Source organism: Solanum lycopersicum, chromosome 7 (genome assembly GCF_036512215.1).
Source record: "Solanum lycopersicum chromosome 7, SLM_r2.1".
Classification (NCBI taxonomy): domain Eukaryota; kingdom Viridiplantae; phylum Streptophyta; class Magnoliopsida; order Solanales; family Solanaceae; genus Solanum; species Solanum lycopersicum.
The window spans coordinates 66237478-66377667 of NC_090806.1; the positions used below are offsets into that span (position 1 = coordinate 66237478).

General features: G+C 31.8%; 14 protein-coding genes and 1 long non-coding RNA gene across 31 annotated transcripts; 7 read left to right on the forward strand and 8 right to left on the reverse strand.

Moving 5' to 3' along the window:
• The first annotated feature begins 2510 nt into the window (after positions 1 to 2510).
• Positions 2511 to 8302, forward strand: LOC101258385 (uncharacterized). Of its 7 annotated transcripts, XM_069287124.1 has the most exons (11): positions 2730 to 3102; positions 4229 to 4366; positions 4782 to 4898; positions 5021 to 5159; positions 5753 to 5971; positions 6051 to 6188; positions 6327 to 6405; positions 6931 to 6999; positions 7106 to 7181; positions 7514 to 7570; positions 7648 to 8302. In XM_069287124.1, exons 5-11 carry the CDS (start codon positions 5810 to 5812, stop codon positions 8000 to 8002), a joined length of 936 nt encoding a protein of 311 aa, XP_069143225.1. In that variant the 5' UTR covers positions 2730 to 3102; positions 4229 to 4366; positions 4782 to 4898; positions 5021 to 5159; positions 5753 to 5809; the 3' UTR covers positions 8003 to 8302. The 7 variants fall into 7 exon arrangements, with proteins under 7 accessions (XP_004243240.1, XP_010323647.1, XP_010323650.1 ...); XM_010325346.4 differs by lacking the exon at positions 4782 to 4898; XM_010325345.4 differs by lacking the exons at positions 4782 to 4898; positions 5021 to 5159 and having other exon boundaries at positions 2696 to 3102.
• Positions 8303 to 8684: 382 nt separating this feature from the next.
• Positions 8685 to 17115, reverse strand: LOC101258079 (citrate synthase 3, peroxisomal-like). The gene is made up of 13 exons (XM_004243191.5): positions 16786 to 17115; positions 16505 to 16685; positions 16192 to 16277; positions 15574 to 15678; positions 10722 to 10784; positions 10456 to 10565; positions 10134 to 10253; positions 9987 to 10062; positions 9780 to 9853; positions 9565 to 9685; positions 9372 to 9469; positions 9165 to 9288; positions 8685 to 9087 (listed from the first exon to the last, which is right to left on the reverse strand). Exons 1-13 carry the CDS (start codon positions 17029 to 17031, stop codon positions 8956 to 8958), a joined length of 1536 nt encoding a protein of 511 aa, XP_004243239.1. The 5' UTR covers positions 17032 to 17115; the 3' UTR covers positions 8685 to 8955.
• A 164-nt stretch (positions 17116 to 17279) lies between these two features.
• Positions 17280 to 23425, reverse strand: LOC101257784 (ubiquinone biosynthesis O-methyltransferase, mitochondrial). The gene is made up of 9 exons (XM_004243190.5): positions 23110 to 23425; positions 22625 to 22714; positions 22045 to 22123; positions 21745 to 21822; positions 20307 to 20355; positions 19103 to 19152; positions 18229 to 18378; positions 17683 to 17763; positions 17280 to 17577 (listed from the first exon to the last, which is right to left on the reverse strand). The coding sequence occupies exons 1-9, from the start codon at positions 23376 to 23378 to the stop codon at positions 17452 to 17454; spliced, it is 972 nt and encodes a 323-aa protein (XP_004243238.1). The 5' UTR covers positions 23379 to 23425; the 3' UTR covers positions 17280 to 17451.
• Positions 23426 to 24994: 1569 nt separating this feature from the next.
• Positions 24995 to 34906, reverse strand: PP5 (serine/threonine-protein phosphatase 5). 2 transcript variants are annotated; one of them, NM_001314008.1, is made up of 13 exons: positions 34713 to 34906; positions 34459 to 34628; positions 34302 to 34373; positions 33559 to 33709; positions 32373 to 32585; positions 30661 to 30769; positions 30462 to 30579; positions 28698 to 28845; positions 27593 to 27841; positions 26954 to 27079; positions 26721 to 26821; positions 25645 to 25719; positions 24995 to 25483 (listed from the first exon to the last, which is right to left on the reverse strand). In NM_001314008.1, the coding sequence occupies exons 1-13, from the start codon at positions 34789 to 34791 to the stop codon at positions 25424 to 25426; spliced, it is 1671 nt and encodes a 556-aa protein (NP_001300937.1). In that variant the 5' UTR covers positions 34792 to 34906; the 3' UTR covers positions 24995 to 25423. The 2 variants fall into 2 exon arrangements, with proteins under 2 accessions (NP_001300937.1, NP_001234232.2); NM_001247303.2 differs by lacking the exon at positions 32373 to 32585.
• Positions 34907 to 39553: 4647 nt separating this feature from the next.
• Positions 39554 to 47511, forward strand: LOC101257484 (serine/threonine-protein kinase 12). 2 transcript variants are annotated; one of them, XM_010325343.4, is made up of 13 exons: positions 39554 to 40045; positions 40862 to 40936; positions 41027 to 41122; positions 41785 to 41870; positions 41980 to 42100; positions 42464 to 42543; positions 42980 to 43042; positions 43163 to 43281; positions 43909 to 43994; positions 44468 to 44589; positions 44650 to 44761; positions 46161 to 46957; positions 47114 to 47511. In XM_010325343.4, exons 1-12 carry the CDS (start codon positions 39719 to 39721, stop codon positions 46251 to 46253), a joined length of 1380 nt encoding a protein of 459 aa, XP_010323645.1. In that variant the 5' UTR covers positions 39554 to 39718; the 3' UTR covers positions 46254 to 46957; positions 47114 to 47511. The 2 variants fall into 2 exon arrangements, with proteins under 2 accessions (XP_010323645.1, XP_010323644.1); XM_010325342.3 differs by lacking the exons at positions 46161 to 46957; positions 47114 to 47511 and having other exon boundaries at positions 39584 to 40045; positions 44650 to 45446.
• On the reverse strand, positions 46471 to 47363 carry LOC101257188 (uncharacterized). Its single transcript, XM_004243188.5, has one exon. It carries the CDS (start codon positions 47361 to 47363, stop codon positions 46635 to 46637), a length of 729 nt encoding a protein of 242 aa, XP_004243236.1. The 3' UTR covers positions 46471 to 46634.
• Positions 47512 to 48574: 1063 nt separating the features above from the next.
• On the reverse strand, positions 48575 to 50998 carry LOC101256894 (uncharacterized). Its single transcript, XM_010325341.4, has 2 exons — positions 50919 to 50998; positions 48575 to 50745 (listed from the first exon to the last, which is right to left on the reverse strand). The coding sequence occupies exon 2, from the start codon at positions 50623 to 50625 to the stop codon at positions 49129 to 49131; it is 1497 nt and encodes a 498-aa protein (XP_010323643.1). The 5' UTR covers positions 50626 to 50745; positions 50919 to 50998; the 3' UTR covers positions 48575 to 49128.
• A 14151-nt stretch (positions 50999 to 65149) lies between these two features.
• LOC101250820 (uncharacterized) lies at positions 65150 to 70961 on the forward strand. Of its 5 annotated transcripts, XM_069287126.1 has the most exons (7): positions 65150 to 65379; positions 65485 to 65531; positions 65635 to 66190; positions 67756 to 68083; positions 68198 to 68312; positions 68394 to 70682; positions 70780 to 70961. In XM_069287126.1, the coding sequence occupies exons 2-6, from the start codon at positions 65497 to 65499 to the stop codon at positions 70678 to 70680; spliced, it is 3321 nt and encodes a 1106-aa protein (XP_069143227.1). In that variant the 5' UTR covers positions 65150 to 65379; positions 65485 to 65496; the 3' UTR covers positions 70681 to 70682; positions 70780 to 70961. The 5 variants fall into 5 exon arrangements, with proteins under 5 accessions (XP_069143227.1, XP_010323640.1, XP_010323641.1 ...); XM_010325338.4 differs by having other exon boundaries at positions 68198 to 70682; XM_010325339.4 differs by having other exon boundaries at positions 68394 to 70961.
• A 21467-nt stretch (positions 70962 to 92428) lies between these two features.
• On the forward strand, positions 92429 to 101956 carry TAGL1 (TAGL1 transcription factor). Of its 2 annotated transcripts, NM_001313930.1 has the most exons (9): positions 92580 to 92640; positions 92854 to 93148; positions 98015 to 98096; positions 98693 to 98754; positions 98924 to 99023; positions 99121 to 99162; positions 99517 to 99558; positions 99924 to 100138; positions 101703 to 101956. In NM_001313930.1, the coding sequence occupies exons 2-9, from the start codon at positions 92886 to 92888 to the stop codon at positions 101704 to 101706; spliced, it is 810 nt and encodes a 269-aa protein (NP_001300859.1). In that variant the 5' UTR covers positions 92580 to 92640; positions 92854 to 92885; the 3' UTR covers positions 101707 to 101956. The 2 variants fall into 2 exon arrangements, with proteins under 2 accessions (XP_069155915.1, NP_001300859.1); XM_069299814.1 differs by lacking the exon at positions 101703 to 101956 and having other exon boundaries at positions 92429 to 92640; positions 99924 to 100175.
• A 570-nt stretch (positions 101957 to 102526) lies between these two features.
• Positions 102527 to 109556, reverse strand: LOC101256305 (probable galacturonosyltransferase 15). Its single transcript, XM_004243185.5, has 7 exons — positions 109012 to 109556; positions 108354 to 108736; positions 108191 to 108234; positions 106505 to 106669; positions 104042 to 104623; positions 103636 to 103938; positions 102527 to 103117 (listed from the first exon to the last, which is right to left on the reverse strand). Exons 2-7 carry the CDS (start codon positions 108610 to 108612, stop codon positions 102830 to 102832), a joined length of 1641 nt encoding a protein of 546 aa, XP_004243233.1. The 5' UTR covers positions 108613 to 108736; positions 109012 to 109556; the 3' UTR covers positions 102527 to 102829.
• A 5527-nt stretch (positions 109557 to 115083) lies between these two features.
• On the forward strand, positions 115084 to 117160 carry LOC101256013 (uncharacterized). The gene is made up of 2 exons (XM_004243184.5): positions 115084 to 115298; positions 115649 to 117160. Exon 2 carries the CDS (start codon positions 115651 to 115653, stop codon positions 116695 to 116697), a length of 1047 nt encoding a protein of 348 aa, XP_004243232.1. The 5' UTR covers positions 115084 to 115298; positions 115649 to 115650; the 3' UTR covers positions 116698 to 117160.
• A 3085-nt stretch (positions 117161 to 120245) lies between these two features.
• LOC109120789 (uncharacterized) lies at positions 120246 to 123492 on the forward strand. Of its 2 annotated transcripts, none has more exons than XR_011210891.1 (5): positions 120246 to 120385; positions 120463 to 120562; positions 123020 to 123108; positions 123192 to 123233; positions 123354 to 123492. It is a non-coding gene; the product is annotated as an uncharacterized lncRNA (long non-coding RNA). The 2 variants fall into 2 exon arrangements; XR_011210890.1 differs by having other exon boundaries at positions 123023 to 123108.
• On the reverse strand, positions 120728 to 122765 carry LOC101255712 (protodermal factor 1). Its single transcript, XM_004243183.5, has 3 exons — positions 122393 to 122765; positions 121713 to 121998; positions 120728 to 121265 (listed from the first exon to the last, which is right to left on the reverse strand). The coding sequence occupies exons 1-3, from the start codon at positions 122550 to 122552 to the stop codon at positions 120935 to 120937; spliced, it is 777 nt and encodes a 258-aa protein (XP_004243231.1). The 5' UTR covers positions 122553 to 122765; the 3' UTR covers positions 120728 to 120934.
• Positions 123493 to 128077: 4585 nt separating the features above from the next.
• LOC101250525 (taxadiene 5-alpha hydroxylase) lies at positions 128078 to 129839 on the forward strand. The gene is made up of 3 exons (XM_010325336.4): positions 128078 to 129130; positions 129215 to 129402; positions 129509 to 129839. The coding sequence occupies exons 1-3, from the start codon at positions 128131 to 128133 to the stop codon at positions 129800 to 129802; spliced, it is 1482 nt and encodes a 493-aa protein (XP_010323638.1). The 5' UTR covers positions 128078 to 128130; the 3' UTR covers positions 129803 to 129839.
• An 816-nt stretch (positions 129840 to 130655) lies between these two features.
• Positions 130656 to 134944, reverse strand: LOC101255115 (phosphatidylglycerophosphate phosphatase 1, chloroplastic/mitochondrial). Of its 3 annotated transcripts, XR_003247518.2 has the most exons (6): positions 134095 to 134915; positions 133929 to 134006; positions 133515 to 133588; positions 133330 to 133437; positions 132610 to 132725; positions 130814 to 131001 (listed from the first exon to the last, which is right to left on the reverse strand). XR_003247518.2 is itself a non-coding variant. In XM_004243181.5 (5 exons), exons 1-5 carry the CDS (start codon positions 134735 to 134737, stop codon positions 130888 to 130890), a joined length of 1017 nt encoding a protein of 338 aa, XP_004243229.1. In that variant the 5' UTR covers positions 134738 to 134944; the 3' UTR covers positions 130656 to 130887. The 3 variants fall into 3 exon arrangements, 2 of the variants coding, with proteins under 2 accessions (XP_004243229.1, XP_019070474.1); XM_004243181.5 differs by lacking the exon at positions 132610 to 132725 and having other exon boundaries at positions 130656 to 131001; positions 134095 to 134944; XM_019214929.3 differs by lacking the exons at positions 132610 to 132725; positions 133330 to 133437 and having other exon boundaries at positions 130656 to 131001; positions 134095 to 134907.
• Between the last annotated feature and the right edge of the window lie 5246 nt (positions 134945 to 140190).

The following is a 140190-nucleotide window of genomic DNA, read 5'->3' on the forward strand; positions in this document are numbered from 1 at the left end:
ATGATGAATACACAAGATTAATTAACTATTCTATCAAGGGTATAATTGATAAAATATGGTAATCTATGCATAAAATTTATAATATGACAAATATTGTGTTCCAGCTATTTATAGAAAGAGATGACATATAATAGGGAAAATTTCAAATATAGCCACAAGAATAAACTTAATTAGGCTCCTTAGCGATATTTTACATGTTTACAGTCCGTAGCTACAATTTTAATGATTATAGACAAGTGCATTTGTATAATTCACTATTATTTTATACAAAAGAAATTATACTTTTTAAAAGATGATGATAGTAATTTCGATTGAAAAAAGTAGGTAAACAATCGCTTAATTCATGAAACAGTATCTCTTTAGACTTTCATATCAAATATGACTTTCCTTCCTTTCGTTAATGTATAAATTGATTTCTATTTGTTATTGTATAAATTATTATTGATTGATTCAAATCATTGATGGTTATTGTCATGTGAAATTAGTGTTGGTATAAATTAGTTATTTACGTACATTGAAAAAATAGATTCTTCGAAGATGGTTTGTATTAATATTTTTGTACATGTATAGATCTGTATTTTTTTTTTTGGTGGAATTAGTGTTGTATATATATAATTGGTCGATGACTATAGTTTATGTGGAATTAGTGTTGGTATAAACTGATTATTTCCGTACGTAATTGTATAATCAGGTTCTTCAAAGGTGGTTTTTATTAGTATATTTTGTATATGTATAGTTTTTTATTATTTTTGGTGGAATTGTTGTTTGTATATGTATAATTCATTGATGATTGTAGTTTATGTGGAATTGGAGTTTGTATAAATTAGTTATTTAAATTTTTAATCGTATAAATGAATAGTGACACTAATAATCAATTTATTTGTATATTATGTATATGTATAATTCAAATATTCTATTCTTTTGTGGAATTAGTATCTCTATATGTATAATTGATTGATAAGTGTTTATTATGTGAAGTTACCGTTTGTATCAATGAGCTATTTTTGTATGTAATTGTATAAAAGGAATAGTGACTATTGATTTGTAATTAAATATAATATGTATAATTCACAACTTATTTATACTTATATATTTGTCATGATATCTTTCAAAGCTATTTTGGATGTCTCTTCATTCATAATTTTAATTGTATCTAATTATAAATCTAAAAATTCATATAAAATTTCAGTCATAAACAAATACAAATAAAAAAGATAAGATAAAATCACCAAAAAAAAAAGAAATTTAACTGCATAACAATTTGCCCTGAAAATCAGGAAGCAATTTGAGAGGAAAAAATTGAAATTTACAAATTTTTTGTGTTCGAAAGATTTAAGGAGAAAATAAGGTAAAGGATCACATAAAAGCATAAAAGTGAACCTTAGGCCCACTTTGTGGTGCCGTCACAAACAAGAATTTTCTTTTAATTTATTCATTTGCAAAACTAGCATTCTCCTTTCATGAAAAGTTGTGACCTTTAGGAAAAGTTGCGACTTTAATGAAGAGTTGTGACTTATATGAAAAGTTGTGACTTTAATGAAGATTTGCGATTTTTATTAAAAGTTGTAAATTTTATGAAAAGTTGTGACCATTTCAATGGATTGCTACTTTTCCAAATAAATGTTACATTTCCGATAAGACACAATAAACATTTGTTAACACTATCCTTTGTTACCTATAAATAGAGGAATTTCCTCTCATTTTAAAGCGACAAAAAATTTGAAGTTTTTCTCCTTCACAAGTAAACATTTGTGTACGTTGCTCCTGTTGAGTGACTCACTGTCACCATTGTTTATGTTACATACCATGATATGTATTTTTACATTTATTAATTTATGCTAATGTTATTAAGTATAAATGATAAAGTCTAATAATTTGTATTTTCCTTTATATTATAAATATTTATTACTACGTAATCTTATATGTAAGATGATATAGGGCTATAATTTTAATGTCTGATAGATTTTAAATATTATTTATAAATTCTGTGATATAAAATTCCTGTGCGAAGTGGAGTACGTAGTGAGAGTCAAGGTCAATGTTGATTGATGAGTTCATCGGACAGAACGATCCATGTGAGGCCTAGGTCAAGGCAGGAAGTTAAAGTGTGACTTCGAGCCTGTTTAGCTCAGCTTAAAAGCTGGTCAAACTGACTTAAAAGCTGGTTTTTGACTTATTTAACTGTTTGGCAATACTCAAAATAGCTTATTTTAAGTTTAAAAAAACTTATTTTAAGCCAAAAGTTAAAAGTTGGGGTAGGGGTGTTTTTTTTTTTAGCTTATAAGCTGTTTTAAGTTGACCACATTTTTATGTTTTTTCCTTTAATATTTTTATACAATCTTCAAATTACCCATATAACCCTAACATCTCTTTCTTAACAACTTTAGCACTTTTATCCAAACGCATAACTGCTTATTTTAAAAATAAGTTTTATTAAGCCCATCCAAACGGGCCCTTCCCCCGTAGGTGGCGGGAGTTAAGCGTCCAATTCGACAACGAACACCAAGTGTAAGAGGCAAAAAGTGTGAGTAATTTTTCTAGTTATAAAGAAAGAGAAGGAATCATTTATATATATGGAAAGGGACATATACACGCTTATACAAACAGCAAAAGTAAACAACGTAATTAATCATAATCAATAATTCATGGCGAGTGATAATTAAAATAAACTCTAATTATAATGATTAATTAGTCCGTATACATTTGCTTAATCGTATAATTTTCCAAGTATAAAATGGAACGGAGGGAATAGTTCTTTTCTTTCCAAAACCGAAAAGGAGACTACTTTCTGAACTGGGCCCTTACATTCTAATCCAAATTTGAAGGCCCAATATTAGCCTGCCGACAACTGCGCGTACAAGCACGCGCTGAAACGCTTCCGATAGTCTTTTTGGGATATAACAAACCTCTGTTCGCCGTCTTCCATCAATCGATCGATTTTTAATTTTTTGTGTTTCCGATGAATCTTCCGATGCGTTGCAGTTTTTAAACTCGATCGGAATTCAAGTTCCTTTATCCCTTCCCCTACAAATTCAATTATTATTTTTCAGATATTTGATCATCGGCGTCGGTCAGGCGAATTCCAGCTCCGATCACATTCCGGTGAGGTTCAATTCTCTTTTTGCTTCTATTTACGGTTTAAATTCTCATGTGGTACATAATTTTCATGTATGTGAATTTTCTTATGTTTAATTCCCGTTAATTTTCATTGCCAAGGCCGACAGTTTTGTGAATTCAACGATCCAATGGATTTTTATTGTTAATTGTAATTGAATTCATAATTTTCTTTCGTGTTGTTTTCTACCTAATCAATGTGATGCATAATCCATGAACTATAAATTTCTGAAATTTTATTCACTACTTTTCTTAAAGCAATACCACTGTACAGTTGATTTTTTTTTGAAGTGTTATTACATTGTTGATAGTTGTAGAAGTTTGAACTTGTGTGGAATTATGTGTTAAGCAACTAGTTATTGGACACGTGTGCTGCACGTATATTTCAAGAGATTTAGTAATTGTTGCGTGGAATTGTGTATTAAGCAACTAGTTATCGGACACGTGTGTTGCACGTAGATTTTGAGAGATTTAGTAATTATTGTGTGGAATTTTGTATTAAGCAACTAGGTATCGGACATGTGTGTTGCACGTAGATTTCGAGAGATTTAGTAATTGTTGCGTGGAATTGTTTATTAAGCAACTAGGTATCGGACTCGTGTGTTACACGTCTATTTCGAGAGATTTAGTAATTGTTGTGTGGAGTTGTGTATTAAGCAACTAGTTATCGGACATGTATGTTGCACGTGGATTTCGAGAGATTTAGTCATTTTTCCGTGGAATTATGTATAAAGCATGGAATTATGTATAAAGCAACTAGTCATCGGACATGTGTGTTGCACGTGTATTTCGAGAGATTAAGTAATTTACATAATTACATAAGATGATTGAAACATGTTATGTCACAGCATAAGTAAAGCAAAGATTTCATGAATGTGGTAGTTTGTTTAACAATTTGAGAATCCAGCTCGAAATAAGCCAATGTGAATTCTAGAGTAATAAAACAAAAATAATTCAATGTTGTCCTTGTTGCAACTCTAATGGTTATAGACATCCTAGTGAAAATTGTGTTGAAAGTGATAGACATTCTAGACTATTGATCATAATTAGATAGATGCTCAAGCATCAAAATTAAATGTTGTCTGACACTAAATTGAAGCATTGCTCATGATAGGAGAGTGATGAAAAGAAGAGGAAATTGATAGTTACATTTGGTTCAAACCTAATTAAGCTATTTCTAGCTCAGCCGCCTCCAACTCTCTATCTCAATTTCCATTGGTCGGTCTGCTTTCCAGAACAAATCCTTGTTCAGGTAAATCTTGAATTAGATTCCTGAAATTTACACAAATCATTTGTGAGTCCATTTTCTAACAGCCTCTTAATTCAATAGGAAAGTAGCTTCTTTTTTTTTATTAGAAATTTGTAAATCAATCTTCATTTGAACTTTAAGAAAATAAAAGATCAAACCTTTCTCTAAAGCAATCCAAAACAAGAATAAAAATTATTTCTTACAACTCGCACTTGTTCAGAACCTGATAGTTATACTTCTTCTACAGAAATGACATTTCTTTCTCTTCCCTTTACTTTTATTCTTCCCGTCCTTTGCAAATGGCAAGACTGATTGCCAAAATACACCTAAACTGATATATGATTATGAATTAGATTGGTCTTATTTAAAACAAAAATCACAAGAAAATAACCCCTGCGTTTTTGGAATTTTTCTATAGGTGTAAGGGAACAAATTATTTTAGAGGATATGACATTTTTTGATAGTTATGGAGCAAGACTTTTGAACATCCTTATATTCAATCGGAAGAGCATACATCACTTCAATTAAAAAATTAGTATTATTTATTGTCTTGACCCTTAACCTTTATATTCATCTGTTGCTTGAAAAATTCAATTATATGCTTTAAATAAGTTATTAATGTGTGGATTAAATTGTTGCCATTTGGGATTTGCTCAGGAAAAACAAATGGGCAGTTCCCTTTTTAATTTAACATGAAGATTGTGGGCTTTAAATATAGTGAATGGATGGAATGAATGAAAGGAGAAAATCAAGAAAATAAAACTTAATCAGATGACTACTGGACTTCATCTAAAAGGTAAGGAAATTTAAAATGTCATAACTTGTAAAGAATTAAAGTGTTGTGTGACATCCCAGCTTAGTATAAGAAGTCCCACATCGGCAAAACAAAGGAGAGATTTTGAGTATATAAGTAAGGTAAGCAGGTCTTACACCCTAGTGACACGTCCTAAAGTCATGCGGCCCTAGGCCGAAAATGGTATCACTAGCAGGTTGGGCTGTTACATGTTGGACTTCAAATTCTAACAATGTGTAATTAAAATATTTATTATTTTATTAGATATTTAGTCTGATTTTGTTGTTGTGGAGGGAAGAAATCCAACTTGAGCTTCCTACTTTGAGTATGATATATGGTATATGATATATGATATGCTATACACAAGCATCAATTGTAAATGTTCAAAAATGATAAATGTGAAAACAAGAAATTCAACTGTATCTGTTCAAGGAGTAATTTCTTGAAATTCAACAGGAAACATACAGAAGGTTAGCTGATAGACAGCAGGAAGCTATTGTTTACCTGGTTTAGTATTGAATGTACTAAATACTTCTAAATCTGGACTTTTACGTCTGGATTTTCTTTCTTCTGCTGATTAACTTTTTCATATGAAGGTGTGAGCTGGCCAGAATAGATTGAAGCACGTACTGAGACATAAAAGGCGTTTTACAATGAGGTGTAAGGTTCCTTCGCTGGTAGATTTATGTGTTCGGACAGCAGTAGATAATTTGAGGTACCTTGGGGATGTGGGTGAAACAGACACTTATCTACTAGAGCGCATTTTGCCTCACTGTTCTCTTGAACAATTGACACATGTGGAGAATTCGACAGAAGTAAGAAACTCTATGATTAGGTTATCCTCTTGCAGTGTTACATATCAAGTCCATTTGTAATGCTCAAATTCTTCTTCAGGGAAGAGATCTCAGTCAAGTGACTGATAGACTTTGGAAGAGGTTTTACCAGATTGAGTTTGGTGACAAGAGCATCAATCAGGTGGTTGAGCGAATGAAGCAAGTGAAAGTAACATTTAAATGGAAACAGTTATATGAGGTGATTTATCATATCATATTTTGTTTTTACTCCCTTATTATGATTTATGATATATGTTTAGTATTGAATCACATCTTCCTCTTATTGTTGTTACCAAATCATTCGACATTACAAAAGGGTATATCAATTTACTTGCAGGCGAAGACACAGGAAATGGAGGAAACTCAACAAAGATCATTTGAAAGAATCAAGGAATTGTACCAAAACGAAAATGCCAGTATGTGCTTTACTTCTGTTTCTTTGTTCTTTAATTTGTATTCCCAGTGTGGTACCATCCTCTAGTTTTAGTTGAGGCCATAATAAGCTGTCATATATATTCAGATGTTGATCTTGACTAATTAGCCTGTTTCCTTTAACAACAATGGGAAATTTTCCAATTACCTCTTAAAGAACTATGTTGGGACTTGTAAGAGTGTGTTACAGAATTCAGATCAGCTAGGGAGTTCCAAAAATCCTGCTCAGAAAATTTTATTTGGTCTTTTATGGTGATAGGTTGTAGATATGTTTTTTCTTGAGCCGAGGGTCTATTGTAACCTCTCTACCTTCCGAGGTAAGGGTAAGACCTGGTTACACACTACCCACTCCACACCCCACTTATGGATTACCTTGAGTATGTTGTTGTGTCGTCATGATCATACTTGACTTTATCTAGTTCTTGAAACTTGTTTAATTTCTCTTTTTATGGAAATATGTTGTGAGTTACCATTACTATTGATATTTAATCTTTTTTATTTGTGTGTAGAACGGCAAAGCCGACAAGTTCAAGTCTGCACAAAGGTTCCCCCTTCTAGCAATAAAAGAAGCTTTTATGGTAAGCTTCATGTTTTCTTTATATACCTTTTCCTGTCAAACTAAACATATTATGTTAATTTAGAATGCGAGGTATTTTTGTTCCTGAATAAGAAGTTAACTTGTAGGTAGTGGACTTGGTAGCAATTTTGGGAACACAAAGAGTCCGTTGATGAAGAAGGCAAAAATAGAGTTTGTCAACAGGTAAGTTTGGCCTCCATTAGAACAATTACATGGCTTAAACATTATTTTATTCATGCAAAAGCTCTCTGTTCCCCACTCCGTACTGGATGGTCTTTCCCAGTGTTTGTGCTTGTGTTGTTAAACCTGTCCTCAACTGTCACTACCTTCATGGGCATAGATCGAATGTGGATTCTTGGTATATTCTGTTTGATTGGAAAATTGTGCTAAGATATTTTAACAATGCTAGTTCTACTAACTAAAGAAAACAGCTGTCTCTGTATTATATTTCTTGTGTTATCTGCGCTATTTTCTATTTTCATATTGATCACTCTCTCTTGTGTTGTTTCTCACAGTCGAGAAGTAAAGAATTTAGCTGCTATGAAGAATAAGTCTGTGCAAAGAAATCATAGGTAAAGACATACTTGCAGCTGTTTATACTTGACCATAATCCATTTTATTCTTATCTTATCTTCTCTTTTGTTCCCAGCCAAGTTTCTTCTATTAAGAAACCAGGTAGTTTTGTTTCTTCTCAAGAAAGAGGCAGAGGATATGAGCCTGACACCACAGCTAGGCGTGGTTCCTCCACATATCCTGACACCGCAGCTAAGCGTGGTTCCTCCACATATCCTGACAGCGCAGCTAGGCGTGGTTCCTCCACATATCATGACACCGCAGCTAGGCATGGTTCCTCCACATATCCTGACGCTGCAGCTAGGCGTGGTTCCTCCACCTATCCTGACACCGCAGCGAGGCGTGTTCCCTCCACATATCCTGATACCACAACTAGGCTTGGTTCCTCCCCCATGGCTTCGTCAGCAAGATCGAAATTTACTAGCCGGTAGGAGAGAAGTTAGGCTGGCATTTTATGTATCAAAGCTGGCTGTTGAAAGGAAATGCTGAGCGGTGTGTCTTCCGCTACATGAAAGCGCAGTTGTGTAAATTCTATAAAACGCCTGAAAGTGCAACTCTGCAATTTTCGTAAAACGTTTGGCGTGCTCCGTATATCATACTTAACATTATGTTCAATCCATGATTCTGCAAATAGTGCTCTTGGATTTGTTGTTAAGGTGGATATTCGGTTTTGTAAACAACGCTTTGGATGTTATAATATATTGGTCTATTAGATAATGATACAAATATAATCCATTTTTGGACATTATTACATTATACTTACGATGACAATATATTGCGTGTTGTTATATAATTATGCATTATACAAATATTATTTATACAATAACGATTATATTACGTGTGTTACATAATTATGCATTATACAAATATTATTTATACAATAACAATCGTCTATAGTTGAATTTATACTTTTTTCGCTGGTATGTTGCATTGGAAGCCCCAATATTTTAACAGTTCCATTTCACCTAATAACTTGTTCCGTTAATAGAAATATCATCACATACTCCATGTTGTATGGTCCATATCAAACTTAATACTACAACGACTAAAACTATAGAATACTTAAAAATTAAATTTTGTGTTTCATACACTTGGTACTAGTAGAATTGAATATACATTATAAAAATTTTCAAATTTTCATATATTCGTAAATTCATTGTACTGAATTTCATTTCCAATTCGTACATTTCAAAAATAAAGTACAACCCATAATTCAAAATTCTAACCGAACATCAGAAAATTTGAATTCTGAGTACATTATTATTATTACATGCAAGCTTAAGAAGAAAACAGAGCATCTCCATTGGTGGTAAACCTAAACAAGAGCTTGATGTTCTATTCATCTACATTTTCCTGATGTAACGTCTGAAACTACGAACCAAGTCTAATCACCCGAACCAGCTAACCTCCGCCTGGTGGCGTTGGAGACTGATACCTGACCGAACTTATCCGTCTCGGTTGAAGGTGATCGACCTCGGAGAGGCACATAGTGACGCAACCATACACCAGTGTACACCTGAAAGGAGAGAATGAATATCATCTAAACAGAATTACCTATGATATATAGGCAAAAGGGACCAAGTTATACATTACCTGTGCTGGTCTCATTATCTTGGTATCAGGATCGTCAAGGGACTCACGCCAATGCGCTAAGTAGCCAGCCATGCGAGGGATTGCAAATAAAACTGGAAAGAACTCCGTGGGAAATCCTATTGCCCTGTTACACAGCTATGTATTACTGTAAAGTCTAAGATCATTCTAGACTTGGTCATTTTAAAATTCATGTGAAGTCATTCTTACCTGTAGATTAAACCAGAGTAGAAATCGACATTCGGGTACAACTTCCTTTCTACAAAGTACTCATCTGAGAGTGCAGCTTTTTCCAGAGCAACAGCAACCTGAAGATAATATGAGAGACACTATATAAGATATGTGAAATAGCAGATTGAACTTTTGAAAGCATGATATCCACACGGAGACGAGTAAGGCTCACCTCAATTAAAGGATCGCGACCAACAATGGAAAATACTTCTTCTGCTAGCTTCTTAATCACTTTAGCTCTAGGATCATAATTTTTGTAGACACGGTGCCCAAAACCAGACATCTTACGCTTCCTAGACGATAGGAAAAGCAAAAAGGAGTAGAAATGGTTAAATATGAATAGACCATTTTCTTTATGTTAAAGATGACTACTAGAAAATGATGCACCTGTTTTTCACGCCCTCAATGAACTCTGGAATATTGTCAATACTTGCAATCTCGCTTAGCATCCTGAGCACGGCCTACAAACCATTTAAAAACAGCATGATATGGTGCTACAACCAGTAAGTGATTTTGTGACGGGGAGAGAGTGTTCATTATATTTGAAAGCTCGTTTAAAGAAAATTTCATTGTCTTAGTACATCAACGTTGTACCTCATTTGCACCTCCATGAAGGGGGCCATACAAAGCACCAACCGCTCCAGCTATAGCTGTGTACACATCAACACCGCTGCACAAACATAAGGGTGTCAATGGAGACTAAAACTTCTCAGCTTTTTGATAGTGCGAGAAAATGCCTACCTTGATGCAAGATGACGAGCAGCTGCGGTTGAGCAATTCATTTCATGCTCCGCGTGTAAAATAAAGAGAATGTCCACTACACGAGCAAGTCGAGGGTTCGGTTTGTAAGACCTATTACCTCTGCATGTTCATGGAACAAGTTGTTAACTTGCCAGCTAGATCTTATATCAATAAACAAGTATGTTACGGACCACTAGTGTCATACATCTCCCTGGGTAAAGGGGGAACAATAATTGCTTTTATCCAATTTAGGCATCGCTTAAATTTTCTTTCTAGCTGGAGCTTGATATCAGAGAGAATTAAGTTAAGAAATAGAACTTACAATGAATCTAGCATGTACAAGAAGTTCTCTGCATAAGAAAGGTTGTTGGACGGAAGGACAGGTGGTCTTCCAGCCATCCTCAAGTAGGCAGCTGCAGCAATTACAGGTGCCTGCCAAAATTCAGTTAATAAGAGGATGGATTAGTGCAATGATTGTAGATAACAGTCAAGGCTGTACACATCAAAAAGGAACATGAGTTCATAATTTGACTATTTCAGCAGTTTAAGCAATCAAAGACAGTTGAGTGAAAAGCTAATAGAAATAACCTTTCCAAGGATGCGAACTATTTGTTTATCCCTCACTTGTTTTGAATTGTATATATCTTGGCCCTGCATCAACATAAACACACATGATCAGAGTCGCAGCGGGAGAGGGACATGGAACAACACCATTGAAATCACAACAAGCACACTCACTAGTGTTTCCTTATCCGACTACGGGAGTGGACTTTCCATCCCTTCAAGAGAGAAGTATTTAGCCAGCAATCATTTTATTCATCACACTAAACAATATACGAGCTATAAGATAAAAACATCCTAATTTTTAATATCTCTACTAATTATAGGGATGGCAAACGGAGCGGACTGGGGCAGGGCAGTTGCGAGGCAAACCCACGTAAACGGCAAACATTCCAACCCGCCCCACCCCGCCCCACCCCACATAATAAAATATTCTAGTTTTAACCCGCCCAACATAAACCCCCCACGGACCCACCCCACATAATTCTTTTTCATTATCACGAAGAAGTATCATATTGCAATTTTTTCTCTCTTTTTTATTTTGTCATTTTTATCTTTCTTTTTTTTTTTTGTCAATTCCTCTGATCATTATACTACTTCAACATTTATTGTAATTATATTTATATGACTTGTACAAAGTTAAAGGGTGCTTATGAACCCAGAACTTGACAGGAAGAAACGAGGAACAAAAAAGAAAATTCACTATCTTGAATTTTACCTGTTGTTTTTATATAAAAGAAATATTTGTTGTTTTCCACTAATATTAGTATATCATTTCAACCATGTGAGGTACATAAATATTGAAATGAAAAGAAAATTTAATTTCAACCCGATGAAAAAAAAAATAATAATCAAGTTGTAAAACTGTGAAGATCGTTAATTGTAAAATTGTTGAAGGGCAAAATAATGCAACTCTGTTTTGCTCCAAAATGTGGAGGGAGGAACCCGCCCCACACCCGCATTAAATTCCTTTGAAAAATTTTCAACCCACCCGCATAAAGTAAAATCCGCCCTAACCCGCATTAGGAAAATCTCGCCCCGCCCTCACCGCTCCCCATTGTCATCCCTAACTAACTATTGCTTGGCCTCCTTTATGTAGGGAAGATAATATAGACAGACCTAAGTCTTCCATGGTCCACCAATAGTAAACCCCTATCCAGTCTAAAAATAGTAAATTCCTAACCTGGCTACAACTCTTCTATCCCAATAAAACTAAATACATGACAAACTTTATTGTTCAAACAGACCCCCACTAACATGTGAAGAAGCCTAACAAAACAAAATACACGTAAAACTAAATATGTTGTTGGCATGGGACATCATGTGCAAGTAGGTGGGTGAGCACCTTATAGGCAACTTATAAGCAGACCAGTTTGTTGTTGTTCTACAAGCAGGTGGTAAGCTACTTGTAGGCACAAATAACTTGTAGGAAGACGGTAGGCACATTTAACTAGGAAGATTTTATGGAGGTAGAGGTAAATGGGTACTTTCTTACACATGTCATCAGGCATTATTAGATTACACATTGTTGAGGGTCTTGACGGACGGCTTGCGTATCGTTCTTCCATCCAAGACCATGTCTAGTATGGATTTCCCTATCGGGCTAGATGAAAGAGGAATCCTCCAAAAGATTTTTAACAGAGCAAGAAAAGAAACCTTCTATCAACCTTCTTAGATCCCACACCAGACATGGAGTGGACTGGTGAATGGAGGAAGGGTACGCAAGCCTGCTATCAAGATCTTCAACATCGTACAGTCGAATAATCTTGATGACATGTGCAAGTCCGCCATAAATCTTCCTAGTTTAGTTTGTCTATCCATCTTCCCACAGGTGCTTATCCACTTACTTACAGATCTTCCCACAGGTTGCTTATCCACCTACTTGCAGAAATGCCTACAAGTGATTTACCACTTGCTTGCAGAACAACAACATACTCGCTTGCTTGCAAGATGCTTAAAAGAAGCTTGCTTGCAGAACAACAACATACTCGCTTGCTTGCAAGATGCTTAAAAGAAGCTTACCCGCATATTTGCTAGTGCCTACAAGCTGCTCACACACCTGCTTGCTCGTGCTGTGACATGCCAACAACATATAGTTTTACATGTTTATTGTTTTGTTAGTGAGTTGTTGTTAGACTGCTTCACATGTTAGTGGACCTTTTTTGAATGGAGTGTCATATATTAATTGCATGCCCAGATAAAGATTTACTATTTTTGGACAAAATAGGGCTTTACTACTTCTAAAATGATGGTCATGTAAGATAATATTTTGGCTGAAATTATCGACAGCCCCTTACAATTGTCTGCATAATTCATTTAGACACCTCAACTAGGACATACACCTATTGAACACCTAAATTTTTCAAAATATCTTTCAATTAAACACAAAACGCTAATGTGACGAAACAAGTGCGTGTCACTGCTACTTAACGCATGAATAGAGCAAAATTTTATTTTTTATTAAATGGTACCTATTTTTTTCACTGCTGACATACATTTAACTAAATAATTAAAAAATAATATTAGTTTCACATTTATCTCTTCATACCAACCGCACCACACACCCACACCCACACCCATAGCCATGGATTAACGGTCATCTTCTTTCTCCACTATTTTAATGATATTAAATTCTTAGCATTTTTTTTCATTCTTTTTTTTTCTTTATTTTTTGTGAAAAAAATTTGCTAATTTAATATGTGAGAAAGAAGAAAAATTTTGAACACTGGAGTTAAAAATTGATCGATATTCGTCCATCTCTATTCCGATCACTCCGATTGAACAAACATCTCCACGCATTGAACTTATTAAAGATGATATTAAAAAATTCAACATACTTCCAATCTTTCTTCCTCACGAGAATAACCGATCTAGAAGAATGAATTTGAGGGGGGGATTTTTACTTTTGTTATCTTAGTTAACAAGAGAGGAATTCATGGTGGCTGCAGGGTTCACATGATAAAAGGAAGAAGAAAGGTAAAGGGTTAGGTGGGGGTGGGGGAGATTTTCTTTTTAAATATTTTTGTGATTAATAAGTAAAGGCTGAAAAATATTTTTCATTTTTTAAAATAAAAAATTATATTTTATTGCTAGACTGGAACCATGTGCAATGTGTCATAATTTTATTTGTCATTATTTTAAGATGATGCGCGTGAATTACACGCAAAATAATTTTAAAGAGAGTTTTTGTTATATGTTCAATGAATACATATTCTTTAATATTAAAGTGTCTAATAGGTAATAGACTTAGTTGAGATGTCTAAGTGAATTATGCGAATAACTTTAAAGGGCTGTCGATAACTTAAGCCTAATATTTTTTATTCTTAGGTTGGTCTTAAACTTTAGGAGTAGGACCAATAGTTAGTAGATATTTCAAAAATTAAGAATCTTTATCTTAAGAGCTTTTACATCTTTTAGCATTAATAAAATGATTGTTTGCTACACACTTCTGCTCTTCTTCTTCTCTCTTGAATGAATGAAAAGCCTGATCTCTTAGACGGAGTAAAGAAGCACTAGGCAAGTGCTGCTTGATGTGACAAATTTTATCAAGTTAGCTAGTTGCAACTAAAATAATTTCCGATGTTTCTTACATAACAAAGCATGTAAATCTGTTAGTAGAGTAGACCGAAATCTGAGGGTGTATTGGACAGAGTGTGCCACCAGAGCCCATGTCTGTCAGGAAAAGTCTGCTACTATGATCCAATTTACTGCTTAGACTGACTTTGGCAAGCCATCCTTCAGGTTGCGAAGCCGGGTTTATAGCAGACCGTGATACGTAATCGCAGTAGTAGGAAAGCTTGTAATTCCAATGCTTGGTGCCTGCCTATTATTGGTCACCAAGCAAAGACAAAGTGCTAAACCGAATTTATCTATAGACTCTACTTCGAGATAAGTCCAACTCATGCAACAAAATAAGAGCAAATGCTGAACCAGAGTCAACTTGTTCTCCATCGCACCCTTAGTTGTGATGAACCAGTATCTGTAGCACTAATCAATTTGTCCCCCTCCACCATAGTTGAGAATCATAGCGTCTTAACGACAAGTTCAGGGCTAAAAAAGAATCTCAACACCCGGTCCCCACCACCCTTTGTTCCATGAAAATGGACCCCTAAGAAGGTCAGCAGAAGTAATTGAAGCCATAGATAAGAATTGAACAGGAAAAAAAGACTGTTTCAGTCTCCTATTTGTAAAGAACCTTACGTGTCTGGCCAAACAAGAGGCAGGACAAGAAGAGATCACTAGTGTCAAACTGTGTCATAAGAAACAGAAATTTACCAAAGAGTAAGACCGTCATTAAGAAAGGACGGTCAAGGGGCTAAGAAGGAGCAAATTAAACTATCATATGGAAAATGATCATTTGTCTACAGGATATGGCTTCACCTTCCTTATTTTAAACATTCAATAGAACCAATAAAAGTTATCCTAACAAATCAAAACGAGGAGAAGGAACATTCAATGCAATGAATATATGTAAAGCAAAAACATATTTTGCTCAAGCAAATGCATCGCCTGCAGATTCACATATATGCGGAATAAGCCACTGAAATACAACATCACAATAAAGAGGAAAAGGCGGTACAAAAGCATGGGGCTTCAAAATTTTACTTACCCTAAGAACTGGATTGGCATCATAATGAAATACAGAAAAAGCACTATAGCACTAAGAACTGGATTGGCATCATAATGAAATACAGAAAAAGCACTATAGCACTAAAAAGAACATCCAATGCAATGAACACATGAAGCAAAAAAAAAAAGATTTTGCTCAAACAAATATATTGTCCCCTGAGATATGCGGAATGTGCCGGTGTAATACAGCATCATCACATAAGAGGGGCAAAGAAGGGATCAAAAGTTGGGAACTTCAAAATTTGCTTACCCTAAGAGCTGGATTGGCATCAGGATGAAAGACAGATAGGGTGCTCATAGCACTAACAAGAACACCCATCGGGTGAGCATCATGAGGCATTGACTGTATGATATCCTGCAACACAAGATCACACAATTATCTCAGCTACACTCAAAACCACTCGCATCGAAATGATCCGCACGGAAACACATGAAATGTGGTCTGAACATCTGGAAAAATATATAAGCATAATATCTCATAATGCTAACATTCCAGTTCATATATAGAAAAATATATAAGCATAACATCACATTCCAGTTCATATATAGCAAAATAATCATGCTCTCTAGAGCTAGGTTCAGATGGACAAAGGTGTGAAATAATCTATTTTAGCCACTTGACTCGCCTGGAACAACAATGCTTGAAATCAGCAAGCTACCAGATGGGGCGAATAGACAAGCATGTCTTATATGTACATGCCCTTGTTTTTCAGAAGCTTCATGCGTCAAGGGGCAACACTTTTTAAGATAAGTATAGTGAGAAATGCACAACAAAGAGGTTGTAGCCTGTCTCCTAAGATAATGAATAGCGCTTGAGAGTGGAACACACAAAATAAAGCTTTCTTCGAAAATTAAGATATGATCGTACCAAAACTCCCTGAGGAACTGCTGAATGATGTGAAACTGCAAACTCCCAGTCTGATAATTGGTTCTCAGATGGTAAATTACCATACACTGCATAATTCACGTAACGCCATTGATAAAATATGAACCATCTTATGAATCAAAACTGTGAAGTAACATAAACCAGCTTCTGAAGCAGAACCTTCAGAGCAACGAACTCATTTCAAGATAACAAGAACATTGACTGGTATTTACAAAAAGCAGTTGAAGAAATCCAATGATGCATTAGAAGTGAGGCTTAAGAATCTGATGAAGTAAATTTCATTATTAACACTTACTTAAAAGATAAGCCACTTCTAAGAAGGAACTTCTCTCAGCCAACTCTTCAATCGGGTAACCTCGATACCTGAGAATCCCTGCATCACCATCTATGTAACATATTGATGAACGAACGGGTGCAGTGTTGAGATAGCCCGGATCATAAAGCTTGAGACCCTTATCATTGTATCCAGTAGATATCTATATAACAAATAACAATTACAGTATATATAAAAAAAATAAAATAATAATCAAAACAAATAGTACTAACTACACGACGCAAACAAGCATAGAAGCTTACTTTCTTAAAGTCGGTAGCTTTAACAGTTCCTTCCTCGGTAACCGGAACCTGATACTTCTTACCGGTCCTCTCATCAATGATTGTCAAGGCGCCTTTCAGATTAGGCGGCGGCGACACGGCAGCGGTTGGTGCAGATACAGAGGAAGTTTCCAGACCATGGGAGGAGGCGGAGTAATCGGCGGCGAGATGAGCTGTGATTACCGATAACCGACTTCGAGCAACAGCTGAAGATTTCCCGCGCTCCATTAGTGTTACTAATAAATTCTATGGTTCAGTTATTTGTGATCTTTGAAATGCATATTGTGTGTCTCGTGTTTATATAGAAAACAAAATTTATGATGAGGACTAAGCACGTGTAGTGCTTTATTTAGCTCCAACTAGTTATATATATCCATTACGTGGCGTTTAGCGATTCGGCGTAATTTGGCGCTAGTGCATTTTGAAAGTCGTGTATGAAGTTACAAATTTTATCAATCAAAGATAATACACATGTATTTGAAATTTCGAAATGGTACATTTTCATTCAAGTTAAGAACTTGTGATGTGGATGTTCATATTCTAACATATAGAAATTGCATTCATCATCCAACAAAACTGAAAAAGAGATTACATACAGAATGGGTTAAGAGATTAACAGCAGAATAAAATTGACAGCTATATCGTAACTTAATCTAGAGTTTCATCCTTCTTGGCTGATTTTGTTCCGAAAGCGATGAAATTAACACTGATGTCATCGGACAAGGACCAGCGACCCGTCAAAGGGTTGTACACAAATCCAGCCATCTCTTGCACCTGTAAAATGCAGAAAGATTACTGTTTCAAATGGGCGCAAACAGATAGATATTGACTTGATTAAGATACAGGTGAAAAACAGAGAAGCATGTTTAATCCACTTGCCGATATAGAAGCGCGCTGAAGAATGAGGACTAGTTCTTCTGGGGTTAGAAAGCTTGACCATTGATGTGTACCTTTTGGAAGCTGTAAAGTCCAGTTATAACATTAGCAATTTGCAATTGTACAACCCTCCAAAAAGAAATGCAAGAAACACACACACAGAGACATAGGAAGCATGGCTGACAAGAACACAACAATTAGTAGAAAATTGCCTTTTGACATGGCTGCTATTATGTACAGATAATGCTAGTATATATCATCGAGATGAATCCTAACAAATAGAGCAAAATGAGTCCTCAAAACGTAATTGGAATACTTTGAAGCATAATCAAATTTGAATCAAATTAAATGCTCCAACATAAATTGGAAGTTCGATTTGTGCGAGAGAATAACAATACATAGAACTATCTAGACACACCTTTCATACACCTTCCTCTATTTGTTCAAAGTGAACTAGCAAATCTCACATGCACAAATATCATTTAAGTTTTGCAAGGCATCAACCAAAAATTACCAATACAATTTAGAAGATCCACTAAATATATTTACCCAATGTAGGAGATACTCTGCTGCAACAATTGCCGTTGCATATGCTCTCATTGAACGATTAATCGTTGATATCACTGTAGCACCACCAGGAATGGTCAACGCTGATAATGATTTGCAGAATCCAGCAGGATCTGCTACATGCTCAATCACCTACAAAAGAGGCAGAATAAGATACACATACTAGAAGAGATCAGATCGGAAGTTGGGTCCTCTTAAGAGGGGAGATTAGAATACTTCGATATTGCCCCAGTTGTTACATTTTTACATCACCAGTCAGAATTCCTTAGATACACATACTAGAAGAGATCATATCACATACATCCCTCCATCTGTGTCAGTATCTGTCCCTGTGTAACAGACCTGTGAGAGCTCTAAAAGCCTCCAATTACTAGACTTTCTAAAAGATGGTCAGGTAAGCTTGCGCGGACCTTGACTTTTCTAACAGATACCTGCTACCTTTTACAAGAGGACCTAGATTATTCCAACGGGTACCTGCAACCTTTCACCAGCACATGAATCAGGTAACTCTGCCCACAAAGGCTTCAGCAAATAGAAAGAAATCACCTAGCATTGTGGTATTTGTTAGGATTTGACTCCTACTCTCCAAGGTTTTCACCCACTCCATTGACCTCTAGACCACACCCCTGGGTGCCAGTTATTAGACTTGAGCAAGTGCAACAAAGCTATAAAAGCATAGAACTGCTTAAAGGACCAAGCCTTTTATACAATGTACTATGTTAACTTCAAATAAATAGTGGAAGTTTTGCAAAGCAAAAGGTACAAATGATATAAGTACAATCTACTAAAACAGATGGATTGTACTGAAGATAATAAATCTTTGAACAAAGTTAGCTTATCACTTATTAAGTCATACCTCTAGCGCAATCACAGCATCGAATTGTCTCTGTTCTTCAACCAGGCTTTCTGTCGACATAACATTCAATAGGGTCATTCTTCGAAGAACAATCTTTGATATTCAACTAAATTGAGATTTTAAATAAAACAAGAGAATTCGTTTTTCTTCAAATCAACAGATGTGTCAATAGCTAAAATTGTTATACACCATAGCTGAAAAGTACGTAACAACATAAACAAGAACAAAATCATTAAAAATTCCATGTCCTTGTGACATAGACTAATCTCCATATAACTAAAACACTTGAGCTTGATTCATGATTTCCTTTAACATTTTAAGTAGCTGGTATGTAACTTAATTAGGCACAAGTTGTCTTGAAAAAGGTCTTTTTTCTACTATAAAATGAGATGGATATGTTTTTTTTCCAGGAAAGAGGACATAACTACAAAGAAAAGAGTCTAAAGAATCTAAATCACAGACACAGAAGCAACTAAGTTCACCACAAAATCATCAAAGCACATATCTTTTTTTTCACCAGGAATCTCACACACTGATATTTTTGCAAGTCCAAAAACAGTTCCAATCATTGAACACATGATAATTCAGCTAAGTTTTCACAGCGAGAAAATAACCAACCACACAGTTGAGTGAAAACGGAAATTAGGGGTTATAACAACTACAAAGCTGAATTATCATGAAGCTGCAACTAATTAGTATGCAATCATGACCAATTACCCACCTTCCATACTCTCCATAAAGGAGGAGGAGGTTAACCAGTGATAATAATTGACCATGAATTACCCTAGGAGTCTCTGTTATGGTTCATGCAACTAAACGGCAGTAATTTCACACTATTGCAGCTTAAATTGGAACTACAACAAATAAAAATTGCAAATGGAGATTGCAATAACATACAACAAGTTGGTCATCTGTCACTTCAACTATTTTGGAAAGAAAGTGAGGCTTTGCTAAGATGCCAAAAATTCATTTCTATTTGATAAGTTGAGCATGATTAAACCAGTGCTTGATCATTAACATGATTCATAACAAAAACCGATGTTATGCAGACTCGTTTTCCTATTCTTTACTAAAGAAGGCACCAACATGATAAAAAAGAAAAGATAATGTCTGTTCATTGTACATCGAGATGAAAGATTAACATGCACATATAGAAGTCACCAATATTTGGACTAAATTCTCATCAAACAAGTATGGCATGTACCAGCTGTTGTGCACCGATATTCAATTGAAGAAGTTTGTGGATCCAAATCCTGAAAGAAATATCAGCATTCATAAGCATCCACCATATAGAATGTATACGGGTTTGACTGTCACAATTCAAAAACTATCTGTTTAAAATAGCACTCTAGCTTAACAAACAGCAAATCTATTGCTGAGATATGTGCTAATCCTACCATTGTATATAATGAAAGTATATTAGTTCTACGAAATTGCTTCAACTACTTCATCAACAACATTATTTTAGAGAATATGCTCTAGTAGGTTCTAGAACTTCTGTTGTTGCATAAAGACACAATAGTCCTTGAAAATTTTGACACAGGCTCAAGAGTTTTGCTTAGGCTGTTGGAAGGACAAGCACATATATTATATATATAAGGATATACTGAAAATATTTTTTTGGATAAAAAAAATTAAGGAAGTCAATAATATTGGTTGAATACATATACCAGGAGTTAATATCCTACACATATTATATTGAATACCAAGACAACACAGCCACATGGACTAAAATTAGGTATTTTTGCAACTTAAATGCGATCTTTTGAACATGATTTAACTTTACACCCTTTTGGTTTTAGTATATCAACCATGGGAACGCCTTGGTGCAAATTTTGTCGGTGAAGCTCCAGAACATCACAGCATATATGAGTGCAGGGAAACAATAGCATAAAGGAACTATCTGGCTTGTTCCCAGTTTGTGCAAAAAGGAAAACTCATACAGTGGAAGAGGCAAAAAGAGCTGTGCCATTTTCTTTAAAATATAACAGAATCTATACAAAACGTCTAGTTCTATCTTTACTAAATAGGTAACTTGCCAACCCATGGACCTTCTAATGTGTAGTAATGTACAACATCGGCTGTGAGACTAACAACAGGATTTCTATCCTGGAAGCACAAGACACTGGTCCTAATGAACCCCAATCTATTGATTCATCTCCACCCGATGATGCCTAGGCTTTGACCATTTCTTTAATTTTCAAATTGCCTAAAAGGAATCAAAAGAAAGATCTTGTTTCTTCAACATATTTTTATCTCTAGTGGACCTCTAAGTAGGATTTGAACCAAGATGAATAAACATCGTATGAATTTTTTCTTGCACTTGTTGTCAGTATGACTAACTATAATTAGGCAATGAACATTCAAGTTATCAGTTCAAAACCCTTCTAAATTTTTAACTTTTCTTCCATCATAAGCACTGTGACCTTCAAATGAACTATAATTTGACGAAGCAAAATTGTATGTGTCCCTCAAGGTGAGGAACCAATAAACTCCGAATCAATATAAGACTAGTAAATTTTGATGCCAATACTCATGATATCTCAGGTATGGGAAGATCCTTAAACTGTACATTAACCAGACAAGCAAAAAAAAAAACAGCAGTTTAATGGTGCATCCTGGAAACATTCAAGTAAACATACCGCATGAAGGCGAGCAATCTTAATATTTTTGTCCACAGCATCAACTCCCGTGACCGTAGCTCCCATTCGAGCCAAAGGCTGAATTAAGAGTAAAAATGAGATGTGTGTGACTATATGCCGCATGCTTAATATAAATATTCACTTCATTGAGTGACAAAGACATTGTCTAAGTCTAACTAAGCTAACAATAGCACTTAGAAAAATACTAGGCTAATAATGGTAATCACAGGAGAAAAATATTCTGCCATATGCAAAGGTAAAGGTGACTCCAATAGAATATTAAGCTTGACAAATGTATACCTCAGATAAAATTCCGCCTCCACAACCAACATCAACAAACTTCAGTCCTTCAAAAGGTCTAGTGCAATTTGGATCCTTTCTGATACAATACAAAAGTTTTAGCCTCCAGAGATGCAAGAAGAGTGAAAATAAGGTGGAGCTCCTAGGGAAATTTGGATCCTTTCTCAGCTATACTCTCCTTTTGCTTATCCATTACCTTCTCTATCCAATAGTGCTATTTATAAGCTCCTATTCATATTACATTTCCTTTCCCCTTTTCTCCCATACTGTACTATTAATTCCTTTCCTAACAACCACCTCTAGTCTCAGACCAGCAAAGGCCAAAAGAATGTCCATTCAAATCATGAAATTCCCTCATAAGAGCAAATATAAGTATAGTTCGCGAAAAGAAGAATATGAACAACAAATCTAGCTAAATCCTTCTCTAACACAAGCGACATAATCTCTTCAACTCCAACATTATTATACAAGCATCAAACATTGGTCCTAAAAATAGAGAACGCCAACAAGTACTAAATGAAATATGAGATAACTCTTTATATGCAATCTAATCTTTCAGACATTACATCCTCAATACTACCTGAAGTGCCGACAAAGAGTGGACCTAATAAAAGCAAGTCTTGTAGGGTTCATCAGATGTAATGGCTTAAAGGGTCCTTCTGCATCCCACCTGATTTAGCACAGGCGCACAATTGAATTCAGTATATCAAAGTGGAAAAGCAAATCAAATGAAAAAGATTCAAAATTGCAATTCCAAAACTCCCCCTCAGTCATTATTTATGGGACATTTTTCCTTACAGAGTTAATATGACTAATTTCAAAGCTAAATTGGAAATATGTTTAAAATTTAAAACTTTTAGACATTCAAAAATTATACTAGTTCATCTCATGTCAATACAATGAAAAAACTACATTTTTAAATATATATATATATCGGTATCTACGCCTCAATTTCAAAGTAGTTCAGGTCGATTATATGAATCCTCAATAACCATTTCAACTCCATTTGAGCCCATTCATTCCAATACCAAAAAAAAAATTGCGGAAACTTTGAAAATTAAATACCAGGTTTCGGCAATGGCAGAGAATTTGGCAAGTTCAAATTCATTGAGAGAACTTGAAGTTGTTGTAGAAGTATTAGGGGATGGAGGAGGTGGTGGTGGAGGATTTATCGGAGTTGGCTGAGAAGCTTCGGAATAAGATCGCCATGTTACCTGATTTTGTGAGGTGGAGAAAATGGAAACCGGGTCTCTGAGTTTATCAAAACGGACGTCGCTGAGTTGAGAGACTCTACAGAGAGATCTCAGTCGGTTCAAAACGAGCTTCGAAGCCATGAAGAAAAATGGTGAAACGTGGAAGCTATAAGAGACCAACAGTTTTGTGCTTAACTGCTTATTATGCGTTGCACTGTTAGATGGCACGTCATAAAATTGGGCCTGGGTTGGGTTATTGGCCCAAGCCCAAGTAAATATACAATTATGACTTCAATAACTATACAAATTTACTGATAAGGCAGTTATTGAAGCAATAAATATACAAATAAGCTACGACTAGATCATGAAATAAAAACATGTAATAATAGTTAAAAAGCCAAGTTTTAACCCAACTGTGAGTAACGTTTTAGGAGTAAAATGTTACTGTGAGTAACATATATCAATCTGACGCCATCAACTTTTAAAAAATAAAATATACCCTAAAACGTTACCGTGAAATACATTTATACTAGTTTTGTAAAATTTTAGAAAAATGTATTACTTAGGTAAATTGTTTTATATAATAACTTAGTTTGGTTAAAAATTTGTTAAAAAGCAATACTGGATTGTCAACATCTTTAAAGACATGAAATAATCAAAATGAGGATTCAATACTATTCACGTAAAAAAGAATTTGTATAAATTATAAAAAAAAAATGGTCTATATAAAATTAAAGCTATCTAACAAACTAAACTATACCCAATGGAATGTAATTATATAAACAATACACATTTAATGTTATTTCATCAAATAAGTTTGTCATGTATAAAATTTTCTCTATTTTAATGAGGAAAAATTATCTAAATACACAATTTATGTACTTTACTATATTCTCAAAAATTTTCTATCATTTGCAAAAATTCATACTCTTCTATTTTTGGATATATTGGTCGAATTACTTTACTTGATATATCGAGACGTTGAATGATGTATACGAAATTGAGACGCGATGTATGAGGACATTGAAGGATGTATTTGAAATTGAAACGTGATGTATCGGGGCGTTTAAGGATGGATCCAGATTCCATCAAATTTAAGAATTTTTTGTAATTTGAAAAAGAGTAAGAATAAACTATAATTAACTCTAACATTATGAAATTTGTGTAAATTTCCAAAAGCACTAGACTTAGTTGAGTACAAAAATTATGTATCGTGTTGAATTTGCGAGTAATTTCACCATTTACCTCGTAATTATTTCACATGCATTATATAATTTTTAAAAGTAACTTTTTGCTTACAACATCAATCTTTGCTACCATGATTTTTCTATGTATAGCATACTACCTAATAGAATGGTACCAAACAAGATACGTTTTCAACCTATGTACATACACCTTATTTACTGTTAAAGTATGTATAATACCTAATGCCTGAGAATTCATGTTATTAGTAAAGCAAAAATTTTAATGTACGCATTAGCATGATTAAAGACAAAGTAGCTGCTCAAAACTTTTCCCCACACACATATATATATATATTATATAAATCACTTCGTAAGAAATATAAACATAACTAATTATAACTTTTAACACTATTTTTGTAAATCCTACGGAATGACCCATAAGTTTTACGTTTAAATGGTACAAACTTTACAAATTGATAGGATTTGCATCGACTCATTAGAAGCTGTTAAGCATTATTAATAACGAAACAAAATCAGTAGGAAACACCAGTAATCTGGCCACAGGCACAGACAAACGACAATCCAATGGTAAAATAGACATCGTAACAGTAACACTTGGCTGATTGGGTGGGGAAAAAATTATAGACTATTTTAACTAAGAAAATAGAAAAAACCAAAATTCGACTTATCAAAGCTTTTCCCAATTTGAACATTCTAAAAGAAATGAGAAGTGTAACAATCTTACAAAGAGGAATATAAATAATACAGAGGACAATCCACCACACGACATTGTTATCGTAGAGAAAGTGTTTACGCCTTAATCAAAACAAAGGAGGTGAGGATCCTCACATGCTGCGGGCAAGTCAGGAAGTTGTCCGAATAATGACACTGCAGCTAATTGGCTGTAAGTACTAGCTCTTTTGCCTCCTGATGTGTATGCTCTTGGTCAGTCAGACAAAAGGTCGCATCGATTGTAATACTGAACGTTAGGTTCCAGAGTTTTTAAGAAAACATGCGAAGGAAGTTGTTGGCATATGCCATTGGTTTGACATCAGGATGTGGCTGCATACGAGGCAACGCAATGAAGATGACAAGAGTTAATCTACAGTGTTATGATGATAACATGGTAAAAACAACTCATGAGGCAACCCATTAAAGGAGATGAGAATAAAAGTGTTAATTATCAAGGAGTAAAAGGTCATTTCAAGATAAAAGTCACTAACCACTGCTGAAAATGTCACAATATTTGGCTTCATATCGGGAGCCTCAAATCGTATAAAAGCACCCTTGTTACCCATCTGCAACCAGCGAAGTGCATTTGAGGATATTGAATAAAACATTTCCATTCACATCAAAGAAACTTCATATAGGATATAACAGTGTATTAGTCATACAAAGAAATTATTACAAGATCCTTCTCTACTACAGGAATACAAATGTATAGATAACACAGTTCCAGTTACTATAAAACTGACTTGTCCACGTAAATTGTCACAAAAAAGTAGCAAATATTATGACTATATCTGTACATATTGCAATCAGTTTATGTACTTGAAAATATATTAGATGCTAAGAAACAAGACTTGCAATGAAACTGGACACCACGCCATCTGTGCAAATATGTCCACAACACCATCTATCGAAGTTACTGACAAAGTCAACATCTAACAAATTCCAAATCTACCTTGAAGCAGAAAGTCATTATTTCCCATCATTTTAAAATACTAAATGAAGCAACGGACTACAAGTTGTGTCAATACTAAACTTGACCGATAAACAGTGTCATTAAAAGCAAAAAACCTCTAAGATCCGTTGGGACTTCAAGCTCAAATAAAGCATAAACTTTAATGAAGAAAAAGCACAAAGGGAGAAACAATATATATATATATATATATAGTCCAAGACTAATAGTTATAGCATGAATGACAAATATATGAACAAAAAGATTACGATAAAGTGAAATGCCAACTGTCTCGCCTCTTCGGAAGAGGCTCATTCGCAAGGAAAAGCATGTCGTAGAACCTTGATGACGACATTGAGGCGAGGCGAGGCGAATCGCTCAACAAGTATTGAGCCTCGCTTCAGCACGCCTTTAACAACAGTGCCGACAAATCACAGATATACAAGATCTATACACACCGAAAACTCTGCAGTGATTTTGATGAAGAGCTACATTTCAACCTAGAGGGACTTTTGAGGCAAAGGTGTTCTTTTGACTTGCAAATTGAGATTTTAATTGAACTAAAGTAGGATGAGCTCAAATAAACTCTTGAGAGGGGAATACATAGAGACAAATTACCTGGTCACAATAATTGGGAGCGGAAAACACCGTTATGAGTTTGCCGTCATGCTCAATCTCATAACCTTCATCCTTCACTTCATGAGATCGCACCACTAAATCTGCAAGCACCCACACATGTCAACATCAAATATTTGTGCTAAAATCCATTAAGTGAATAAAAATAGACAGTGAAATGTCAATTCTCTACATGGTCAAACAACAGAATAAGGGAGAAAGAAAAAGATTAGTACCTAGATTATTTTCCTGCAAGAATCTTTTAGTTACGTCTCCCCCGAAAGAAAGACCAACACCTCGTTTACTAGGTCCTCTACCAGGCTGAGGTTGTGGATCACTCCACAACAATTCACACATTAACCCTGAAAGAGATCAAATGAAACCTAAGGTCCTAAACAACTTGGTGATGTTTATTATGTACGACCAAGGTAAAAAAGAAATAAGCAACATATATTTAATAAGTCAGAAAACTGATGATGACTTATCAAAGAAGTAAGTCAATACATTAATACTAACTGAGATCAAGCAGAAATGCAGAAAGTTTCAATTTGTTTGGCCAACAAAAGCATCGATAAAGACCAGAATAGTTGCCTTTATTTCAAAATAATAGTCGTGTCTGGACTCAAAAGTATTTATTAGCATGTATCAAGAAAGTGGCTTGCAGAAATAATGTGTAATGATGATAACTACCGAGCAAATGAGAATGGTAGTTCTGATACACAAACTTGCATGAATAGTTTTTCCGAGCTTTGTTTGAAGAGTTTATCAGACGATTAATGGAGCATTAAGAAGCTTAAAGCAGAATAATTAGTATAGATATAGCATATTGAAAGGACATCATACATGTACAATTCTCTACTTGCATCAGAACTTACCCTCTTCTGGGGGCTCACAAAACCGATCAATTGCTCTAATATCAGAGAGCTTCACGCCATCAACACTAAAAAGACCTCCATGTACTACAAAGACTTTCTCATTTATGACATGGGCCAAAGGTAAGCAACAGAACACTTCTGCAAAGAGTTCCACAAATATTTCACTTAACTTGGATCTGACCTCGCCCTCAAACCCATATATTTTGTTCATGCTCTTGCTTTCGTGATTTCCTCTCGCCAGGTGTATAGCTGAAAAACTAAAGTTGTTAGCAAGATACAATTGACCCATCTGAACAACATCTACACACCGACTGAATAATTGGAAGAAAAATAAAACACGCTACTTTTTAGGTCGTGCTAGTATAGAAGGAATCAAAATCTTAGCTTTGATTAGAGATTGATATATTGCAATATCAGAATCTCAAATAAAAGCATTAACACACCACTTAGATCTAAATGGGACCCAAAAGGAACATTCACTGTTAGGTCTAATTGATGTACAAATAAAAAAGAATAGAAATAGGAAATGGAAAAAGAAAAATGACTCAAACAGCTTACATCGAAAAGTGACCAAAAAGGGACATTCATTTTCTTGTTAGGTCTAATTGATGTACAAACAAAGAAGAGAGAGAAAAAGAAAATGAGTAAAGGAAAATGAGCAATGATCAAACAGCTTACATCTAAAAGGGATCCAAAACGGACATTCACTAACTTGTTAGGTATAATTGAATTACAAATTTAAAAATAAAGAGATAGTAACAGAAAATGAGTAAAGGCAAATGAATACTAACTCAAACAGATCACTAAGGTAAAAAATAGGGGACTGGACTTGCATCCAGAAAACCTTCAAGTTCCACCCAACCAATACTAGGACATTCACTTACTTGTTAGGTATAATTGATGCATGAATTAATAAAAGAGATAGAACTAGAATGAGTAAAGGCAAATAAATACTAACACAAACAGATAACTAAGGTAAAAAATAGGGTACTGGAAAACTTGCATCCAGAAAACCTTCAAGTTCCACCCAAAGAATACTAGGTAGGAGTAATAATATAAAAGAACACACTTGCAACATTGAAGATGAAAAGAGCAGGCGATCTACCTGATGGACACATGCACTTGAAGGCAAATAATGTCAATATGACCTCTAGAGAGAAAGACCCTCTATCAACAAAATCACCATTGAACAGATACGGATTGTCTTCTGATGGAAGCCCATTGAGCTCGAAAATATTTAGGAGGTCATAAAACTGTAGCAACATTAGAAGATGAACAACAGTTCAGCCAGTAGAGACTTATAGCTGGCAAAAAGAAGCAAGTCATTCCGCCAAGCACAGAAATAGAACCAGCAAATTGTATTATCACTATATATAAACAGCAGGAAAGAGAGAATAAAGGACTAAATGATATATCTTGCAGCACATATCTAAAGTCAAACAAGTGTTCTTTAGGATTTGCTCCTTAATTAAACCAGAAAAAACAATTACTTTACTAAATCTTACCCTTTCGTATTTTTCTGGTCAAGAGTTCTCCAGTTAGCTTGACAATGACAGAAGCAAGTCAAAATTCCATTCATAAAACTTGGGTACATGTAAAAGGGGTTATCCAAAACTCTGCTCAAATTGGTCATATTAACAACCGCTGGCAACTCCGATAAAGAAAGCAAGGGATAGCAAGAGATGGAGGTTGAGGGCGTATCGTGAGAAAAAGCTAACACTTTATATAGAGGTTTTTGGTACATTGATTGGGGAAGAGCCTAAAACAACCGAAGATCAAATTGGTCTAGAAGTGGGTTAATCCACATGGTTGTCAACCGTTCAAAGGTAGAGGGGTTTCTTAAATTCCTCTCAGAAGGAGGCGCGGGCCATCAGACCAAGCAAAGATGGTGTTTCAAAAGTATGGAGTAACTCACTGGTCGGGCAGACACTCAGGGTTGGTGTTGGATACAGTCTGGATTAGACTGGTTGCCTTGCCAGTTCAGTTCTGAGCCAGAGCTTCTGAGGATTTCTGGAAACAGGCCAGTGTTAATCGAAGTTGAAGAAGACACAAGATTGAAGCTGGATAGGAGGTTCATGATACTTAGAGTCTAAATACAGACTCCTTCAGACCTTCACAGCTCCTAACGCAATAAAGTTCAAGAGCTTTTATTTTATACCATTCCTCTTGAATGGAAAAAAAGTGCATTCCAAATATGAAGGTCCTAGTCTGGTTAAAGGGAAGGTGAAAATGCTTCCTAAAGTAGGGAGAAAAGGCTTATGGTGGGCGAGTGCATCATCAGACAAATCCAAACTCAGATTCCAGTGAAGAAGGGGACTGAGATGTTTCACAAGTGGGAAGAGAAGTACAAGAGGAAGGGCCTGCGGTTCAGATATGTATGATAGGCCTTACGAACTAAATGGCATAGCAGTAATATTTCAGCTCAAAAGGAACCATATTCTTTAATTAGGGAGGGGCGAAAAGGAGAAATACGACAAAGGGAACATGCCCACGATCTTTAAAAAGGTTCCAGCGCCTTCAAATTGCTTACAGGTTAAAGACGTCTAAAAGCCACTAACATCCCTCTTTTTTTCTGACAAAAGGAATCAACCTTTATGTTTCTCCAAATAGATCAGTGAACCAAGCAGCAATTTTTTAAAGAAACAAGAATTTTTTGTTTTAGTTATTCTTGCATGTAGGAGCATCACTAGCAAGCACCAGATAGTTCTACGCCTTCTATAAATGCATGCCTTAGTCAATACCATATGCTGACGTAAAATCTTGTTCTAGAGGGGTGAAATGAAACTGGAGGAGAAAAAAAAGGACAAGCAAATGATAAAAATAACAGCTACAAGCTATAAAAAGGCATCCGTCATCAGGATATCATTACCTGACCATGTACATCACCACATACAGTGAAGTGCTTCCCTTCGGGAACAACAATGTCAACAAGGGAGGGCAGTGCTCGCAACATTTCTCTTGTTTGCAGTACTATTTGGTAGGCATACCTGTCAAAATAGAGCAAATGTTGAAAGATTAAGAGTGTTTCAAAAATAAAGAGAAGATTACACCATTCAAACGAAACATACCTCTTATGCAAGTTCTTCTGGTTTTTGAAGTCATCCAGCATCTTCTTCACAAAATCTAATGTTACAACATCTCCCTCTATTCTTGCACCAGCATATTGAGGCTCCACCTCTACAATTTAAAGAACCAAACTGGCATGTAAATTCAGGTGAAACAAAGCGAGCAGATTTCTCATTAACTGGATTAGATGAAGTAGAGAGTATTAATAAAGATTAAACCACTGAATGCAAGTTCCCCAGCACAGTCTTGACACCAAGAGGTGGTCTTACTATGTTAGAGACACAAATCATGGGGTACAAAAAAAATGTCACGCAAACTCTCAGATTTCTCAATATGATATGTAAAACAGTACTGACACATAAAAGCAAGGAAGAGTCAGAATGACAAGGATCAAGACATGCAGACAGCCACATGCCCAATCATCCTAAAAGAGTCTCCAAATTTAAAGGTAAGAAAGGCAAAATAGAACCAGCAAACTAGCAATTACTGCATAGTGCATACATAAAGCTAACACAGCAAGGGATAGTTTGAAATGGGAATTTATAGCAATTACAACGTAAATGATTTTGGTAAGTGTATAATTACAGAATAAGATCCTGATTGAATCCCTAATTTTTTTGAAACTGATTGAATCCCTAATTACTGTCAAGAAATTTAACCTTTGCATAAAATCCAGCATTAATTTAGACAATGCTTGGTTGCTACTTATGTTTTTGGCATAAACTTTTTTGCTACTTATGTTTTTCTCATAAATAATATTTGCATAAGACACAAGTTATGCGGGAATCTATGAATTATTTTATACCAGATATGATGTGGAATAAGAATGTGGGGATTAGTAATCCATGGACTAAAAACATTAAAACGACATCATAATAACAAATAAGCTATTTTTTTTTTTTGGTTTTAAGAAGTAAAAACATATTTCATGATATACATTTTACACTATTTGGAAAAATATCAAACTAAACATACAAGAAGAAAAAATTCTTGGATTATTAATCTCTTTGTTACTTAATCCTTACATTACTAACCCCTGAAAATTTTGTCTCTAAACCAAACAACCCCGAAAAGCATAAGGCAAGGGATGAATGTCTTCAGCAAGGGGCAGCTAAGAACTCTAAGCCTGAAGTTTAAAAGGAGACCCACAGAGCAAAACGCTACTGTCTTACTTACCAAAGAGAATCTTCCCCATAAAATACAATAGCAGATGTGCCAAGAATTGAGATGTATCACGTAAATAATGGGGCAAGAATCTATAAGTCGCTCTGAGTAATATAAGTACTAACTTATTAGAAACTTTAATGGTTAGAAAGCAAAGGATGACGTGGTACTCTAGGCAAAACACTTAAACCTGTGACTGATTTTAGAGATCTATTTTCTGAAGAGTTCACACCATACTCATATGGTCCTCAGAGAAGGCCAAAAGAAGCAAATAACTACTAAGAATGCTGAATATACTATATAGAGGGTCGAAAATGGCTTTAGTTGGAACACCATGCTCCTAGTAATTTCATACATAGGACATATCAATTGAACAGGAACAATTTTCAATCAAATGCAACGCAATGGAATGTAAATAAAATACGAGCATTTGCTCTAGGTTACAACTAATCCTTATTCAACTATTCCGATTATGATGGATGTCCATTTCGCGAACTACCACTAACTTGAGTGTCTACTAGTTCAACATTTTTCTTATAAAGGCTCAAACCTAATTCAAGTGTTCGACTCTTGGTAAAGAAACCATCACTGCAACGTCCCCAAAGAAATGTTATCAAGACCACCAATAAGGCTGCCGAAGCTGCTGCTGCCACCATTGTGGCTGCCTTAGTCCCCATATATACCACCAGAACTCCCATTAGTGCTGCTGCCGCTGATACAGCAGTTGTTTTGGTGGGAACATATGATGAGCCAGGGCCTGATCCTATAAGGATGAAATAGGTAAATTTTACTATTAAAATTTACTTTTATAAGAATGAAAATTATATGGACTAACATGAAAGGTTGAAAGTTGACTAAGCTTAGAGATTCTTATTTTGTCTTGTTATTTCAAATGAAGGTTTATTGTTGAATAATCTAAAGGACAAACCCATGTTCAATTCAGGGGGTCATTTAACTAAAAATCTACTATAGTAATTGCCAAAATTTGAGTTAGAGGTTTACAGCGTTTCCTGAAAGGGACACGAAGTGTAAGTAATGGCTAAATTTGAACTAAGTGATTGGAAGTAGTTCGTGAACAACATCTTGTAATGTTTTATTTACTTGCACATAGTAAACAAACAACATATCATCTTCGCAACCAAACGATAATGTCGAAAAGATCAAAGGGATTTATTCTTTATCTTGTTATGGTTACTTCAGAGCATTTGAAGAGGTTGGGAAGAGAAAAGAAAAGTTCCACATGGACAAGTCAACATTTTCTACCATCTATCCCAGGCGAAACTGATGCCCCCGCACATTCTCAAACTTTTCAACAAAAACCATCTAACCAGTACCTATCAGACTGAGAAGTGAGACCTAAACTACTGATGCATCAAACTTCACAAAAGAGGTGCAAACCTCTACAAATAAGTAAATCTCATGGCAGTAAATTCAACATTTCAAGGATATTGAGAAATTCTCATCCCTCAATTAACGAATCAAACGTGTATGGCAACAAGCAGCAGTAAATTAAGAAAGGAAAGGGAAAGAAGCATTTTTCCATTGTAGTAACCATGTCCTGCACCTTATGAAATGCCATGACATGTAATGCAAGAAATTTATCCAGCAACTATACGCATAGATGAGACAAGAAAACATAGTGCAAAGCCATGCTTTGCAAAGAAATTTACTCTATGACCAAGGTACCTTCCGTGAGCATAATATAAGGAAGAAATATCAGCTTGGAGCTATCTTACCTACAGAACGATAATCAATAGAGTCAGCTACTGAACGCCTCTGAGATTCTGGGACAGAAATAGCTTCTTCAAATTTTAGCTTCATGACAGCTTTCTCACATTCCTTCAATTTTTTGGTAGCATCTGGGTCGTTTGGACATAATTTCTTGACCTGAGTGAGACAATAAAGGAACACATCCCAGAATTAGCAGATTGGTAAACTATTCCAGACACTGACTAGAGAAGATAGGGGACATCTTCTGCAGAAAACTATAAAGCAGACTCAAAAGATACATGCAAACAGCATATTTAGAGCCTATAATGCAGAGGAGACACCAAAGAAAACCACTTGGGAAACAAGACCATATAGTTTGTCAAAAAAATCCAAGAAAAAACTTTCAAGAATCAGTATTGAGACAAAATAATAAATTGATGCCCTCTCTTAAAAGAAAACAACAGTCCAAAAGGATTACTTGATATCTCTTCCATTGTTGAACCACTAAATTGTTTATGGGCGAGTTACTGCTAAGATCTCAAGTATCATTTGGACATGTTTTCAAGTGAATCATAGAGAAGAATCTTCTATGAGGTGGCTAATTAACCCAACGAAATGTCACCGGTATGTCATCATTTTCTCTAATAAATGTGTTAGCTAATTACATAAGCAATGATTTTTCATCAACATTTTCTGTTGTACCTAAGATAAAGCTTATAAAAAAATTGCAGCTGAAATGAGTGAAGAAGCTACAAAAAACAATACCAACCTGTTGAAAATCCTTGAGTGCATCTTTGAACTTCCCCATTGCCAAATATGCAGCTCCTCTCCTATAATAACCCTGCAACCTCAGCAATTAATCACACATCAATAGAAACAAAGAAACCACAATTCCATTCCAATTCTTTCACAATTCAAATACTTACCTTTGAATATCTAGGGTCAATTTCAATAGCTCTAGTTCCATCCTGTATTGCGCTTCCATATTCCTCCAATTTGGAGTGAGCAAACGCACGGTTAGCATAGTACACCGCATTCTCACCGTTCAACTCAATCGCTTGTGTGTACAGATCAATAGCTTGCGAATACTTATGCCCTGAAAACACATTGAAATCATAAACAGACTTATTATTCATAAATCCACATGATACAACCTCAAGTTTGTGTATATTGAATTTACCTTTGAATGCTTCATTTGCGAGTTGCTTGAGTTCTTCAGCTCGGGAGGCGTTTGAGTTCTCAGCTTCCATACCGGGCATAACAATGGCGACTGGAGGCTGGCTGAGTAGATGTTGCGTGCGAAGTCACAATACTGGAATTTTCATGAATACTCTTTTTATGGCGCTTTGGGGGTTTGTCAAAGAAGACTGAGACTTTGCTAAAGTGCTTTCAAGCCCTAGATAGTTCCGGCTCTCCTTACACTCCTCCTCATGGTAATTTTTTCTACTAGTTAATTCGCTATTAATTATTTCGAAATAAGTTAGATTATGATAAATGATAAATTATTTCATTATATTTAGAGATAAATAATTTAACATGGCTAATACCTCTAATTAAATACATAATAAAATAATTTTGTATTTTATTATTGAGATAATTATATTTTATATCGAAAAGTTTTTGAATGCTTTATTATTTATTGATTAATTGAAATATTTTACTTTTATTCGAAGTTAAATTTTAGAGTTCAAAAAATATAAAGAGATTATTTTTATTTTTATATCTTAAAATATGATAAAAAGAAAATTAAAATAACTTCAATTTTTATTTACGATTAGAACGTTATTTTAATTTTTAAATATTAATTCTTACTTTATACGATAAAATTTTAAATTTTGTGATATTCATATCCAAGCTCTTAGAATAACAGTAGTAATTAAACAAATAACTTAAAAGTTTTACCTTATTATAAATTTTAAAATTTTCATAATAAAAAACTTTATAATAAAATAAATAACACGTCGAGATATTAAATAAGTAACTAGAGTAATAAAGATATTTTGAGATACAACAATCTAATGGCGAAGAATTGTTAGGGATGAAAATAAAGATTTTAAGTAGATGGGCAAATAATTGTTAGTATCAAAGAAAATACTTTAAAGTGTCCATATATTAATGAGTAAAAAATAATGTGATGATAGTATATATATAATCTTTAGAAGAAACTAATTAGTATCCATTGTTGTACTACACTTGATAATTTCACAATTTAACGTGTTAAATGATAATAAAAATATATATAAGATTTGAAATAGTCCAAATAATAATTTTTGCACTATTATTTTCTAATATTCTAATGGGAAGTATCATTTTTCCACTCAATCTCTCCACAGTTTAATTATTTGATACTTTTCTCTAATAGATAATTCATACATATTCTTATAATATTGTAATTCATATCATAAATAGATTACAATTACTTTCTATATTTTGGCGATATAAAGTTAGATACAAAATATCACAAATTATAATTAATATTAACATATTATGTCTCATAATTTAATCATCAAATTGAAAAATTATGAACTAATTTGAAAAAGGTTTTCAATATAAACTCCAGATAAAAGTACATGATTCAAATTTTATCATAAATGATCCCTCATATTTGAAGGCAAGTATAAATATATGATTAAATAATTTTATTTTCTAAAATTTGTCAAATATTAAATGAAAAAGGGCCTAAAATATTCTTAAAGTATCATAAATGGTACAAAATTATCTTTCATCCACCTATTAGCTCCAAAATATTCTCGTTCATCTATTGTCTCCAAAATACCCTTCTCATCAACTTTTTGTTTAAAAGTAACCACTTATTTATCCATTTTGAATTTAAACTATTTAAATATTTTTTAATACACAACGCTCAACTATTTGTTATAATTTAACTTATTAATATAATTTATTAACCAATCTACTATTCGCCCATTATTAATTAAACCTCACGCAATTAATAAAACCACTACTACAATGAGTGTTTCTAAAAATTTGAGCCGAAAATGTCTATAGAAGTACATCATCATTCATTCAAGTCCTTAGTAAAAATTATAATTCAAGTGTCTAAATAAAAATTATCGATAAACTTAAAAGTTTGACTATGTTCATTTTAATTATTTATTCATCTCAATTATGTGATGTTACTTAATAGATATTTTTAATATAGAAGTACATCATCATTTATTCAAGTCCTTAATAAAATTATAATTCAAGTGTCTAAATAAAAATTATTGATAAACTTAAAAGTTTGACTATGTTCATTTTAATTATTTATTCATCTCAATTATGTGATGTTACTTAATAAATATTTTTAAAATATATGTATATATATATATATATATATATACATATATTAAAGTTTTAATATTTAAAATAAATAATAAATATTTATAAAGTTATATGTAGAAGTGCATGAATTGATTCGAGAGGTGCTACTTCTTTGCCTTTAATCATAAATTTCAGATTCAAGCTTGAAATAAAATCATCCTAAATAAGCGGCTCAATCTAAATTTAATTAGGGCTTCAATTCGGACTCAATAATTTTGAATGTCATTTTTCAGCAATCGATAATATTATCGTGCTTTAGTAGTGTTTAGGGTGATTTTGATATTAGAAATGGTTTGTTAATTAGGTGGGGTTTAATTAGTAATTGGTGGGTAGTGGGTTGATTTATAAATAATATTAATAAATTAAATTATATCTAGTAATTGAGCGCCGAACATTTTAAAAAATATTTAAATAGTTTAAATTTGAAATCGTTAAATAAGTGGTCAATTTTGAACTCAAATGGGGATGATAAGGGTATTTTGGAGCCAATAGATCGGTGAAAAAGGTATTTTGGAGCCAATAGATGGATGAAGGATAGTTCTGTACCATTTTCAATACTTCAAGAGTATTCTAAACTCTTTTCCGAATATTAAAGGACAGAAACTACATCTCTATGAGTTCATATTTAAGTCTTTTATATTACTTAGTCTATATATATTATATATGTATAAGTTCAGTTTAATCTAACAACTCAATAATCATTAAAGATAAAAATAAATAATAACAAAAAAAAATCCTGATTTTTAAATGTATAAAGGTTTATAAAATCATATGAGTATATTATAAGCTTTTGATCGATTATAAATTTTGAGATTAGATTTTGAAACTTTGAAAAATTAAATTTTTTGAAATTGTGATTTATAATTTTAAATTGTGTCTGAATATACATTTTATTTTTTAAAAAACAAAACAAAGTTTTATAAGGAAAAATCCCCAAAATTGGCTCAAAAAAGTTAAAAATATTTTAAAAGATAGATTTTAAAATATAAACTTTTTGTCAAACAAATATATTAAAAATTACAAATTTTAAATTTTAAGATCAAACTATCACCTTGTGTGGATAGTTGATCCCTATTTTACTAACCTAAATATCAGATTTATTTTTATTATTGTGTCGTTTAGTTCCAGCATTAGACAAGACAAAAAGTATCATTTTGTATAATGATTAATTTGATGACGATCGTGTTGTTATCTTAAATTTGGATTTTTTTTATTTTGATTTTATTTATTAATGATAAAATTTTTCTTTTTATAATAGTACTATCTGTTAGTGAAAAAACTTACAAGATAATAAAATTGCAAGATTACAATTGAAAATAAAATGAAGAAAGTAATTTCTTCAGGCCGAGGCGCGGATATCTTGCTCTCTTTAAGGAGATTCAAGCCCACTGCAGCAAATGTTTTCACCGGTCCAGCAGTAGTCCTCTTTGACTTGTCCCCTCCAGGATACAACAGCCTTCACAAAGTATAACTCAACAACTCTGGACAAGAGTTGAGTCCAAAGCTCCACAAAAAAGAACACCTCCCTTCAACTAATAAGAACTCTCTTTTAGACTAACTCTTTCACTCTTTGTTTTCTCTTGTGTTTTGTGTGTTACTAAAACCAAATGAAGACTACCACTATTTATACTACAAGAAGTCTTCCTAGTAATGAATAAGAAGATAACGGAGGTAGTAAATAGTGAAGATAAGGTCTTAGGAGTTACATAGGTTACAATGGGAGCTACATAGGTTACATAAGTTACAATGGGAGTTATATATGTTACATATGTTACAAAGGGAGTTACATAGGTTACAAAGGGAGTAATGGAGGAATTAAGAATGAAATACATTGATGGATAACCAATGCTAATGAATGATGTAGAAGTCATCCAAACCAATGTTCATTCTTATAACTCCAAAATAAAGCAATTTAATATTGTTAAATATTAATATTAAAATGCTAATAACCTAACACTATCTCATATCCTACTTTTCTTATAAAACTATCATTTAAATTATAGATGTGTGATATTTTATTACTTAAAAAATAATAATATCTATTTAAACATCATCTTCACTAAACTAACATAATATAACATAGGGAAAATAAAATAAATATGTCATCAAACTTTGAGAAAATCTTTATGTATGCCAACCGTTAGAAGTTTGTCCCATTTATGTCATTTTTGTTTGAGAAAAAAGATTCATCTATGTCATTAGTTGTTAAAAAAAACAATTTCAATTTTGTAAATAATTTTTTACACGTAATCAGCTATGACTCGGTCACAATATTAATTAAATTTATATATATTTTAAAAAGAAAATACTTAAATATACTATTGAACTTTGGAAAAATTTCGTTTATACCATCCATTAAAAGTTTATCTTATTATATTATTTCAGTCAATAAATAATGACATAAATTAATATTTTTTCAAAAGAAAATAATATAAATGAGTTAAGTTTTTAAGATATGTCATACATAAAAGAAAATTTCAATGATCAAAAACATTTTTAAATTTAATCTCTTCAATAATATAAAATACAATAAAGTCTAGATTAATGTATAGCAAATCATAAAAGTTTGATTTTGTCATTGTTTTCAAAAGACAATAGCCCTTATTTAAATTGAATAATGTAGGGCCTTGTTGAACTTTAGCACTTTAAAATAAAGCATTTGTATTACAAAAAAATAAAAATAAAAAAGCATTTGTCTTATACGTTTTCCTTTATGCTTCTCAACGAAAATTCCAACTCATAGTATCCACCTTTGCTTCTCATTCGTTCTCATTGTTGATTCGTTTCAGATAGATTGTTCTAGAATCTTCTCGAATTCTTCGATTACTCATACCATAATTGCGTAAACAGTTGAAGTTTTTCACTATGGAGTCAAAGTCGCAGTCAAGGTTTCCGCTGGGTAGACAATCATCTCTGGCGCCGGAGAAAGACGGCGTTTCCGACGACTCAGTTACCGCCGGCCATGGAGTCGATGAAGGTATGGATTCCGGTTTGAGGTTAATGTACATGACTAATGACGGTGATTTGGAAGGTATGGAGGAACTTTTGGACTCCGGTACCAGTGTGAACTACAGGGATATAGATGGACGGACTGCGTTGCATATTGCCGCTTGCCAGGGTTACGCTGATGTTGTTGATTTTCTGCTTAAAAATGGCGCTCAGGTGGATTCCATGGATCGTTGGGGCAGTACGGTATACTTCATTTTTACTCTGTAATTAGATATCACTAACTTGTATATACGTCTAAAAGCTGGTCAAACTAGCAGCTCAAACGCAGTTTTTGGCTAATGATATTTTGGGAATACTTCCATGCCCTTTCAGCAATCCTGATTCGATAAGTGATTTACCAGCATTTTCGTTCCAGTCTAGTATTCAACTTTCCAAACCGTCTTAGACTGTTAGTCATTTGGAAGTGGAATTACAGTTTTTTTGCTTATATTTAACTCAGGTAATGCCCTATTTTTTGTATAGTTAGGGTGTGTTGGTGCGCAGGAAAATGTGGAATTGGGTGCAATGGCCTTGTCTACCTTGTTAAATATTCTTTTGGATAGATTGTGCTCGTTGGTTGAGCTATTAAGAAATGCTTCTAAGCAAAAATAAGCCAATGTGAAGGTTAATATGACTTGCATGTTATCTTAATAACACCAAAAAAATATTAATTGATGAAAAATTAGTTTGATATATCACATCAGAGTTTATTTATTTATTTTTAGTTTATTAATATTTGAACTCTTGAAAGCTGTATGGGAAAGAGATGTTCCAATTATCTTGGTTTCTAAATGAGAAGAGTGTTTTAACAAATTTAGACAAAGGAGTACGTCTGTTTCTGGAGAAAATTTATGAATTCTTAATAGTGTTTAATCATTAGTATAGTGATGCTTTGTGAACGGAGTTAGACTCCAAGTTGTACAGTGATGTCTACAGAGTGGAACATATGTGTGGTTATCTTTGGGTCTATTTTTGGCTTCTCACAGTAATGCAGTGAAGTGACAAAGTATGATTAAATAGCCTCTTGCAGATGCAATATATTACAAGAATAATGATGTGGTCAAGCTTTTGGAAGTACATGGAGCGAAACCTGCGGTATGTCTCGACAACTAGATTGTAGGATCGAAGTGCCCTATGGTAATATGGCATAACCATTTACCTTATCTGTTTTACTTTTTACTTTAGGTGGCTCCCATGCATGTAGAAAATGTTCGTGAAATTCCAGAGTATGAAATTGATCCAAGAGAACTTGATTTTAGTAATAGTGTAAACATAACAAAGGTAACAACTTATTTCTCTTTGACTTGATAATTATGCTTATTTGATCATTGCTCACTTTATTCTTTTGTTATTTGTGTTCTGTTATTGCATTAGATGTCTGCTGATTTTTCAGAATGGGATGCTTGCCTTTGGTAACAAGTATACTGGCATGTTTTTCAAGTTTATTGCCAAGCTCTGTTTCCTCTTTAGTTATCTTAGTTGATCAACCTGCCACGAATATACAACATATATTTTTGTTTAGGTTTCATTATTTACCCATTCCAAATGTTATTCATCCATCGCAACATATATGACCTAATTTTGACTAGCTGGGGCATTCAGATGAGAAGGTTTAAAATGATAGTTTGGAAATTTGAAGACGTGGGATAGCTAGAAGCAAGACGCTAGTTCAACTTTAAGATAACATAAAGTTAAAATTAAAATATATTTACCTTAACATTTTGAAGAGGGAAAGTATTTGTGAGGTAGGCTACAGGTAAGTAGATCAAGAATTTGGGGTTGAATGAAGTATCTGCTGTTATTATTGTATTTGTTTCTGGCAACTGTTTGCTTTAATCCTACCTGTTATTTCTAACTTCTTGTCTGTTGCTATGTATCTGGGATAAAAGTAGATGAACTTTCAATACTGCAATATATTTTCATATCATATTAAATGATTGTAGGGTACGTATTGTGTTGCTCTGTGGCGTGGAACTAAGGTTGCTGTTAAGAAACTTGGTGAAGAATTATTCACCGACGAAGATAAAGTGTGGGTTGGTCATAGACTATCTGTGATGTTAGAATTTGAACATTCCTCATTTGACAATTCATAAAAAATTACTAAAGACGCTTCTCTTTGTTTTCTAACTGTTTTTCAGCAAGGCATTTGGGGATGAGCTTGCCTTAGTACAGAAGATACGCCACCCAAATGTAGTCCAGTTTCTTGGTGCTGTGACACAGAGTAGCCCAATGATGATCGTCACAGAGTATCTGTCTAAGGTACTTCTGATTTAAAAGAACAACTCACCACTTCCTGGAGTTATCTCCAGAACTTTGCTATGATGTCACAAAATCAAGGACTTATTGTAATTTGAAATTATCACAACGTCGAAATCAAGAACGACCATGCATCAAAATAGTATAATTGATGGTTAAGTATCAACAAAGTACTCAATACAAGGGCGTTAACGACTTCACAAATCACGCATATTATTTCATCATTGAAGACATGGTTCTGTTTTGTTTGTTGATCAAACGAAATATTCCCCATTATTTATGTCAATTAAATTCATTAAAGTCGTTGAGAAAGCCTTTGAAGTCCCTGCAGATTTAAAGTATACCATTGATTCTGTTCTTATTCAGGGAGATCTTCGTGCATTCTTGAAACGGAAAGGTGCATTAAAGCCAATAATGGCTGTGAAGTTTGCACTGGATATTGCAAGGTCAGTTACTGGCTGATTTCCTCAAATTTTCACTTGAGAATCTTATTAGTTTTGCATGCATGCTGTTCACCTGGTGCTTGAATTTGCCTAAGGTGTCTGTTGATAAGTGGCCCATTACTACAGGAACACCAACTACAGTCTCTTCAATTCTATGTACAATTTAGAATTGTAACATTTATTTTGTACCTCTTCATGCATTTGTGTTTTTTCACCATTGGGTTATAAATTTTTCAACTTTGTTGATCTCAACAAAGTACTGTGCTGGACTTTGGGGTTCCATAATGATTATATCTTCATAGAAAGCATAGTAGTTGCGCAGCTTCATGATCAGTTGCAGAAGAAGCTGTGTACATAAATATGTTGAGAAACCTGAATTTATCTTTCTTATAGTTGCGCCTTTATGTCTCATATGGTCATATTTGTATACATTTTGCAGAGGAATAAACTACTTGCATGAGAATAAACCTGAAGCAATAATTCATCGAGACCTGGAGCCTGAGTATGTTATTATAGTCTTCCTGACTGTTTACCCGTGGCCAGTCTCGTGCTTTGTTTGTTCTTTAGTGGCTGAAGCCTGACAAATGTATGGAAAACTTTTAATTTCTGAGTGAAATGACAGAAACATATTACGGGATGATTCTGGACTTCTGAAAGTTGCAGATTTTGGACTTAGTAAGCTGATGAAATTTACCAAAACTGTCAGGGAAGTTAGACCATTGGCGCGTCAAGAGGATTCATGTGAGTGTATCCCAGCATTTTCCGCGGTTGAAGAAATATATTCACTCTAATGATTTGTTGCTGTTACTTTGTTGTCACTTTTTTGTTACTCTTATATTTATGCAAAGCGTATACGAACAATGGCTTTAAGCTCAAGTCTCATGGTTCTACTTTTCCTTTTAATTTTGATGAAGCAAATTTTCACCTCTGTTTCGGTGTTTCCTTTCTAAGCTTCAGCATATGGTCGTTGAATTTTTTATTTGAAACTGAAAGTGACAAAGTGTTTGTATGGTCCTTGAATTTTTTTGCCAGCAAATACTAAACCGTTCACGTTTTGACACTTAAATGGTTGTGCTAGTGAATGAAACTCTAGGATTTGGGATAGGAGTATCTTGATTTTTTTTTGTTCATCAAAAGAACTATTCTCTTGAACATTTGGCAATAGAGTTTGAAGAGGAGAACTAGAAAGTTATTTTAGAAAAAGAATATGCATAAGTACTGGTTGCCTCAAATTTTAGTTGATAGCACTCCTATTTAATCATTGTAGAATTATGGGTCTTTATACGCATGTTTTTAACAAGGAAATTGGTGTGATATTACGTTTTAGTATATGAGAATAACAAGTTGAATTGACCTCTTGGTTTACAGGGAGATATGTTGCTCCAGAAGTTCTTAAGCATGAGGAGTATGATACCAAGGTGGATGTTTTCTCATTTGCTTTGATATTGCAAGAGGTAAGCTCTTCTAATTCTTAAAACTTTTCTCTCATGCATAAGCTACTTAAAAAGGATCTCCAGTTGTGCCTGTCTGGAAGAAAAAATGTTAGTTATCACTTCTTGCTTCGTAGATATTTTAAGTTTTTTACTTTATTTAACTGAACTTTGAGTGTAATGCGTGCTAATGGGCATGATATCAGATTGATAGCCACCAATAGGTTGGTATGTATGCATTCTAGAGGTCATCTCATGGAGTAAAAAGGCAACGGGGTCCTCCATATTTTGCAGTCGATGTTAGTTGTTTCTAAAAAGATTGCATTGCCATCTACTGTCTCCTATTCTTATTTCTTGCAAATTTATGCTTATTCTACCTTATTAATTCACTCGGAACACCTTGACTGTTCCAGCATGTTTGTAAATCCCTTATTATTTAAGAGGGCCGTCGGGTAATTTAAATATGTATACACCTTAATATGCTTTCCGTTCCACAGATGATTGAAGGCTGTCCACCATTTTCCACGAAGCAGGAAATTGAGGTGGCCAAAGCATATGTTGCAAATGAACGCCCTCCCTTTAAAGCTTCACAAAAGTTATATGCTCATGGATTGAGAAAGTAAGTCCCTGTGCTTTTTTCGGTTCCCTTTAATAGTATTTAAAGTGATTATTTCAACAGGTTAATTGAGGATTGCTGGAAGGAGCAACCATCAAAAAGACCGACTTTTCAGCGAATAATTATCAGGTTGGAAGAAATTAACCGTATTCTTTTGCATAGAAGACGTTGGAAGGTACAAATCTCTCTCTCCCGACTCCCTTCAGTTCGGTATTTCCAAAGTCTGGTCATATATAATAAATCAAGCTTCGGTATGGTAAATTCTGCTTCAGTAATTCGGTAATTATGTATTGAAGGTGGAGTCGGTTTGGCTGTATAAATCTTGAAAAGTAGCTAAGTCCATATTCAGGCCAAAATTAAGATTGAGATTCTTTTGCAATCCAAAAGCATAAAAAGTTTTAGAGACTAGATCTGAAACTCAGATTAAGGATGTAGGTAACCAGCTTTGACAATTGTTCCTGAATTGTTTGCCTGAAGCATGAAAATTTGTTCTTGAGTTGTTTCCCTGAAGCATAGAATTCTTTCATTAATATAAGGAGTTTACTCACTCTTCCTGTATACTTAAAGACGAAGTGTAGCATTAAAAAGGAGAAAGGAGGCACTGAGCATTCCTTCAATACTCTGAGCTATAGAATGTCCTTGTTGGCAGTATTGGTGAATTGATGTTCGTGCTTAAAGGCTGATAAAATTAGGTACTTGTCTATTATGTAGTACCGCTTACCCAAATTACCAAAACCGAATACCAAAATTCTGAAATTTACTCCTGAATTGCCGATTCCAGTTCAGGGCTTCGTTGATTTATTCCACTTTAGCGTCGGTTATTCTTTTTTTAATCAATGACCTCTTATAGCTGCACGAAAGCAAAAAAATGAAAAATAAAATAAAAGGAAGCTTGGAGGAAAGAATACCCGCAAATGTCTTTGTTTTATTAATTTATAGCTACATGAAGAGAAAAAAGTATTTATAAGCTAGTAGAAGAAGTACAAACAAATACATATTCAGGTTTGGCCTTTAAACCCTCTGTTATGGGAGGAACTTTGGAACAAAAAGTGAAGAAAATTCCTGTAACATTCCTTCCATAGTCTCTCTGGGAAATTGATTATCAACACTTGCCTATCTGTTCATTATAGTCTCTCTGGGATATTGATTATCAACACTTGCCTATCTGTTCATTCTTACTGCCATGTTTATTATTGTAACAAATGAGGAATGTTGTGTTTGTACTGTTTTAAACTATATATGAAAACAAAAGGATAGTCTCGTGCGCTAACCTCTCGTTACTTAGGGGTCCAGGGAAGGGCTGGAACCATATTGGGTATATGTACACAATCTTACTACTTGGCATTTCAGTAAGAAGTTGTTTCCACAGCTTGAAACAATGACTTTGTGGTTGCAGTACACCACTTATCATTGTGCCAAGCCCACCTTCTATTAAATCATCTTTGAATGAACGCAAAAATATATTTTGACTTCAATCAGTGCCCAATGTAGTCAACTTGGCATTCTTCACAAGTTTTTGTACAGTGTGTGAGCTTCATGACCACTTTCTCAGCTTCTAATTGTGTTACTTGCAGGCATGGGCACTTAATTTTTTTCAGAAACTGAAGGCCGTCTTGAAGTTTGATCATTCAAATTCAAAGAGTCACTGGTCTCGCCCAACCTTCTGATGAGATGTGCTTGCATTGCAGCTACATTTTTGATCGATTAATTCTTTCCAATGTTTATTTCATCTTCTTTTTTCTTTCTTTTGGGCGACTATGGTTTGGAGAGAGGGTGACTATGGCTTCCATTGATGTTCTCTTATTTTATTTTTATTTGGTTATATATATCTGCAGCAATTGCATGTCAACTTATCTTTAATTGCATTTCTTGGATCAAAACACATTTAGAAATATCAATAGACTTCCAGTCTTTTTTTCTTTTTGGATGACAAGGAAACCAACAGCCTTTTACAAAAAACCCATCTTTACATAGTTGTTCTTAGGATTCAAGTTACAAACTAAAGCAGCATTTTATGAAGTTTACTAGTAAAGCAGTATAAAAGACATTCATTTGAAAGTGTCCTCATCACTTAGTTCATCTTCAATGCTAGAAACATCCATCCTAGCAGATGCTTGTTTTGCCCACTTAACAATCTTCTCAGCTTCTCTATTGATCTTCTCTTGCTCCACCATAGCTTTCTTCATCAACTTCTCTTGATTTTTCGATGAGAATATACTCAAGTCCGATAATAACTCATCATCCTTCCCCCATTTCAGCTCCATACTCACACCCTTATTCTCTTTCCCCTTTTTACTAAACCCCTTCTTAGGTGAACACCAAAAACACCCAGTTTTCGCTGGTGGAGACGAACAATCCGATATTGGCCCAGGTGAAGATCTTTTCCCATTTGTGATTTTTGAGAAAACATCATTTTCAATCGACGTTGATTTCCTCTGTTTTTCAACAAACTCATCTTCCAAATTCACCTCCTCAACTGGACTTCCTCCAATTTTCTCATTTTCATCATCAATCTTCTTCGTTTTAGGGAACTCCGAGGAACCGAAACTCCTGGAATTTCTTGCGACAGCGGAGGGTTTGGAAGTTGCCGGAGCAGCAGGAAGGGATTTGAGTTTTCGAAAACGAGTTTCGAGCTGAGTGGGGAGTACAGAGTCAGTAAAACCAGAGCAATTAATGGCAGCAACTTGTTCAAGGACAGATTGATCCATTGCTTGTGATAGAAGCTCTTCTACCGCTTTTTCATTGTCGCTGTCGGAAAGAAAAGAGAAATCCGCCATGGATGAAGTCTCTCAAACACCAAAATCAGAGAATTTAAGTTGATTTCTCGGAGCCTAATTCTGCAAAATTAGGGTGCGGTTGAGGTAATTGGGAGAATTTTCTTTTTGAGAGTTGCATCAATGGAGCTTTTTCTCTCACTGCTAAAACGGCTAACTCATGTTTTTGGAACGTTGTATTTTCAAGTCAAAAAGTGTGGGAGGTGGGACCCATCATCATATTATTTTATTTGTATTGAGAGCATTTAATTTATGTGCCATATATATAATTTTTAAACAAATAGCAATACCTATATATACTGCATGAAATTTTGAGAGTTAACTTTTTAACTTTTTAATATTTTAAGTGGTTAGTTATTTCTTCCCATAAACAATGCTAACAAATAATTGATTCTACAATATGACTTTCACTTTGGAAAATATGTCGATAATCTTAATTTTCATACTTAAATAGCTATTGAATGTCCTTGATAGTCTTGATTAACTATGGTCTTTAATACAAACGGCTAATTTTCTTTATTTAGATTCCATTAATCCATATCAAATAATGAAGGTTGAAGAGGACAATATCCTGATAGCCATTACCTATTATTTATAATATTCTAATTCTTCTATCTATATTGCTGTGGATCTTAGTTTCTAAATCCTAATATATATTAGAATAACTTGTTGAATTCTAAAAATATAGTGAAATATCCTTTGATTGTGTCTTTCGACATACCTCAAACTTTGATGATTTTTCAGTAAAATTTTCAAATATGTGGCACATGTGAAAGTTTTGAGACTTGAATCATTTTTTAAAAGCAAAGAGTTCATCACGACGTGTTGGTCATCTTGAAGTTTGATAATTTTGATGAACTTCGTTTTTATTTGGTTAATGAGGCCATTGCATGTCCACTTATCTTTAATTGCAATTCTTAAAAATCAAAAAAACACAATTAGAAATGTCAACATGGAAAATGGACCAGTCCAGGTACGCAATAGTGCTCGCAAACAATCTCATATACTCCAATCCTGTTCCTACGCAATAGCTAGTAAACAATCTCATTTACTCCAAGTTCTTTCATTATCATATAAATGTTTTATGTTCACATGCTATACACTTGACGTACCAAGAGCCATATCAAACATACTGCATTTCAGCTATTAGTACCTGAGCTCATCAAGCTCCGATGAACGAGCTTGGCGATAAAACATGTTAGACCACTAAAAAATTTCATCTGAAATATCCAGTTGGTTATAAAAAAAAGTCTCAATCCAGAGTACAGTAAGTTGTCATGAATCAAGATACCTTCCTATAGCTGAATGACCATTGATACTAACAAGATATACAGAACTATGTTGATACACGTAGGAGAACGCACCTCTGTAGGTCTCGTAAAGAAGGGGTTCTACAAGAACCTGTCTTTACATAACTAAGATACTTTGCGTGTTCCTGGGATACAAGTGACAATCTAGAAATAAGGACATTGCATCTTATAAAGTTTATGTAATAGGCAGAAGATCCTCAAATTTTCGGTAATTTTTAAGGTGCTGGTGCTTGGCAAACAAATCTGTTACCTGGAGGAAATGATGAACTCAATGCCCTGGTTTGAATGACCAAAGTTGTATCTTTGTTACGTCTTCCGGGATTGCTCTGAATGGATTTGTTTCTACTTTAAAAGTCCCGTATATGTCGTTCCACACACATATCTAGCTTAAGATCACCAAAGGGACTTCCCCGAGTTGTACTACTGTTACTCGAGGATTACATCCGAGACTACCAAATTTAGATATCATCAGTTACACTGTCTTCCTTTTGTTCATCTTTCTCAGCTGACAATCTTTCATAGAATTGCAAAACCTTTGGGTTTGCCTTGATCTTTGACGGATTGAAATTGACTAGATTAAGGCCATCCAAGCTTTTAACACGCGAAAGAGCAACATATACCATCCCAAAGCCAAAAACACGGTAGAGGTCTGTATGGAGGTTGTTCAGAGTCATCCCTTGACACTTGTGAATGCTTAGAGCCCAAGCTAATATGAGTGGAATTTGCTTTCTCATTGCAACAGCTTCATCTCCCTCCATTACATACCATCTTTCTACACCAATCATCAGTTCTTGGCCAGAATCAAATCTAACAACAGGTAGCAGGTTACCATTTCCGCAAATATCAGAAATCTCATGGTCATATAATTTATGAGTATCTTGAACAGCAGCAAAATCTAAGATTGTACCAGTAGCACCGTTCACAAGTCCACCAACAACATCAATGTTCTTCGTCAAGAGAACCCGAGATCCTACACACAATTTGAGCAGCTCAGGTGCAATTCCATTCTTAAGCTGCTTCTTCCAAGGATCTTTACCACTGTCGAGAGCTTGATAATTGAACAGTACCTCATCTAAACAGTCAAGTCTCTCAGCGTTCACTCTACTCACATCTTCAATCCGTGGGTAGAGCTGAACAGCTGAAGAATCTGGCTCCACCTTTGAGCAACATTGATCCAATAACTTCAAATCCTCCGAATCATACTTCCCTTTCCTAATCCCCTGCAGCAGTTTTATAAGCTGAGCATCAGACTGCCTAAAGATAGTTTTAAGTTCTATTTGTTCGTCAAAACTAGCATTCCAACAATCAGCTTCAAAAGCAAATTCCTTCTGTTGTCCCTTCTTATTAATTACTGGTGGAAGCTGAAAAAAGTCTCCACTCACAACTAATTGTATCCCACCCCAAATCTTCTCCTCACAGCCAAGTTCTTCACTTCTAATGCTCCTTGCAATGAACTCAAGATTGTCGAAAACCTCACCACTAACCATACTAATCTCATCGATAACCAAAGCCCTAACTTTATTCCATCTTCGATACGCTCTCTTATCCAACGAAACCCTAGATAGCAAATCCACACAACTAGCATCACCAAGTCCAATTCCAGCAAAAGAATGAAGGGTTTGCCCATTGAGGGAACAAGCAGCAACCCCAGTTGAAGCTGTAACGAAAACCCGAGATTTCCCATGAATCTTCTTAAGTTTAGTGATTATATGCTGAAGTAAATAGGTTTTTCCGGTCCCTGCTGACCCAGTAATGAAAACAGAATTTCCATTTGAAATTGCTTCCAAGATTTGATTTTGCTGCTCAGTTAACTTCACTTTAGTTTTTTTTGTACCTATGAGTTCACTTCTACAACTTTTTACCTTACTCTTTGCACTAACTTGACACCCCCATGTAGCTTTGGAGCTCAACAACCTATAGGCTGTTTTAGCTGTGTACAACAATGACACCTTCATACTACTAAAATTCAAGAAAAACCAATTCTTAAGCCTCGAAAACAGCCTCTGTGACTCGGAGAAGAACGGTAAAGTCTGTGTACACTCTACCCTTTTCAACACACAAAATTGTTTTCTTGACTGAAAAAATGGACAAAAATTCAAACTTTATTTATCAAGAATAGGTTTAGGTTAGGAAAAATTGTATTTTATGTCTCTAAATAACTGCATTTATTGAATCTTTATCAGACATTATAGTAAATGTAAGAAGAAAAAATAAATTCAAATATTGAATGTTTTAAGGATTTGCTTACAAAATTAGAGGGAGGTTTCTTCTTTGCTTCATTTCCAATTGAAACTGAAAGAGAAGTTAAGATTTGAGCAGAAAATGAAATGTTATATCTCATGGGCCAGTCTAATTTGGGCTTTATATAATTTGAGTTTATTGGGCTTCATTGGTTTAGTGGGCCTAAATTGAGCTCACAGTGAATAAGTGGACTCCAGTATAATTTGGGCTTTGAGCTCTAATTACCCATCAGAGCGATTGTTTTGAGTAATTATCTAATTTATTTTAAAGAACTTCGTGATATATTTATCGATTCACTGTGTATTGGAGTCAACATTGATATAATATGAATAGATACAGCTCCAAGAAAACAAATAAACTCCAATTATTCGTTACATATTGTAATTTTTTTAAAATTATTGCTATTTCAGGTAAATACAAAACATATGTTTGTCCTATTAGGTTAAAATAAATTTGTTTGTTGAAAAAAAATAATATCGTTCATTTAATTACCTGACTAATTAAGTTTGTTAGGGGAAGAAATTCATGTCCTTTTGTCTTTTCTTGGATTAGAAAATCTGTACATTTGGTTATCTTAGTCTAAATACGTATGACAGTGTGAGAGTGATATTTATTTACTTTTAATAAATATCGACGATCTTTAATAATGACTCTAAAAGGATGTGAATTATATTGTTTTTCCTTCTCTTTGAGAAGTGTTACAACAAGTACTCCTTTGTTAATTTGAGACCACATAAGATGCTCTATAACAAGATTTGAAGCAAAATATTCATTTTTTTGATCAATCTTAATCTTTAAAGATTTCGTTTGAAGTCAATAATTTAAATTTTTATATAATTATATGTTTATATTTGCTCCCACATTTGGTAAATGTAATTATAGCAACTCAAATAACACATAATGTGTGCTTCTACATGTATTATTATACTTATTATATGAAAAATAATATTATTATTATACTATTATCACCTCAAATTTATCACTAATTATGGATAAGTTTTTCCCCTTCCATTTTACTTTTTCCATACTTGGGACTCCCAAGAAAGTTGAAAAAAGAAAAAATGGTCCACATTGAATGTAATTTATTGGGATAAAAAAGGTTGTTTAGGTCAAACATTATTAAGAGTGGTCAATTACTTTCTTTTTTTTTTTTAGTTATCGTATGAAAATTTCATTCGATATTTGATATTTATATAATAATTTTAATAAGTAAAATTTTATACTCAATATTTCAATTCGTTATCTCTATATAAAAGATACAGAAATTTCAATTATCCTATCACTGTTTATGTCGATTTGAATAGTTTATAACTAGTAGATTAAATTTGGTTAAGAAATACTTATACACGTGACCTCTAATTTAAAATATTCGACTTACATAATCTTTGTCCTTAAAAAAAAAATATTCAGCCACCACTGACAATTCCACACATCCTAAAAGTTCTAATTAGTACTACAAATTTCTTATAAAATATTTTTTAACCCAAAGCACTTATCCCTAGTTGGTGTAGTGTGTGCAAATTAACTAATAAGGGTTTAACATTATTTTAGATGTTTGACTAATAAAAAATTAGAAATTCATTTCTTCAATATCATAAAAGTAGAAAATATTTCCCAAAAAAGTGGTAACCTCTTTTCTGTCATCATATATATATATATATAAACTAAAATAATGATCACAAAAAAGGATTCCTAATTATAAGCTAGTTTTATAATTATTTATTTTACTAATTGTACTATACTATTGGAAATAAAAAATTAACGATAAATAAAATTTTATATAATTAAGTAGAAAAGAACTCATATTAATTATCGAGTTTAGCAGCGAATTAGCAATGAATGGTAAGACGATTCGATTGGTAGGCTGGGAGATCATTAGCGATATATTAGCTAGAGATTAACCAATAAATTTCATAACTAATTTTATTCTTCGTACAGTATTATAATAATAAAATAAATTATTCTATATATATAATAACATAATATTATCTATCTCATCTACGTACGAAACAAACCCCTAAGTACCATAACTGTGTAACAATATATCTTTTTGATGCAAATAATATTTTCACCGTGGAATTATTCGTAAGAATATTTATACTCCAAAAGATTTTATTTTATATATAACTTTTACATGTCTTGAGTTAGAAAAAAAAAATATTTTGTAGAATTTAAAGTTCTGGTAAACGTGTTGAGAATTTTTTACTTGCAAAATCAGCCATTTGCCTCACATGTGCTTGCATGTCCATAGGTTACGAACTACTTTTCTTGATATTCACAAAAGTAGTAGTATTTCGCGAGTAACTTTTACGTATAACAAATATAAAAATAATATTTATCAGTTATAGTTATAATGTACATAATTATGCTTTATAGTAAATTTTATATTTGCTTTGAAACTCTTTAGATTCGTATAATTTGCTACAAATATCTAATTTTATACGAATTGTTTAGTTTTGTATAAATTTATTTATACATTGTAATGTGTATAATAAGATCTGTATTTATATAATTATAAATGTATAAGACGAGAATATATGTATTTGTATTTGTATATACACTTTTCTCTCGTTTTATACAAACACAAATACATTTTATACATTTTATATCAAAATGTATGAAATGACTTACTGTATATCGAAAATGGCTAATTATATATCGAATCGGATTGTAGAAATAGGGGATATTTGCTGCGACTTACAATTAAAATAAACAATGGCTATATCATTTAATTTGAATTAATAGTTTGTTATTTTGTACAACTTTTCCTAATTGTTACTATGTTCTTTTTATTAAAAAAAAAATGTTATTCAACCCATATATTAAATTTGATTCACCAACGTAGATTGTGGCGCATTAGTGAAATTGTTTCACCCTTAATCAGATGTTTTGGATTTCTGCCCTAGATATGGAGAAAATTTTATTGAGAACGTCACCCTCGAATGGACCCTACAAAGCGCGATTCAAATTTAATCGGAGCTTCATTATTGACTCCAGACATCAAATGAAAAACCAAAAATAAATTTGAATCATGCATTATAGACTCTATTTTAGGGTTCACTTCTTCCAAAAAAAAAATTCATTTCTAAGTATATGAACTCAAAATATCTAATAAAAATAGATAAATTTTAGTCATTTCATCATAATTTACGTTACATTGATCCATTTATTGATGTGATATGACCAAAGTAAAGTCGAATTAAAATGTTATGCATATACTTCTTCAGTACTTATGAGTTACGAACTTATAAAAAGTTCACTAAAGTTGTGAATACTACGAAGTGTATTTAATAAGATTATATATTTATGAAGTTATAAATTGCAATATTATAAATCATACAAATTTATTTATTCTCTTTTAGTAATATTAATTATAAAAAGACATGACACAAAATTTAAAGTACTCCTGCAGAGAATTGTTTTATATACCAGTACAAATTTAATCTGCTATTTTTAATTTTCTTTTTTTCTACCTGTCCCCCACGCCAAAAGGTGATTTTTTTATTTTTTGGGTTTAAAATAAAATAAAATGTATGTTTGTACTATTATCTAGCTAGGGCACAAGGGTTTAATTCATGACCTGATGATCAATTAAATGAGAGGCAAATTAATTCAATTTTGAGATTTTAGTCGTTTAGGTTCAAATCTCAACAAAGAAAAAATAACATTATGCAATTTATTTTTATTTATCTGAGCTTTGATGAATAAAAACACATTATTAATATCAAGAAATAATGAAAATTGATCTAAATATCACGTCATAAAATTAAAAAGAAATTTCAAAAAATTAATTGTTCACATGAGTTGTTTCTGTATATTCACTGATAGGGCAGTTTGGGCACAGAGTAAAAGTTTTTATGTGGAGACTTGAGAAACCAAGTTCCACGTGTTGTATCTTTCACTGTGCCTTGCATAATTACGTTGGGTCATATACTATAATAATTCATTGAATTTAAGTTTTGTAATATCTGATAATATATAATTAGGGCGAAATCAGATTTTTAACTATCAATAAAAGTAACTCTGACGAAATTTTGCTAAGTGAAATTTGAGAAGGATAGAGTATACACAACTTTTGCCACTATCTTGTAGAGATAGAGAAGCTGTTTTTGAAAAATCTTCGATTCAAGTGCATCAATACAAGTACAAGAAGAAAGACAACAATGACGGGATCAGAAGTAATGTATATATATATATAAGAAAGCAATGTAAAATTTATAAGAAAGAAATACTAACAACAACAGGCATAGTATTTCTACCATAAAGGGATCGATTTAATCTTTATGGTGCACCGTGCATTCATATTTTAGAAATCTTAGATTAACGTAGCGCGCAGAGGACATATATAATTAATATATATATATATGTCTTGCAAGTCAAAAGGTATGTTTAATTGAACCCCTATACTCTATCATAAAAACATAAAAGTAAAAATAACTCCCCCCAACATGATGAGTTTTCTTTAAAACTTTAGTGACTTGTTCCCCTACATACGTAGTTTGCATGTTGTAGTAATTGAGATCAGTTGAGATGTTGTGAATCATTTGGAAACACAGCACAACACATGAAGTAGTCATTTTTTTTTTCAATTTTCTATCTGGTGTCTAAAACTCCGACTAAATCTGAATCATACACTATAACATTTCTAACATAATTTTTGATTTGCTATCTGGTATCTAAAACTTCAATTAAATTTGAACCATACACTATAACATTCCTAACATAATTTTTTTCATATCCAAAATTTGAATCCGACATATATAGAAGTTAGGTATATACACTCACACCAACTAAATAAATAGGGTTTGTATTGTAGGGGGAGACAATGGGGTCTCATTTTCTGTTTCACAAAATTCAATCTACCCTTTTTACGTGCAACAGTATGGGGAAGCTAAGCTACATACCAGCTTCTAGTTATCATTATGATGTTTCTTTTGTTTATTTTTATTTATTTGTATATTGAGATAATTTATTTTAGCAAAATATGATATTGATGGTGGATAAATAATAGTGCATTTTATTCTAGATTATTATTCTCTTCATTTTATAAAGAATGATCTGATTTGACACGAAGTTTAATAATATAAAGAAGAATTTTGAATTTTGTAGTCCTTAATTAAAGTTAGGTCAAATGTACAAAATTGTTGTTTGATCTTGTGGCCTTAAACATGTCATGTGAAAAACTGAAATTAAAATGTTACCAAAAAAAGAAAAAGGTCATTTTTTTTAAATAGACTAAAAAGGAAAGGAGGTCATTCTTAATTATAAATCACACTAAATGATTCCTTAGTTCATAATTTATCGCTATGATTTATTATAGTCACTTTCTCTAGAGCAACTTTTTTATTACAGAATAATATAGTAAAATTTAAATTTCAAAAAAGTTATATCAAGTCAATATTGAAACAAGTAAAAAATTGAAGCTTTTTTACATTGAATATATTATGTTAAAGATAATATAGTAGATTTATTATTCTGAAAAAGTTATATCAAATTAATATTGAACGAGTAAAATTGCGGAGATAGAAGTAGTTCATATGTATATGAGATAGACAAAAGGTGGAGTAGAGAGGTTAATTAGTAACATAGACACATAATTAAGCTAAGGTTCATTTCTCCATTTGTAATTCCTTATTCATTTCTCTTTCTCTATTTTTTTATATATATAGAAAAAAACTATGTAAAAATGAAGAATTACCAACTCATTTAAAATAATTTGGAACACTTAATTAGTGGTCTTTCAACATATGATTGAGGATTATAATTTCAAATCAATCTTAATTATTCCAAAAAAAAAAAAAGAGGATTTGTGATGCATATCGCGATATTAATTTTTAAAGGTAGATTTGTTTGATAAATTAGTTCATTCTGTATTTATCAATAACTAGTAAATTTTTATAAAATTATGCATATTTAAAAGTTTGTGATCATAAACATTTATTTATAAAAAAAATATGATGATATATTATTTATCCATTCGACGCCTTAAGTTTCTTGTATATCTTATTATTTATAAACTTCGATAAAATTACGGAATAATTAAAGAAATTTTAATAGTTTTCATATAAAATATAAAAGAAAAAAAACTTATGAAATTCAAATAGGTATCCCAACAAAACATAACTTTAAATTAATTTAATTTTAATCACGTATAAATAAGAGATTAGGTATACAATTCATATAAAAGGTAAAACAAAAAGGAATAAATTCTCGCTCGCCACTCTCCCTCTCTCGCTTGCTTACTTCACTCGCCTCTCTCGCTTTATACAATAGAATTGTATAAATTATGTTTCTAATTGTATAAAGCGAGAGAAAATTGTATATACACATGCAAATACATATATTTCCGTCTTATACACTTATAATTCTACAATAAAAACTTTCCTGGCCAAGTCTCTTTTGTCTCTCTCTTTCTCGTTTTATACAAATTCAAATTGTATATAATTTCTCTCTTTCTCGTTTTATACAATTCGATTCAATTGTATATTGCTTGTCCAAGTCTTTTTTGCCTTTCTCGCTTACAAATTCAAATTATATATAATCGTCTTATTCACTTACAATTATATAATTCTTTTTATATACTCTGTTTTATACACTTCATTTTATATAATTTTCTGTCCAAATCTCTTTCTCTTTCTTGTTTTATACAATTCGCTTCAACTGTATGTGTATAGCGAATTATGCATATATATATATATATATATATTTGATATGGAACGTAATTATATAAATTTTACTATAGCATAAAAATATAAATTTTATATTTACTATATGTGAAAAAAAAATTGACAACAATTCAAGAACACATACAGTGACTTGTTCCTACTTTAGGTTAGGCTAAATAACTCAATAATTCTAATAAAAACCCTTTTGTCTTTACTCTTTATCAATGCTATTTATTTATCCATCAGTGTGGGTCCTACAACATAAGCTCCTCTGAGTGAATGAAATTTCCATTTATACCCATCAATCTTGACAGATGTGGTCTACGTGACGTAATACACGTAAAATATAAAATTAAACATGTAGAGCTTTATATAAGATGGAATATGTTTATATGCTAAATTTTATATAAATTTAAATGTCTTCTGATGTATATTCTCTGATAGTTAATATTTGTATTGAATTATAATTATGTATTTTAGATTTGTGTTGAATAGAGCCTCATCCGATATTCTCTATCAAAGAATTTTCTAAATTTAAAATTTAAATTCAAAATATTTAATTAAGAATGAAACAATTTCATCCGATTCGATAGGCGGTATACACCCCACAACTACAGCTAGGCTGAGTGGTCATACTCATTACTTTCTCCCCAACTCCTAAATTATTTTGTACACACACGGAGGAGCACTACTTTCCACAATCTCTACTCTCTTACGTATTCTCTTGTTTCATCACGCGTCTGTTTTTATTTTTAAACATTTCACTCTCTCGCTAAAAAAACAGTGTTTTGTCAATTTATTTTTTGTAATATAAAAATAAGTGAAAAAAAAAAGAAATTAAAAAAAAGAAGAAATAGAATAAAAAAAAGAGAAAAATATAATTGAATGAGGCTGGATATTTACTTTATTAACAATAATGAAATAATGAATATCTATTGATTAACCGGAAGTGCTAAATTTAGAAAATTAAAATTTTTATATTAATTTTTTAATTTTAAAATATTTTTTTTATTTTTTAGTTAAAATATTAAAGTTTAAACCATAAAAATGTTTCAAAAGGTGAAATAATATAGAAAAAATATTATTCTAGTCAAATTTTCTGGCAAAAAAAAAACAACAAAAAATATGCAAACACTATTAATCGATGATAAGAACTAAATATTTTAAAATCATCAGAGAGTTTATATATACTACAATGAACTTACAAAGAAAAATGATCAAGTAATAAAAAAAATACGAAGTTATCAACAGTTAATGGATACTCTTAAATCATAACTTTAATAATAATTATATAGACTATGATTCCATGCCATAAAATTTTTTTAATTCCTAACCCTAGTCATCTTCTTCAAACTTCTTCAAAATTACTTGATTATTTATCTTCTTTAAAAAAAAATTTAGACCTTATTTAAGTTAACAATATCATACGATTCTACTTTGTGAATCAATCACCTTATCATTAATTTCAACCGCGATTCTGTCATCATAATATATAGAGTATATTTTTTGTAAAAATGGGCAAAGAGTGTAAAAAACATACAACGATTTGATGCAACAACCTATTTTCTATCTCTAATAACAACGATTACATAATCCACTTTCGTTCAATGTTCGATACTTAAATTAAAATTTTGGTTCAATTTGAATTATTTATTGTAAGATTTATTTAAGGGTGACACTCCCAATAAAAAAATTTAATATTCAAAGCTCGAATTCATTAATTTAAATTAAGAGTTAAGCACTCTTATATCTGTATCACAAACTCATATGGATGATTACATACGAAATCTTTAGTTTATTTGATTATTCGGTAGATTCAAAGCTACTTATAAAGCAAAGAAAGTGGGAATATTTAATAGGCAAACATTTGATCTAACTATAGTACGTAATATATGTGACGATAAAATAAGAATTTATAAAGGAAAATATATTCAAACATAACATCATTTTATGACAGATCTTCTTAAATAAAAGGACAAAGAGTTGACAACGAGTAGGGTAGGCTTGTTTGTGAAACCCTCAACAGAATTATAGTCAAAGATTTCATCACTTTATATAATAAGATACGAAAAGTTACGTATACAAAAATATTTTTACTAATAATCAGTTAATATAGCTATAATTTATCTTAATTATAATTTGTAACCTATTTTTATATGTAATTATGCGGGCTTAATTTTTTAATTTGTATGATTCGCATGTTTTTTTTATAATCGTATAAATTCGTTATTTTAAATTTATACAAAAATAACTAAATTATACAAACGAGACAGTTTAAACTGTAGCTAATACCCTTGAATATAATAACTATAGGTATGGAGCATAGTTGAATTCAGAGAAAATGATTAAATAACCCTCCGATCTACAATCGTATTTTTAACTATACACCTATACTTTACGAGGGAACTATTATCCCCCTAAGCTATTATAAAGCGGAATATAAACCACCCTAAAACTAAACAACCACGTTCTTTCTTTGTAGTGTGCACCACACGCCACTTGTCAAATATTACACATATTTTTTTTTTTGAAAAAACGTTTTTATATTTCTTTTTCTTCTTCATCTTCTCCGCTCTTCAATTTCTTTTCCCTGTATTATAATTGAGTATGAATACCCTTTTAATTCTGTTTATAAATTAGTAGGGAATTTATGCTTTCCACCCTTGAAGAAATTACTGAATTATCGAATTGAGTAGAATTAATTGGTTGTTATTGCTAGAATTAATTGATTGATATTGTCCAACTTCGTGAAATTTTCATTGTATAGTTTAGGCTCTTCATCAAACGTTGATAGAGACAAAAAAAAAATAAAAAATTGATGGTTGATAAATTTTGCAGCAAGAAAAATAATGACTTTAATTATCTTTTTACTACATAAATAATTGTTTTAATGATTATTTGATGATATTTGATGGTTAATGATTGTGTGTAATAGTGAAACAAATTATGAAAAAGTATTTGATGAGATGTATGGGTGAGGAGATGGAGATGTATAGATAAGGAGGATGTTGAATGATGAGAGAGGAGGAAAAAAAAATGAAAAAAGTAAAGAAAATAAACTTAAAAGGCAAAGTTGAAAAATGATATTTAACAAAAAGATAAAAATATTTTTAAAATAATTTTTTGATATGTTCTTTATCTCTCACGTCTCTTTAAAATAGAGAATACACTCTTTTTGTCATGTCAGTCTTTAAAAGTATATTTATTTCGTTTTAAAATAATTTAAGGGGATAATAAAACATTTATAAAATATAAGTGTATAGTTAAGAAAGTGAATATAAGTTGGGGAGACATTTCACCATTTTCTCTTAAATTTATAATAATGACTATCTGAGAAAATTTCCAAATAAATATTAATTTGTATACTAGTAAATTAACTGGTTTAAATATTTGTAAAGATATCCCTAAATACTCCTAATATAAAATAATTTGGGAAATCAAAGCTTACACTGTTTATATATAATTTTAGCAGAGCAAATCATACTTCATAAATAACGTGCTAAAATATATTAATGTGCCACAAATCAGACATATACATATGTCAATGCATCTTCCTTTTAAATATATATATATATATATATATATATATATTCTATAATTTTATTGGTACAAACAATTAATAATATTGGAGTATTAATTATTAGCTAGCTAGTTTTCAATATAATCATGAATATATTCACCAAAGGAATTGACTATAAACAGTTTGCCTGATCCTTATTAGTGGAAGTTGAAAGAGAGAAAGTGCAGCTATATCCTTCCTAGAACAAATTAAAGTTAATAGCTGTCTTTCGTTTCGACAATATAAAATCTCTTAATAACTCTCGTTTTTTAATGGGGTCCTATTAAAATAGATAGGCTCAAGTTTTTTCTTTCCCGACGTTCCTTCCATTAATTAGACCCTTTTTTAAAGAATTTTTTGAGAAAATGGCTAAAAGTTTCCTTAATTTATAGTCGGATTTCTAAATACATACTCATATTTTACGAGAATTCTATTAACTCTGAATTTTAAAAAATTGAAATTATTACCTCCTTGAACGCGTAGATATCAAAGTGAGTATATCTCACTCTCTTTGAGCATAAAAATTTAATATTAAAACTTTATTCTTAGTATCTATTTTTAAGAATATGTGTTTTATTTATTTATTTATTGTTTTTTTCTCCATAGCGATAAAGATTAAATCTTCCACCATTCACTGTCTCTAAACCATCGTTGCCATCACCGTCTTCACCATGCTTGATCTCACACAAGCTTTTAGAATCTCATATAAGAAATTTTTATAAACCATTCAAATCAATTAAAAGTAAAATGAGATCTATTTATATCACCTAAAAATGGGATTTGGATCATATTTGAAGAAAAAAAAATTAATTTAGGTTTATATAAAACCCAATTGAATTCTTAAATAAGATATTTTATTTATTTTATAGATCCTTTAATTATAAATCTCAAATCTCAAGCAACCAATTACAAGTTTCTTTCTCATTTTTCCGGAGAGAGTTTGCACTTGTTCTTCCTCTTTATTTCGCTCGCCTCACTTTTTTTAGTTTTCTTCTTTCCATTGCTACCAGTGAAAAGCTACCATTGTTGCTTCCTTCGACGAAACGTCACCATTGAGGCTGCCTCCGACGAAACACCACCATTTTCACTGCCTTGATGAAATGCCACTACTGCCTCCGGTGAAACACCACCATTGTTATCGCCTCCGGCAAAACTCAAAACACCAGCAAAAACCCTCCCACACCTCCTCTCATCTCTCTCTTGTTCCTTATAATCCAACTTTGATGGACTTGGGTGTTCAAAGTAGTGGTGAAGTTACTTTAGAAATTTGAAGGAATTGAGAAAGAAATTGGTTTAGATTTTGAAGAAACTGAAAGAGTATATGAAAAAAGAAAGGAATTATAAGAAAATTGAAAAAAAATTAATTAGATTTCCACGTGTCGAACACGTGAAATTTACAGATCAATATAGACGTGACTGTAGCTTTTCAGGAAGATAATAATTTCAATTTTATAAAATTCATGGGGTGATAGACCCCCCGTAAAGTATGAGTGTATAATTGAAAAATCCAACTATAAATTGGGGAAGCTTTTGACCATTTTCTCAAAAATTCTTTCATGTGCAAACAATTTTATTTTATAAATTAAAAGACTCGTGTTATGAATTACGTTGGGAAAAACTAACCTTCTATATATTGTACTCTTTTTATATCTTCGAAGGGGATCCTCCTTATAATGCTATAGATAGTTGTGTGAAGTGTAAGAGATAAAACTCCTACCCAAATTATGACTACTAATTTTCACATATCTATATTATATATTAAAAACTAGCTAAATATTACGCTAATTATTATTGATTGTTTGGACCAAACAGTTCATAGAAAAATATAATTTGTATCTATAAATTTTAAAAATTATTAAAGCTAATCATAAATTTGTATTTTAAGTCAATTTGATCTTTGTTGTAATAAATAACAAGTAGTGTCCATAACAGTGGAGCAATGTGATAGTTTGGAATGAGTGCAACAAGCATCATTTTATACATCGTTAAGTAGACAAAACATATGACTTTGTCACCTTGAGCCGATTGTTCATCATTACTTTCATATTCATTTAATATTTCATCACTATTTTAATATTCACGTGAAAAATTATGTGACACAACGCAAACAACTAGTATAAAAAATATTTTTGTAAAAGATAAAAGTTTTGTGTAAAATTTCAATTTTCAAAAAATCTCAAATAATGAGATTTGGCCTAAGTACTAGAAAAAATTATTATTTGAAAGTTTAAAAAATTATGACAAATTGTATGAACAGATACTATTTGTCAATTTTCCCCCCAAATATTATTTGAGAAATCTGTAGCCAACCGACCGTTCAGACTCTGTTTAGATTGATTTAAGAAAAAAATAGTTTTAATATCAAAAATAAAAATTTCAAATTGAAATAATTTTTAAGTCAAAAAATAAAAAGTAATGGATACCTACTTTTAATTTTTGACTCACTTTAAAACATTTATTAATCTTACCAAAAACTTCTTTACTTATTTTAATTCATTTTTAACTTATTTTAAGTTACTTTTTATGTTTGACTTGAGTAATCAAATCAACTTACTAATTTTTAAATCATTTCAAATATTCTGTTTGTTATACATTAGTGAATACTAAATACGATGTATATATAGCTAGTATATGTATTAGTTATAACTTATACATATTGCATACACAATCAATTAAGACATCAATTAGTAAATAATATCAAAATCAATATATATACATATTGACAAATATTATTTCCAAATCTATCATATGAATAATTATCCTTCGTACCAATTGAGTCCGAAAGATTAAACTATACTCATTTTTGTTGGGATATATTTTGAAGTGGAACGCGTGAAGCAGACAATTGCAAAGCGCGCGTGGTTTTCCCCTCTCTTTTATACATAAGAATCTTTGTTGCTGAATTCCCTCAATATTTCGAGTACACGAATGAGTTGTCCTTTTGTATTGCACTTACGCAAACCAAATGAAAAAAAATAAAATAACAAAAAAAAAGAAACTGATTAAATTAATTATCAAAATAATACGAATATTATTAATAAACAATCACAAAAATATATTTAATGCAACTTTAAAATCGAAATGTGAAAGAAATTACTAGAGTGTTAGTGACAGTTCAGTATATAACTTATGCTTTTGCTTAAATTTCATATTTGTCTTGAACAAACTATATAACATGCTTAAATTATCGATTTAAATTTGTACACTTTCAAATTTTAACTTTATTTTTACTATGTACATAGTACTTTTCTTTTTATTTTGTGAATAAGAACTATTTTTTATTAATACCCTAATTGAAATTAACCTATATATATAAGAAAAAATAGCACAATAAATGATTCCTCAGTTATCGTAAATGTAAATGGTACGCGCATATCCTCGGTCATACTTTTGAGATATTGCCCTTCACTCAAACGGAAGACTAAATAGGGACACGTGACATAATCTTATCCGTCGATAAATGTCGGATCGTAGATAAGATTATGACACATGTATTTTCGTTAGTATAAAAGGTATATAGTCTCTAGCTTTTGGACGACAAAAATACTAATGTAAAGTATGACGCAAAGTATTTACGTACTATTTGTGATAGTTTAAAGATATATTTATCATTTTTTCTATAAATATATGATAACGAAAACAAAAAATGATAAAAACAATAGATAAATTAAAGGAAAGTTCCTTATTTATATTTAGTATTTACATTAAGATCTCATTAAATCTTAATTAGCCCAAAAAGTCTCAAAAGATAAAATATTTTTTAACAAAATCAATTCTCAATAATAAATTAATAAACACTTACTATTTCATTACGATAGTTATTAAATATAGTTACTTAACTTACTTTTATATACTCGGTTGAGCACTCATCTGTCGTTATCACACTTAAAAGAATAGGCAGAGCTGAAAATAGGATAAATTGACACCTACCCCACCCCCTCTCCTCCCCCCTACCCTACTTCTCACACTTTTCGAGCGGGAAATAATAGAAAACACGCATAAAGTACTTTCTTCACCTTATTTCTTTTTCTCTCTCTTATCTTTTTTTCCCCTACTTTCTCTCTCTAAAAAAAAAAAACCCACAAACCAAATCCCTCACCACTCAAAAGCAACAAAAATAATCTCTTCATCCTCTTCATCTTCAATTTCCATGGAGTTTTAGAGGAGATATCATTCTGCTTTACCGACTTCGTACTGTTTGTAACTCATTTTTGTGTATTTGCTTTTTTTCTGTTTAGTTAAAGGTACTGTTCGTAATTATCGTACTAGCTAGTTTTCTCTCTCTAAACCTTTTTTTTTTCGTAATTGTTGATTTTTGTATGTTTGTGAATGATTTCTGATGTTTGCAGGTTGAGGAAAAGATGCCGGCGGTGTCGATAGATGGTTTCTCCATCAGGTGAGTGAGATTTTAGTGTTTTTTTTGAAAGCTTAAATAGTGCTATATGGTACTTTTGCTTCTTTGTTTGTATAGTTGTATTTATTTGTGGTCTAAAAATTAGGGAGTATGTTGCGAAGGTGAGGAGTGTGGACGTGGTGAAATGCTGGCCGTTCGATGAATCAACGAAGGAAGATCATGTGAAAGCTATGTTACCTCCAATTACAGTGAAGAAGTTCAGCTGGTGGTTAGATGTACTGGAATCGGAGGACTCTGATGATGTTGTACCAGTTAGGAGAATTGGAACAGGTAGGAAAGTTAAGTGTGTTAAGGGAAAAACAAGGGTTCAGAAGAAGAGGTCTATTGTTGACATTTTCGCTGTGGCGCCGCAAGTGGAGAGAATCGACGGTGATGATGATTATTACGATGATGATAATGAGGATGAGGATGAAGAAGACGATGATAATTGTGCTGTTGTTAATGAAGGGAAAAAGGAATTTTCTGATCGGAATGTTAATGCAATTAGAATTCGTAGAAGCAAGAGGAGAAGCGCTATGAAGAAGAAGAAAACGATTGCGAGCAAGTTGAAGGAGGTGAAGAAAACGATGAAGAAGGATAGGAGGTTTAAGCAAAACAAGAATGTGAATAGTAGCTGCCTGGATCTACTAATCCGGAAGAAGGTACGATTTTATGAAACTTTGTATCAGTTAAATGTGTATTTCATATATTATTTTTTGTGCTAGTTTTGTAAATTGTGACGTGAAATATATCCTGTGCTTGATGAATTGAGATTTCGATGTACAATTTTGTGCATAAAATAACGGGGTTTTAGTACAGTTACTTAGATTTGGGATGGTGAAAATCTGATTTGTTTTTCAGCACCTTTTGAACGATGAACTGTTGTGGTAAAACTAGTCCATTTACCCCTCGCTGCTTGAAATTACTGTCGAAAAAGCCGGGTAAATATACATCCACAGATCGAGCTGGGGCTTGTAACTATTTGTGTTTTTGTGTGAAAGATAGAAGAACGTTTTCTTAATGAGTTTGTTAGCTTATTGTGGATCATCAACAGCTTTTATGCTGTTTCTTCAGAATTCTGAGATGTTACATTACAGGTGCTTGTCATCTCATGAAGCGTTTAGTATTGATCAGAATCCCATATTTTATGATAGAAGTGACACGATTTCATCTAAATTGTTGGATTAGTTACTATTGTAAGCCTGAATTACGCCACACGATGGGATACCTAAAGACCACTGTTCACAGAAAAGGGATTTGATCAACATTTGTTTTGTGCATTTGATTTAATAAGAGAAGAAGGGACAATTTACGCCCTTTTCCATGACTAGCAACGTGGTTGGTTGACATACTAAGTGAATCATGTCCCAGCAATGCTAGCACGGGTATTGAGGGTTTACTTTTTTGCGTCCAAGTAAATATTGAAGAACTATTTGTACTTCAATTTGTTGCATAATCAATGCATCAATATAAAAAAAACTAGATGGGTTTCCTCAGTGATTAGTTGTAGATATTTGAGAAGAAAAATATCAGCCTTTCAATTCACATAAAATGTACCGGAATCTATCAGAAAAAATGTAATTTAAGAACTAGGAAATTCCAAAATTCTTCTTCTTGATGTTTATGGTTTCCTTGGAATCGAAGTATAAATTTTGCAATACAACTATAGCCCAAAACTGAGATTTGCACTCCAGATGCCGAAACACATATACTTCTTGTTTTTCTTAATCTTTATATATGTACAGGTTAATTAGAATGCATCACTCAGTTACATCTTTTACGAAGTTGTGAGAGTGATAATGTAGTGTTCACCGGGAAAATTGGTGAATTGAGATGCATTTCCATTCTTAAAGGAGCAAGAATTGCATGCATCTATGAGATCATATATAACTGTGTTCTTTAACATTCTCTCTTTTTTTTTCTTGTCATCTTCTTATGTGTTTAATTTTTGTGCTTTCAGCTATTTGTATTTGTTGTTGTTTTCTCTTTCGGGGAAATTCTAAACGTGTGACAAGTCACTAAAAGGATATCAATTGAAATCCACCTTTCTAGTTGCAGCAAATCTTTGTCCAAGACATTCTGCTTGATGTCACTTGATTATATATTACTACTTCATTTTTGGGTAGGGAAGCAGCATACTCCAAACTAATGTTTTCAGATTTGAAACTGAAATAAACTTGGGGGTGGCTGTATTTTGCGGTATATGGTTAACTCATTTTGCTTGCAGGAGAGATGTGACAAGCTCAAAGTGCCCAATTCATTTTCAAAACCAAGTTGTTCACAGCATAGAAAGAAGTGTGAGGACATGGAAGATAATAGTCCTACCTACGCGAAGAAACCACAACGGAAACATCTGGTTTCAGAAAAGAAGCCCAAAGGTCTTACTGATTCCGAGTTCTTAGCGGATGATCAAAAGATGATGAATCCAGTTTGTAGCAACCTCAAGAAAAGGCCTAAACAATTTCCAGTGGAGAACTCGTCAGACATGATTTTATCTGGTCCTAATGGTGCAAATTTTTGCAGCAAGCAACAAGGCCACAAACATGTTATCTCAGGTAAGAAAAAAATTCTTTGGCACAATAATAAAGCATTTCTTCTGTATGTTATCAGTTTTTTTAGATATTTTTGCAGTCTATAATCTGACCTGTTTGCTACTTTCATTGTATAAGACGATGCCACAGAGAGAGGAGAGGTTCTATCCCTTGTGGAAGAGAACGGAGCAAATAAACATATTTTGAGAACTACAGAAAGTGAGGTTACTGTTCAACCAGGATCCCCAAAGAGGTCCGTCGTGCAAAGTACCGCTGATGCTCCTAGTTTACTTAGGCACAATATCAGTACTAAAGATAATTCATCTGAATGCAGTGATGTTTTCAATCAAGTCTCTGAGGGAAATGACAATTTAAAATTATTCGGAAGAGGTTCTGGAGTAGCATCACACAGTTCACAGTATTTCTGCAATCCTGGGTCTCTCCATATGTCTCAACAGATGTATAACCACCAAAAGAATGACCAAATAGTTGGAAGTCTTATTAATGCTTGTGGTGCCAGTGAGAGATCACATGACAAGTTAAGAGGTTCTCCTCCTGAAGTTGCTGGAGTTTGCTCTGTGCATTCTGTGAAGGCATATCCTCAACATTCATCAGCTTACGAAAATGTGAACAGGAAGCCGGTTACGCTGCCAGAATCCATCGAGGGAAATTGCAGTGGTCATTTCATGCAATATCAGCCACTCCCTCAAATCCGCCATCAGGAATTAATGTGCAAAATATGTTCTTTCCCTGAGTGGAAGCAAAGAGAATCCATGCATGGAGAGAAGGGAATTGAAAAGGACTATGTTCGTTTGCCCCTCAACTCTCAAGGGGAGTTAATCGATCTGAACTCAAACAGTAAAGGAAAGTTGACTCAGCTGCCAAGCTCAAGGAGAATTGTGGGATCTTCCGGAGGATTAGCAGTAAACAACGTTTCACACTCAAACATGGACAATCTCTCTGATTCTAGAGGTTGGGATAAACGAGAACCATCCGCAGACCAGCTAAAAAGGTCCTCTGCAGATGACTCAATGGAATGGAGCCCTACTTTTCCAGTACCTTCAAGGTTAGGTATCTATGAGTACGACGCTGGAAGAACAAATGTTGAGTTGGATCCGCTAAAGAAAAATAAGGAATCTTTTACTCCTTTTGAGTTAGATTGCAGTGTCAGTAATTTGTCCAACCATAGAAGCAAACAAAACAATCAGGCCAAGCAACTTGAAACGAGCTGGAGTAAGCAATGTGGGAATTCTGATGATGTCTCACTGGTTGTTACTCCATCGAAAATGCGTCTGATGGGGAAAGAGTTTACGGTTGATAGAAGAGATTTTCATGCACCACAGGATAAAAGGATTTGGACAGATAAGCAGATCATTGCTGAGAAATTTTCAGCAGAGACTTACAACTACAATTCAGTGGTTACAAATCATGATCAACAAAATCTCACCGTGCATCCTGTGCTGGGAATACTGAAAGGCATGGTTGCTTGCTCTCCTAGTATCCAAATCAATCAGGCCATTCCAAGGCCTCAAGTTTGTCCTCCTCACTTCAGTCACCAAATTGATTCGGTGCAGCAAAATTGTTTAGGTGCAATCAAACAAAGCCCTTTCACCCTGTATAATCAGAAAGCAAATTTTGAGGAGCCTTTTCCAGGTGGATATAAATCTTTCACAATCAGCCCATATGGACCTGTACCAACATTAATGCATCATTACTCCAGCCAGAATGGGGGCTCGAGCTCTCTTGATCTGAACAGCTCAAGCTGTGCCATCAACTTTCCTTACTCACGTCTAGATTCCGGAAGGAACTTCCGATCATCGTGGTCTCAGTTCTCTACAGAAAGCACCCCATGGTTTTCAGATGCAAAACAAAAGAAACTACTAATGGATTTTCATGAATTATATTCTTCATCTGACAGGAAACATCATTACTGCAGCAGCATTACTGGGGATAGCCGTCAAACTGACCCTTCACTATATCTTGCATCAGAGCGCTTCTGTTCTTTCACTCAGCGCCCTCAACATGCATTGGGGAATCCAGTCTCTCTACCATCTTTAGCTAACAATGTCCCTATGCCACTCCAAATAGGTTCCAGAGTAAACACTGGCTCATATAAAAGAAATGGTGACGTGACCAAAATCATATCTACTCCTTGTCTTAGAGATCTTGGTGACAGCAGAAAGAGCAAAAAGAGGCCATTATCTACATCAGACAATCGTACAAATGTGGCGGAGATCCCTAATTTTTTGTTTCGGGAAGATCCTTGTGTTGTTTCAGCACCATTAAAAAGCTACTCTAATTTTGAAGGTCAATACAGCTGCAGAAAAGGAATTGAATCAGGTTCAGTTAAAGGCATGTCAAACAGTATTGAGAGTGGCCAAAGTGGAACAACAGAGGCAATCCTTGGATCTTTCAAAGATGAAGATACTCTCAAATTTGAATGTACTCTGGGATCTGGGCCCATTAAATTAACAGCTGGAGCAAAGCATGTGCTTAAGCCCTGCCTGTATAATGATCAGACGAACTTCAGTCCAACTCATTCAACCATCCAATTCGACGCTTCTGCTACTGGTAGCACAACTCGGGAAACTGAGCAATCAACCAAGATATACAAGTTCTAGTGGTGAGCTTGATCGTCCAATGACTTACAAGCTTTCTGGGATAAACACTGTCATCTCCAAATGTATGAATCACAGGAACATCTGTTTTTCTACTTGCAGGAGAACTTTCTCTGCCCCTGTGCCCTGGGACTTGGAATCAGATGTAATATAGTCAAATCATGTCGCTGCAGTTTACAGGTTGACTTATAAGCTTTACTGTTAAACTACGCTCTTTAAGTTTCAGGCAACTATCTTTCCATTCTAATATGACATTTTATTATGGATGCTGTACTTTTGACATTCATCGTTTTTGTGGGTCTTCAGTATTATGTTTTGTTATAGGGCGGCTCTTAATCCATTCAGAAGCACAAACTAAAACTTATATAACTTAAATAACATAGTGAAAGTCTTTAGCATAATGTTGCATACAATAGACCCTTATATTCTTTCCTCAAACCACAAGCATAGCAGGAGCTTAGTACACCAAAGTATCCTTTTTAATAAGTGAAACAAATGAGACATGATAATAGACAAGAGAAAGTTGCTCGGATGGTAAGCGTTCTTCACTTCTAACCCAAAGGTTGAGAGTTCGAGTCACCAAGAAAGCAAAAGGGTTGGGAGCTCCTACGAAGGGTAAAAAAATGAATTATGATAAATACAGTACACATATATAGCCTAACTTGCAATTTTCTAAAAAAATGTACGAATAAGTTACTTTACTTCTAGTAACACATACTTTATTTATCAGAAACATATATAGCTCGTCAGTATGAATTTAACAACACTATTAACATTAGACATAATACATAAATATGATCCTTAACTTGGTGTCAGTTGGCAGCTATGATCGTTAACTTTAGATGTGCACAAGTAGACACTTAAACTTGTATAAAATTGAACAAATCGATACATTCATTCTATATATGACAGCCTACATGAAAAATTTGTGTCCTACGTGGCGTCCGACGTGTATTATGTCATGTAGGACATGTGTGTCTACTTGTTCAATTTTATACAAGTTTTAGTATCTACTTGTGCACATCCAAAGTTAAGGTCATATCTGCCACTGACGTTAAGTTAAGGGTTATATTTATGTATTATGCCTTAGCAATACTTATAAAATATTTTTAACAAATAAGTGAATCAACATTGACGGAATTAAATTATTTTTCAAAAGAAATTCGAAACATAAAGAAATAAACATAAATAATTGAAGCCATCAATATTTATTGTATTACAATAGTTTTAAATTTTAACCTTATTCATAACATATATAATTTTCTATATATAACGTATATAATTTTCCGACAAAAGGATTGGAATGAACAGCTTGCGCGCTTATGTTATCCATGCGTATGACAATATCTTCTATGCTAATCATATTTGTAGGCAAAAAATTACAATTTATAGTAATTTTCACATAGTTTTTGAATATGTATTTTTTTTGTTTAAATATCGAATTAATGTAATTTAATTTAACTTTGAAATTTAGTCAAATTGACTTTGGAAAAGTACAACATGACAAATAAAAGTGGACGAAGGGAGTACTAGTGTTTGAAAAGCCACTTCCACTTCGAAAAGGGAGAAAATATTTCTCGATTCATTTTATTTGTCATGTTTTTTTTAAAAAAGTCAAATTATAAGAATTGTGATTAATATTTTATTATTTATATTGATATAAAAAAAATCTAATTTAAAATATTTTTTATATAATTTTTGAATATCTTAATTTTCTATTTAACATATTAAATTGATGTCATCTAATTTAACTTTAAAAGGTTACTATATTGACTTTTGAAAAGCAGAATATTATAAGTAAAAATGGAAGGAGTATGTGATACATACATTATCAGAGTTATCATTAGAAAACAGAAAATAATGCCAAACAATTAGGAACACGAAACATGTTCCATTCTTGTTGTCACCTAAATATCCAACATATTCCAATATCGAAGACAATGTTTACACAATAATTGGAGACAAATGGAGCAAATTGTTTTATCTCTTTCTTGCTGAATATCGAAACCTTAATATATTATTTCGTGAGAGTTCAATAAAAGATCGGGAATAAGTTATTTCAAAATTAATTATCATAGGATAAGTTATGTCACTATAATATAAATCTTGGGATTAATAATTCAAGGACTATCTAATATCTACATTTTATATATCCTTATGATTATTATACCTTATACAACCAAACGACAATGTTATCATAAATACCTTATTCTTGAATTCGTATTCATATACAATCAAAAATACCTTGTATATATTTCTATGCTAATATAATTTTTTGAGTCCGGAGCCTAAAGGGTATAAAATATTAACAAAAATTTTAAAACGGTATATCAAATTTCATATTAATCAAAACGGCAAAATCGCTGAAACAACAGCGATTTCCTCCGCCAGAGCGATTTTGCAAATGTGAAGAAAATAAATTCAAGAAAGGCAGCGATTTTCTCGATTTTTTTTTAAAAAAAAATCATATTTTGTAAAATCGCTGCAGTAGCAACGACTTTGCTTTTTCCGGCGAAGGAAATCACTGTTATTCCAGCAATTTTACCATTTTGATTAATATAAAATTTTATATATCGTTTTAAAATTTTTATTAATATTTTATATCCTTTAAGCTCCGGACTCTTAAATTTTTCATAAGTTTAGTGGAGTATCAGCTAAACATTTTTAATTAATATAAATTAATGCGATATTATAGAGAGAAAAAAACGTAATAAACAAGTGAAATATGGTGCCATTATACTAGCTAGATAATAGAGTATACATTTAGCATTGTATATATGAATCAAATCATTGTGAGTTTTTCTTTAATCTAGTCATCTGCATATATGAGTATGTAAGCTGCAGTGAATTATTAATAATGTAAAAGAAATACAAGATCCCATATAGAAAAATTAAAAAAATTTACAGAGATAAATTTTGAAGCTTGCTGAAAATATTTAATCAAAGAGGCGAACACATGTATTCAACGGCGAAATCAAAATTTCCAATAAGAGGTTGAACATCTGTTATATATATACGCATAAATATTTTAACTATGTGTATATAACTAATGTAATTTTTCCTCAAAATATATTGGAATAAACTTATTCGATCCTGAATCGGCCTCTATGTATTAGATACTGAGAAAAATATAATATAATTAATTGGGCAAACATAGGATTCTTTTAGGTTTGTATAGAATTACTTGGGGTTCTCATAGGACAAGACATTTTCAAGAATTAGCTTTTAATACCTTTTCAATGAAACCATCATTGTTTTCAAAAGCTTTTCAAATTAATAAAACCAAACAGAAGTGGATAAAAAAGTGGTTGGAGAATCAGATTCTTAAACCCTACCTACAATATGTAGGATATTAATTAATAATGGAAAATAGTAGTACTAATTACATGGAGACAGCAATTTTGTTTACACCAAATTTATACTAATTTGACTTTATTTTTGTTTTCGCTGAAAAAAAAAAGATTTTTAGCGGTAATTAATTAATAACAAAAGTTTTTTTGTTGCTAAATATGTATTTTTTGTGACAATTATATGTTCCTAAAGTCTTTAGCAATATTGAATCTAATGATACTTAACCAATACAGATACAAACTTTAGCATTCTTTATTAATGCGTCTATCTAATAACTCTAAAAATTATTTTTTTGTTATAATAAAACCTAATTATAACTATATGATATATTAATTTAAAATTGTGATAGAAATTAAGCTTTTTGTATACTCCAAATTCCAGGTAAGAGTAGCATGACGATTATTGGTCATCCCAATTTTGAATTTTAAATAACTTTCTTTATTTTGGAATCCAAAATTCTTAAACTTAAATCTTTTATTAATAAATGAATGAAAATTATTTTTAAATCATTTTATATAATTTAAAGGTATTTTTGGTGAAAAGAGTAAGAATTTGGGATGATTGAACCCACCCAGGGGTTATTCACGTGAATATCTGCAGTTTGACAGAACTTCTGAGATAAAAAGTGATCATCAGAGCATGGAAAAGAAACAGGAAACTAAAATCACATAGTTATGCCCTTTTACGTTAAAAAGTTTCACATCGATAAAGAGACAAAAAATTAATCTTTTCGTAAAAATTTGGATATATTTTTCTAATGAGCTAATTTTTGAGTTGAGTTAGACTCATATATTTACTCTCAAGTTGTTGTTCATCGGTATTAAATTCTCATTAAGAAGTGTAGACGCACCACTTGAGATCTGGACGTGCAGAAGAATGTTTAGAAATTTTATAGGGCTCTCATTTAGAAGTGTTCACGTTCCATTTAAGGTTTGAGCGTGCGGAAAGTTTTAAAATGTCCTACATCGGTAGAAGAATAGGAAAGTAATCTCCTTATATGAATTTGAACAAAACCTGAGCTAGCTTTTTGATTAAATATTTTAGGAAAAAATATTTAATAGTTATTTCTACAAGTATTTTAATTAAATTACTAAGAAAAGATAATACTAATAGTGTTTCCACATTTAAACACATTAGAAAAATTCTTGGTATTTCAGTGAAAATCGATCATTTTTCTAATGAAATGATTTGGTGAAAAATATGTTTTAATTTGCGATTGAAAAAACCTTTATTTTGAATAGGGTTAAAGCTACCACTCATGAATAGAAAGATAAAAAAAAGGATATGGAGAACATTCAATAATGAAGTCTGCAGATCTTGTGTTAATTATATATTGCTTAATAATCTAGAAAAACTTTATTACTAAGGAGCCTATAATGCTTAAAGAATTACTTGTTAGAAGGTAATTTTCATTATCTATTTGTATCCAATATATCAACATAACTTACTAATATTTCGATAAATGTTTTTATCTGAACTCATATTTTTAAAGTATGTGGAATGAATAATGAATTTAATACAACAAACCTCAGATATTATTGAACCAATCAAAATTTAAATTTTGAATTCGATTCTGCAGTGCGTGTGTTTCTTATTGCTAGGAGTACTATAAGTATAGATGAAAGAAAATAGGATGTAGTGTTGTACTAAAGTTAGGAAATTGAACTAAAGACAACGTTATGAACTTATTATAATAAGTAGTACATTAAATACATTTCATTTATAAGCACAATGTGCTATCCTTTTCCTTCTAACTTCCTTGTCTCACTATGCCTCTTCATCTTGTCTCATATTTTGGCCAAATTTGATAGTTAAGAATTATCATTTTACTCTTTGAGGCAAGTCAACTCATAGGCGGAGCGAGATTTTTGAGTTTATGGATTATGAATTCTTAAAAAAGATAACTTAGTCAGTATTATTTTGACATTATTAAAAAGTCACACATATATAAAATTTAAGCTATAGTTATTGAGTTATGTCAAATTTGTGGATCCGCCTTAGAGTGTAGCTAGTTAGCTCCTTCATACTACATGTTGTTTTCGCCCATAAAAATAACTTTTTTTGTTTTTGTTTCTGCAATTGCATCCATCAATTAGTAAACCCTACCTGGCTCTTTTTATATTTCAAACTTATTATCTTAATGAAAAGCTCTTATATATAGCTATACAAATAGTGAAGCATGTTTAAATTTAAAATCATTAAAAGGTTCAAAAACCTTAGAAAACCATAATTACGATACACACTTGAATCATAAGAGAGACTTAAAAAAATGCAAACATTAATCTTGCTTCCACGTTTTGAGACTGTAACTAATAGATCATACGGAAATAATTTTACCATTGTCCTAAACAGAGGCGAGAGTTCAAACCCACAACTCTAGCGTGAAAAGTATTTCCACGCTCATTTATTTTATCACTAAAATATTAATTAATCTTGTTAGGAATTCACAAATTAGTATACATATATATCTATTTAATTTTCTCTCCCTCGCCGTTGTTTAATGAAAATGGATAAGAGACTTGGTATTATTTCTAAAGACAATGAATGGCTAAGTTGACATTAATTTGGTGGTCCATTGTTTGTAACAAATCATAGATAAGAAATCACTTCTGATTGTTTTTATTTGTTTATCGAAATCTTGACATTTTATTCTTTCAACTAAGGAAAATTTCGTCTATCCTATTGTACTAGTTGTAACTATCGATGATATGTATATATAATGTATAATTATATATTTTCATTATATACAGTACACTGATTAAAAATATTCAAAATCAAAATTATTCACTATTATAAGTTTTGTTGGCGTTGTATAAAATTTCTTATTCATGTGATCGAAAATATAACTAAAGGGACTCAAAATTAAGTTGTTGGGCCCAAGCAGTTAGGTATTGGTACTGGACTTCTCTTTCCCTTGGGCTGATGGAGAGCAATAAATTTTACGAATAGCAAATATAAAAATCATATTAAACGTCTATAGTTTTGCTATCTGCACTTCATAGCAATATAATTGATTTGTAAAAATTGTGTGCTTGTGTTTATGAAGATTGTGTTTATAGTATATGTTCTTTGTGTTAGGCTAGAGTGATAATTAGCGGAATTAAGAGAGAGAAGAGAGACGAGCAAGAGAGGGCAGACAGTGGAGAGAGTGAATTATATATGTAAATCGGTTAGATAATTATATATATGTAAGTACTATGTATATGTATCAATGATTTTCTTTGTATATCTGCATAAAATTTGAATTTGTATATAATAGAATCGAGTTAAAATATTTGTGTTTATATATCAAACCTCTCTCGCTTTATATAAGCACAAATCGTACATTGTATTTGTATAATTTGTGTTTGTATAAAGCGATAGAGAGAGAGATAGAAAATCAAAAGACAACTGGGCAGGGTAAGATTTCTATTAGTATAAATATAAGTGTATATGAAAAGAGATATGTACTTGTATTTGTGTATACAGTCTCTCTCGCTTTATAAAAACACAAACACAATTTATAATGAGAAAGACGAGAATGACAATGTGTTTGATACGAATTAGAATCAAATGAAACTGTAGATATAACATTTATTTTGAATTAATAGTTTGCTACAATACACAAATATAATGATAATAAGAATGCATAAATTCCTTCTGTTACAATTTGTTTGACTTATTTTGAAAATATAATGATAATAAGAATGCATAAATTCCTTCTGTTACAATTTGTTTGACTTATTTTGACTTGACACGTAATTTTAAGAAAATAAAGAAAACAAATCTTATGATCTTTAAGTGAAGATAATCAAAATTTTAAAATATCAAAATGTAGTTTAATTTTATGATCTTAAACATATCACTTGAAAAATTAAAACTAAATAATTATTAAAAGGTGAAAGAGTCATTCTGTGTGAATACACTAAAAAAAATATATCAAATGAATGAAGCAAAGAAATATGTTAAATCAAAATACTAACGAGGGTGAGAGAGTTGATGAAATACAGTTCTAACTTTTAAGAGCTTTTTATTTGCTATTTTTTTAATATTCGATATCTATTTTAAAATTTTAATTGTCTAAATTTAATATTCGCAATATAAAGATTTTATTCATGCCATCGACACGAAGCGATAATAAACTAGTCAAGCTGCATTATTGTTAGTAGGGCCCACCATGTCCTATTATTGTACATATATTCCAAAGCAAGAAGGGGACCATAACTGAAAACACATGATGCCAACATCAATCTCACGAATTTATCAAAGAAAAATAAAAAATATCGATGTTCGATAAATTTTTATTTAAATAATCAAATTACAATCTATTACGATTCAAACAAATGTTTCTATCAAATTATATGATTTAGCACAAGAGGAGAGTGGAGAGCAAGATTATATATACTTTATTCTATTTAAATCTTATTTGTTACGTTGAATTTTATTATACATATACATGATATATACATAACATATAAACCAAAGTATATAAATCGTGTGTATATTTTAACCGTATCGATAAAACTAGTTGGTCAAATAATATTTTTTAGGGATTGTTTGGTTGGGAACAAGTTATCTCATGATTAGTTATTCTGAAAATAGTTATAATGAGATAATTTATCCCACTATGTATATTGAGATAACTTATTTCATCACTATGGTATAAATGGTGAAATACTTTTTTATTTCGAAACTATTTATTTTTATCTCCCACACCAAACAACCTAACGTGAGTCTCCTTAAAAAATTTCAATGTTGAAATGTGGAGACTATTTGGGCCACCGTTTTTCCCAATGTAAATAACAAAGCCCAAAAACATATACTTCATATGCATTTTTACATTTTATATTTTTTTTGCTGAAATAAGCGTGATTTTATTAAAAGCAAAAAACAAAAATTAAGAAATAGTATTATATAACTTATAAGAACAAATTTAATAGATGCAGATTTATTGTAGTCTCTGCAATAATGGAATAAAGCAAGTAAATTAGGTAAGGTTTCTAACTGGGATCAAAATAATTTAAAATATTTTTCTAGATAAATAAGTCCGTTAAAAAGAGGAAAATAACTCTAAAAATAAGAAAAATAAATTTAATAAATGACATTTCACGTTAATTTGATCATGTCTTTTCCATCTTTATAAACATTTCATCTTCACCCTTATCTTCGGCCCCATCCAGGCTACTACTCACCCACTTCGCCTTTCATAGTATTTCTCTAGATTTTATAAAAATATTTAATTTTACAAACTTTTTACAAGACAATAAGTAAAAATGTCATTTATCTTTTTGAAAATGCAAAAATATTTTTTTCTTTACACCAAACATACCTCAATTTCACTTTACTTGATAATGAGCCATTTATATTTTAAGGCCACAAGAAAAAACTAACAAGTTTTCTAAGGCAAAGAAATAAAAAAAATTATCGGAAAAGGGTCTAAAATATCTTTAAAGTATTAGAAATAGTATAAAACTATCCAAAATGCCCTTTTTATCTACATATTGGCTCCAAAATAGCCTTATCATCCATATTTGGGTTTAAAATTGACCAATTATTTAATGGTTTTAAATTTAAACTGTTTAAATATTTTTTAAAATACTTGTCGCTCAATTATTAGTTATAATTTAGCTTATTAATATCATTTACAAACCAACTCACTACCCACTCATTACTATTTAACCCCACCCAATTAATAAACCAATTCTAATATCAAAATCGCCCTGAGCATTACTAAAACATGACGAAATTACAGATTTCTGAAAATGACATTCAAAATTATTCGAGTCTGAATTGAAGACCCAATTAAATTTAGGTTGAGCCGCTTATTTAGGAAGACACTTTTAATAGGACTCTCTTTCAAGATTGAATTTGAAATTTATGATTAAAGGTTAAGAAATAGTACATCCCGAATTAATTCATGAACTTTTTTAATACAGTTCTATAAATATTTATGATTTGTTTAAACATTAAAATTTTAATATATTATTTTTTAATAAATTTATCTATTACGTAACATCACATAATTGAGACGAAAGAATAATTAAAATGAACATAGTCAGACTTTAAGTGTATCAATAATTTTTATTTAGACACTTGAATTATAATATGTTTTGATTGAGGACTTGAATGTTGATAATGTACTTCTATAGACATTTTCGCCTTAGTAGTTTTTCTATTGTTGAATTAGTAATGAGGCGGGTTTATTAATTGTGTGGGGTTTGATTAGTAATGGGTGGGTAGTGGATTGATTTATAAATTATACGGTAAAGCGTCAAAATTGCCCCTAAATTATGTGAAATAGATCATTTATACCCTTCGTTACATTTTGGATAAAAATGCCCTGTTATTATCCTTAGAAAAAAACAAATACTCTCAAGAGTTAACACCCTATATGTTTATTGACTTGGCAAGCCACGTGGGACTAATCCTTCCACCTAAGCATTGCCAAACTAGGATTCACTACAAAAGAACTAGACCTTTAGAAGCGGCAATAGTCGCCACAAAAGCCCGAAAAATCATCACTAAAAGTTTTCAACATTAAATTTTAATTTTGTGTTTTTTTCTTCATTGTTTTTAAAAAATAAAAATAATATCGATTAAGTAGGAGTTTGAAGACATTGTATGTTTTATTTTTATGTTATATGTAAATGTATAAAATGTACAATGATGAATTTTATAGTTGGAGATGTGAATCGAGAAGTAATTTTCATGATTTTTCATAATAATACTGAGTTATTTTAATATTGATATTGCAAGTTATTTATTTTAAAAAATTAGGTTGCAATCAAAAATTAATTATCATATTTTTTTGTTAAAAAAATAAGTTTTATTAGCGAATGATTGTTGGAGCCTTAGTCGTTACTAAAAATCACTCATAACCTTTAGTGACAATATTTGTAGTGAATCTTAGTTGGCAACGCTTAGGTGGAGGGATTAGTCCCATGTGTCATGCCACGTCACTAAAAAAATTGGGATGTTAATTCTTGAGAGTATTTGTGGTCTCCTAGGATAACGACAGGGTTATTTTTGATCTCAAAATGTAATTGAGGGTATAAGTGGTCTATTTCGCATAGCTCAAAGGCATTTTTGACCCTTTTCCCTAAATTATATTAATAAGTTAAATTATAACAAATAGTTAAGAGTCACGTATACAAAAAATATTTAAATAATTTAAATTTAAAACCGTTAAATAAGTGGTCAATTTTGAACTCAATGATGGATGACAAGGGTATTTTGGAGTCAATCGATGGTTGTGAAGGGTAATTTGGAGCCAGTAGGTGGATGTAGCGCAATTTTGTAATAATTCTAATAAATAAAGAATATTTTAGGCCTTTTTTTGAAAAGTTATAAAACTATGTATGCTAGTCAAATATTATTTTTTAAAAAAAATATAAAATTAAATTTTAAATATCTTTAGCGGGATTTCTATTTTCGTCACTATCACTATCATTATCACGATTTTAGAAGAGAAACTTGACAAATATTTTGGGACGGAAAAGTTGTAAGTTGTTGTCAAATTAATGAATTTCTCTAATCAAGCTATTAATGGGAGGACCACAAGCATTAATCACCATTCTTGTGATAAAACCTAATGGGCCATGTTAATAGTGGCAAGAATATTTAATTATGCTAATTATCTTCAGTATGTCAACTTATTTAAAATGAGAAACTCATAAAGTAAAAAAAGAAGGTTAAAGCTCGTTTAAGAAAAATATTTAAATTCCAAATTGATGATTAATTGCTAGATTTTCCTATTAATTAAGTTTATATAGACAAACAGATATTCTCACAAGATTTTCAAAACGGAATTCACCAAAACCTAAATATCATTCCAAAAATGATTTTAAAATTTCAGATATTTTGGAACCAAAACCTAAGAATTATTCAATTTTTTTAGAGCAATTTTTTACTTTATAAAAAAATCAGTGGTTGATCATGAAAATTTTAAATCCAACTTAAAGTAATATTTCAAATTTTGAAAAAATAACTTATAACTTGTTTCAAACTTAGATTTCAATTTCAGAGTTGCATTTCAAATTTTAAATGTACATTGACATTAAATTATTTCAAATAGTCTTTACAAAAAATATAATTAGAAATAACTTCATCGTCAACTTCAACTTAAAAAATTCATAAAAATATTTCGCTAAATTGGCCATAAATTTTTTAAAATATATCTTCAAATATTTGTTTATCCATGAAACTTGATAAATTTTAACAATATGATTTTCAAATTTTTAATAACTGCCTCTGACTAGCTAGTTTTTCAATATGTGGACTTTTCGCTCATAAAATTTCATTTTTTTTTCTAAATAAAATATATATACAAACACAAAATCTAATTCTAAAAATTGATGACCATGCCTACTAAAACTTTTTATGTTATTTTTTTTTTAAAAAAAATATAGTTCATTTAAAGACTTTCTATTATTCATTTAATAGTAAGGTAAGTGCGAATTTCAATTTGCATCTAATTAGTGACATAGTAGCAATTAATTCATTTATTTGCTCATGAGTTAATTAATTGATGAGAATTAAATTTCTTGATGTGTTTAATTTCTTAATTTTTTGTCGTGATATATATCCTAGTTAAGTTCATTTTGGATACATTTTGATACTTCAATTTCATGGATGCAATAGATTTTTGTTAATAACAAAGCATAATAAAATTGCAAATTTCTTAAACGCTATCATTGTTGGCTTAGTTGATTCCGGAAGACAATGTTATTAGTATTATTATTTTTGTATTGTTCGTGAAACATGAAAGTTCAACTAATATTTTTAAAAAACGTGCTTACGCTCCTCTAAATCAAACAAATTTTTATATTAACGGTTCAAAAATATTATTTTCAACAGGTCTAATGAGACGAAAAGGAAAGAGAGAGAGAGATCAAACAAAGCATGATGCTCGCAATAAATTTTGGGTGATTATTCTTATAAGATGCCGTACTTGTCAAAATATAGATATCGAATAATTTTATTCATCGTGCGTGGCTTAAATAGATTGGAAGAATAAGCTTATAATTTTTTGTCTCCACTATATGAAGACCCTTGTTAGTACTATTAATTAAAATGACTTTCATGTTGTTTCAGAAATAATAATTTCCATTTGAATGATTTTGGAATATTAACGATAATCAGGACGAAATTAAAAGCATTTTTCTTGTTGAATTAATTATATAATCTAATTTTTCTACATATATCTACATCACATATAGTTTACTTATTTATTTATAACTTTTTGACTATTGAACCAAAGATTAATTAGGATTTTGATTTGAACCAAAAAATAAAATAAAATTAGGATATTGATTGTTTTAATTAATAATTTTTCATATTCGTAAGAAGATTAGGAAAGAGCAAGTACACCCCATGTGACATGTTATTGCTACTTAGGAGTATTCGTTTACATCTATAATGTTCATTTGAAAGGTAAGGGCACTTATTATAATGTTCATGGACATGATATAGATATTAAATTAAAAAATTTTAATAGAGATAAATGTCAAAAATATATTTAAATATTTTTTTTTGAGTTTTATACCTAAATTATTGAAAGTATGAGTTTCATACATAAACTGTCATTTTTTAGTTTGAGAAATACACCTCAATGGTGTGTGTAGTGCACTCTCTCCTTTATATGAAAAAAACTTTGACACATGACATTACACATAGATAAACTATTTTATCTAGATAAAAATTAAACAATAAATAATTAATATTAATTAAAAATTAAAGATTAGTATCCATATAAAAAATTAATTTATTTTTCTTATCTCACTTCACCACCTTCTCCACGTACCCCCTGCCCCTTGACAGCCCCATCCTTTTTTAAAGAAAAAAAAATATTTATGAAATATTTTTAAAAATTTCATATTTCATCCTCCCCCTCCCCCTCTCCCCGATAGAAATTGATATCATTTTATTTAGAAAAATCTATCTCATCCTATTTAAGTTTCCACTCCTAATTTTTATTTTTTTTACGTTTTTCTTATTTTGTGTTAGAGATGCACGTACATATAATTTTAGAAAAAAAAATTCTATTAGTGTACCGAATATAACATATACAACTAAAAAACATAAAAAGTCTTGTGGCAGCAAGTAAAAAATATTTTTGATATGTATATCTAAACACTAGGGAAAAAATTAAAAGTCAAGGAAAATAAAATATTATTTAAATTAGTATTGATGAGGGGGAAGAGATGAAGTAAAAAATGAAATACTTTTATAAAAGTAATTTAAACAAAATAAAAAACTTTAAAAAAGGGGTAAGAAAAATATTTTACATTTTATTTTACAAAGAAAATATTATTTTTTTTGTAATAGTTTATAAATTTTTAATTTTAACTAATACTAAAAATTTATTTATTTTTTGTTAAGGTTAAATATTTTGTCCATGTGGAGTGTGACGTGAAAATTCTTCAAAATAAAAAAAAGAGAGAGAGTGTTACACATACCATGATGAGAGTGGTATAAAAGAGAGTGATATGTTTCTCAAACTAAAAAGTGATAGCTCAGATATGAAACTCAAAATTTTAATATTTTAAGTATAAAACTAAAAATATATATATAATTTAGGTGTTTTTTTGATACTTTATCTCATTTTAATATCATAATTTTGATATTATGGTATGATATATATGTACAAAACTAAATGTTTAGATGTTACACTCTAAACTACTTTATCTTTATTTAAATGTTTGTGTAATTTATTAAGTGAGTATATATTTAATTTTTATATATGTAAAGTATTAATATAATGTAATTGATATATTTTTTGGAATGTTGACGTCATAATTCTAACACAAACTACCGAAATTGAAGTTATCATTATTCAACCATACATAATTAATTTAATATGACTAATGTTTTATTTTTTAAAAACAATAAATCAAATTGAAGTCTCAAATATCATTATCATTCTACCCCTTCATTATGAGTTAGGACAACACAAAAGATCCACAAGTTAAATTTTATATAAATTTTAAATTTTAAAATAACAATATCATAGTAATTAGTACTAATTCTATTCTAAATTTCTATTTCATGCATAATAATGTATTTCTTATATTGTTATAAGTAGAAAATTTAAACTAAAACTATTAGATTCTATCGAATTCATAAGTAACACACACGTATTTTAAAGATATTTTATACTCCCGTCCGAAATTATTTATCATGCTGCGTTTATTGAAAGTTCTTTCAATTTGACTAATTTTCAAACGTAAATTAGATTACATTAATTTGATATTTTAAACAAAAAAAATTAGATATTCTAAAACTATATGAAAAGTACTATAAATTACAATTTTGTATATTAATATGATGAAAAATACATCTTAAAATGTTAGTCAAAATTTTTATAATTTGACTCTAAAAATAGAAACAATGACAAAAATATCGAATGACAGGAGCATATATATATATATGTGTGTGTGTGTGTTCATTCAACGTGTGGAAGTGAGAGGTACATAGAATTCAATGCAACAATACCTAAATCCCACACGATATGTGTAGAAACCAACTCCATATTTTCAAATCATGGAACATATCGTTTTGGAATGTGAACAAGTTTACCAATCAAGATGATAAACTTAATTTTTATTCTCTCCGTCCATTTTTATTTGTCAAGTTGTGCTTTTCGAAAATTAATTTGATTAATTTTTAAAGTTAAATTAGATTACATTAATCTGATCTTTTAAATAAAAAATTTGGATACTCAAAAACTATATGAAAAGTACTATAAATTGCAATTTTTTCATATCAATACGATGAAAAAGTACATCTTAAAATATTTATCAATTTATATAGTTTGACTTTAAAAATATAAATCATGACATATAATAGTGGACGGAGGGAATAAATTATATAGAGAGATATTATTATTACAATCTATTAGTTAGAATATTAGTCTGACCTCGGTTAACAAATCTTAAAAAAGGTAAATCATTAGTTGATTTTTTGAAAAATAAGAACACAAACGCAAAATTATTAATTAACCCAAACGATACTATAACTGATTTCATCAAGAGTATGTTTGGGTTAATTGATTAAAAATAACTGGTTTTAAATTTATTATGCACGGTCCATTCTATAACTATTTTTTTTTTAATGTTTATCGATTAATTTTATGGAAAACTATACTTACGCTTAGGATAATATCATATTTAAGAATGGTAAAATTAGCCCTCAAAAATACGATTCGTGCAATTTAATCATCTTATTTATTAGCTAGACTCATTTAGCTCAACTCATTTCATTTCATTAATACTTAAACAAATGTGAAGCTCAAATTATTCGATAGTATTTTTTTTTTCAAAAGAAAATATATTATAATGTATAATCGTAATAAAGAAAAAAATAGTTTTAGTAATTTATTTAACTCAAATGTTTGCTTTCATAGTTTTGTTGTGGAGATCGTCATGTGTATATCTAGAAAATCAATTACAAACCTACTCAAATTTCACTTATATATAAGTTATTTTAATTATAATATTAAAATCGATCTATCTCAATTTAATGACACCTTTTTAAACGAAAATTTTCAAAAAAGAGCCCACTCTTTAAACAACAATTTGGAGTGGGCCATTAACATTGGAGAATATTGTGGGGCTAATTGGATGATTTGTTCATTTTGGTTTACTCTGAAACTAAGTGGCCTATTTCCTATTTGGACTTTTGATTTAGACTATAGCTCTTTAGGTTTCGGATTCTAATTTGGAAAAAATAGTAAATTAGTAAAAATATTGATATATGTAATAAAAATATTCATACTTTATAAATATTAGTGATAATATCAATTTATGAATCTATTTTTTTTTATTTTGTGGTTAGTCTTTAAACCTAGAAAGAATACAGAAATAGATTAAGAATTCACTTCGAATGAAGAAATTGAGAATATTGTTTTCTGATATCTCAATTGGTCAAATTAAAAATAAAGTGTATCCTTTCGATGAATGATCGAAAGAACCACTTTAAGTAATGAGTATTATTCATTATTTAAAAAAATTTATGTATCTCAATTTTCCTCCTATTTTGTCTCCCTTTTTCAATTAATTCTATATACTCCTTTTTTTAAAAAAAAAAATATTCTCTCTCATATTTATCTTTTCAAATTGTTAATTCTCTCTCCCATTTAATTTTGTTTTCTCTCCCATGTTTATGTTTTCTGATTTTCCTCCAACATTCAAGTCGCAAATATTTTTCTGCCATATATTTTGGTTGTTCTTTTATTCAAAAATTGGATCAACAAGAATCCCTTTGATTAAGATATTCCTAATTTTTATCTATTTTCATATTTCTTTTCTGATTTTGTTTTTGTTTAAATAATATTGTTTGTATTTTTCAATTTCCGTTATGGTTTATTCTCCAATAGCTGAATGCAAGAGGCATACTAGAGGTATTCATCTTAATCAAGCAATTTCTAGTGATTTTTCATCCTTTAATTTATTTATTACTCAAGAAAAAGTGTATAATGTACGATCCGCTGCTAAAATGAGGGAAGAAAGAGGGTTAGTACGTTTACAAGACTCATTAGTGTGTAAAACTTTCCTCAAATTCAGGACACAAATGTAGAATCTTCGTCTACTCGTTAGAATCTTGAAAAAGACGATGAAGATGGAATAGTTATCGAACAATTTTCTATTAATTTGTTTTGTATTTATAGTTCTTTTTAAAAATTTGATATGCTTTCTCAATTTGTATTCAAATCACTATGTATACTATCAATATTTGTATTTATTAAAAATTTAATGTTGCACTAATTTCCTCTATATATTCAAGACTTTATACTATGGACTATTATTTCCACAGAAAAATGTAAAATATATTTTTAAATTATGTGAATAGTTTAACACAAATAAATACGCCAAAAAGAGCAAAATATGCTCAAAGTATGCGAAATTGAACTAGCTATGCTTATTCTTTTCACCATTGTTTCGATTGTCCCTTTATTATCATGAAATTAAATAATTAAGGCCTTTCGTGATTCTTATAAAATAAAAAAGAAAAAAAAATACATACTTAAGGGATCGATGCGGTTGGTAGTTCAATAATTTTTTTGGTTTATGATCTGGTGTTCGATATTTTATTATAATTTAATTATATTTCGATTTGAAAAAATTACTTGAATGAATGCCTTTTAATAATGTAAAAGAACTAATTAAATGCATACAAGTTCCCTAATAATACTAGTTGTAATTGTACAATGTTAAAGATGTAAATATAGTTAGTTAGTTAGTTAGAATATGTCAGTAAATTAGTTAGAGGATATTAGTCATGACATGTTGTTATATATAGGTTTATATGTATCATTGAAGAGGCAGTTTTGATATAGAAATTTTCTTCTCTTCTTCATTACTTCTCTGTTTCTCTCTACCACTCTTCAATGGAGTTTTACTTCTTTTAATTCACTTTCTTAACATGGTATCAGAGCAGGGTCTGTCTCACCCGATGTTGGGGTTTCCAAAATTAAAATTGCCCACGCATCAGATGCTAAGCACTGGGCGTGGGGTGGGTGTTAAAGAATGACAAAAGTCCCACATCTGTGATTAATGAGATGAGTAGACTATTTATAAGGCTTGAGCAATCCTCCTCCCTTTGAGCTAACTTTTGGGGTGTGAGTTAGGCCTAAGACCTAATTTCACAAATAAATAATTATTGATTTTAGGATACTTTTTATTTATTACCATTTATAGCAATATTATATTAAATCTGCAAGTGAATTAAGTATGCAATATAGAGTATATGTATTATAACTATTTTAAAAATATATTATGCTTGTTAGGTAAGAAGTTGACACATTGTATTATAAGGGTGTTAATTAAAATGTGTGATAAATATATTATCCATCAATAAAATGTATTATATGTGAATAATAAATTTGTTTTTGTAATATGAATTAAAAGTGTATTATAAATGTATTAAAAGTGGTAAAGTGAAAAAAAAATGTTGTTACTATAAAAAGTAAATATTTTTTGTTTGTTGTATATTTATATAAGTTTCCCCTAATTTTGTTTCATGGTCCCAATACAATTTTCTTTTTTCCATTTATAGAAGCCTAAATTTAATATCTTTAAATAAGGATAAAGAAATTTCAATTATTTGTATTCAAAAGTGTGACCTAGTAGTTAATGAAGTGACTGAGAATCCAAGATCTTACGTTCAAAACTTATATGAGAAAATATGAAGTGATTCTTTCAATCAGTCCTAATCTTGATTGACAGAGTTATCTGATACGTTTTGTTAGAGTTCTATCATACCATTTACAAATAGAGTATACCTGAAGTTTGTCGATGTGTGTGATATGTCCTTTAATTAGAGAAAGCGACTTTGACATAGATAGGTATCCACTAGCATAAATGCAACCCAAATAATTTAATGCCACCATCTACCTGAAAACATGTAACCCTAATTCTTATACCACATATTTTGTTTCTTATAAGTTGAATCTTAGACTAAAATTGCTATATATATGCTCCAATTTTGTCTAATTAAGATGTTACACAAACTTCTTTCATTTTACTGAATCCCAAATTGGAAGCAATAAAAATGAGGTACTAATTAGACACAGTGAAAACAAAATAGTTGTTTTGTAGTTTTTTTTAAAAAAATAAAAATAAATTTATGAAATTTTTACGGGAAAATCTTCATTTATACATATAAACAGATCGGAAAAGGCTCAATTTTCTTCTATTTATTTTATAGTTGCCTAAGAAATCCTATTTTTTCAGAAAAAAATGTGATTTTCAGCAAATTCTTATATATACTCGACGTTTACACTAACTATATTAATTTACAATAGTTGAGTGATATAATAAAAGAAATAACATGCATTTTAAACCATAATTTAGGTGAGAAAAGTTCATGTACATATACATATCTTTTATCTATCGATTTAGGGAAAATACACAAGTACCTTCCTAGATTATGACCGAAATCCCAGAGACACACCTTAACTAAACTAAGGTCCTATTATCCTCCCGAACCTTTATTTATTTATTTTTTTGTAATTTTGTACACCTTTTTGGCTTATGTGGCAACAAAAATATCTCCCACGCGCCTCAATTGCGTGTATACCACACGTAAGACAAAAAGTGTACAAAATTACAAAAAAATAAGTTCAAGGATAATGAGACATTAGTTTAGTTAAAGTATGTATGAGAGATTGCCATCATAGTCTACGAGGTACTTGTGCATGTTCCCAAATATTATAAATGTTGAATGCAAATAAATTTTCAAACCTTGTGAAAAATGCTCACCTAGCTAGCTAGTGTAACTTTTTTTAAATCAAACTAGGTAAACCCTAAACAAAAGAATTTGGTACTAATTACATGTAGGGGTCACAAGTCACAACCTAATAAAACCCCCACTACATGGAGGGATTTTAATTTTTTAATTAAAATTTTCTTGTATTTTAATTGGAATTTGTTAATTTCATATAGTTAGTGGGGAGTAAATTTTGGCTACACAAGATGAAAAAGTTTCACACAAACATATGGTCCTAGAGTGATAGATAGTAACCAAATATAGCAAAGTGTATCATGAGGTTTCCCCTACCCCTTTACCATAAAAGAATTGAGTAATGGGTGATGGTGAATAGGACATCACATGGGAGTCTTGTTCCTATGAATCACAACTTCAAGAGATCATGGAAGGAAAAAAAAACCTAATAATTTAAGAGAGAGAAGTACTTTTAGGTATGGGGAGACTTTTTTTTTTCCTTTTTTTCTCGATTTGATCATCTGATATATGAAATTTATTGAATTTGATAAATCAGGATTTACACTAAAAAATCATCTTAAGAATAGAAGATTCAATTATCGAAAGGTTTGGCAATCTTAAGAATCGCACGAGACAGCTAATAAAGAGTTGAGAGAGATATCGATTGATCATCTCATGCCTATCTTGCTCAGACTTTCCAAAAAAAATAATGTGGTACACGTGTTAGATCCTCTAATAATGCATTAATGCTATTGGAGGATTCAGATATGTATTCAGTCGCAATTTCAAAAAATCTGAGCAATAGTTAATAGTCTCTCACTCAAAGATCAACGATGACGGTAGAGTAGAAGGTGGGGTTTAGTGCTGAATTCAATATCTTAACTACGTGTTCACATGAACCAAATAGCTTTTGTTCATATCTTATATGTGTATTAAAATATTTTATTTATTGTGAACCCAAAAAACATTAAAATTTTGAATCAACGCCTCTAGTGAGAATTCGATCGGTAAGACACAATTATAACTTTAGTTCAGACTCATTTAACATATACAAATCCTTAATTTAATTGAATAACTCAAAAATAGAGAAAATCTTAGTCGGTTAGTTTATTGACCACCTCTACATTCACGTTGTTTATTAGATTTCAATTTTTATCTAGTAATCCCTTCTCCTAACTTCATTTTTTTTTTTTAAAAAAAAGCTTTAAAATAAAACTCAAAATGACAATAACAACTTGAATAGTCTCTACAGCTGCAAAATTGAAAGTAAAAAAAAAAAATTATACATAAAAAGGGTTTTGCTAGTTTTATATTTCTATACTCTATATTTAAACTGAAGGTTGACTGCACTTACAACAATATTACTCAATTTCCATTAGTTGTCACTTTTCAAAAGAGACTCTCATTGTCCCTTTTCCCCATACTTATAGAAAAATGGATAATTAAATGGAGTTTGATCAAACTATACACCTAAAATTTTACACCCTCCTTTTGCTACTTCCATTGAGTACCACTTACCTACATTTCCATAAAAAATAGAATATAAAAAATATACTCTTTGTCTCAAATAAATTATCATGATTTTCTTTTTATACGTTCAAATTTCATTTGTGAATTTATATATTTTTTTTTGATTTTTCATTCGGTGTCCCATACCTGCATAGAAGTTTGATTATTTCAGATTTCGCGATGCATAGGCACCATTTCGAGAGGGGGGAAGGTTCCCTACAATGAATTTTTTCATACTAGGGCTCAGATTTCAGACCTCTGTTTAATGGATGAGCAACCCCATCCGCTGTACATCATCCTTTGGTGGTGGATCTACCGACTACACTAATTAATTTTAAAAACAAAGTTTTTTTTATCACAAATCAGTGAGAAATTTATGCTATAAAACATGATTTCCCACAAAACTAGCTTTACGTGTAAAATACATGATGAAAATACTAAATTTTCACTGTAATAGTGAAAAACTTCTTAATATTTCCATATGAAATGATTATTATTTTTTCTTTTGTCACTGATTCAATTAAAATATCTACAAAAATAATCACTGAATATCTTTCAATGAGAAATTTAGTGCAAGAATAATGATTTTCTAGTAGTATAACTAAGTATATTGTTGTTGTTTTTCATTTACACGTCTCTTAAGAAACATTAATTAATAGAAATATTGAACTATTTTACCCTTTATAATATCACGATAACTAATTTGAGACGAAGAATAGTTTAGTAGTGTATAGATATACACTCAAAAAGTAGTATATTTTAGTTGGACGGTCCAATTTTTTCCTATCTATAACTATCCTCCAGCTTGTTCAACTCACTTCCATTTTCTGCAAGCTCTCCTGTTCAAACCTATACAAAATAGGAACAAATTTGAAGAGAAAAAAATAAAAAAAAATCTCTAAGGTAGATTTTCTTTCTTTCTTTCTATACCCAATCTTTGCTATATCGCCATTTTTTTCTTAATTTTAATAATGAAAATTGTTGTTTTTTCTTCTTTTGGATGCTACAAACACATACACAAAAATATTTTTAATTTTTTTTTGTTAGACTATAATTTCCCTGATTGAGTGTGTAATTTAGCTAACGAGATCGCGATATTTGTTTTGCTTTTTTCAGTTTTTTTTTTCTTCTTTTCGATACAAGACGATATGGTTTTTCCTATTAATCAGGAATTACTTGTCGATGAGTCGTCTTCTCAGTTGAGAAAAACAAGTGGAGGAACTGGTGGAGGAGGTAGAGGGAAGATTGAAATTAAAAGGATCGAAAATACGACAAATCGACAAGTTACGTTCTGCAAGCGTAGAAATGGGCTATTGAAAAAAGCTTATGAACTTTCTGTTCTTTGTGATGCTGAAGTTTCACTAATTGTATTTTCCAGCCGCGGCCGTCTCTATGAATATGCCAATAACAGGTTTGTTTATTTAATTCTTTTTTTCTCTAACAAGATCTGTTTTTAACCCTAATGAAAAAAAAAAATGTGATTCTGCAGATCTTTGCCTTTTGTGTATGTTTTTTTTTGATTTGGGTATTTTTGTAATCGGGGATTGCTTAGATGATAAGCACTCTTAAGATTATGAGTTCGTGTCAATATAGGAGCTCGTAACGATTGATCTATGTCAGTCTAGATATATTTGTGTGTTAAAAAGAGGGTGACTATGGTGTTTATTTAAGTTAAAAGATTGAGTTTCTTCCATCACAAAGATTTGCTTGTCTAATCCATAATTTTTTTTTGTTTCCTTTCTTTATGAGCTTCAAAAACACCAAATTTTCCTTTGATTCTACAAATAGATCCGTTGATTTGAGTCGAGAAATCGGTTATTAATATTGGTTCTAAACTTGTTTGGAGTACGATTCTTTCTAGAATTTTGATTAAACAGAGATATTTTGTGTGTCGACTATCTAGATATAGATTCTTATCGGTATAATACATATATTGGATCCTAAACGTGGCTTTAATTTTAACTTTGATCTCCAACTTTCATAATGCAGCACATTAATAATCCAATTTTTTTTTAAAATAAACACATGAGTCCTACATGAAACAATACACGTAAGACACCATGTAGGACAAAAAATGACTTGTAGGACATGTGTGTCTATTTGTTCAACTTTATACAAATTTAAGTATTTATTTGTATACATTCAAAATTAAAGAATATAAATGTAATTCGAAAAATCTTGATAAATTTACAAGTAGGGTTAAAGAGAGATAGGGAAAAATCTTAAGCTTACAAAATTTATTTCCCCTTTTCTCTCTGTCTCTATTTTTTTTTGGGCATCTTTGCAGCTAGTAAATTTTTCTCTCTCTTCCCAATTTTTTTTGTTTGTCTGTAAGCTGTCAAGTTCTGATTTATTTTCAATCAACTCTTCCAATTGATGCTTCCTTAATATATATAACATGTCATTTCAGACATCACACAAGCAATAGCCTATCAGATTACAGATTAGGGTTTCAGGTACACCAAAAGAGTCAAGTTGCTTTTTCTTTTTCAAAGTTAGGATTTTTTTTTTCTTTGGTGAAGCGAAGGGATCGAACTCTCAGTAATAAAGTGAAAGTTAAGATAGTTCTTTGGAAAAAAAGAGAAACTTTTTCAACTCGTCATAATTGAATTAGGATTATTTTTACAAGCAAAGCAATTTCTTTCTGACTAGAGGGAGTTACTCAGTTGGTAAACATTCTTCACTTTCAATTTTAATATTGTTTTGCCTTTGTTTTTACCATTATAGCCTTTCAATAACAGAGATAGAAATTTTTTGTTTCTAGGTTATATATATATATATATATATATCCAAAATTTTAAACACAAAAACAAACTTTAAGTAAAAGAATTACTAAATTTTATCGAACCCATTTGTATCTCCTCTCACCCTCCTTACTTTGTAATTGAGGTAAGGACAAATAGTCCCCTTCTCTTTGATTTGGTGATATATATAATTTTATCAAATATATAAGGCTCAATTAAAATTATTGAATTCTAATAAACTCATACCATTTCTTTAGAATTCAGTAATTTTAATTGAGCCTTATATATTTGATAAAACTACCCCGTTGTCTCAATTTATGCAAAGAGGCTCAAAATACAATAGTTCAAATATTTATTTTTAATTAAATTATGAATTAAAGTATATATTTTTTAAAATATACAAAATATAAATCAACATATTGAATATTCAAAATATTTAACAAATTAGTTTGAGAAAATTACACTAAAAAGAAAAAATCTGTCAAACTCTCCTAGTTATAACACCTTCGTATAAAATGGGATAGAAAAAATATAAATAATTAATTTCAAACTCAATATAAATCAAATAAGTGATAGTCAAAAGTCGAAAAGTTAGAAAGGCATGATGTAGAACTTATTTAACTTCCAATTTCATGGTAGTCAAAAATTATTTATTTATTTCTAAAATAATTTTTTAATAATTTCTTGAAATGTGGGGTTGAAATATAGGGGTTAGGGTTTCATGTGATTATGAGTATAATACATCATATAATAGGGAGTTAGACAAGCATATTTGGTCACGTCACATACGAATTTTTCAGTTTTGAGCTAAACAACAACAATATTTTGTCATATATTTTTTTTCTCGACGGTTCAAAAATATCAAATTTTCCTGGGGTTTCCAACAAGCCAAACTTTCAACGAATTTTGTCAAAAAAATTCAATTGGAAATGTACACTTTATGCAATTATGATATAGTGTCACGCAAATTAAAATTAAAATTCTTTAGGTATTTGATATTTCCTCCTTACTTACATATCTCTTGGGTTCTAGCTCAACCTTGTCAACTTTGACATTGAATCTAATGCTTATTACCTAATCTAGTTCTATAAGAGTTTGATTTTTTATATGGTCATTAAACTAATAATTGTTATCTTAAAAATCACCTCTCTTTTTTATTTTGAGATACTTCTTCCATTTCAATTTGTTTGTCTTATTAAAACTTGTTACGGAGTTTAAGAAAGTAAAAAAGAATAATTTAAATCTTGTAATTTTAAATTACAGATATGTCAAATGTACCAAAAGTAGATTTTTACTTTTAACCTACTAAGAAAAGATAACTGTTATTTTCCTATTTATCCTCAATATTAGTTCCTAACTATTCTTCAAAATTGTTTCTTAAAATTAAAGACTATACATCAATTAATATGATATGAGTACTATGAAAATGTATTCATATTAATTATTGTTTTTCCAGAGGCATACAAAATATAAAATAAATAAAAATAATTATATTAATAATTAATTAAGTGATTATATGAGAAATTAAGTGGTAGCAGTAAAGAGTTACATTTATGAAGACCTAGTCAAACTAAAAGCTTATTAATTAATTTTTGGTATCCTATTTTTTCACCATTTCTTGGTGAATTTTAGTAGAGAGGGAGTACGGAAAAAAAAGAGTCACTGCACTTTCCTTTCTTACATAGGGAAGAATGACTTTTGACTGTCTGCAATTTTTTCGTCGAAAATTATATCGTATAAATAAATTAGTACATAAGTTGTTGAATCTCTTTTAATTTTAGTGTTAAAGAATGTTTTAAGTTATGAATTTTGAATTATAGAATAATATAACATTTCATTGAGTAGAGAATAGATTTTATGTATATATGCTAATGTGAATTTCTTCAACATAAATACATGATTTAGGCTAATGCTATCAAACACCTAATTGATATTGTAGATTCCTACCTTTAGGAGTTTAGGGGTGGGTTAGATTTTAGGTATTATATTTTTTTAAAAAAATTCATATATAAATTTCTGATTCCGTCATTATTGAGGTGGATTTAGGGCATAAGCAGGTTTATGAAAATCGAATACCTCTTGTACATATCTATTAAAAAAATCATTCCGAAATCATAATTTGAACTCATTATTATTATTATATATATTTTTTATTTTTATCTTTACGATTTATTATTATATAAATCTTCTTTTCAATTGTCTGTTTTACTTCTTTTTTCTTGTTTGTTTCTTAAAGAATGTCTCTTTTCTTATTTTGACAAATATTTTAACTTGAACTTTTCGTTTTCATATGATATGTTTAAAATCATAAGATAAATAATTTGTGATAAAATAACGAGATCACAAATCAAAATCAGACAAATAAATTGTAGAATTTATTTTTGGGATGTTTGCGGGGATAAAAGGGTTTTCGTTGGGGGTATTATTCAATGGGTAAAATTAAGAAACATTGTAGCCAATCATGTTGTTGGATCTTGAGCCAACGTGGCAGGGAACAACCAATCACTAGCTCGATGAAATTAAGGTTACATAATGCTTCAATTCTTCTTACTGTAAGTGCAGAAAGGATTACTTGTTCATCCTTTTAACCCAGAGGATAAAAGAAGACTCACAAATCACATTTGATGCGACATTGTTTGACTTAACATGATGTTTAAGAAAAAAAAAAGATTATTCTTTTAAATTTTGTGGTTTAAAAACATTATTTTGTAGTTATAAATTATTTTTATCAAGAGTGAAAGGAATTTTGAAATTGAATTATTTCTACATAGTAGGGACAGATTTAATAAGAAATGTGCCACATAATATAGAGAGTATAATCTTTAGGTAGAAAGAATTTAACTTTTGATTTTGACTTTTTGAGAGGAATGTACAACCGTCAAAAATACTCTTTGAATTTTTTAGTTCTAAAAGTATGGAAACATAACATTCTTTTAAACAAATATTAAAAAGTTTTAAAAAATCACTTCACCTTGACTTTTTACCTAGATCAAAATCAGTTTCAGGCTATCCAAACTTTTTGAAAGGTTATTACTTGTAATTATAATAGTCTATGTTATTCGGATTTATCAAAAATATAGACGGATAAGTAAGATTCTTTAAAAGTAAAGCATTTTTAGTGATTCCGACATAGATGCGGCAACATTTATTTTGTCGTAGGCGTCCACATCTAAAAGATTGACAAGACATTTTGTGTAGTTTTTTTTTTTTCTTTTGATTAAAAAAGTTAAATTTATTTATATGTAATATGCATCCATACAAGACCTGTGGCCTGAAGCATTACATTCAAAAGAAATATTTACTAAGTTATAAACATAGTTCATACATACTATCTGATAATAAGGTTAAAAATTGCTCTTTCCTCGTCTGCATTGACGATTTTCAAAACGAATACAGGATTGCTCTTGTTTGTATCATCATCATCATCAACAATTTCTCCGTCTTTTGGATTGCAATTCCACATTCTAGGTCGAAAATACATAGAATTGTGACATCTGAAAAATGATTTGTTTTGTATTTGTGTGTATTTGCAGTGTTAGGGCAACTATTGATAGGTACAAGAAACACCATGCTGATTCCACTAGTACTGGATCTGTTTCTGAAGCTAACACTCAGGTAAACTTGTTTATATAAATCATTATTTTTAGATGTAATTTTTTTATATTTAATCGTCCACCTAGGGTTTTACCTCTCGTGCATCAAAGCAAAAGACTAAACAAAAATATCTTTAGCACTATCTATATCAAGGATTTTTTAACCTCGCGGTTAGCTCAAGATTCGACACATAGGCCGTGGGCTCGTGGCTTCCCTTCTTAATGAGGATAGAGGCTAAGGCCGAGGTTGAGTCAAAACAGATAATAACATGAAATTTGGGGGCTAGGATGTTAAAATAGGTAATAAAGTTTGTACCTTTATGATGGGGCAAACCTCAACAAAGACCTGTTTCTAAAAAGGAGGATGGGGAGGGAAGTGTTACAACCTACAAACAATTACTAATTGTTGAACTCTATTGTTGAGACGTCTTTTCATTTAAACCTTAGACAAAATCGTGAGGTTTAAAAGCCTTAATTAAAAACATAAAAAATACTTAACTAGTTGACCTAGACCATTCCACTTACATTTTGTTTTAGTATCAATCGCACAGAGAACTAGATTTTTTCTAATCATCACAAAAATGATTAAATTGACTCAAACTTTTATATATTCCTCAGTACTACCAGCAAGAAGCATCCAAACTGCGACGACAAATTCGAGATATACAGACTTATAACAGGTCAGTCCAAAGTGGACTTCTCTAATATAAATCATTGTGTACTATCAGAAAATCACTAATTTTTATTGAATTTTTTTGTTGGAATTTAACAGAATATGGAATGTCGAAAATTAGAGATTTTCTAGTAGTGACCAAAGTTGTAGTAATTATGATTTTTTGTTTTGTTTAGGCAAATAGTTGGAGAGGCATTGGGCAGTTTAAGCCCTAGAGACCTCAAGAATTTGGAAGGGAAACTTGAAAAGGCCATTGGTAGAGTCCGTTCCAAAAAGGTAAATAATTCAACTTTTTGTTAGCTGATTTTCACTGTTTTCTTCTTATTATTACAAAGGTAAAAAACTGACATTTTTTTATTTTATCATTTTCCAGAATGAATTGCTTTTCTCAGAAATAGAGCTCATGCAAAAGAGGGTAAAACTACTAATTTATGTGCTTTCCTTAATTATATATTTATAATCATGATGTTCAGGTCAGTTTGCGTGCACTTAAATTAATTTTACAAGATATCTGCTACCTTTCACTAGCAATAAATTACCTAGTAGTTTTGCCTCATCTGTATTCGAACATGAAACATCATGAACTTAATATTCAGTTTTATTAATCAGTAAACCACCCCCTTAAATGCAAAATATAGACGACATACTTCAATCAACTTTACGTTTAGATGAGTCAAGATAAATTGAGCTAATAAATAAATAGATCATTAATTAACTTATCCAAATTTTATAAATTTTATTTTCATGAACTAATCTTATCACTTGACAGGAGATTGAGCTGCAGAACGCCAACATGTATCTACGCGCAAAGGTCCTATTATTTTCTCTATGCCTTTATGTTACGATAGGACTCTACTAGTATCTGGACGTTTGACCATGTTACATTGTGAAATTTTTTTTTAAAAAAATTTTTGTTTTTAAAATTGAAAATGATATTTCAAAATTGAAATTGTGTTTGACCATGTCAAATTAAAGTTGTTTTCTACTTTGTGTGAGTGATTTGGAGTGAATAGTCAAAAACACATTTTCGTTGTTTTTCAAATTCTTGAATTCAACTATGACGAAACGTGCTTTTTCAGAGTTCAACTCCGGAAAAATTGAAAATTTTTCATGATCAAACGCCTCCTTGATCATTTTAACTTGAAAATTAATCCTTGAAATGTACATATGTAGCAGATAGCAGAGGTAGAGAGAGCACAAGAGCAAATGAACTTGATGCCTGGAGGCGGAGGCGGAGGCGGAGGCGGAGGAGGAGGAGGATCTGATCATCAATACCATCATCAGCCAAATTACGAAGATGCTCGCAATAACTTCCTGCCTGTAAATCTCCTGGAACCAAATCCTCATTACTCTCGTCGCGACAATGGTGACCAAACTCCTCTCCAGCTTGTGTATGCCTCTCTTCCTTCTTAATTATAATTTTGTAATTTATTAGTTAGACTCACATGAGTGATAAATTTTACTAAAAACTTATTAAGGTTTTAAGTATGGATTGAGATTTTATACCATGAAACAAAAACTTGTCATGGAAGGGGAGGTGTGAACGTTTAGCTCCCGATAATAGAGAGTTGTTCAGATGGTAAATATTCCTTACTTTCAATTCTAAAGATGAGTTATCAAGAGAGCAAAACGGGTGGAAGCTCTCTGAGGAGGGGTAGAAAAAAAAGGAAATTTTACCTTTTAGTACAATTAGAATATGAAACTCGAGAAAAAATAATAGTTGAAATATGTTTTTTTTTTTGACTATTTTCTCTAAAACTTCAATTAGTGGAGTCTTTGTTATATCAAAGCTGGGATAAACTAATCCCATAATAGCTTTGATAGTCCAAAAAACCTGGAACTTCATTTTAGGTTTATAGAATTGTTTTTGGTGTTCTTACCAAAACCAGGGTCAAAGCTACAACTTTGCCCACAGATTTGGTAAAATCTAATAATTTTGGCTCAAATCATATATTTGTGTTTAAAAGTTTAAACTAAAATGTATTCAATAATTTGTTGAGGACCCAGTAAACAACAGATTATGCCTCACTAAAAATTACTTTATGTGAAGACGGTGATTCATTATGTGCTTTTAACCTAACTCAAGCCAAAAAAAATATTTATTCAATAGTCACCACTTGCCACTTTTGCTCCCAAATCTTTCTGGTTGTTCTTTTCAAAAAACATTGGTTACATCTTTTTACGTCATTCATTACCAATAACCAGTTTATAGATGAGTGTTCTTGAAGTAGTCAGTCTAGATCTGAACCTACATGCTAAGTAGATGACTTGCTAGGCGAGCGGAGCGGAACCTAAGATTTCTTGTAAATATTTTCAGTCAATCCACCCATTGCCTTAATGTTTTGTGTCCAATGCTCAAAACTTTCTTACTTTTTGTCTTCATTTATATGTGTTGTAAAGAGATTGTCAGAATCTTAAAGAAAGACAAGAAACTTTGTCAAATCTAAGAAGAACTAAGTCTATGGTCAGGGGAAGATTAACTGATGGGAGTTTGCGGAACACAATAACATTAGCGTGAATTTCGTATTTGTGTTAAGAAATTCACTTAATAGACATAAATAATCTTATGTAGAACAAAGTGATCCAAAATTCATTACTTTAGCTAGCGTTTGGCTATAAATTTTGGATCAAATTTTAAGAAAATTCCACTTTCACTACTAGAAATAAAAGGGTTTTTTCCATTGCAAATCAATCGAAAATTTGTGTTACAAAATATGATTTTTCCACCAAAGCAGTTCATTGTGAAAACACACGGTGGAGAAACAAATTGTCACGGAAATATTATGAAACTTCCTAACTTTTCCTTGCGAAAACATTACTGTTTTTTATTTTCGTTCAATCAAAATATATGTGGAAATAGCTACTGAAAAGTGATTCTTAGTAGTGCTTAATTACTTCAATTATTTTTAACTGATTATTTCTCCATTTTTGTCTTGGCTGGTTTTATTTATGCAGCTGATAATCATGGAGCAGGTATTCTGAAATTTGGGGTCAAGGCTCTTCATCTTCAGAAAAATGTGTACTACAATTTTTAACCTATAGTGTTGTAAATCATAATCATAATTATTGCCACTGAGATTTAAACTGTTTATTTTTAAGCAATATTATTCAGTCATCTGTTAATTAAGGAATGAAAAATCTTGTTTGTTATATTATGACTACTTCTATATACTTTTACAGCCTTATATAAATAATATGCTATTGAACTATACATACAACATTCTCTAGCTAGCTATTTTGTTAATTTCTTTTATCTTTATATCATAGTAGTATATAAATGTTTAGAAAATAAGAATGATGTTCAAACATTTATGAGAATAATTGACATATGTTTGAAATACTTTTCAGAAATTCTTGAAGAACTTGTGAAATATCTTGGATAAAATATTTAGAGAACTTTGATCTGTAGCTGCTTAGTCTCATCACGCGTTGTTTCACTCACTAGAAGGCTATATAAACAGCAGATATACAAGTCAGTGAATGTCATCTCCCAAATCAAAACTAAAAAACAGTATTATGTATATTTTTAGAGCATTGATTTAGTTCATCCTACAAGAAGAAGAAGAAATAAGCTTACATTCAGTAGAAATTTCGGAATAAGTTCCTATAAACACACAAGATATTGAAAAGGAATAACCAAATCAGATTGCACTTGACCTTCATTAGAAGCGTTTTCTGTCTTGAGTTGTTGACGATCATCTACCCATGATATCATTATTTTTCATAACCATAGATGAAATTAAGCTACATATGGTCTCAATATAGAGAAGAATAGAGTATTCAAAGAGTAAAACTAAGGTATTGTTATATATATATATATATATATATTTAAGGAAACATACGTGGAAAATTACTTTTACAATACCTATACCTATATAAACCTATTGCATCTCGAAGATTGTCAAACAGTATCTAATCTGAGTAGTATATGGCATGCTAGCTTCTCGTCTATACAGGGAGACTACTGTGTGGTCTGATTGGAGACTGAAGGCTGTACCTTCTTCCCTCCAACTCAGAATATATATCGAGGCTAAATTCTGATACATTTCACGTTGAGAGTGAGACTTTGTCCCCTTAATTGTTCACTCCATGATTCCACATTTCCTAATGAATTCACTTGACATATTTACATGGCGGCTCCACAAGCTTCGTATCTCAGGGGCCCCAATCTCAAGCCATGGCTTGGCTGGTCCACTGAAATGTACAACTGCTCCATCTTCCAGTGCAGATTGTGTGACATCAATAATGGATCGATAACCTAAACCAGCAATGTGCCATGAAGCATCAATCCGGTGCACATGACCCTCAAAAGCAATTAGAGAAGGCGGAAGTGCTCCAGGATTCCACAATTCGAAACCAGAGTTCAGGTTCTGTAAGATAGAATTAAGAGAGGTCAATGTCAGAACATCCTCAAACACTACTAAAGAAGCTGCTTAAACAAATAAATGCGACAAAAAACACTAGAATTCCATTAGATTGATTGTTCCTTTTTTGTTTGAGAAGTAAAGCTAACAAATTATGGTGTAATTTCACATGATAATTGACTTGAAACATTATGGGGAAGAGGATTCCAGTTGTGCTCTAGATGTAATCTATGTGGAGACAAGCCTGAGCGTATCAATCATTTATTTCTGAACTGTCATCTTACTAACCAGCAATGACAATTCTTTCTTAATATGGTGGGACTAAAATGGAGCATGTCAGGGTGTAATACGGAAATGTTGGGGCATCAGAGGCAAGAATGCTCAACTTGATATATTCTGCAGCAGCAGCTACGCATAAAGCACTTCTCGACTATTGATGAGATCATGTAACAAATAGGCATTTAGAACGAATGACAATGCAGTTTATAGTTTTGATTAACTAATTCGGGTTGAACTATACTTACAAGTTTAAGCCAGTGATGGTAAGTTGCAGTGATGTTAGTCTTCCTCCAAGCCTGGAGATCAAAGACATTCATTCCATAAAGCCATCCGCAACGATCATAATCCAACTTAGATGATATAATAGGACTCGTAAAATTAAAGTAATCCTTGTACTTTCTTCCAGGGCAACAGTCATCTCCACAACTCGAGTCAAAAGCTGCACCAACAACTTTCCCGTTGAGATCAAGTTCCCACAGAGACGATAAATCATGCTGTACTACAGTATCATCGTCCAAAAATACAATCTTGTTCAGGTCTGGGAAAAGCTGTGAACCCATGAAATTATATTAAAAAATCAATTATTCATTAAATGTCCATGCTCAAGATCATCCTTTTGTCAGTGAAAACAGTGTTAAATTAAGTTATTACCTCGGGGATATAGATGCGCAGATGATTCAAGAGGGATGTACAGCTAGGCCGTAGATGCTGCAAATCTTTTTCATGTTCATACTTGTTTGGAATATTTTCCCTTTTCATGCTGTCAAGCTTGTGACTACAGATCAATCTATGAATCTCTATCATCTCCTTAATCCCAATATTCACTTCATGAGACCAATCATACTGATGCAATCCTCTTACTTCCAAGACAGCCGAATTAACAGAGTTTACAGCAAACCATGCATGCATTGCTGTGTATGTCTTCTTATCAGTAACTATATGAAACACCAATCTTTCTGGGTTACTGGAGCTTTTAATGGTTGAGGAAACTACAACAGACGCAGCAAGCACATTGTCCGTTAAAAGAACTACATGATGGAAGGAAGGGTCAATGAGGTGGGAAACATATTGGGGTGAAGGCAAGCGAGAACGTGCAGCAGCATTTTCAGCATATTCTTCAGCTAACTTGAGGGATAGGCAATGTATGCCCTTTGGTACACCGTGAGAAGCTAAGTGCCAAAAAATAGACTCACTTTGCCTTGCTGATTCTACCATTTGCTCCATCTTTATTATCTAAACAAAGGTAAGAAACATATACTTCAATTCAAAAGTTAATAACAATTAAACATTGGTCCATTTTAATTGCCATGATGTATTCTGTAGTCAAGAAATTTGCAAGGAGTTACAAAAAGAAATCATGTCACTTAAAGTTAATAAACTTATTGCTATTTTTAAAATGTCACTTTAAGTTCAGTATAGAGTTATTCTTTAAATGTACAACTGATATTGAAATAAAAAATATGCAATCTAACTGTCGACAAACATGCCCTGTTGGCACATGAGGCTATGCCATGCAGGGAATTTCGGAGACCCTCCCTCAGGTTGATATCTTATGGATGATGATCATATGATGTAGCTTTCCCTTGGTATTACGCTGTTAGAAATAAGTCTTGATACTGCAGCTGCAGCACCAAAATGGAGTTTTTCTAACATCTTAAATGGAATTGTTCAAATGGTATTAGAGAGAAGAGCCTAAACGCAATTTGATTTCAGGTTGATGACCAATTCGTCTCTTTTCTTTCCTCTATTAGTCCTATAAATCAGTGGATATTGCTTGCAGACATCAGGGTGTGAACTCCATCTGTCCATCCAAAATTGACTCTATTTCTAGTTCGTTATACTTAATCCATTACCAAAAACAGGCTCAGATAGTTTTGGGTCCAAACAGCCAGCAATCTTCTAGAAAGATACCTATTCTTTCACAGGTAAAGAAAGCCTTGGAATTCTCATTCCAAATTCAGCTTCCAGATATATACTCGGGGTAACCAGCCCTTAAGAATATGTAATTTTGTTAATATAAGTCGCTGTGGTAACATGTGGCTGAGTCTACATAAACAATGAAATCTTGAAATTTGGCTTTAATAAAAGATGGAAATCAGTAGACCGCCCCTTCCAGGATGGTGGAAAGCAGTATCTATTAGTGAAGTTCCCATCTATGTGAAATATTTTGCTTGCAAAATCTAATTAACTTTTAAATTCATTAGACAAATAGAACCAGCTATAGTAAAAGAAATCACTACATAAAAAAAGATAAGCAGCATCTTCATTGCGTAACCATAAACATATTTTATGAAGGTGCCTGTGCTAGATTACACACACCTCAACTATTCCATCAAAAACATAGGCCAATAGGAGGAACTTGGAGTAGTATTTTTTGCCTTTACTAAGATTTAACCCTGAAACCTCATGGTTCTCCCATCTCAGTGACCAGTGAAACACTGCGTCAGGTATTGCCTAGTCATGACTAAGAGATTCTAAGGTTAATCTTCTTTCAATCTCATAATAATCTGCTTACTTTTCTTGGCTTGAAAGATAATATCTACTCCTATTAGTAATTTGAGAATTTTACACTACTGTTAGAAATAATTTGATTGCTTAATATAGCTGTCTTATAAAGTTGTAACTACTGAGCATTTGCAATATATGATTGACATTCCCACTTATTATTGTTAGGTAAAAGAATTTCTTTTACATGGAGCACCAACAAGTGGGTCCATTACGCATTCCAAAACAGAAACACGCACCAATGCTTGAGTGATGGAGCATCACAGACCAGCTGTCTGATTATTCATGTGACTAAGTGGCCTACTTGTGCTTTTTCTAATTCAAGATTCTCAAACCAAAGAGGAAGTGATAAAATTTTAAAAAATTATTCTCAGCTAAATAATAGTAGAAACTAAAAGACAACTTAGGTATATGAGAATTTATTATATGACTGCAGCTCATTAATAAGATAACCTAAATTAGCTGGCGATTGCGAATGTATAATATGTGTATGATTGATTGTGTATAATTAATGCATACTAATTTTAAAAAAAGTAAACAGTAAATAGATCCTGCAAGAATGATAAAATGGGAAGCACAGTACAGTGAAGTAAAGGGGTTACTTCTTACCATAGCTTTAGTTTTGAAAGCGAAAGCCTTGATGTCTTGTCCATTTGAAGTCATGTCCTTCACAAGATCATTGAATGAGGATGGTAATGAAGTTGAGCTCCTCTCTTTTCCATTGTCACCATCATTTGTTGCCTCCAACAATGCGCGCATCAACTCTTCTCTGATCTTTTTCACCGTATGGTCAAAAAGGAAGAAAAGTTAGCATCAGAAATACTTGGTAACAATAAATACTGAGAGTACGAAAAATTTGAACTATGTATGATGTTTACATCTACTGCTTATTTTTTTATCACAAGTTTTAAAAAAATTTCTTTTGTTTTTAAGTTTTGCATCAGGTCAAATTAGACAGAGGAAGTATAAAAATATGTATTAATTAATCGTTGTAAGTAATACTAATATATAATGTATGTAAAGATAGTATCATGTATAGTTATTGTTTGTCTAAGTCTATCATTTATCAATACTCAATATCGATGTGGACATGCAACGATAAGAAAGGCCAACCAATCTTTTAAATAATAAAGTCAAGTGGGCATATATCCAGATGAAAGTCCTTTTTTTCAAGAGCAATTTTGACTTATACGGAAGTAAGGTGCAGCACTTTATTATCTTTGCTACACTATGGTCTAGCTCTAGTATTACAAATAATACTATATAACAAGTGGGACTAGTAAAGTCTAGAATAGAAATGAAAACAACATTACTTAGCCCTAGTCAGAATGATAGTATTACATATGAATCATATTGTGGTTTACTAGTGACCATGTATTACAAAAACCAACAAGTGGATGTCAATTACCGACAGTTCCTTTAATTGCGTTACCCTTGGAACTATAAGTAGAGAATATGCTTGAGTTGTACGTAATATATTTAGTAGGTATGGGGAAAGTACCTGTTTTTTCTATTTACTATTTTTGCCTGAAATAACCAAGGCAGCAGCTACTACTATTCACTAATATCCTAGAAATGTATGGGTTTATAGGAAGTGACCATATATATTATAATGAAATGGATAAAATTTTATTATGACTAACTAGAAATTTCGATTTAAACTTAAAAAAAAGGATATTTTAAAAAATATTGATACATCTTTGTGCTTAATAAGTCTTACGTGGCGGAATCCAACCAAAAAAAGAGTGATATAGAAATATTCATCCTATGCAATTTTGAGAATCAAGTGGTAATCATATAGAAACTTTCTTTTCTTTTCTTTTTTTTACTCAGAGTTGTTTCAAAATTCAACTTCAAAGTTAAATTTTGAAATTTTATGATTAAATGTAATTTTTGAAGCTTAATTTTGGAGAAGTAAAAAAAAGAATCATTAGTCAAATATGTACTCTTAAATTTTGTGTCAAATCAAACTACGTCATTCTTTATGAAACGAAAGAAATATTTATGACGGAAAAAATTGAAGACAAAAATTTACTTTTTGACGATTAAATTTGTCTGTCAATATGGATGAGTAAAAAACTTATATTCCAAAGTATGGGTACAATTTTAACTGTAATAAAAAGGTACTCTAAAAAGCAATTTTTGATCCAAATTGTGAAGGTGCTCCCACGTGGATAGATTGCAAAATGGTAAAAATAAAAAATTTGTTTCACCTAAATTTTTGAATATTTAATAGCCACAAAGATACATGTCAATGAGTAAAATTTGCGTTAATTCATTTAAAAAATGATTTACCAGAGTTGAGTCACTCCCGCCGAAAATCCTCCATCCTAGACACCCTGTAATTTAAAAACAATAACCAATAAAAAAGATTAAAATTATTAACCAAAAAATGAAAAACAAATTAAATGGAAATTTTATTATTATTTTTTAGATGCAATTGGGAGAAAAGGTTTACCGATAGGGGAAGAGCAAAAAGCGGCAGATTCGAGCATGATAAAGGTAATTCTGAAAAACAGTAAGGTTAAAAGTAAACCGAGAACCAAAACGGCCGGCAATAACAACGTCCGGTGAGATATCCGGCGAGTCACCGACGGTAATCCTTTCCCTTTCATAATAACCGGCAACCCTACGCCACCTCTGCCGCTAGTAACAGCGGCGGAACTCGATATAGTCAGTTTTTTAATCCCCGTTGCCGATATATAAAACTTCATCATCTAATCAAAATATTGAACTTCAGTTTCCTCTTCTTCTTCCAAACAAATAATCTCATTTCTTCTCGGTTCCAGCTTCAGATCCGCTTGCTCGAGTGCTCATTCACTCCACACTCATACTCATCCTCTGCTTCAACAAATACACATCGTTAGCGCACACACAAACAATTCAAAACAGCGAAAATCACTAACTCAATCCGTACGGAGAAATTTCAAACTGCACGCTAAGTAACTCTTACTCCATATATCATTCATCAACAACATTCTCACCAATTCAATATCAAAAAAATTCAAATAATTGTTCAAATCAGTGATTGATCCAAAACTACAAAAACTGCGAGCATCAATTGCAAACTAGCTAGAATCAATTGAAAGAGCATTGAATTGAAGCAGAAAACTTACCTTAAAACAGAATCTGATAGCTCGTTGAAATCTTCAGAAGCTTAATAATGAAGATTGTTCAGTTTCTATATTTAGTTTCACTATAGATCACACTCTTTTGGCTGTGTGAAGATTAAAGTGGGGACGACAAAGCCGAAAAGCCAAAACTGATAGGCGCGTTAAATGCTGAAGGGAAATTAGATGGGAGTACAGAGCAGCTACAAAAATTCTACTACGTACAGGAGATAAATGATTCTTTATTCCTTTTTTACCCTTTAGATCTTTCTGTCAGTTTACGATTTTGCCCTTCAAATCACCGACAAATAACAATGCCAGTAATTTTTTTCTCCCCTCGTCTGCCATTTGTCGACCAATACCCGACGGTACCAGCTTTCCTTCTAAGCAAACACTAATTAAACCAATCAAATTTTGACACGTACTCAAATATTTAACTGAATGTAATTAACATTTTATTTATATTCCCTAAAAAGAAATGACCTCCTTCTTATTTTTTAGTTTATTAAAAAAAGAATGATTTTTTATTTTTTTGATAATATTTTAATTCGATATGTCTTGATTTCCGATTGATGAACAAGAAGAAAAATGGAACAATTGGATTTTGGACTCTAATTTTTCATGTGACATGTCTAAGGCTACAAGATTAAAGAACAGTTTCATATATTTGATATAACTTTAATTTAGAATCACAAGATTCAAAAATTTTCCTTATTTTTTTTAAACTTTGTGTTAACTCAAACTAGATCATTTTTGTGAAACGGAGAAAGTAATAGATTGAAGAGTATGTTTATGGACAGGGGCGAACATAGAGTTTATCGAGGAGGTTAGGGCAAAAAGTTATGTTGTATATTGAAGGTAGTTTAAAGAATTTTTATGTTAATACATTGATTCTGGACCTCCTGAACAAAAGATTAGACGTTGCCTTAGTGGTTGAGGGGTTTGAATCTCAAATCTTAAGCACTACTCTTTTTTTGTTTAAATCCTCTTAATAAAAATCCTAAATCCGACACCATTTATGAAACAGACAAGTCATTAATATTTTGATGAAAGAGAAGGGAAAATATTACAATTCCCAATTACAAATCGAAATCTGAACAATTTCAACTCATATGCTGTTTTTATATTTGCATTCCAATCTAAGAAATGTTAGTTTAGTTACTTGACATGAAAAACTCGTTACAAATGAGTTTTTATATTTTGTTATAATCTCAATATATTCTTTTTCGTGTTAGTTTTAGTACTTTTCATTTTATTTTAATTGTCGTTTTTACTCAAAATCGAATCACCATCTCATATATATATATATATTACAAAGGTGATATATATATATATATATATATATATATATATATATATATATATTGACAATTGAACTCATGTAGGTTATAGCTATAGAATAATAAAAAGATTAGAGGAGGTAAATTATGGCAAATTAATCTTGTCTCCTGCATGTACTGTTACATTAAAAGTGCTCATTTTGCTTAACTTAGTGGGTTTTTACTACTAATAATTAGTAATTAACATAATTTCAGGCTTTTCTTTTGCTGTTTTTCTCCTTTTTTGACTTTTGCCACTAAACATATTTTTTAAAGTTTTACTTTCCACTACTTCAAATTTTTTGAATTAGTATTGCGATTAAGTTTCATGTAATTAAGCAACACTTCTTACATCAGCTGTAGCTCATCATTTATGAATAGGTAATTTCTTAAAAATAGTGATAGAAGTTAGAAATTTTAATCCCTTATAATTTTTCACCGAAGAATGTTAGATTGATCATTATGGACTATAGGTGGCTACGTCACCAATGGCGGATTCAGTATTTTCATTAAGAAGGTTCGAAAAGAAAAAAGGATTAGTGATTTGAATCCCTAAACCACTAAGTCAATCTCTAATCTTATATTCAGGAAGTTCAAAATCAATATATAAACATAAAAATTCTTAAAATACCTTAAATGTACACTTAATTTTTTGCCAAGGGGTTCAACTCTAGGTCCATCCTTGTACTCCACTATGTCGAAGCTAAAAACATCACTTATTTAGAAACAGAGTGAGACGACGGAATCATAATCGAAACATTGCCATGTGAAAGAAAGAGGGAATTGTGCGTTGGAAAAAGGTGAATGGTACGCGTTATTGGATAAAAAAAATGTTACATTGTTTGGATTTATTGCCCTATTATTCTCCTTCTTCTTACTCTACTATTTGTGTTTGTGTGTGTGTGTCATGGACCATCTTGTTTTGATGTTATTGCCTAATTTTTGTTTCCCACAAAGAAGGGACACAAAGCATAAGACAAAAAAAAATATATACATTAGAATAAAGACTTCTTATTGCTTCATATGCAATAGAAAAAGGAAAGTTTATCTTCAATTTGCTATTTGCTCATTATGCTAGTATGTGTTTTGGCTACTAGCTAGTACATTTTTTAGTACTACCCGTGTGGAATTGAAAATTCCACAACTAGGACACTTTTGGAAGCTAGTCTTAACCTTTTTAAGTTTTTGAATGGCTCACATCCATTGTGTTTCATGCTTGTTTGAGTAAATAATAGCAATGAGATTTTTCAATAAGAATAGCTAAGATTTTCAATATATATTAGGACGAATTTTGAAAAATCGTCGTGATACGTTTGTGATTTGATAAGATTGTTACGGGTGAAAGTCATTTTCACACAGCTTCGTTATAGTTCATTGTGGCGATTCAAATCATTTGTATTATGTATAATCATGAAAGAAATGTCGCAATAGCCCCTCTTCTTTTTTTGTTTTTAAGTGAGAAGATGCTCTTTGTTTGTTGGAAAATAAAAAGGAATATCAAAAATTCGAATGACTAAACTAAAATAACTATTTCTCAAGTAACTAATCACTATGGATGAGTTGATAAATAAATTATTTATTAATCCGTTCAAAGATTATTAGATTAAGATGAATTTGGGTTATAATAGCTAAACATAGAATCATAATCTTACTTTGTCAAACTTTTACCAAACTTATTTGTAAATTAGCATTAGGTCATGACAATTTCAATATAGAACTTGAAATTGTATTTAGAATTAAGAAAACATTCAAAATCCTATTTTCACTTTCAACAATTAAAATAATATTTATAAGAACAATAACTAAATACAACTCCTACTTTAGGTATTAACTTTGTTTCAATTTGCTTATTATTTATTCCATTTTTTATATCAGATTAAAAGAAATAAAATAAATTAATTGAAACAAAGGATATATATGACAACTAAGATAATGGATAGACAAGAATTGACGTTCAAACAGTACCTATGATAATATGGCCTACATTTGCTTAATTCAACGGAAATTTACTCAATTTTGGGTTCACCATTTTCACCAATAAGTCAAAAAGTAGCTAAATAATCCAATATAGTACTATACATAAATTATCTCTAGGAATAGTAATATTATTATCATATTCTATTTTGACATGATCGAATTCTTGACGATTATGATCGTGTAAGAAAAGCCATACAAATAAGTACTCCAATATTCCAAATTAATTCATTTTTTTAGTGTTCGGATATTGTTATTAGATCGGGTTCATTCATAAAGGGTGTTTTGTAGTCTTGACGCAGAGTTAGAAGTAAGTATAAATACGATAACTCAGACATTTGTCTAAAAAAATTCATTTAGTACATATACAAATTATTAATATCAAATTCAATTACTAACTTTGTAAATCTTAAAACATGAATTCATAAATTTCAAATCATCGTCCTCCCTCCGAATACGTTGATTAACTTATTATTTCTTCTCTTCCTACGTACATCTTAATTGTAGCATATGAACACACTTATTAGTATTGGAAAATAAACGATTTGCTTTTCCACCATGATTTGACGACTAGGGTCTCTGCACATAGAGGAAATTCTTAGTTTGCATCTTCAAATCAATTTATTAATTTTTTTTATTTAAACTTGGTGTGCCGTATTTTATTTAGAGTTGGACTAATTCAAATTCGCATAGAGAATCGGTGAAATTGTAAAACATTCTCTATCAAGACAATTTTATGTCAAAAACTTAAATTTATAATTTTTTATTAAAAATAAAAAAATATTTATCGCTGTACCACGACGTTGCGTAAGGGCGTAGAGAGGACAAAGTGGGAGTTGAGGTCATATATGTATGGAGACATGAAGTAATATAAGTCAAAAAGTGAAATTAATGAAATGAAATGGAAAGTTGGGTAACGTGGCTACAGCCAAACAAAGCACAAGTCCACATGGTTGGGGTCCGTTTGATCATGCCCAATGTTGTAAGGAACTATTTTAACATGTATTTGACTATGATATGATGTGAAAATGAAACCACAAGGTTGTGCATGATGTAGCAATGCATGTTCTAAGGACTTCTTATCTGACCCACTACCTATGATATCCACACAACACCACAAAACCAACTCCAATTATCGAGTATTTCAATTTTTAATCAGAAATTTTGAAATTTGAACTTTAGATATAAAGAAATAATTTTGTTAAGAAGTATTTTTTTATTCTTCTTTAATGATTAATTCGTTTTATCTTGGAGGAATTAATCTATAACTTTGAATATTTGAGAAGATTAAATTTCTTAAGGACACACATTAAGTTCTGGGGACTCAAATAGCTCTTTCCTTTTTCTTTTCATCTTTTATCATTTCAGGTTTACTGATATGAATACAAGTGTCAATACTTTCCTTTCAAACGAGTTATCAATTTGAATTAATCGATATTCCAATACCATATATTTCTTTCTTAAAAAGATATGGTAACTCAACCACTTGCTTAATTTATGGGCACGCTAGCTAAAATATAGAGTAGCCAAAATAAGAAGAATGAAGAAGGAAATAAGTTATGAAGTCCACAATATGATATGGTTGAACTCATTATTATATGATTAATAATATCAAACATATAAAATGTATATGTAATGTTGATCACGTAATATACATGTTGAGTAACTTCTGAAGTGACTTAATTGACCTCCTAATGAACACCAACAAACCAAATTTCTATGTTTTGTCTTCCTTAATTTAAGTCACTTCACACTTGCATACACCTTAGTTTTTACACCGATATGCCCACCAAAATTTATAATCCAAAGTTTTTCTCACATGGACGCATAGTTCTTCAAGTCACTACTCATCGTATCGTAAGGTGTCTCTTTCGAAATCAATGAGCATTGTTTCATAATGTTACTATTGGGATCAAAATAATAGGATATTAAAGAAATGATGGATAATGATAATAAAGAGAAATTGATTTTATAGCCTCATAACGCCAAATTAAGTAAGAAATTGATTTTTAAAAACTAAAAAGGGTTATTCTCCTTAATTTCCCTTACAACAAATAGAAATAGAAAGGATCGAAAACATTAAGTTCTTTATGATTTTTTTACATTGGGAAAATTACGCAACAAAGTAAATTTATATTATTTAATTATTTATTATAGCTATAATTTGATATAATTACTATTCGTGACTAACATTATACATTAATTACGTGGGTTGACTTCTAGTTTGTATAATTAGTCATGTTTGTACATGTATAATTCGTCAGAATATACAAATACATATGTATAATATATAATTTTTTAACATATACAATTCGTCTTTCTTCCACTTTCTGCCACCTCTCGCTCGCTTCTCTCCTCCATCTCTCAATTTCACTTGTCTCTCTCCTTCCTTTCCCAATCTTGCTTGCCATTTATACAAATGCATATGTTATAATACAATTATATACATATAAAATTCGCCTCTCTCCCACTCTCTTTCCTCTATCACTTGCCTCTCTCCTCCCTCTCTCGCCTCTCTCCTCCCTCTCCTAATCTCTCTTGCAATATATACAAATACATATGTATAATATACAATTATTTACCAATTTACATATATAATTCACTTTTTTCTCTCACTCTTTTCCCACTCTCTTTCGCCTCTCTCTTATCTCTCCCAGTTTCACTCGCCTCTCTCCTCCATATAACATATAATACAAATTATAATTATCAAACTATAGCTATGGAGAATAATTAATTATTTTTAAGTGGCTATATGTGAAAATTTTCCATTTATATATTTGGGCCCAAGGCCTAATCCATAAAATATGACCTGAGCCCGAGCCCAAACCCGAAAGTATAGTTGGTAAAATGCACCCGTACTCGCATCGTGGCGCGTGTAATTAATCTTTCTTCACTCTCCTCCTTCATCATCACTGATATGAACAGTCGTAAAATCTTCTGGAATACAATTGATTTTGATCTATTAGGTGTTTTGAGACGTCAAAAGATAAACGCTTGAAGGTAATTTGCAATAACTCGCTTCATAGTATTGATTCACGTTGTAATTTGGTGTTCAGAATTGTAGTTATCGGGCTTTTGTTTAAATATTTTTGATTATTTGTGATTTTTGATCTCTGTATTTCAACAAAAGATGTTATAACTTTTAATTAAATCGTATGTTTAGGATGTGATTCTATTTGATTGAACGAAAAATCTGATTCAAGGAAATTATGCTGAAAAATTTATAGGGTTTTTAACTTTTTATTGGGATTATTGTTCTCTTTGTGTACTCAAAACTGTAATTTTGGTTTATTTTTAAATGTGCACTGCTGTTATAGAGTAATGATCCTATTGAATTGATTGTTTTCTAGGAATGTTCAAACGCGAAAACAGGATGCTGAAGCAAAGAAATAATGCCCAGAGTATACAAATGCCTGTTATTACTATGTTTTTTGTTTTGATTTGTGTTCTAGTTTGGGTTTTGTGTAGGGAAACTGGAGAAAAATCTGATTCGTTGTCTGGTTTAGTTAAGGAAAATTTGAGTAGTTTTAGCTTTTCGGTTAAGTTAGACCCGACTGTGGAGTTCAGAAATGAAACAGATTTAATATGGCAAATACCGGACTCACCCAAGGCAATTCTGTTTCTGGCACATGGTTGTAATGGTAAAGCGGCGAACTTTTGGGACAGATCACCTAAGTGTCCGAATTGTGTGGGTTTACCTGAAGAAAGGCTTATCGTCCTTAATGCCTTAGCTAGGAGATTTGCTGTTCTTGCGGTGTCTAGTGCTGGGAGGTGCTGGTCGATCGAAGAGGAAAGGTTGATCGTTAAAGATATTATCGAATGGTGGGTTGTGAAACAAAAGGTTCAAAGTCTGCCTATTGTAGCTTTGGGTGCTTCATCTGGTGGATATTTTGTTTCAGTCCTTGCAACTGATTTAAGATTCAGTAGCATAACAATAATGATTGCTGAGGGAGTGTTTGATCGAATGGACATTCCGAAGAGTTACCCTCCTACTCTTTTTGTGCACATGCCCAAAGATAAAAGGAGAAGTGTGAGAATAGCCAGATACTTGACACTCCTGCAGGGTAAAGGCATTGATGTTGCAGAGGTCAAATGCATGGAGTTTGCATTGTCACCTAATCTATTATCTGATAGGATTCCTGGTCTTGATCTAGCTACCTCTGTGAAGTTGTATAGTCTGTTCCAGGAAAAGGATTTTGTTGATACAAAAGGTTTCATGAGAAATGACGGGCGTACAATACAATGGAAGGAAGCTCTCAAAGAGAGAGAGATTATTCTCCCTGACAAGTCCATAGCAAATCACATTCAAGAAGAAATGAACCTTGCGTTTGCTTATCATGAAATGACCAGTTTGCAGTCTGAGCAAATCTTTAACTGGTTTGAAACTCATATGAGCTGATCAGATTCTTATGCTGTGTAATCTTCCTTGAGTCATCATGGGTGGAATATTGTTGCCACGGCTTTGGATTGGGTGACAACAGATCTCTATACTGTTGTGTGCTCATGTTATTTCACGAGGTTGAAGTCCAAGTGGGAATAACTGTGGTCACATTGTGGTGAAAAATATTGTCTCGGCATTCAAACTTCCTACATGTGAAAAGGGCTGCCTACTGTTATTATTTGGATTTTCCTTTTTTTATATCCAGAAAGAAGTGTATAGTGAAACACTTAGGAACTAGGTCTACTTTCTTTTTTGAGAGGAAAGGAATTGAAATTAGGTCTATTTTCTTGTGCTTAGGGATTGAACTTTTCAAGTGGAAGTTCCTATAACTTCTTGTTATCTCAACATTAAAGGAAACACAGCCTCTGTTCTTGAAACGATTGGAAAAATGAAATCAAACTATTTATCTCTGTTGTTCTAATCTTTCTTCTTTGCACAGACTGGAATTCATTTCCTGCATTAATTATGCTTCAGCATGGGTGCTTGTTTATTACTAATACCTTTTTCATGTGTCTTTAAAATTCTTTCCTGTATAAATTATAATAATGTAGTCTCAAAACGAAATTGAGTGAGCATTTTTTATGAGAATGAACTTCATCTGTTGGAAGTAATGAAGTGAAAGTTCATCTGGTTGATGTATAATCCAAGGGTATCAGTTGGGTGCGTCTTCCAGACCTAATGACTCTTGAGACATTTGCATTATTTTGCCTTCTTAGGCTACTGGTGACACCAATAATTTATCATCATCTTATGATTCAATTCTTGCTCTGGTGCATTATGGTGGAAAAATAAAAACTATTTAGTTATTTATTAGAATTAGATTCTCTTGGTGTGTAAATTTAATATTTTTGAATTCCAACATATCATGTTGAGCTGGTCCGAACACCATGGTTATTGAAAATATAAGTAGGAAGATAAGATTCTGGATAAAATAACCAATTGTGGAGAATTTTGTTATAGATATTGGATTCTCTCATGCAGGGAATTTTGTTGTATTAGCTTCAACTGATATCAGATTCGCTGAACTTGTATAAGATCTATCAGTGGGATATAGGTTTTGCTCATGTTGAGGGAGGGGATCAGGTTATGTGATGGTTTCCTTGAAGAAAGGAAATCTGTACATTGTATGATCCTTCAATAAGGTAAAGAGACTATGTCAACTATTTATCAGATGAGCTCTCAAGATTTGTATGACAGTCCAGATATCTTAGTTGTGACATTACTACAATAGTTTTTCCTAATTATTCATGCTAGTGCTAAGGTACAGATTTCACTTGGAATGGATTCCTTTCATACAAGCCCATAGGGTCAGTACTTGGAAATTAATGTGGTAAAAGCTCTGCAACCGTGGTGCATATCAAATTTTCTTTGTTGCATGTGACCCTTTAATTTTCTCTTTCTACAGAGTATATCTATGGACAGTTTCTGGTCAGTGTTGCAATTTTCCTCAAGGAGACATCCTTTGTATTACTGATGTGATGCTATAGGGACGTAACTCTGACAACAGCTTCTCTAGCTACGCGCCAGCACTCAAAGCATCTCAAGGCTATTTTATGTTCTCCCATTCTTTATCTGTCATGTGTGGGATATTTCAAATCGACTCAAGCATTCTACTCCTTTTAAGCTAGGAAACATAAATCCTCTTAATATGTGCTTCTTTGATATACAAGCATGCATCCACTAGTTGTGCCTAAATTCTGATGGAAACACGACTTTTATGTTGAAGATCTTCATTCAGATGAAGAATTATTATGAATTGTCAGCTAGAGAAGTTCGTAGAACATTCACAAGTTATTGTAAAGAGTATATACTTGCATTGCATTGTCAAAGAAAGCTTGTGCTATTTAAAGATAGATATCTGTGTTAAGACATTCATAAAAGCTTAATGGTTAAAGAATATTTACACCAACCAAATTTGGTGTGAGTTCAGTTTATTTTTATTCTCCTTTCTGGCTTAGTGATAATCCTACAGCTTGAGCCAGTCTGAAGCAGGGAGAAGTAACTCAGGTGCATACCAAGACTCCATTTAGTATTATTTTTCTATGATGCATCTAGTTTGTGCTGTGAAGATAGGCTGTTGGGTTGGTTTGCATTCATTGTGGTGTTACATAAATTAACCTGCTCTTTAAAGCATACTATGCTGTGAGCCAAAGCTCTGACAGTGTTACCTCTTATCGCCCAGCTGCACATAATCAAAACCATCCATCTCTCTGTCATTGAGCTGTCTTTTTTTTCTTCTGTTGGTACACAACTGAATTCATTTTTCCTTCAGAACCTTAACATTTTATTTTACCATAGATGCACTTGAACAAACAAAATTAACATCCTAACTATGAAGTTTACATTCAAAAAACAATATGAATAATATGCATTCTTTATCAACGATTACCATTCCTTGTTCTTTTGGGAGATACACATGCTTATAGATGTACTAATTTATTGTGCCAGTTTGTTAGGACTTATGAGGGAACTTTCCGTGTAAATACTCCTCATTGACTAGATAGATGCAGGTCAATGACTTTTCAGGAACTTTGTAATTCAAATTGCTAGATTTCTCTGAAAATTTGATATGTAACTTTATAGAGGATAATGGGAGAGCATGTGTGTTATGCTCCTATCTCAAATAGTTTTTATTTCTTGACTCTATCTTGGGTTTCTCGACGAGTTTTAACAGCCTGTATTATAATGATATAATGTTTTATGTTATATGCATATCTTTTATGATATTTTCTTTTATGTCTTATCTACCTGAAAATCTCTCCAGTTAAGAAGGAAAGAATCTCTTGGAAGCAATGAGAGTGTTGAAACCATAATTAATTTAAATAAAAGTGTGTTAAAGAATGACAAAAGTCCCACATCGGTGATTAATGAGATGGGTGGACTCCTTATAAGGCTTGGGCAATCCTCCTCCCTTTGAGCTAGCTTTTGGGATGTGAGTTAGGCCTAAGACCTAATTTCACATGGTATCAGAGCAGGGTCCGTCTCACCCGATGTTAGGACCCCCGAAATCAAATTGCCCGCGCACCAGATGTTAAGCACTAGGCGTGAGGTGGGGTGTTAAAGAATGAAGATGCTAAGCACTAGGCGTGAGGTGGGGTGTTAAAAAATGAAAAAAGTCCCACATCGGTGATTAATGAGATGGGTGGACTCCTTATAAGGCTTGGACAATCCTCCTCCCTTTGAGCTAACTCTCAACAATATAAACTTTTAGATGTGGTAGTCATACAATCTAGTATGTTATCGGAGAAAGTAGAGCTCTTGACTATGAGTCTCATTACTTTTAATCGAAAGTAATTTCCACGTGCACTCTCTAATAGTTTAATTTTTTGGATGAGATGTTCACAAAGTTTAATAAAAATATATTGCCATAAAAAAGTACTGAAATAGAACAAACTGGATGTATCAGCTGATGAATCCTGTTATCTGCACTGCCTGAATCAAGATTGATAAGACCAATGTTTTCCTAGCTGTATTTGTAATTGTGCTTACCGTCTACTTTCCAAATAGTTGTATGGATGGAACAATTTTTTTTAGTTATGTCAACTACTGATATTATCCATGACAGGAAAGCTGCGAAGTGTATGGTTCAGCATTGATGTGTGGGATGAACTTCTTCATAAGCATGTCATGTTTTCTGTATTGAATGGTGTTCATACTTTACAAGACAGCCTTATTTTATTTTCAGATCCATTGCTCTGCGCTGAATAATAATCACACTTGCAGATGGTCATCAACACCCTTATGAGAAATTGAGCCTGGGGTAAAGTTTGTTGAAGAAGCTCAATGCCTCGTCACATCGGTTGCATTTCCACTAATAAAGGAGGTAGGACAACGGATTCGTGTTTCTCTTTTTGTTCTTGATTACTGAGGTTAGTTTGTTTTATAAGCAAAAGTAGAATGCTTTATTTTTATTTGGAAAGATACCTTCATTACCTTAAAGGATAAAACAAAAAAGGAATAATCTGAAATTGGGAGCAGTCATTCACACTTGTAATACAACAAGAAATGTTTTACTGATAACTGATTAAACAATGAAGGTTGGTATCCTCTTGATTTTGTAAGATTCAAAAGCAAACAGAAAGAACATAATTTTGTTAACGACAAGCAGATAAACATTAATCCTAAAGTAAACACACAAAATATCATAAAGAACTAGAAATAACAAGATATTGATGATAATTGTGAAAATGACTTTTCAAGCTCTGGGCTTGAGCCGACCCTGGTTGGCTAACTTGAACAACTGAGCCTGAGCTGCTGCAGCGCCGTCTGAGCTGAGTGCTGTAGCAAAATTGTTCTTGACTTGGGTGGTGCTGTAACTGAACCTCTTGCTAACCATGGAGTTCAGCAAAGAAGCTGTGCCTTCCCTGTAGAGTTGCCCAAATCCATCGGTATGTTGGTTTGAAAGTGCTTGCAGCAAGTTCATGTTTGAGCCGAGCCCTGGAGCACTAGCCACGCCAAATGCACTACCAACATTTCCCCACCAACCAAACAAGCCCCATATCAGTCCTGGGTGAGTCCTCCAGTAACTGCAATCATATCATGAAGTGTTAAAAGACGCTGCATATTGAAGTTAAGAATGCAAACTAATACCCTTTTTGACCAAGCTCTTCTGGGAAGCCAAAAGTGGTTGTTTTAGAAAGTTGACGTGTTTAGCCAAGATTTTTGGAAAAAATAAGTGCTTTTGAGTAGCACAAAAACTGTTTTTCAGAAGCTAAAAAAAAATAGTTTTCCTCAAAAACACTTCTGGACATTGGCCAAGCACATTCTATTTCTCTAGTTTTGCAAAAGTACTATCGACTTGATTATCCAAATGCAAACTATTACTCTACAAAAGTACTTTTTAAAATAAGCAGATTTAGAAAGCTTGGCCAAACAGGTTATAAAGCTGTCGATGTTAGTAAAATTACTCATACTTATAAAATAAGAAGAAAAAAGATGTAAACTGTGTTGAAAAAAAAAAGATGTAAACTTACTCGCATGTAAAAGGAGGTGATGGTGTTGGGGTAGCAGGAGTGCTTGGAGTGCCAGGGTCAATGATAGGAGTAGTTGGTGGGGTTACAATAGTGGGTGTGGATGGGGTACTAGGTGTAGGTGTAGGTGTACTTGGAGGGTGGGGATAGTAGCCACCTGAAGGAGAAGCTGGGGTAGGGTCATGATGCTGCCCTCCTTTTGGAGGGTTGCCACAGTTTGCTGGTGGTTTGCTTTCATGGCTACTGCTTCCATGAGATGGAGTTGCATGATAGGGTGGTGTGCTTGAACCTGTTATCCACAAAATAAATTGTCAGAGTGAAGACAGTATAACTTGAGACACTTTCCAAATGGTCTAGGACTAAATGCTTCCATCTAATTGCAAGAACTCCAAAACTCGTAACTAGCAAAATAAAGGGCGCTTTGTACTGAACAACCCCGTTATGAAACCAACCTAACAAATAATGTGGGGATGAATGCTGCCTCCCGCAATTTATATAAAACAACAGGAACACCAATATAAGGTGGCAAGGTCTTTGATACTTAACAATTTTATAATTTATAGTGCTTTCCATATAATAGCAAATACAATGCTTAGGAAATTGTTAAGGTAATCTATAAAAATAGCCATTATGGTTTTCTTTAAAGTGCAAATAGCAAAATATATATATGGAGGGTAAGGAACCTGTTGGTGGACTTCCAGTATGTGGATCAGGTGTGTAGTAGTTTTTCTCTTCTTCAAATGAAGCAAAAGACACGACGGGAATGACCAAATTCTGCAAGAGCAGTGCAGCAAATGCGGCCCACAGAATTCGAGAACTCTGGTTGCTTCTCTGTTTTGCCATGATGGTTTGCTTCTCAAGGAGGCTGACAGAGATAAAAGAGAACGAATGAAGGGAGAGATGGAGAACTCAGTGATGGGAAGTGATACAAGTGATTAGCAGTATATAAAGAGTGATGAGATACAGAAATTAATATAAGCAGGTGAAGATGTTTGTGGTTAGTTGTGTATGTTGCAGGTGCATTTAAAGTCACTTCAATTCATGTTGCAAAATGTTGAGAAAGACCATCTTAGCTCTAAACTTAACAAAATATTTAAAAATATGTTCCATGGCCCTAGTTATTGAATACTGTATAAACACTTTCTGGCAGAAAAGTTTGTTTATCTAGGATTGCTAGGATTATTGCACAAGTTAATTGCGCTTTATCTGCTTAATTATAAATTATAGCGTGCACAATTCAAAAATAAATCTTCTTGGAGGGGGTAGGATCATTCTGTTTTTTTGAGTACGTTTTATATTTCTAAATTTAGCAGGTTGGAATGTTGTTGAGACGGAATCAGGTGAACTTTTTTCCAACTATATGAGAGAGGCTAGTTGGTTAAACAGTCACTTGAAAATGGTGAGACGGGGTCAGGATATCTACATTACTATTTTCTTCTCTGTTAAACTTTGTTCAATTAATTTATCGGGTAATGGGAACAGATGAAGACCGAAGCGGACATAGCTTATAAGTTATGGGTTCAGGTAAATCTTTTGTCAATATCATGTATATGTATGAACAAATCAACTACTTTGAATATTTATAAATATTTGACTGTAAAAGCAGTTATTATTATCTATATTAACTTGAGGTACTCATCGTAGGAACTAATAAACTTCAAATCCTAGATATGTCTTGGACGAAGAAGCCCTTGAAGGGAGACCAGACTAACAAGAGGAATTGATCACCAGAGAATGTTTGGTTCACAAGAGGTCAGTGTCAGTTCATGGGTGCTGCATCTTATTTCCCAAGGTTTTTTTATTTGCTCCCTACTGTGAAAAGTGATGTAAAAGATTTCATTTCATTTGTATTCACATTAAACCAAGAAACTAGTAAGCATTTGTGCTCTTTCTAAAGACTCTACTTAAACATCTAAAGAATTTCACATATGTTTTTTGATTGGGACTACAACAATAATAAGCCTACTTTCATTGGGTCAAAAATACTCCTCTACTTTTATTTGTGAGTTAAATCTGTCTCTCGTTAATCATTGTACTATCGGGCCAACAAGTTATTAATTAGTTGGGTTGGGTTGCGTTAAAAGAGGGGTCCAAGTTATTTAAGGGAAATAGGGTAATTTTAGTCGACTTGGGGAATCTGTCCAATTGAGGGGCATGTTTGTTAAGTTTACTAACGGAAAGGGTAAATTTGACCCTGTAGATAACGAGAGGGACACACTCAACTAATAAACGAAAGTAGAAGGATATTTTCTGACCCTTTCTTCTCAATTTAGTACTGTACAAACATCAGCAAGGTCCAGCTGAATCCAGGTAGGGACCTTTTCTTGAATTATGCCAGTTTATTACACTCAACTAGGCCATCCTAACTATGATTTGATTGTTAACATAAGATTATGTTCAATGATAGAGAAAGGTTACAAAAAGATACTTGAAAAAAGCAATGCCTAAATAAGATTAGAGGTGCCATAAATATGGAACTTAATGACCTATTAAACAAAATATATGAAACTTTAATGGTCCTGACAGACAAGTAGGTGAAGGGAAGACATTGAATTGCAGCAATAAATGAGACAGCAAAAGCATTGCCCCTCCTTGAGGATTGGTAGGTTGTGTATGTCTGTTCTCTGCGTAAAAGTCACTTTGACTATATTTTTTGGGTTAATAGGGGTGACTGAGCTAGTTTACGCGTACCTCAACTAATCTTTCGAGCACTTGTTCTCTATTACTAACATAGATATTCGATAATTCAGTCTACCAAGGTTTTGACACATGAAAGGAAGTCACCTGGCTTTTTGTTTCTGGTGGGATTTGAACTCTAATTTCTCGTGATTCTCACTCATTTTATCGATCGTTAAGTGATACCATTGATGCACCTTTGAGTACTAATTTATGTACAGAGAAGAGGGGGTTGGGTATCTATCTGTACTCATCAATATCCTCTAAGAGTAAATGTAGAGAGAGATGAGACCCAACATTAAAATAAGCAGAACCATTTTCATTGGCATGAGCTGTCATTTTGAAAAATAACCAAATGAGGTAGGTTTTCTCATCTATTATACATATTTACACTCTTCAGCTTTTGTGGCCTTGTGGTTACTTAACTGATTTTCTACATTTATCTCATTTGATTATCTTTTCCATTTGGACAACTTACAATTTCAAACTCCTTGTTGGTAAAAAAAAGAAAAGAAAGGAGAGGCTACTATGTCTTTGGACTAAGGGTATCTTGGAAACGGCATTGTCTGCCTATACTTTACCCCCTCGGACTCCACTTGTGGGATTACACTAGATTTTTCGTTTATCGAGTAAATGTAGTGTTTGGTGTGAGATGGTGAAGTCCACAAATGCAAAAGGTTCATAGGGGTGTACTATAAGTCTATAATGCTACTACTATAGGGTAAGTAAGAAGAAGAGTAAATGAGCTATATATAATCTTCAGTACCAACTAGCTAGTGTAGTACTAGATGGAGTTTATTCTCAAAATTAAAACAACAATAATTTTGTAAGATTTTAATTATCAAATTACTTGTCAACTAAATTAAAGTACTGATACGTTGATTATTGGTCCATACTATATCAACTCTTTTTTCTTAAATGTTTTATAATATCATTACGTAAATTATGGTCTCTGGTGCTCAGCCTTAACCACTTGGCACATACTTAGCGACATTCCTCTTCATACCTTTCCACCAATAGTTTGGGCGAATCATCCCATCACAACTCTCATTTTTTCAAAGATATTTAGAATTTTGTATACGCGATCTTCGAGGGCATCATATGTCTAAATTTTTTGGATCGAAATTAGGAAAGGTCGATTCAATATCCTTTTGGTAGATAAAGTAACAACTTTCAAGAGTTTCTTCGTGGTCTACTACTCGAGCAATTATTTATTTATTTATTTATTTATTTGGTATAGAAAGGATAATAGTATATTGTAAACTAGTAATATATCATAACAAATGGATCAATAGATCATGCATATATAATTAAATATATTTAGGAATATCATTACATGTGATTGCTGATAGATTAGTCATCTTCGTGATGATCAGTATTAGTAGTTAGAAATAATATTGGGATTTAGCTACTAATCATTTCTTGCTAATTAATTGCTGGCGGTTGTTAATTAGTACACTTTATATATTCTGTTTTCCCTGTACAAACACAGTATCTTCAGAATCAAAGAATTTTGAAAACTATAATTTTGTTCTTGATATACTTGACCAGTAGAAGATTTTGTTTTTCTAGACCATTTAATTTTTTGGATTTGATGGCACCGCGCTTGCCTAGTGTGAATTATCTAAACCTTTTAATTTTGGATTTGTTGATCCTGTGCTTACCTAGTGTGGATTATCTTTCTCGTATATAAGAGCTATACGGGGTTTTATTTTATCCAAAAATAACGGCTGCGGAATTTTTTTTTTTCATAAAGAAAAAATTGATCTTGATTGGAAATGGCATATTTTTGTGCATAGTAATACACTATATGCTGCTCCTTCCGTTTTGTGTTTCTTTTATTTGATTCAGTATATCAGAAATAGATTTTTTTTTGTTCATTTAAAAATTCATGAGTTAACTAGTTTTTTTTTTTCAAAAAAAAAAATCCTTATGAGTAACCATTTGAAACTTATTGTTGTACTAGTAGTTAAATTTAAACAATTTGAGAGGATAGTTAATTTGGATAATATATACAATAAAACAACCACTTAAATAACATATGCGTATTGCGATTACAAAATATAAATTAGATAAATAAAAGAAAATGAGAGTAATAAATTCAATCACCCAGAGCAATAACTTACAAATCACTCGAGAAATATAGATAATCATATTAGGTAAACTCAGTATTTAAAGAAAATATGCTATAGGTTTAAGTTTTAACATATCTATTTAGGTTCTTGCAACATATTTTGGTTTTTTTTTAAATTATAATTACAGCATATTCTATACTAAACAGAATAAATTAAAAACCACGCCATGTAGGTGCAGTAAGATTCAAGTTTAAAATAACCGCCCAAAACGAATCTGTTGGCAAATTAAATCATCTTATAATTAATACCACCCACTTTTAAGAACATGGCGGAATAAATGAGATTCCTCCTTTTATCATTCGAGTATAAATCTTAAATTAAATTTAGGCTAAGTTTTTGATAAGTTATAAATGTGTTATGTTTTATTTGATAATTTCTTTTTAATATTTTCCTTGATTTATCTGTACTGCTTCGAAGATTCACGTATCCTCTTAGACCTCCTCATTAGAGTATTTACGCTTCATCTTCACATGTTTGGATTATTTCAGTCCCGTCTCCTTCAACTTGATATTGAAAAACAATTTTATTTTATTCCAAATATAAAAAAGGATATTGTATTTATTATAATTGTTAATCATAGTGCGAACCTGATCCGCAAATCAATTCACTATTTACCTTTCCTATAAGGTGCGGTGTGACATATATATTTCCAACTTACACCTATAATAATAATTCTTAGTTCTTTTTTTTTTTTCGTTCGATTAAATTAGTGTTTGATATTTATATTAGAGGTGATTAATTTATATTTATATCACATATGGTTTCATTTAGAGATAAACACTTTCAGCTAAGGATATTAATGATGATTATTTCACTAATAATTTTTTCATGCGAAAAATTCTAATACGAAATTTCATTTAATTTACTGCAACATATTCTATGGTGATTATTTTTATTTTTTCAACATGATGAAAGTGGAGAAGATGCTTCTGCAAGTTTCACGTCAACTAGAAGCTATTAATTAAATCATATTTAATTAAAATATTAGACACACCAGATATCTAGGGATACTACGATTATTAAATATTTCAAAAGCCAATATATAAATATTAATAGAATCGTGATGGCCGGTAAGTTTTTTTTTTTCAAATGAATCTTTCAGATATATTATGATGAATTTTTGATGATTCAAAGTTTTCAATTTTTAGGGTGAAGAACTTGGCTTTTGGACGGCCAACTTCACATGCATTATCTACGATAATTAAATCTCAAGAAAAAAAAAATGATCGTGAATCTAACGTCTATATACTAATAATGGTGTAATTTTGACACTATATATTATATCACTTTAAGAATATAAGTGTCAGTCGTTCATATTATATAAAGCGAATTAGTAATTTGAAAAATAATAAGTTACAAATATATTATCAGTGTATATAAATTAAACCACGATACTAAATGGAGTGATTAATTAGCTAGGTTTTGCATAATTGGTTGACTTTTCATCTCGACCAAATAGCTTTTGACTTTTTAAAGTATTTTATTTTATTCAAAAATAAGTAATCATTTTCCATGCAAATTAGTACTATAAATTTAGCTTATAGTTCTTAAAAGCTAATTATTAACAAAAGCACAAAATTAGCTTTGTTTTAGTTTCCCTTTCATTAATAATGGCTATAGATATGAACTTTCCTCTTTCTAATTTCACCTTATTATTATCATCAATCTTTTTCATAATTTTCTTTTCCCTTTTATTGAAACAATATTACAAAAATGTCCACAAAAATCATATTACCAAGAAAAAACTCCCACCAGGAGAAATGGGGCTACCATGGCTAGGTGAAACCATAGAATTTTACAAATCTCAAAAAAAGAACAAATTATTCGAAGAATTCGTCGAGCCGCGTATCGAAAAATATGGGAAAACATTCAAAACAAGACTCATGGGTGAACCAACAATAGTTGTATGTGGAGCAAAAGCCAATATGTTCTTCATGTCTAATGAATTTAAATTGGTCATAAGTTCTTGGCCTACTTCATCAGTTGAACTTATGGGAAAAAATTCAATTATGGAGAAAAAAGGCGATATACATCGATTCCTACGTGGCATAATTTCATCAAGTCTAACATCTACTAGTCTAGATAACATGGTGCCCAAAATTTGTAACACAATTCAATCACATTTGTACATAAATTGTACTAGTCATGGTCAAGTAGACCGGACGATTAAACTCTATCATCTTACTAAATCTTTGACGTTTAAAATAGTATTTGAGTGTTTTTTAGGGATCGTGGTGAAACCAGGGTTACTTGAAACTTTTGAAGGAGTCTTAGAAGGGGCTTTTTCGCCACCTTTTAAGTTTCCAGGGTCAAAATTTTCGAGGGCTACAAGTGCAAGGACGAAAGTGCAAAAATTTCTTGTTGAGGTTATTAGGGAGAAGAGAAATGAGATTGAATTTGGGCGGGTTCAAAATGAAGAAAGGAAATTAGACGAGTCATTGCTTTCGCGATTAGTGAAAGCAATGATTCGCGGTGAAGTTAGTGAAGATGAAGTTGTTGATAATGTAGTTTTGTTAGTGTTTGCTGCACATGATACAACTTCTTTTGCTATTGCTATGACATTTAGGATGTTAGCTCAACATCCCACTTGCTATTCTCTCCTCCTTCAAGGTACGCGTACAGAAACTAGTTATTATTTATTTCCATCGAAAAAAATTTCATCTTAATATGAAATTTTTTTGGACTTTGTGACAGAACATGCTAATATAATGAGCAACAAAAGACTAGATGAGGGACTATCTTTGGAAGACACAAAAAAAATGAAATATACATGGCAAGTTGCTAGGGAAAGTATGAGGCTTTTTCCTCCTATATTTGGTTCATTTAGAAAAGCAATTGCTGACATTGAATTTGATGGATTCACAATTCCAAAAGGTTGGAAGGTAAGAATATTAAACGACTCCTGATCAATTACTATGCCTCGATTCCAAACAAGACGGGGTATATATCAATACGGAAAAGGATGTTAATTTTTGTTGTTTTATGCAGGTATTGTGGACAACATATGGTACACATAATAGTCCAGAGTATTTTAAAGAGCCTCAAAATTTTGATCCAAGTAGATTTGAAGAGCCTGTTCAACCATATGCATTTATACCATTTGGAGGAGGTCCAAGATTGTGTGCTGGGTACCAATTGGCAAAGTTAAATATTCTTATATTTGTTCATTATGTTGTGACAAAATATAACTGGTCTTTGGTAGATCATGATGAACCAATTGTCATGGATCCACTTCCTTTCCCTTCTAAAGGGATGCCAATTAAAATTTCTCCCAAGTTTTAATGAAATATACAACTTTAGTAACTTTGTTGTCACTTTAGTCTTGGCCCTCTGGAATTATTTGTCATATTACGCTTTTTGAAAGTTAATTTTGACTAATTTTCAAAGTTAAATTAAATCACATTAATTCGATATTTTTTAAACAAAAAAAATTAGATATTCTAAAACTATATGAAAAGAATTATAAATTACAATTCTTTTACATATTAATATGATAAAAAATACATCTTAAAATGTTAGACAAAGTTTTTGTAGTTCAACTCTAAAAATAGAAACCATAACAAACAATACCGGATGGAGGGAGTACTTATCAGTAAAAAAAACTTACCTCCATAGAATGTTTACACCAATTGACTGGTGCACATAAGTGTTTGTTATTAGTTTTCTATCAATCAAGTTGTTGGAGTTGTTTATATATCAAAGTTGGAACACTTTTGACAAACTGACATTCCCTATTAACTATGGAATGTCATTATTATTAGCCCAGAACACAATTTCTATATGGCTAATGGCTTGCAACATTTGAAAATAAAGTGACAGTTACGTTTACAAACAATGATTATGTCATCATCTCCCGATTAGCTGGTTCAGACTGGCGTAATACAATAGATAGACACTTTAACTTAACCTCAACTAGCAACCAAAAATTTCAACTTTGAGTGTGCACATCTAGACAGTTCTGACTCGTCCCCATTGTGTCAGTTGAACGCTCCAAATAGGAGTGGTTAGTTAGAACCAAGTTGAGATGTCTCGACGTGCACTCTCAAAGTTGGAGTGGTTACATGCCAATTGTGGCCAAGTTTGAGTGTCAATATATGTATTATGCCTTTCAGACTCCGAGTGCAAACATCCTCAGTTCAAAAGGGAAAGTTCTTCTATAATTCAGTCAAACAAATGACGAAATGATTGATACAGCATTGTTATTAGATTCCAGACACAAGAAGCAAACCCATGGAAATATTCCTGTATAATTATTTGTGTCTGTAACAAAAATTGTTGTTCATGGTGGGGCTGTTTTCTTTTCCTTGAGAGGGTGGAGGTGGGGAGGAGATGACTGTTTCTCACTTCTTCATCTAAAGAAAAAAAACCTAAAGCGGATCGTCTTTTACACACTGCTGGCAATCAGGAAGAAGTGTGTGAGTGGTTGGCTTCATCCCCTGGCTAGACCATCTGTTCACAAGAGCCACCTCAAGTACCCTGACCTGCAGATATTTTGTTCTTACAATCAAACATTTCAACGAAAATAGGTAAATTGCAAGATTAATTGAAAGGAGGGAAGCTCCAAAACAAGTTACTTAAATATCGAAATATTTCTTATCTTAAACTTAACCAATATTTACTTTTTGGCTGAATATATAGACAAACACCATAAACTAGTCCGAATTTTCATTTAACTACCTAAACTAAGCTCGTGACGTGTTGTACAACTAATTTATATTTTCAAAATGTATCTATTAGATAAATGCAACCGAAACAGTAAAAGATATGGGATGCGGGTCATGCAGCTGACTTGGCAAAGAAGCCAATAAAAGAAAGACATGTGGCACTCAACAATCCAAACAGATAGCTCTTGAGCCAAAGAAAAAGGTCTATTGTTTCAACTTCCTGCAGTTCCTTCTTCTCCCGCCAGAAAAACAACTCTTTCCACCACTGAAACCAAACTAAGACTCGAAAACTAATTAGAAAACACTCAAACATTCATCTTCCTCCCCTCTTTGCTGTCGATCTTTTCTCCATTTCACTGTAGAAGGCCAACCTTCAACGAAAAGAGGAACTTCCTGGAAAGTCAAACTCTGGAAAGACCTAATGGTTACCAATGAACTCTTACCTAAAGAGTTCAGAGAGAGGGATCAATGAGGTGTTGTGTCCTTCACTACAGTTCTCATGGTCATGGCTACATAGCTTGGATTGTCTTTCACTTTGCACTCTCTTTCATTTTTTGGCTGCATTTTGGTGCACTAACTTGAGATCTAACCTAATCTAATTTTGAAGTCAATTGAGGTGTTTTTTCCGCTGTAATACTCTGGCATGTATAAAAAAAAATTCTGGTTCCGTGGTAGCTGTTTTGACTTCATCGTTCCTGAGTGTAGCAATGCAAACAATGGATAATATTTATCTAAAGAAGTAGATCACTCGCATGAGTGTTTTTTTTTTTTTTTTTTTTGTCATGTAAGAGGGAGTTGTGGTTGTTCATTGGTGGAGTTTAGGGGAAACTGTAAAGAGATGAGTCTTGTTTCATTGAGAGAAAAGAGAGATGAGAAACAATTAAATGAGGAAGAGAAGTTACGTGTCAGCTCATTTCAATGATTTCACATGCTCAATACATGAGATACCCATGCTATGGCCACCTCAGCTGCTCATCAGCATGTGTCTAATACTACTTTTCACTTGTCCATCTGGAGACAGTTTCCCCATAGTTGGGATACAGAGTTGGAAGAGAAAACCAGTATATCAATTTATATTCATCAAAGGTCAACATTCTATGAATATAGATTAGGTGTTAATAGGTCATAGGCTTAGTTTAGATAGCTAAATCAAAAATTCGGACAAGTGTGCCTATTATTCAGCCTAACTTTACTGTCAGCAGCACCCTACACTCTCAACATCGCCTAACAAAGCACATGGTACACAAAGAAAGTGAAAGATGCCATTTTAGCCATTTACTTCATTCAGCATCCATAAAAGATCATCATGATGAGAGACAAGTGACAACTAGTAAATTGAAGAAGTGATTACTTATCTCTGCACTAAGATTTTGTGTAGAGTAAACCATCAAAAAAAGGAAGGGAAACATCAGAACGAATTGTTACATGCAGCAGTAACCCTGTGATTTTGGAAGTCAAAATGACAATCATGCAGGTGAAGGACCTATTTCTCATGAGCAGCTGTCGGAATATAGTGGAGAGGCCTCCTATATATCAAGCAGCTGTATATGACAGCAAGATGCCCAAATCAGTTTATGCATAAGAAAGGTTGTCTTTACTTGATATTAGTGCATGTTCATTGAGATAAAAGCAACAAATATAGTTAGTTTTTCAAGTAGGGGGTAGTAAGATGTCGACTCTACCATCACCACCAAAGATTTATCTCGATGGGTAATGCCAGCAAAACAACAGCTGCTGGCAAATAATTTAGCTGAGAGCAGCCAGAGAGTCTGATGACTGACTGGGTAAGAGGAGCCCAGGTCAAGAAGTCTGATCAGCAGATCAGTGCTCAGCTTATACACAAACCCCCTTTACAATTAGCATCACAACAATAACATGGAAGTTTCACTTCAAATATGTATTTATGCAGTTAAAATATAAAAAGATCTGTCCAAACGTTCAGGTTGGATAAAAATGTTAAAAATTGATAGGTCAAGAGGTTAACACTATTTAGAATTTAGTTCAACATAGGTGGATTAGTCGAGGCGTGTGCAAGCTAACCTAGATACCACAATTATTAGAAAGTTGATTAGTATAGCCTAGGTAAGTCATGATTCAATTAATATGTACCAATCGTCAAAGAAATCAGTCTTCAGGAAATCTAACCTGCTGTACAATTAATGGTTCTTCTGCACAACTTAATGGCTCTGTCAAAATAGTAAGAAAACCATTTCTGTTACCATAAACTATGTCTGTAAACGGCCTATCACCCACCTGTGAAGGACACAACAAGGACGTCGACTTAGATAGGATGGAAAACTTGCAAAAAAAATGAAAGAAACAAAATGTACCATAATAAGTCTTGACGATTCACAACCAAATTGCTTTTCAATTTCTTCAGCTGTTCCAGCTGGCTTCTTCAGTCCTAAGATATACAGATAAAGAAAGTAGCAATTAAAAAAAAATAGCATTAACTCATAGATAAAAAAGGACAGCCCGGTTCATTAAGCTCCTGCTATGCGCGGGATTCAGGAAAGAACCAGACCACAAAGGTGTATTGAATGCAGCCTTACCCAGCATTTCTGCAAGAGACTGTTTTCACAGCTCAAACTCGTGACATCCTAGTCTCAAGACAACAACTTTACCACAAGTAATGCAAGTAACATTCATATAAATTAATCAATTGTTTGATTTAGCATTGTTTATTCTTGTTACACAAAACACAACAGATTGCCGCGAATTTGAAACAGCAATTATCAACTTACCATGCTTAATGACTTTAATTCCAATAGCACGTTCGAGAATTCTGGCCTTTCTACCATCAGGGTCATATTCATCTAATCCTACAAATTCACAAATGAACAAAATACTGAGACCAATATTTTTCAAACCCAAAAAGGAAATCAAACCAATCACGAAAACCTGAATTACCTGCTGAGTTGCTATACACTGCAATATTGTTACCAAACAGAGATTTGCACTGATCAATAGAAGAAGCTAAAGGAGACCACAAGCTCAAAGAATAAGGAACAGTAATGGTATTATCCTTATCAAACACCACACCTTCAAACCCTCTTTTCTTTAGCTCAGCCCAATCAATATACCTTATATCCGGCACACTAACATGTGGGATCGCCAAATGCTTGTCTTTAGAGAAAACCCCTAATGAAGAAACAATCCCTTCCACATTAATCCTCTGACCCAATGCAGCTTTCAGTTCAGTCCACCACATGTTTGTTCTAATGCCTGAATGATCTGGAAGCTCAAATTCCGGCTCTTCTTCTTCCTCCTCCTCGTTGTACTGGGTTATCTCTTCTTGTTCTTGAATAGAAGAATAAAATTCTTCCCAATTTATTATGGGGTTCTTCTGTCGATCTGGGTCGATACTGTAGCTATTGTTTTGGGGTTTTTCTTGGTCTTTGCAGCAACTATGTGTAGAACTGAGAGTAAAACAACAACACTTTGATTTTCTGATAGAAAGCTTCAAACTTTTCTTGTTGTTGTTGAGATTAATGGAGTGAAAATGGCTAAGAATTGGGCAAGTATGGAGTGGAGTAATTGAGGTAGACTGCATAATCAGAGCTCAAATCTGGTATTGGTTATGGGTTTTATATATTATAATAACAATTATTGTATTCATCGATTACAGCAAAGTATAAGTTCATGTTTAATGCTGAAAATCTCCATTTTCTTTATGGTTTATAAGATTAACCATACAAGAAATTGGACAAAATCAATGATGTTTCATCAAATCATGTTTTTGGGCTATTTGAGGATGCCCGGCCCACAAATAGAAAAATTTGCCTCATAGTCCGTAGATCCAACTCATTTCGTTATAGGGATAATTGTATATAATAACAAATTAATAACCTAAAATAAATGGAGTAGCTAGTGTTTGATTTAATTGTGCTCAATGACAAACGTTTGCCAAAATTTATCAGTGGCCTCTCTCTCAAGAATCTTGCTCGCCACTCTCCCATTCTCACTCCAATCTCTCGCTCGCTTCCTCACTTTTTATACAAACACAACTGTATAAAAACTGTTTCTATTTGTATAAAGCAGAGAAAATTGTATAAATACATATATTTTTGTTCTCCTTTCTCCCCTCTTCCAAATCTCTCTCGCAATCCTCACCTTTCTCACTTATACAAACAAAAGCAAAATGTATAAATTGTGTTTTTGTTTGTATAAAGCGTGAGAAAATTTTATATACACATGCAAGTACATATATTTTCGTTCTATACACTTATAATTATACAATAAAAAAATATTCCCCTGCCCAGTTTCCTTTGCCTTTCTCTCTTTCTCGTTTTGTACAAATTCAAATTGTATCCAATTTCTCTCTTTCTCATTTTATACAATTCGATTCAATTGTATATTCCCTGTCCAAGTCACTTTTATCTTTCTCTTTCTCATTTTATACAAATTCAAATTATATATAATCGTTCTATACACTTATAATCATACCATTCATTTTATACACTTCGTTTATACAATTCTATGCTCAAGTTTCTTTCTCTTTCTCGTTTTATATACTTCATTTTATACAATTCGCTTCAACTGTATATGTATAGCATATTATACAGTTTTTATGTTTGCTATGGAGTGTAATTATGCAAATTTTGCTATAACATACAAATATGAATTTTTTATTTGTTATATGTGAAAATTGCCCTTCGATATTTAGGGTCGATTGATGAACTCATATTGGAACATGAAATAATGTCATTTAATTATGAAAAGTTTTATTTTGTAAAGTTACACAACAAATATTATTTTTTTTTAGTTAAACTTAAATAGAATTTCCACTAGTTTAGGATCTAATTACTTAGATACATTTTTATTTATAATATTACGAATCTTATTAGATTTCGTGCATCTAAATGCATGAGATACATGTGTATCACATCATATATATACATATAAAATGTATCTTATGCGTATCTCGCTCACAAACTCTCTTATGTATCTAGTAGATACATGCGTATCACATCATATATATATATATATATATATATATATAAAATGTATATAGTGCGTATTTACTGTGATTTGAATATATTTGGGATATACGACTATTTCGCTCACCTCTCACATCTCACTCATCTTTCTCTATATGTTTAATGCATCGTATAGCAAGAATACGTGTATCTTTCTCAATATATAACATGAAACTATTAATTTATTGTAAGTGCATAATATTATTTTTTTTTCAAATAGATAATAGTAGTATATATAAGTAAATTACGTTTCGCAAAATAGTGAACCCAAAAGTATAAAGATGGACTCGTGCTAGCCAGCCCATACAATAATAGGACATGTTGATTTAATTTTGTTCAAAAATTTCGAGTTAGTAGGTGTTTGACTATGCGATATCTTATCACAATATGGTATCGTGAGATAAAATCAGCGTTTGGATATGTGATTTCACACTAATTCCATCTCATGATATGGAATATGAGATGTGATTTCATATTCTCCAAAAAGCATGATATGGAAATACATGGTGATTCCATATCATGATTTGAGATATTTTAATGCAAAAATTGATCCACAAGTTTATATTTTGTTAAAATAACCCCACATTTATATTTACTAAACATTTATTTCATATGTAAATAAAATTTACAATCACATTATTAATTTTTAAAATTTATTATTCTCACCGACATATAATCACTTTAACTCCCATCAAACGATTATTAAAGTGATGAAATATTTATGGTCTATAAACATAAAAATATAGTTGCGGATGATATACCGACCAACAAATGTCTCAAAACAATGTTGGTTTGTCTTCTCAGCCATATGATTGAGAAATGCAAGTTCAACTTGAGGAAATTGTTCGTACTAGGTGGGAGGATTATATTAAAAACTAGTACACTACAATTTATGTTTATTTTTTTTATTAAATTAAAGATAGATGAAACAATTACTTAAGTAGATAATAAATACCTTTATAATAATTTATTATGCGATTTTATTATTATTTTTATTTCATAAGATTGAACAAACAATTGAGGTTATTTTAATAATTTTACAACTTATGAGATTTTTATATTTATAAGAAAATATACAACACAAAAATTCCATATCCCATGTCCGAACAAAACATCAAATTCATCTTGACCATTTTGTCTATATTTTTGTCTTAGCTTCGTTCTTCGTTGTTTTGCTATGTTTATAAGACCATGGAAGAGTAATCCATGAAATTTTATCAGTTGAGCTTGTTCCGTTAATCATGATTGGCTAATTATTTTTGCATCTTTAAAATTATTTTCTTGTGAGACTCACTTTCTTCTTCTTTTGTTCGAGATTGGCCTTTAATATGTCTTTCTATTTCTTTTATTTTGATTTTGTTTATCTTTTTAGATATGGGTAATAGACCCATATGAGTTTGTAACCATTTGTTCTTTCATCAATAAAGTTCTAAAAATTCATTTAAAAGAAAAAAAAAAGCCTCAGCTCGATGGATTACTCCCGCACCAGATAGTTCTTAGCCGCAAGGTTGCCGGCATGCCCAATGAGAAGGTACTCTCAAATTGAATATCTTGTGGCACCCCATCTTTAGACAAAGGGCAGATTTAGCTATAGCCCAGTCAACTCAACTGTTGGAGGTAAAGACAAAAAAAAAACGGAAAAGCCGAGCACACTGCATCTCCAGTGAACCATCCTACTAAGGTTTCTATGTGATCTTGGCATAAATCCTTTGTCAAATAAAGCATATCAACATCAGCAGAAACGGAAATACTAGTGAAGAAATTATATGGAAAAAAATGGACAAAAGAAAGTTGCAACCACAAATAGTATAATAAGCGAAACAAAGAGAATAACACAGTAATAAAAACGAAGTATACTTTGATCAAAATTGTTGTTATTATATCAAACTTTGGAAAGGACCTTTTATTTCATTCACAATTTAATAGGTATATATGTGCCTACGTGGACGTAAAAAAGATTACACAATTATAAATAGTAATGTGTCTACATAGACACATATATACATTTAAAATACAATATTAAATAGTTCAGGGATAAAAGATCCTCCATAAAGCTTAGCATCGTAACAACAATTTCGACCAAGTTAAAATATTTTTCAGATCCTTTTCCCCAATAATTAAATCTAAAAATATGATAATATAAGAGAGTTAGGGCCCGTTTGGATGGGCTTAATAAAAGCAGCTTTAAAAAAGCACTTTTAAAAGTGCTGAAACTTATTTTTAAAATAAGCAGTTATGCGTTTGGATAAAAGTGCTGAAGTTGTTATGTCAAACGTGAAAAGGGAAAAATGGAAGAAAGAAATGTTAGGGTTACATGGGTAATTTGGAGATTGTATAAAAATATTAAGCACAAAAAGATAAAAATGTGGTCAACTTAAAACAACTTATAAGCTAAAAAAAAAAAGCACCCCTACCCCAACTTTTAACTTTTGGCTTAAAATAAGTTTTTTTTAACTTAAAATAAGCTGTTTTGAGTATTGCCAAACAGCTAAATAAGTCAAAAACCAGCTTTTAAGTCAATTTGACCAGCTTTTAAGCTGAGCCAAACAGACTTTTACTAATAAGTACTAATAAAAAACTAAACAACGATCAACTACAACAGAATAACCTTATATCTTAATCTTCTACCTTCGTATCCGGTCGTTCTAGAGACATATCCTCAACCGTAAATGTTGGAATGTGCCAAACTTAACGGTTTACGCGTTTGGTCATTACTCATTTGAACGTTTAATGAGCCAAAATTTTTATTCCTTGCTCAATTATTATGATGGAACTTGGGGTACAACTATTAGGCAAAATGAATATATTCTCAGGGCTCACAAATTACAACAATCTTAAATATTAAAAGTCTTTTTGGATTGATTTAAGAAAACTATCTTTGAAATTAAAAATAAAAAGTCATACCAAAATAATTTTTTAAAAAAATAAAAAGCAAGGGGAGACCTATTTTTGGTTTCTGATTTATTTTGAGTCATTTTTTTCTTCGTCAAATACTTCGTAACTTATTTTATATTATTTTTAACATATTTTTTATATTTATCAGACACTTTCAGAAGTTAAAATGTATTGTATAGTATTGTACTGTATTATATGATATATACAATGTTTGACTAATTGTATTGTTTATTGTTGTTTAATAACATTTTAATTGTTTGGTTTGATCGTATATTGTAATTTATAAATTTACTTAAATATCCTTAAATTTTCTAGGGTAGGAAGTTTGACTAGATTTAAATAAGTAAGGTAAAGGGTAAATATAATGTAAAGATATTATTGGAAAAAGAAATTAAGTAACAATGGAACACACCAAATCGGTTTGTTCCATAAAATAGGGGTTTTCATTGTTAAGTACAATCAAATTTAACAATACAATACAATACATTTTAAGTAACAATCAAAATAAACACCGTAAATATAGTAACGATATAATACAATACAATGGATAACAATGATCCAAACATAGTGTAAGACTTTTGCTAGTCATGACATGCCTCTTTTATTATCGGATAGTTTAACTTTAGTCGAAAACTTAACAAGTATTTCAAATGTTTTGTAATGTTTCAGGGTCACCGATCTTGTATAGATGCATATTATATATATACGAATAAATTAAATAAACTCCTTTAAAGAAAATAAGTGATGTGCTTTCCGTTACTTTGTTATCAACCTACTTGGGACTTATTTTATTTTCCATTCCCATTTTGAGTTAGCTAGCAGAATAAATGTTTGCAAATTGTATATTTGTGTAGATGCAAAATTATTTAAAATTGGGTAGCGGACTCCTTTCACTTGATTGGTTAGCTAGGATTTTTTTCTATGATGTTCGAGTTTTTTGTCTCGCACAGGATGGAATGAGATCTTCTTGGAATAAGATCAGAGACATTGGACGGACTAGCTTCTTTTGATTTCAATGATAGATGAATGGTCAGGTCGGTAACGCCGTGCTCCTTTGACAGTTAAAATAGTTCACTTCGAGAAGTAAGATTATATCCTTAGGAATATCTTACGAGCAGAAGTTCTCTTCCAC

Excerpts from the sequence above, each read along its gene's own strand:
- LOC101258385 (XM_004243192.5), top strand. The coding sequence starts at position 5,810 with ATGAGGTGTAAGGTTCCTTCGCTGGTAGATTTATGTGTTCGGACAGCA. Across the intron at positions 6,406-6,930 it reads GTACCAAAACGAAAATGCCA|AACGGCAAAGCCGACAAGTT; the intron begins GTATGTGCTTTA and ends ATTTGTGTGTAG. Across the intron at positions 7,571-7,647 it reads TCTGTGCAAAGAAATCATAG|CCAAGTTTCTTCTATTAAGA; the intron begins GTAAAGACATAC and ends TTTTGTTCCCAG.
- LOC101258079 (XM_004243191.5), bottom strand. The coding sequence starts at position 17,031 with ATGGAGCGCGGGAAATCTTCAGCTGTTGCTCGAAGTCGGTTATCGGTA. Across the intron at positions 10,566-10,721 it reads TAGTTCGCATCCTTGGAAAG|GCACCTGTAATTGCTGCAGC; the intron begins GTTATTTCTATT and ends GAATTTTGGCAG. Across the intron at positions 9,289-9,371 it reads TACTCTGGTTTAATCTACAG|GGCAATAGGATTTCCCACGG; the intron begins GTAAGAATGACT and ends GCTGTGTAACAG.
- LOC101257784 (XM_004243190.5), bottom strand. The coding sequence starts at position 23,378 with ATGGCTTCGAAGCTCGTTTTGAACCGACTGAGATCTCTCTGTAGAGTC. Across the intron at positions 20,356-21,744 it reads AGATTGCTCGCCTTCATGCG|GATTTGGATCCACAAACTTC; the intron begins GTATGTTTACTT and ends TATTTCTTTCAG. Across the intron at positions 18,379-19,102 it reads ATGCTGTGATTGCGCTAGAG|GTGATTGAGCATGTAGCAGA; the intron begins GTATGACTTAAT and ends CCTCTTTTGTAG.
- PP5 (NM_001314008.1), bottom strand. The coding sequence starts at position 34,791 with ATGCCCGGTATGGAAGCTGAGAACTCAAACGCCTCCCGAGCTGAAGAA. Across the intron at positions 28,846-30,461 it reads GTGGTGATGTACATGGTCAG|TTTTATGACCTCCTAAATAT; the intron begins GTAATGATATCC and ends ATGTTGCTACAG. Across the intron at positions 27,080-27,592 it reads TTGTGAGCCCCCAGAAGAGG|GGTTAATGTGTGAATTGTTG; the intron begins GTAAGTTCTGAT and ends GATCTCTTTCAG.
- LOC101257484 (XM_010325342.3), top strand. The coding sequence starts at position 39,719 with ATGGAGTCAAAGTCGCAGTCAAGGTTTCCGCTGGGTAGACAATCATCT. Across the intron at positions 41,123-41,784 it reads ATAGTGTAAACATAACAAAG|GGTACGTATTGTGTTGCTCT; the intron begins GTAACAACTTAT and ends AAATGATTGTAG. Across the intron at positions 41,871-41,979 it reads TTCACCGACGAAGATAAAGT|CAAGGCATTTGGGGATGAGC; the intron begins GTGGGTTGGTCA and ends ACTGTTTTTCAG.
- LOC101257188 (XM_004243188.5), bottom strand. The coding sequence starts at position 47,363 with ATGGCGGATTTCTCTTTTCTTTCCGACAGCGACAATGAAAAAGCGGTA.
- LOC101256894 (XM_010325341.4), bottom strand. The coding sequence starts at position 50,625 with ATGAAGGTGTCATTGTTGTACACAGCTAAAACAGCCTATAGGTTGTTG.
- LOC101250820 (XM_010325337.4), top strand. The coding sequence starts at position 65,497 with ATGCCGGCGGTGTCGATAGATGGTTTCTCCATCAG. Across the intron at positions 65,532-65,634 it reads ATAGATGGTTTCTCCATCAG|GGAGTATGTTGCGAAGGTGA; the intron begins GTGAGTGAGATT and ends TCTAAAAATTAG. Across the intron at positions 66,191-67,755 it reads ATCTACTAATCCGGAAGAAG|GAGAGATGTGACAAGCTCAA; the intron begins GTACGATTTTAT and ends TTTTGCTTGCAG.
- TAGL1 (XM_069299814.1), top strand. The coding sequence starts at position 92,886 with ATGGTTTTTCCTATTAATCAGGAATTACTTGTCGATGAGTCGTCTTCT. Across the intron at positions 93,149-98,014 it reads TATGAATATGCCAATAACAG|TGTTAGGGCAACTATTGATA; the intron begins GTTTGTTTATTT and ends GTGTATTTGCAG. Across the intron at positions 98,097-98,692 it reads TTTCTGAAGCTAACACTCAG|TACTACCAGCAAGAAGCATC; the intron begins GTAAACTTGTTT and ends TATATTCCTCAG.
- LOC101256305 (XM_004243185.5), bottom strand. The coding sequence starts at position 108,612 with ATGATGAAGTTTTATATATCGGCAACGGGGATTAAAAAACTGACTATA. Across the intron at positions 108,235-108,353 it reads TTTTTGCTCTTCCCCTATCG|GGTGTCTAGGATGGAGGATT; the intron begins GTAAACCTTTTC and ends TTTAAATTACAG. Across the intron at positions 104,624-106,504 it reads CTTTCAAAACTAAAGCTATG|ATAATAAAGATGGAGCAAAT; the intron begins GTAAGAAGTAAC and ends ACCTTTGTTTAG.
- LOC101256013 (XM_004243184.5), top strand. The coding sequence starts at position 115,651 with ATGTTCAAACGCGAAAACAGGATGCTGAAGCAAAGAAATAATGCCCAG.
- LOC101255712 (XM_004243183.5), bottom strand. The coding sequence starts at position 122,552 with ATGGCAAAACAGAGAAGCAACCAGAGTTCTCGAATTCTGTGGGCCGCA. Across the intron at positions 121,999-122,392 it reads TACTGGAAGTCCACCAACAG|GTTCAAGCACACCACCCTAT; the intron begins GTTCCTTACCCT and ends TGTGGATAACAG. Across the intron at positions 121,266-121,712 it reads TCACCTCCTTTTACATGCGA|TTACTGGAGGACTCACCCAG; the intron begins GTAAGTTTACAT and ends ATATGATTGCAG.
- LOC101250525 (XM_010325336.4), top strand. The coding sequence starts at position 128,131 with ATGGCTATAGATATGAACTTTCCTCTTTCTAATTTCACCTTATTATTA. Across the intron at positions 129,131-129,214 it reads CTATTCTCTCCTCCTTCAAG|AACATGCTAATATAATGAGC; the intron begins GTACGCGTACAG and ends ACTTTGTGACAG. Across the intron at positions 129,403-129,508 it reads CAATTCCAAAAGGTTGGAAG|GTATTGTGGACAACATATGG; the intron begins GTAAGAATATTA and ends TGTTTTATGCAG.
- LOC101255115 (XM_004243181.5), bottom strand. The coding sequence starts at position 134,737 with ATGCAGTCTACCTCAATTACTCCACTCCATACTTGCCCAATTCTTAGC. Across the intron at positions 133,589-133,928 it reads AATTAAAGTCATTAAGCATG|GACTGAAGAAGCCAGCTGGA; the intron begins GTAAGTTGATAA and ends TGTATATCTTAG. Across the intron at positions 131,002-133,329 it reads AACCATTAATTGTACAGCAG|GTCAGGGTACTTGAGGTGGC; the intron begins GTTAGATTTCCT and ends AAATATCTGCAG.